The 142,769-nt window shown below is 34.3% G+C and overlaps 13 protein-coding genes, 2 long non-coding RNA genes and 2 pseudogenes across 20 annotated transcripts; 7 read left to right on the top strand and 10 right to left on the bottom strand.

The window, feature by feature from the left end:
• Positions 1-28,219: 28,219 nt before the first annotated feature.
• On the bottom strand, positions 28,220-30,130 carry LOC107617009 (uncharacterized). Its single transcript, XR_002353186.2, has 4 exons — positions 29,735-30,130; positions 29,441-29,499; positions 28,915-28,997; positions 28,220-28,596 (listed from the first exon to the last, which is right to left on the bottom strand). It is a non-coding gene; the product is annotated as an uncharacterized LOC107617009 (long non-coding RNA).
• A 3,480-nt stretch (positions 30,131-33,610) lies between these two features.
• Positions 33,611-35,191, bottom strand: LOC107616718 (uncharacterized). Its single transcript, XM_016318658.3, has one exon. The coding sequence runs from the start codon at positions 35,090-35,092 to the stop codon at positions 33,890-33,892; it is 1,203 nt and encodes a 400-aa protein (XP_016174144.1). The 5' UTR covers positions 35,093-35,191; the 3' UTR covers positions 33,611-33,889.
• A 4,134-nt stretch (positions 35,192-39,325) lies between these two features.
• LOC107619330 (5'-nucleotidase / magnesium ion binding protein) lies at positions 39,326-42,582 on the top strand. The gene is made up of 10 exons (XM_016321584.3): positions 39,326-39,510; positions 39,667-39,799; positions 40,210-40,270; positions 40,397-40,529; positions 40,620-40,743; positions 40,880-40,936; positions 41,030-41,126; positions 41,320-41,527; positions 41,914-41,974; positions 42,097-42,582. Exons 1-10 carry the CDS (start codon positions 39,410-39,412, stop codon positions 42,157-42,159), a joined length of 1,038 nt encoding a protein of 345 aa, XP_016177070.1. The 5' UTR covers positions 39,326-39,409; the 3' UTR covers positions 42,160-42,582.
• Positions 42,583-43,118: 536 nt separating this feature from the next.
• Positions 43,119-46,842, bottom strand: LOC107616045 (uncharacterized). The gene is made up of 4 exons (XM_016318050.3): positions 45,945-46,842; positions 45,447-45,599; positions 44,561-45,217; positions 43,119-44,445 (listed from the first exon to the last, which is right to left on the bottom strand). Exons 1-4 carry the CDS (start codon positions 46,338-46,340, stop codon positions 43,543-43,545), a joined length of 2,109 nt encoding a protein of 702 aa, XP_016173536.1. The 5' UTR covers positions 46,341-46,842; the 3' UTR covers positions 43,119-43,542.
• Positions 46,843-63,447: 16,605 nt separating this feature from the next.
• LOC107617158 (TGACG-sequence-specific DNA-binding protein TGA-1A-like) lies at positions 63,448-64,694 on the bottom strand. The gene is made up of 3 exons (XM_016318938.3): positions 64,540-64,694; positions 64,120-64,326; positions 63,448-63,558 (listed from the first exon to the last, which is right to left on the bottom strand). Exons 1-3 carry the CDS (start codon positions 64,657-64,659, stop codon positions 63,448-63,450), a joined length of 438 nt encoding a protein of 145 aa, XP_016174424.1. The 5' UTR covers positions 64,660-64,694.
• Positions 64,695-66,852: 2,158 nt separating this feature from the next.
• LOC110266937 (E3 ubiquitin-protein ligase NLA-like) lies at positions 66,853-68,481 on the top strand. Its single transcript, XM_088499230.1, has 6 exons — positions 66,853-66,870; positions 67,111-67,325; positions 67,434-67,474; positions 67,617-67,870; positions 67,953-67,966; positions 68,372-68,481. Exons 1-6 carry the CDS (start codon positions 66,853-66,855, stop codon positions 68,475-68,477), a joined length of 648 nt encoding a protein of 215 aa, XP_088355356.1. The 3' UTR covers positions 68,478-68,481.
• Positions 68,482-69,400: 919 nt separating this feature from the next.
• Positions 69,401-69,918, bottom strand: LOC107616695 (uncharacterized). Its single transcript, XM_088499229.1, has 2 exons — positions 69,587-69,918; positions 69,401-69,458 (listed from the first exon to the last, which is right to left on the bottom strand). Exons 1-2 carry the CDS (start codon positions 69,916-69,918, stop codon positions 69,401-69,403), a joined length of 390 nt encoding a protein of 129 aa, XP_088355355.1.
• A 2,393-nt stretch (positions 69,919-72,311) lies between these two features.
• Positions 72,312-73,208, top strand: LOC107616046 (uncharacterized). Its single transcript, XR_015900058.1, has 3 exons — positions 72,312-72,449; positions 72,824-72,895; positions 73,130-73,208. It is a non-coding gene; the product is annotated as an uncharacterized LOC107616046 (long non-coding RNA).
• Positions 73,209-73,476: 268 nt separating this feature from the next.
• Positions 73,477-74,596, top strand: LOC148546505 (uncharacterized). Its single transcript, XM_088500318.1, has 2 exons — positions 73,477-73,867; positions 73,959-74,596. The coding sequence occupies exons 1-2, from the start codon at positions 73,623-73,625 to the stop codon at positions 74,404-74,406; spliced, it is 693 nt and encodes a 230-aa protein (XP_088356444.1). The 5' UTR covers positions 73,477-73,622; the 3' UTR covers positions 74,407-74,596.
• A 91-nt stretch (positions 74,597-74,687) lies between these two features.
• Positions 74,688-79,004, bottom strand: LOC107617480 (uncharacterized; annotated as a pseudogene). Its single transcript, XR_015900057.1, has 10 exons — positions 77,892-79,004; positions 77,619-77,729; positions 77,330-77,517; positions 76,970-77,180; positions 76,570-76,807; positions 76,340-76,490; positions 75,883-76,239; positions 75,589-75,775; positions 75,075-75,147; positions 74,688-74,987 (listed from the first exon to the last, which is right to left on the bottom strand). The product of XR_015900057.1 is annotated as an uncharacterized LOC107617480 (transcript).
• A 2,957-nt stretch (positions 79,005-81,961) lies between these two features.
• Positions 81,962-87,416, top strand: LOC107617481 (uncharacterized). Its single transcript, XM_021112793.2, has 9 exons — positions 81,962-82,279; positions 84,379-85,014; positions 85,146-85,211; positions 85,514-85,556; positions 86,066-86,120; positions 86,302-86,350; positions 86,585-86,652; positions 86,792-86,900; positions 87,091-87,416. The coding sequence occupies exons 2-9, from the start codon at positions 84,808-84,810 to the stop codon at positions 87,202-87,204; spliced, it is 711 nt and encodes a 236-aa protein (XP_020968452.1). The 5' UTR covers positions 81,962-82,279; positions 84,379-84,807; the 3' UTR covers positions 87,205-87,416.
• A 61-nt stretch (positions 87,417-87,477) lies between these two features.
• On the bottom strand, positions 87,478-89,158 carry LOC107616048 (receptor-like serine/threonine-protein kinase SD1-8). The gene is made up of 5 exons (XM_088500190.1): positions 88,929-89,158; positions 88,654-88,841; positions 88,250-88,487; positions 88,000-88,147; positions 87,478-87,892 (listed from the first exon to the last, which is right to left on the bottom strand). Exons 3-5 carry the CDS (start codon positions 88,336-88,338, stop codon positions 87,656-87,658), a joined length of 474 nt encoding a protein of 157 aa, XP_088356316.1. The 5' UTR covers positions 88,339-88,487; positions 88,654-88,841; positions 88,929-89,158; the 3' UTR covers positions 87,478-87,655.
• Positions 89,159-96,531: 7,373 nt separating this feature from the next.
• Positions 96,532-102,934, bottom strand: LOC107617049 (E3 ubiquitin-protein ligase NLA-like; annotated as a pseudogene).
• Positions 102,935-109,456: 6,522 nt separating this feature from the next.
• On the top strand, positions 109,457-111,920 carry LOC107619281 (uncharacterized). Its single transcript, XM_016321535.3, has 4 exons — positions 109,457-109,606; positions 110,168-110,441; positions 110,949-111,196; positions 111,477-111,920. Exons 2-4 carry the CDS (start codon positions 110,297-110,299, stop codon positions 111,831-111,833), a joined length of 750 nt encoding a protein of 249 aa, XP_016177021.1. The 5' UTR covers positions 109,457-109,606; positions 110,168-110,296; the 3' UTR covers positions 111,834-111,920.
• Positions 111,921-112,308: 388 nt separating this feature from the next.
• On the bottom strand, positions 112,309-120,267 carry NUP1 (nuclear pore complex protein). The gene is made up of 9 exons (XM_016319313.3): positions 119,739-120,267; positions 118,552-118,601; positions 117,904-118,028; positions 117,229-117,433; positions 116,807-117,109; positions 116,640-116,726; positions 115,883-116,551; positions 115,234-115,748; positions 112,309-114,590 (listed from the first exon to the last, which is right to left on the bottom strand). Exons 1-9 carry the CDS (start codon positions 120,064-120,066, stop codon positions 112,754-112,756), a joined length of 4,119 nt encoding a protein of 1,372 aa, XP_016174799.1. The 5' UTR covers positions 120,067-120,267; the 3' UTR covers positions 112,309-112,753.
• A 1,098-nt stretch (positions 120,268-121,365) lies between these two features.
• On the top strand, positions 121,366-123,638 carry UCP3 (Mitochondrial substrate carrier family protein). 2 transcript variants are annotated; one of them, XM_016321412.3, is made up of 3 exons: positions 121,366-121,681; positions 122,267-122,751; positions 122,900-123,638. In XM_016321412.3, exons 2-3 carry the CDS (start codon positions 122,377-122,379, stop codon positions 123,437-123,439), a joined length of 915 nt encoding a protein of 304 aa, XP_016176898.1. In that variant the 5' UTR covers positions 121,366-121,681; positions 122,267-122,376; the 3' UTR covers positions 123,440-123,638. The 2 variants fall into 2 exon arrangements, with proteins under 2 accessions (XP_016176898.1, XP_020968449.1); XM_021112790.2 differs by having other exon boundaries at positions 121,366-122,751.
• Positions 123,639-123,981: 343 nt separating this feature from the next.
• Positions 123,982-133,288, bottom strand: LOC107619017 (putative E3 ubiquitin-protein ligase LIN-1). Of its 4 annotated transcripts, none has more exons than XM_088499775.1 (18): positions 132,819-133,288; positions 130,975-131,917; positions 130,794-130,848; positions 130,298-130,684; positions 130,094-130,173; positions 128,689-129,972; positions 128,275-128,419; positions 127,928-128,185; positions 127,529-127,838; positions 127,317-127,441; positions 126,761-126,880; positions 126,533-126,658; positions 125,683-125,805; positions 125,469-125,579; positions 125,152-125,295; positions 124,804-125,052; positions 124,440-124,473; positions 123,982-124,287 (listed from the first exon to the last, which is right to left on the bottom strand). In XM_088499775.1, exons 2-17 carry the CDS (start codon positions 131,913-131,915, stop codon positions 124,456-124,458), a joined length of 4,476 nt encoding a protein of 1,491 aa, XP_088355901.1. In that variant the 5' UTR covers positions 131,916-131,917; positions 132,819-133,288; the 3' UTR covers positions 123,982-124,287; positions 124,440-124,455. The 4 variants fall into 4 exon arrangements, with proteins under 4 accessions (XP_088355901.1, XP_088355900.1, XP_016176706.1 ...); XM_088499774.1 differs by having other exon boundaries at positions 124,107-124,287; positions 124,417-124,473; XM_016321220.3 differs by having other exon boundaries at positions 124,107-124,473.
• Between the last annotated feature and the right edge of the window lie 9,481 nt (positions 133,289-142,769).

Raw genomic sequence — 142,769 nt, 5'->3', positions numbered from 1 at the left:
ACCGTACCTCTTGTAACCAAACCAATTGAGCCTCTTCTTTGGAAGTCTTCACCAACCTTAGCTCCAAGCCTCACCAAAGCTCCTCAAGCAATACCAATCTCCTAATTGTGCACCAACATCACCAAATACACTAACATAACCAATATCACATACATACATCAACCTAGGGCTCATAAAAATGACAAATCACAAAGGTTTAAGCACTTCTTACCTTAGCCCATATGAAGTAGGGATATAACCCGCTTAGAATCCATGTTGGAGTATTCCTAAACACCCAAAATTACAAGATTTCAACACTAACTACCCAAAAAGTGTAACAGTGGGGAATTTCGAAAACTGGGCAGAGATGAATGGAATACTCACCACAAAACTTAGATAGAATTGTAGAGGATGAGAAGAGCAATGCGTGGCCGCAAACGACTCGTCAATCGGAGCTCCGTAGCTTAAATTATGGTGGTTTGAAGATCAAAGAGAGTTAGGTTTTCTCTCTTCTCTTCTCTCTTCCCAATTTCAGCGCCTAACACCCCTTCTTTAGGGAAAAATAAGCTGAAATGCTCATAACTAATGTTTATATATGTTGGGTCTTGGGCCCACTTAGGCCCGGTTCACTTATTTTTGTCCGTTGGCCCAATTTTGGACCAAAACCTTTAAGATTGGCGCTCTAAATCGCACTTTAGATATTTCTACCTTTCTTAATTATAATTCCTCATTTATTAATCTTATTTACTCATAATCAATTTTCTCAGCTGTAGTACCAGACAGATCTCAGCCAGTACTGCCGGTCAAAATTCCGCTGCGCGCTTTTACGCAGAAAACTATGTTTTCCGACTCGGAAAAATTCACTGAATCCAAATATCATATTTAAATTATCAAATTCCAATTGCCAAATCTTCCAACCATATTCGCTCTTATTTAAATTATTATTTAATTAATTTCGATTAGACCGGGTATTACATTCTACCCCCCTAACAGAAATTTTCGCCCTCGAAAATTCCATCCATCACTACGATTACGCACACGTAGTGTGCCTTTATATCCAATGCATAACAGTTCTAAGGTCTTTTTACTCTGCACACTTCCGTTGTCGCGCTCTGATTTCTCTATCCCTGAGGGTCTCGGTCATTCATTCAACGCCGACCAACAGCCTCGTTCCTTACTTTTACCGCCTCATCAACTCACACCTTATTAAATCTCGAATCATGTCATCAATAAGATTGCCATCATTGTTAATCATAGCCATTATCCCACATCACTATAATCAATCAAAGCTTTCTTCGTTTTTAGAATTCAATGAGTTTGGACTAACAAGCTGACAAACCCTTAAGAATCCGCTATCCTTTAATAATCTATAAAAGCTTTCGAGACACATCTCTTTTGTTGAAGTTACTCAGATCAAAAATCATTTTCAAAAATATAACCAACACTCCTTCAAATTCTTGGGAAAATTTTTCAGCAGCACCTCCCTAAAAATTGGAGTTTACCACCCGTCACGGGTTCCCTCAAACCAATCTCATTACTGCATCAACATTTCAATTTAATGGTTTTCACATTCGTCTTTCAAAACCAATCATTATAAATCCCAAACTAAATCCAAGGTCACTATGACCAAACATCATAGTACTCATCTCTCAAATACGACAACTTGCACTCTCTCATCATCTAAATCAGATTACGCATCAATGATAATTTCCTCATCCGTTTCAGAACCATCAAGGCTCACAGTCACAATTAATTCCAATTATCTAGAATCATTATATGCATAAGCTCACTAAACTTTTAAGTACTCAAAGCATAAAGCATTTCTAATCATACCCCACTTTTCCTTATTATTACCATACTATGCTAATGCTTTAGCAAGCTTTCGCTATGCCACTTTGATTTCTCGTCAAGTATTAGTTCCATCACTTATTTCCTCAAGTACTCAACCACAACTTAGCATGACTAGCATTTCAAATCAACGTTTTCAAATCCATCATTTAGGACCATTCCTTATCTATTTAAATCAAAGGAACTAAAAGTCACGGGTTAAATCCGTTTCACCAAAAATCCAGAAATCAACCAACTACATAACAAACACAACACATCATTCTCAACAGAAAATCATTTACATCTCAGGCATTTATCCATTTGTATTAAGGCAAATCCTTACTCGGACCATCCGGTTTGCTTCTCAGTCTAATATTAAGCTTGACATTCCCAATTTTACTGTACAGGCGGTATTATAAAATCACGCACTGTCCTTTAAGCCTGATTATTGCAATTACCTCAATCTTACTGTCGCAATCGGCCCGCATCCTGACTCTCTCCTTGTTGGCAATTTCTTGATACATGCCCTGGTAACCCGCACTTGTAACATACACCTAACCCCAATCGGCACGGCCTATTTGGGTGATGACTTCCACATCTCTGACAGCTTGAAACATCAGAAGCAGCCGCTGCCCGTTTTCCCTTACCGTTCCTTTGGGACTCCTCACTCGTCGCAAAGTTATTCTGTCCTTGGGGAAAATGTTGTACGTATCATCTCTCCTTAAACTCTCGACCCCTTGGTGCGCATCCTTCGTTGTGCTTTCTATGACTTCCTTTCTCTACAACCCTCCTTTTCACACACTCTTCAGTAATTTTGCTCTTATTCACCAACTCTGAAAAAGTTCGGATCTCCATTGGTCCCATCGAACTTAAGATGTCGCTCCAGAGTCCTCCTTCATACTTAATACATTTCCATTCCTCGAAGTCTCCCGGAGCTCCCTGACACATGCGGGAAAACCTGAATAGCTCCTCGAATTTGTCTGTATACTCAGAAACGGACATAGCACCTTGCTTCAGCTGTAGTAACTCCAATTCCTTGGCTATCCTGGCAGAATTCGGAAAGTACTTCTTATAGAATTCCACCTAGAAGGCATCCCAAGTGATAGGATCATTCCCCTGTTTCAGGAGACGTCGAGCCCCTTGCCACCAATGCGATGCTTCCCCCGTAAGCAGATAGGTAGCAAATTCAACACACTGCTCTTCAGGCACCAACTGCACTTACAGTGCTCGCTCCATGGCCTGAAACCAAGTATCAGCTTCAGTCGGATTGGTGGTTCCCTTGAACTTAGGTGGATTAACCTTTAAGAAGATTGCCAGTGTCATCGGGCCCTGAGCTTCCCTTCCGCCATTGCTATTATTGTTTATCTGTTGCCCAAGAGCCTCCGCGGTGGCCTGCATAGCAGCAGCCATATTCTCCAACGTCGCCATAAGGTTTACCGGGTTATTCGGGTTGATTTCCGATTCCTGCGTATTAGTACGATCTCTCTCACGTCCCCGACTGGGTCCACGAGGCACCATCTGGTTCCTATACACACCAAACAATCGATATCAAGTTGATCAGTCTCAATATCAGAAGTATAGTGCTTCAAAGTACCAAAGGTGCACTCATGGACTTCATGCTAGATGTATCGATTAGATACCCTAACTAGCACAGGCACAGACTCAGAGTATGCATTGAAGCATAAGCAGTTCCATCCCTCAGGCTCACGAGGACGAACTGCTCTGATACCATAATGTAACACCCTAATATTCAAATCCTTATGCTCGAGTCATAAGTCAATGATATTACGGTGGTACGACTCTCAGGTGGATTTTTAATATATAAATATAGGTAATTTTCGAAAGGAGTATTAATCGAGAAGCCTGAAAAGAGTAGAAATAAAATCGCGAAGACGTATCACTCACGTTTCGACAACGAAAAGATAAACCGTGAAGCCGAAAACGATATACGGACAAGGCATAAAGGAGATTAAGAGGTAGATAACAGATAGATATATATAACATAAGTAAATAGCCACTAGTCGCGACCCGCGAAGTTTAGGCCGGCTAGGATACAGTATAAAAGTAGTTGACAACAGTATATCCTAATCTCTCCCGAAGGAAACATAAGAGCCTCTATAGGCAAATTCAAAAGAGTTCAATACATAATATAATCTTTTCAAAACAAAGGTGGAGAGATTCTAAGCAAAACACAAAGGAGAGAAAATAAAGATCTTCGCCGTCTCTCAGACGACCCACAACTCACTTCTGAGCACCTGGACCTGTATCTGAAAAACAAGAGATATATACAGAATGAGAACCCCGGGCCCATGGGTTCCCAGTACGGTAAAAGTGCCAAATAAATACAATGCACTGCAGTAAAAACTCACTAAGCATCCTAAACTTCTTCACCAATTATCCATCCTAGGTTCTTGCTAATCCATGAATAGGCAACTGTCATAAGGGAGTGCTAATTCTAATTCATGTTTCACATGTTTCCCAACTCGCTGACTCTTCCACGAATCAGACTCAGAATCATAAGCAAAACTATCACCAGTTGTTCTATCTCAACAATTCTATATTAATACATCATACCTTCACCTGGAGCTAGTGAAACCACATCACTGCGTCTACCCAGGGAGCTCCAATTATCTCATTCAATAATCATCATCATGCAATCGCATCATCAATTTATCTCATCAAGAACATCACTCAAAATCCACCGACACCAGCATGAGGGACCTCTCAGTTGTACAAACACAAGCAATACAGGCAAGTAATGCACAAATATGGTACAGGTAGAACAAGTAGCACATAGACAAGTAACATGGCATATATGATGTAGAAATCCAAAGCAATAGGCAAACCCAAACAATTCAAACATATGCAAATGATGAATGCCTGCCCTATGGCTGATGATATCATCTGTCGGTTATATAGCCAACCCGACATGTCCTGGTAGCTAACCATTGGACAGAAACACCTCTTGCGGAGCAAGTAGGTTTGAGCTACAACCCCCTTGCTACTGCCCGCTCAACCCAGAGCCAGTGAAATAATCACTACTGCGGTTACTACCCAGGCGGGTGTCTAAAAGCTCAACCTAGAGCGAGTGGATTCACCACTACTGCCGCTACTACCCAGGCGTCACAATCTCTGACCTGGAGCAAGTGGGATAAACCACAACCCTTGCTACTGCCCAGGATCTCAAAACATATATTCCTTCAGTTTAAAAGCAATCATCATTGTTATCAAATCTCAAACATTAACCTGGAGCAAGCGTGATGAACCACCACTCTTACTACTACCTAGGTATCACAAATACTCATTTATTCAAAACTCCATAATTTAACTCATTTATCATAAACATCCTTTTCCGTCTCATAATGATTTAATACATAAGGGGTGAGATCGGAGGCTTAGAAGTATGATATTTGGCTTTAAACACTCAAAAATCAACTTTGGCATGAAAATAGGGCCACGCGTACGCGCACTCCACGCGCACGCGTGGATGGCCACAAAACTCATCGACGCGCAAGCGTCATACACGCGGACGCGCGGGTTGAAAAATAGCTAAACGACGCGCACGCGTCAGCCACGCGTACGCGCGGATACATTTGTGCCCTAGGCACAAAACTGGCACAACTCTCGGGAAAATGGCTGGGCATTTGGTGCAGCGCATCGACGCGCCCGCGCACACCACGCGCACGCGTGGATGGTGCTTTCTCAAAGAACGGCGCGTACGCGCCAAGTGCGCCTACGCGCGGAGGGTCGTTCTGCTAAAAATTTTCTAAGTTAAAAGCTACAGAATTTACAAATTCAACCCCCAATCTTCCGACGGACATAACTCTCCCATTTTAAATCGTTTTTCACCCGTTCTTCAAACGGCACGGACATCCCGGATCCAATTTCATTTCTAAACAAATTTGGCACAAAACAGAGATCCGTAGTCCAAGTTATGTCCCATCAAAATATGCCCAAAAACCATATTTTCATACAAAACCACAAGGTGCCATTTTCAAAACAAGTCATTTTCAACTATTTTCCAACTCAACTAAAACATGCCAATTTCAACCCTTTTTGAAATCAATCAAAGTATACCAAAATCAACATCAAGTCATCCTCAACTCACACATTGACACTTTACCAAAATCCCCAAACCACATCCAACCATTTTGACACTTCTTAATCAAATGGCTAAAGGACAAACACAATATCATGTCATACATCCTTCCTCATCCCAATTTCCAATAATACCATTTCCAATCAACCATCATTTTACACAATCAATATCATACTCACTATCACGTGGTTTCACCCACAAATCAACCTTAATCATTCCCCAAGCATATATCACAACATACATATCTCTAATGCATCATCATACCATCAAGGCATCAATAATCATAATCACATATAAGATCACATAATATATCTCAACCGAACCAAACATACCTCATCTACATAATTTCACCCGAAATTACCAAATTCCACACTTCAACTTCTCAAACTTTATTATTCAATAACCAACCTAATCATTCATATATTCATTATCTGAAATTCATCCAATCACTTGTGCCATCATACAATGCACACATCGACTTACCTTTCTTACCTCTTTCCGACCTCCGGCCTAAAATTCACGGCCTCCGGCCCAATTTTCACAATTTAAATGCATATACCACAAATCAATACTCATTACCCAGTACATCAAATTCTCAATACACCAAGCATACAAGACCACACAATTCTCAACCCAATCATTAATTCACATTACATACCAACTATGCATATTAGCACTAACCATTTACACAATCCAAACTTAATCCTAGGGGCATCTAACCTAGAAATTCTCATCACACCATACGGTACTTAAATGAAACTTAAACCGTACCTCTTGTAACCAAACCAATTGAGCCTCTTCTTTGGAAGTCTTCACCAACCTTAGCTCCAAGCCTCACCAAAGCTCCTCAAGCAATACCAATCTCCCAATTGTGCACCAACATCACCAAATACACTAACATAACCAATATCACATACATACATCAACCTAGGGCTCATAAAAATGACAAATCACAAAGGTTTAAGCACTTCTTACCTTAGCCCATATGAAGTAGGGATATAACCCGCTTAGAATCCATGTTGGAGTATCCCTAAACACCCAAAATTACAAGATTTCAACACTAACTACCCAAAAAGTGTAACAGTGGAGAATTTCGAAAACTGGGCAGAGATGAATGGAATACTCACCACAAAACTTAGATAGAATTGTAGAGGATGAGAAGAGCAACGCGTGGCCGCAAACGACTCGTCAATCGGAGCTCCGTAGCTTAAATTATGGTGGTTTGAAGATCAAAGAGAGTTAGGTTTTCTCTCTTCTCTTCTCTCTTCCCAATTTCAGCGCCTAACACCCCTTCTTTAGGGAAAAATGAGCTGAAATGCTCATAACTAATGTTTATATATGTTGGGTCTTGGGCCCACTTAGGCCCGGTTCACTTATTTTTGTCCGTTGGCCCAATTTTGGACCAAAACCTTTAAGATTGGCGCTCTAAATCGCACTTTAGATATTTCTACCTTTCTTAATTATAATTCCTCATTTATTAATCTTATTTACTCATAATCAATTTTCTCAGCTGTAGTACCAGACAGATCTCAGCCAGTACTGCCGGTCAAAATTCCGCTGCGCGCTTTTACGCAGAAAACTATGTTTTCCGACTCGGAAAAATTCACTGAATCCAAATATCATATTTAAATTATCAAATTCCAATTGCCAAATCTTCCAACCATATTCGCTCTTATTTAACTTATTATTTAATTAATTTCGATTAGACCGGGTATTACATCTGGTTCAACCACATCAAACTTTAGGAGAATCCAACCAAAGATGGATTTTCTATGATTTTTCTAAGTTGGTTACTGCTTGTTGTTTTTCTGAAGTGTACTAAATCAGTAGCCGGTTTTTAAAAAATCATATAAAATTAAATTCTTAGAACGCATTTGCAAAACCAAAACCAAAGTACACTTTAGGATTCCTATTTAAAATAAATAATAATATATTAGGATTTCTTTTGTCCCCTTTTTTTATATGTATAATATATTAGGTATATGTATAATATGTTATACCTCTTATATTTGCATATGGTTAAGTTAATTGCTATGGCTGAAAATCATATGTTATTGACTTTATTGACACTTTAACACTTGAAGTTGTATTGTTATGGCTGAAAATTGTTTGTGCAATTCTGGTTGTTGTAATTCTAGTTTTGTGCTAACTGAAGCAGGATCAAGAATTGTGCTAACTTTATTTTTTAAGTTGACATAGTTTTGATAATTTATACAATTATTTTCAGTTTTGTTTCTAATTATTTTTAGTTTAATTTTTTAATTTTTATAATTGCGAATGTCATTATAAATATTTTTTTAATTACTTTTCTATATAATTATGCAGGATAATATTGAGGATGATAATGAAGATTAAGCTGTTTATCATTGTGGTTTATGGGTTAAGATGGAGTAATGTTGAAAATGGATACATGTATGGTAGACTAATTACTTTTATTAGAAGATACTTATATAGAATATAATATTTTAGTTTTCTGTAGAGTATTAGTAGTAAATTCTAAGTAGTCTCATGCCTATTTTGATATGGCTATGTTTAATTTAGTGTGAGATGTATGAATATTAGTACTTTTAGATCATTATAAATATATTTTATTTACAGATAATTTTTATTATTTAAAGAAATTATTTAGTATAATTATGTATTTTTTTATTTTATAATATTTAACTCATTTAATTAAAAATACAAAATTATATATGTAATCATATTACTAAATATTATGTACAAAAAATTATTAGAATATATATATATATATAGAAAATAAAAAAAATAATGAGGAACCTAAGGCTACACTTATATAGAGTAGCTATGGTTATACAGAAAATTAAAAAAAATGAGGGACTTAAGGCTACATTTATATAAAGTAGCTATGGTATACAATGTGGCTATGCTTTACAAGTGATGCAGTAGCACTGAAAAGCGTAGCCTATTCTGGTAAAAATAGAAGCTGAAAAGCGTAGCCTTTGGTCCTGGACAGCATCACTTGAAAAGCGCACCCTATTCCCAAATGCCAAAAGCGTAGCCCTTGGTACAGAAAAGCGTAGCCTTTGAGAATAGGCAACGGCCGAATAGGAATCACTCCAAAAAGTGTAGTCATAGCCCAAAAAGCGTAGCCGTAGCCTAAGGCATCATTTTTTTTCACTTTTGGCTACACTTTTCAAGTGTACCTGAATGGGTGTTTTTCTTGTAGTGGTGATTTAGTTTGTTTCTTTCTGGGCATTCTTGCCCCGCTGTCAATAAAAAGGAAGAGATATAAGAGTCTAGGAGGGATATTTATATAGTTGGAATGATGGCTTAGTGATCACTAACTTCTCCTCCTATTTCTAGTAGGTGGTTATTTCTCCCTTTTATCTAGGAGTTATTAAGATCTCATATATAAATATACAAGCACGTTTGTAGGAATAATTGAGATTCTTTGCAGAGGTCGATCTGAAGAGATCGAGTATACAGATAGAGTGGACTTAGACTTGTTGGCCTTTATAGATTTGGACTCTATTCACTTTGAATTTGACTTGTATTTTTAGACCAGGGTATGAATAATTATCTTATATATAAAAATTTAGCTACTTGTAAATATATATTTTATACAAATAATTGATTTTTGATAATTAATTTTTGTATTCACATAATTTGACTGAATATATACATATATATACTTTGATTTTTTGAAATTAAAAATTAATATTAATATACAAATATAAAATAAACTGTTAGTAAAGTGGTGGATGCGTGATCAAAAGTTCAAAACTTTGATGAAATAATAATACTTAGGTATATATGTACAAATGCTACCTGATTTGATAATAATTAATTCATCAGCAAGTGATACACACGAAATGAGTAGGTTAGTAATGTACAAATTTTATTTTGAATATAAAAATTATATTCTTTTCTATATTAACTTATTGTTTTTTTTAATTTGTAATTTTATATTATTCACATTTTAATTACCCTACATAGTACATACACGTAAAAACTACTAATTAAACCGTCGCTATTTTCTATTTAGCTTCTGCCGAAAATTAACTGCAGCAATCTGCAAACTGTGGTGTAGCTAGTAAGTAAAATATTTTACATAAATAGTTAATAATAATTTACTTAAATTTTAATATTAAATATACATGTTTATATAGGTTGATGTTTCATTTTGCTTTTTTCCGCGGCCCCCTCATATAGAAACACAATTTTTTTAACATAAAATTTTGTTTACTAAAGTGTTTTTTTTTTTTTTTCATTTGCATTTTGGAGTTAGGATCACGTAAATTTTGATTTTCTTTATTTTTTATTTTTTAAATTTTTAGTGTCTTTGACATCAAAATAATGAAATATCATTATTACTATGTAACAAAATAACTTAATTTGCATATATGGCTAGGTATTTTTTTTTCCTTGGATGGGCGTGGCTGTCTGCCATATATATTATATTTGGTATGCTTTATAAAATAATAATCTTTGTAATTTTGTATATTTAATAAACAATTACACTACGTATAAATTAATCATTATTCATATATATAATATATACTAAAATATAAAATATATATAAAAAATAAATTAAAAAAAAAAAAAAATATATATATATATATATATATAATAATTAATTTGTGATATATTTGTAATACTTTTGTTCAACAAATTAAATATGTGTATGTTGGGCAAGTTATGTTTGACTATTCCAATTTGGATGAGTATGATCTAATATTCTGACATTGAAGATGATGATCAATTAATCGGTACGCAACAGCTGCACATACATTAGAAAATAGATCCTCAAAATTTTCTTTTAATAATTGAGGGAGTAAAGCATGATGTCTTACCATTAATTTAATAAGTGAAACAAAAAATAAATATAAAAAAAAATAATAAAAAATTAGAAATCATATTTTATATTCTCAATTTTTTTTTAACAATTAAAAAGATCCATTCCCTATACAATATTATTCTAATTAATTATTGTCACTATACAAAACAAGACATATATATGCACAAAAATACAAAATAAATTTCAACCCTTATATATATTAATACCAAATTAAAGTAGATTTCCCATCACGCTAATTAAACATCAACTAACTAATTCGTTAATTAAATCATATACATAAATACACACATATATATATGCACAATCTCTCTTTGAATCTGAAACAATTTGAATTATTTCTTGATTGTCCATATATTTTCAATTTAATTATTATTAGGTGTGGGCGATATGAAGCATGATGAAGAATCATTAGGAAAAGTAATGTTTTTGTTATTATTCATTTTCTGCCTAATATTCATATCCTTTGTTGTTACATTTGCTTCTTATTTATGCACTATTTGTCCCTTTTGTTCATCTAACAATAACAACAACAATGATCAAGATGGTAATGGCATTCACCATGGCACAGGCTCTAATAATATTAATCACATGGCAATTGCTGTAGAATCTCAACCTCATGAGATAGGATTATTGGATGAGAATAATAACAACAATAACGATAACAATAGTGGTACGTCATGGTACAACAGGTATCCTAGTATTCAATACTCTAATAAGAGCAAAGTGATTATTGGTGGAGCTACTACTTGCAGCATAGGTAGCTCAAGTTCTTGCGCCATATGCTTGGCTGATTATAATGAATCTGATTGGATAAGAGTGTTGCCTGCATGCGATCACTTTTTTCATCTCAAGTGTGTCGATCCTTGGTTGAGAATCAATATGTCGTGTCCCATTTGTAGGAAAAAACTTCTTCAAATTCATTCCACAATACAAGTCTAAATAAAGGTCTTTTTATTTAAAAGAAATTTTGTTTGTTATGCATAATGTTACAATTTTGTTAATAATATGTTAATTGTTGTAAAATAATAAATAGAGAAGTAGATGTAGAGATAAAATAGAGAAAAAAAAATTTGTCAATATTTTCCAATATATGTATGTCTCATTATAATTCAGATTTTATAATATATTCTCAATAATAATATATTCATCATCTAATATTTATAATATCACTCAAAAGTAACATTGATTGATGCTTTCAATAATTGCTTCATGTGTATTGCATTTTATGATGGAGTTTCATAGTCTATATAATTTTTATGGTTGTCTATTATATTTGACAATTTGATCATGGTTTAGTGATGATTTGAACATAATTTTCAATATCTATCTTCAATGGGTTAGTGCACGTATTGTATCAACTTTAAGACATTCATTAATCTATATATTTTATAACAATCAAATGAGTGTGTTTTTTTTACGCTAATATTGTATACGTAGTAATAAAATTCAAATTATATATGTATCCACATCAAGAGTTGTTCATATATAATACACGTATGTCTAGAAAGTTCAAAGTATTAACTATATTAAGAATCTTGATTATCACCTAATTAGAAACCAGGCCACAAAAGTTTTTTTTTTTTTTAGATTTTTGGTAGATTATCACATATATTTATTAGAATAAGTGGTTGATCTAACGTTGTTAATTCTAAAAAAAAAAAGAAATTAAATCATTATAACAAAGCCTAATCAAAGCGTTATTATTTCACTCACTAGTATAAAAACTTCTCAAATAGTATTAACTCACAAGAATAAAGTCTAATAAATCAGTATCTTAACATATACTCGGTGATTACTAAAAAAAATAAGCAACAAGAATAAATAGATCCAAATAATACTTATAAGAAAAGAGATATATATAGATATATATAGCCAAAGAATTTATGACAAAATAAATAAAAAAAAAAAAACAGATAAGAAGCAAAAGCATCATCGACTTTCAAATCACACCTGAAATTGGCAAAGAAATTGGTGTTATTGCTAAAAAGGAGGAAGAAAAAGTATTCTAAAATCTATTTAATATATAAATATTTATGTTGTTCAATCCACGAAGCACATGAATAGTGTTTCCTCCAAAACCTAGCTTTCTCCACAACGATACGTCGCCACAAGGCTACAGTGTTCCCTCCAACGATAGCTAATAAGTAAACCCTTCTCAGTGACGACACGTGAATAGACTTAGGAGAGAACTCGACTGATGAACAATCCCAAAATTCACACGAACAGTGTTCCTTTTAAAAACAACTTAGTAGCCATCATTCTTGGTGACGACAAGTCGTGATTAAACAACAAGTTTTCTCCATGGACATGAAGATGCATGGGAACCGCATAGTCGACACCTGCCCAGACTGATATTAAAACTAATCTCACCAACTCCACATAAGCAGCCTCGTGCAATCCTCTAAGGATAGTGTTCCCATCCAAATAGAAATTGTCGTAAAGTGAGGGGGGTTTCTGGTGGAAATAGCATCCCAATGAAGGAGGTTGCTATAGTATCTCCTGCAAAGAAATTGCTACCTTCACGGCTTCCTTGGGTTGAGATCCTTTCAAATTTTAAATCTATATGCAAGCTAAGCAAAAAACCTTCCTGCGCATGTTGAAGGACATGAGGTTAATCAAGCAGATTTTCCTGCTCATCATTGTGATGGAGAGAGGAAGAAATGTGTATAAATATTAGGACGCTACACCGTATATAAAAAATATAGAAACACATTGTTATTTTTTTCAAATAAACCTTGTGCTTGCAACTATTTTGTGTTTTAAAAAATGGCTGGAAAGACATATTTCATCAGAGATATCAATCCTACCAAGCTCTCTTGGTCTTTGGTTGTGGGGATTATCCGATTGTATGATTTTTCCAGCCATTGAAATGAGAATAAGGTCTTTAGTTTGGAGTTGGTTTTACAAAATGAGAAGGTATTGGATAAGTAATTGTTTTATATTGCATCTTCTTTTAAAGTGGTTGGAAAATAACTTTTGTTCATTGTGTCTAAAAATGTGTTGCAAAGTGATAGAATTCATGTAACCATTTGCAAGCTTGGCTTGGAATTGTTCAAGCACAGGATAAAAGAGAATGTTGTGTATAGTATGCAAAATTTTATTGTTTATTTTTCGAGTTGTTTATTTTCTTGATTTCTATTTCTTACCAACTATTTTAATCATGTAAGATTTAATTCATGACAAACTGTGATTGACTAAACCCTAATTCCTTAGCAATTTAGTCTCCTCTAATCTAATCAACCACCAATTCCTTGGTCACTTAGGGTGTGTTTGGCAAACGCGTTACAAGAGAAGAAGCACGTTTAGCCTTCTTGAAAGCTTCAATTTTTGGTTTGCCAAATTTTTGATTCATGAACGTAGAAGTGATTTTGCTTTCAAAACCACGTTTACAAGAAGTTACAATTTTGAGCTTCCGCGTTTCACCAACGGGCTTTTAGCCATCAATACTCCATCCTTATTTACCTTTTACCAACTTTATCCTATGTGCATGTTATTATATTATTTATGGAATTCTTATTATTTTTTTTTACATGAACTCTCTTTTTTATTATTTATTATTTATATTTTTTATTAATTATTTATTTGATATTATACACTTTTATAATTGTAATTTTTTGTATTATTTTTATTATTTTTTTATAATATAATTTATTGATTTTATTAGGTAAAGTAAATTAAATAAAAAATTAATTGTAAATAATAATAATAATAATAATAATAATAATAATAATAATAATAATAATAATAATAATAATAATAATAATAATAATAAATTATAGCATACTAAAAAAGAGTACTAAGAATACTAAAAATATACTATATAAAAAATATCATAAAAAATTTTTTGATTTATTTCAATTACTACCCAGATAAATATTTAATTTTTTTTATTATTCTTAGTACTCACTAAAATTTATATTTTGTTAGTTTTAATTAAAAATATATTTTTCCAATTTGTATAAATATTAATTTTATTATAGAATTAATTAATAAGATCTATTCAATTATCTAAATTAAAATGATAAGATAATATACAAAAATTATTTAAGTTGGTATCTATTTTAATAATTTTTTATCTAAAAATAATTTTGAGTAGTATAATCCAAACAATATTTATTTTACTATAATTCATTTTGATGCAAAGATTGCCAAACATAAATCACTTTAACACAAACTTACTTTTCATCAAAATCAAGTTTGCAAAATTAATTTTATTCAAACTCCCGTTTGTAAACTGTAATCCAAACACACACTTAATGTAGATTAGAGGGTTAGGTTCAATTCTAGTTTATTAGCCACAAAAATTCTAATTACCTAGTTATAAGAGGATTATATGTCACATACCTCGTTAGGTCCAGACAATTAGTGATTTAAGAGGAATTTACTTTCAAGCTTGTATTCATGTGATTTAACTTTTTCAAGAGTCAACAAGAATTCATGTAGAACAAGAGTTACTTTCCAATACACTCAAATTCATAAGGTGAAGAACGAAAGTAATCCTTGAATTTAAATCAAACCATTAATTAAAACAGAGTGGCAATAGTATTAGTCCATAGAATAAATAGAGCTCCTAACCTTAACCGAGGAGATTTAGTTGCTCATGACTTAGAGAAAAAACTAGGGTTTGAAAAAGTGTAAAGTCTAGAATGAGGTGCATAAGAGAGAAGAGATCCTGAAGGGCTAAATCTTTTCCCTTTTATATCTAACCTAATTTGATTTGAAAAAAAATAAAATAATAAAGTCTAAACATAAAAGATTTTGTTTGTATATAAAAATAGCTAAAACAAAATAAAATACAATAATTAGAAGCCAAATCTAACTAAAGATGCTCATTTGGGTGAGGTTGATCCGCATTACTGGCACTAAACGCCAGATTCAGTGTTTAACGCCCCAGCTGGCAGTGACTCCCATTTCAATTCTGTTCTCTTGGTGCTAAACGCCAGGCTTGGCATTTAGCGCCCCTGGTGGCAATAAGCTCCTCTTCATTTTTGACTTCCTAGCGCTAAATGCCAGGTTTGATGTTTAATGCCCAACGAGGCAGAGGCTTGGCACGAATCACAAGGCTCGTGGCACTAAACACCCAGGTCCACATTTTGTGCCTGCTTGGCAGATTCAAAATTCTTCTCTTTTCTTGCACACAAACTCTGCCAAACCGATCCAAACTTTACTGAAATAAGTAAAACACTAAAGCGACTCAAAGTAGCATCCAAATAGACTTCAAACATTAAAATCTAATTAAAACTCAATGAATTCATATCTGAAATAAATAGAAAATAAAGAAAAAATGTTCATGCATCACCTATATTTTGACAACTCTGATATACTTGGTGACTATTGTTCTGGCTCCATAATGCCTTCTTTGGATATATTTTTTACATTATGAAAATGAATTATGACTTTCTTGAATTGATCTGTGTCAGATTTCTGGTTTTATTTTGTCCTCTGATATGCAATTTATAGTAATTCCAAACACTGTCCATTTTCATTTCATTGTACACCAGAAATTAGGATCCTATAATTATGTAAGGCCTTAATTATGAAAACTTTGATAAGAATTATGTTATGGATGAATAGATTAGTAGTTCATATTGTTTTTTCAATTTCCAAAATATGCAAGCATAATGATGTCAAACACTTTAATTTGCATTTCTTTCAAACAAACACACATGTATAAGTACAGGAACAACATATGCATGTCATTTGTTTTTTTCCAGATACAATTGGCCAAATTGCCTATCCAACTTTAAGAGAAGAATATCTACTATAATCAACTGCATAAATGCAAACACCAAAATTTCACTCATATTTAGAACCCTAACTTCAGACTTTAAGCTTCCAAGTTTCCAAGCAATCTTCATCTTTCATTCTTTATTGTCAATTGAAGGGATTGTTCTACCATTACATGTTATCACATCTTCTTCTAAAATTTTATCTACCCATAGAAACAACCCACACCACCTACTTACCTACAGTCTGCACCCAAGAAAGTGAATCAGCCAAGTTTATATCTAGAAATACAGCAAACAACAATAACCACCACTTACATTGTAGCTTGGGCAACCCATGAACAACCTCCCTGGGCTAGAATTCGTCCCTGACCATCGCAACACTGGTCTCGACCCGCACCCACACTGTAAGACCCAGAAATTTCAGAAAAATCTTATTAAGAGTTAATTTTGATTTATTTATTCATTAAGTACCTTAACCTCAGAAATTATTTTATTAAAGATAAATTAAAGTAAATTTTGATTAATTGAGTTTAAAGTAATTTAAGGCTTTATCTGATTTTATAATTATCGAATTATTTTCTATATTAGAATAATAAAGTTTAGCAAATATAAAATAATAAGAATTTTATATGGATTGGTTGAAGTAATTGAGATTTTGGAATTTAATACTAATATTTTTATAAATAAAGAAAATTAATTATATTACCTTATAATTTTAATTAGAGTATTTGATTTTAAATCAATTAGTATTTTGATACAATAAATATTTTAAAATAATTTTAGAGAATTAATTAAATTTTAGATGAACCAAAAATCCCCAATTTTATCACAAAACCATAAATTCTCAAAACACAACCCTAACCCTAATTTCCCTAACCCTAGCCGCCATACCCCTTTCTCCAAAATAACCTAACTCCCACAGCTTCAGAACCCAATAGCCACAGCTTCAGAAAATCAAAAGAAAGAAGAAAGAAAGAAAGGGAGAAGAGAGAACGGGGAGAGCAGAGGGGAGGAAGGAAGAAGAAGGAGACGGCGCGGTGGGTGTCACTGCCACCGTCGCCGTCATTGTGGGCAGAGGAGAGAGGAGACCCGAGAGAGAAGATCGCGCAGTTGCCGCCGCCATTCAGCTCGCCGCCGTCCCGCGTTGTCATGCCACCGACCGAGGAGGCCGAGGGTCACTGTCTTCGAAGCTTCCGTCGTCACTGTGCAAAGCCACCGCCATCGTCCTTATCGCGGGCTACTACTGCTGCGCGTGACCGCCGCTGCCTCTGGGTCCATCACCGTCGAGCAGAGTCGCCGCCTCTGGGTCCGTCACCGCCGCTGTTTTCTCCGCCATCGCCGTCCGTGGAGCTCGCCGCCGCCGGAGTTACGAGCTGAGGTGGGGGAGGAGGCCATCTTCCCTGTGTTGTTGCAGTCACCGTGCTGCTACTGGTACGCTTCGTTTCCTTGTTTTCCTTAGTTACTATAAGTTATTTTTGTTTCTGAACCTCCACTACTGCTGTCCTGCTATCCGTTGATTGAGAACTTTAAGGCGTTGATGTTTTAGGATTAAGCCGCTGCAGCTGTGGGCTGTGATGGTTGATACTCTTTAAGAATCATTGCTGCTGGGGTGACTGGAATTGCTACTGCCAGTTCTAACATTACTACCGATGTTGTTGATTTGCCCCCAATTCAAGTTCAGTGTCACTGCCCTAGGTCTAGCCTTTCTCCTGACTCTGTTTCACTTTTATACTCTGAACTGCCTTGGTCTCGTTTATCTGTTTGTTATGATTTTAATTCCATTTTTTTTTCGGTGTTGCCTTGAATTTTTAGAGTTGTTTCTGCGTTTGATTCCATCAAATTCGATGTTGTTGCGAGTGTAATCGGAGTTGGTGATGCTGCCATCGTCCCGGTTGTGTTGGAAAATCTATTTTACATTACAGAGTTGTGATAAATGGATATTGATGAAAAAGATATACTTCTATGATTATATTTGTCTTGTGAATGTGATGGTTTGTTGGACTGGATTATTGGGTGCTTGATTCCGTAAGTGGTGTATGGTTGTTGATAAAATCCAGTTTGAAATGTTATTTACATGATTATTATGAAAGGTGGATTTTCTTGGTTTTGAAATTTACTTGGTAATATAAATGAATCGATTTTGGAAATAATTTGAGATATGAAAATAAATTGATTCTGGGAGCGGTTTGATTTTCAGTTGGTCTGATTTTATAAATAATTTAATATTTGAGCTGATTTGATTTTAAAAAGAGTTTTATTGTTGGAATTGGTTTCATTTGAAAATAATTTGATATTGGAATTGGTTCAACTCTGAAAAATGTTTGAGATTTGGAAATGGTTGAGAAAAGGTTTGAGAAATGTTTGGATGAGACCTGAAAAGGGTGGCAGTGTCCGAGTTTTAGAGGAGATGTTGCCGAAATTTTATAGAATTTGGAAATTTTATTTGAAGTAATTAATTAAAAAGATTTGTTTTTAAACATTATATGTTTTAAGATTGATTTATTTATAAAAGAAAGAATTATGTTTTGAATTGGGATTGTTAATGGACGGAATGGAAAGAAAGAAGATGAGAATTTTCTTTGAAATATGGTTTTTGAATGAATTTGGAAATGAGATTTGGATTGATGAATGGTTATGATGTTAGGAATGTTGAGAATGTTGAGATATGATCTTTGAATTATTCATATGGCTTATGAATTTGAATTACCTGATATACGAGGTTCCCTGGATAAAGTACCATGGCTTGCCACCATGTGTACCAGGTTGAAAACTCGATACTCTGTTGACCCTACAATGTAAGTGTGACCGGGCACTATATAAATTCCCGGGAATGTAACCCCCATTGAGCAATATTGATTATTTGAGAAAAAGCTATGCATAGACTCTTGGGGATGCACGTCGGGGGACAGTCTAAGTATTTTCAGACTTGTCGGGTTGGCTGGATAACCGACAAATGAGCCTCATCAGCCATAGGACAGACATGCATCATATGCATTTGTATGATTTGTTTGGGTTTGAACTTGTTTTGGTTTGCCTAATTGCTAAACTGTTCTTAACTGCTACTTGAACTATTTGCTGTAACTGCTACCTAAACCTGTGCTTTCCTTGTTTGTCTTTTTTGTGTTTGTTCTGGTGTGCTACATTTGAGAATGAACTTTGGTGTTGGATTAATGATTGTGTTGTTTGATTGCGTGGTTGGTTTCTGATTGAGATTTCTATAAGAAAGGAAAGATTTCGGATTTCTGAAAGATTAAACATTGTTTCTTTGAAAAGGTTTTGAACAATTACCTATTGGTTTTTAAAAGATTCATAAGGCAATGTTAATCACTGAGCTTGAAAATAGTTTTTGTAACACCCTACCATACAGAGACTTATGCTTAAGTCATAATTCAGAGATGGCAAGGTATTACGACCTCTAAAACAAAAATTTAGTACGTATAGTAGTATGAATGATTGATTATAACTAGGAGCCTTGTAAAAAAAAGGGATAAACAAAAACCGCAACTCGAAAGCGCAACACTCCGATCACTAACACAACGAGCAAAGGATAAGCTAACGCAAGATCATATATATAAAGAGTATCAAAAACAGGAATATCAAGACTCAAAATCCGGCTGCGAAGGTAACCGGTTCGAGCATAGCAATATATACATATAATAAAATAAGGAAAACCCCAAGGAAAACCCAAAGGGACATAAATACATACAACCTATTCTCCAAAATCCCCTCTAGAAGGAGTCATCACAGTTTGTATTATTTAATGGAGATAAAAGTATCTAAACAAGATATATAAATCAAGATAGAGTCCCGAGAACAAGAATCTTCGCTAATCCCGAAGTCCCCAGCATGCCTCAACGAGAAGCCTCGCGTCCTGCATCTGAAAACCACAAAATCCGCATGGGTGAGAACCAGAGGTCCCCAGCACGGTAACAGCTTCCACATATATAATACATAATAATAGAGGAAAGCCAAAGGCAATCCTAGAACTTCCTCCAGGAAATATCAAAGCTTATAAACAAGCTAAACCGTAAGCGGCAACTAACTAAAGATCCTTCAGTCTAACTAATACTTCCCTTTCTACTTCCTTCAGACCTCCCAACAACCAGCAGGAGTATAATATAGCAAACACAGTTATATCAGACAAGAGATTTACAAATAGGAACAAATAAGGCATTTAGGCAATTAGCAAGTAATATGCAGTCAAATAGGCAATCTCAAACAATTCATGTAGTATGCTTATGATGCATGCCTGTCCCTAGTGGCTGATGATATCATCTGTCGGTTATAGAGCCAACCCGACAAGTCCTGGTAGCTAGCCATTGGACTGTCCCTCTGTCGTGCATCCCCAACTCGAGTTATACTCATCATAAACTTGATCATAATCATGATCCATATCCATCACCCTCACTGGTGAATATTTATCCATCACCATCACTGGTGAATATTTATGGGGGCGAGCTCATCCGGGCCTTTCACAGTGCCCGGCCACACTTACGACATAGGGTCAAAAGAGCTTCGAGTCTCAACTTGGAGCACATGGTGGCTAGCCATTGCTACTACCCAGGGAAACCCTCATCTCCAATGGTGGAAGTGCAAACCTTCACAATTCAATCAACATCATATATGCATTTATACTTGGCCATAAACATGGCTCCGCCGTAACACGGCAATAATCTAGCCATCCGGCTCACGGTTAAATCCATAACCAGCCAATTCATTAACAATTACGGCCCTTCGGCCCATGGCACAACAAGCACTTCCACCGCCATTATCCGCATCTCACATAATCATCTTTGATCCTCAATGATCATTCATTTTTCCCTTGCTTCACTCGCAAGTTACCACATTCACTAGCCCTTTTTCTCATGCTAGGCATATCATAATGATTTAAGACATAAGTGGTGAGATCGGAGGCTTAGAAGTATGAAATTTGGCTTTTAAAACTCAAAAATCAACTTTGGGATGAAAACAGGTCCACGCGTACGCGCACTCCACGCGCACGCGTAGATGGCGCTTTCTCGAAGAACGGCGCGTACGCACCAAGTGTGCCTACGCGCGAGGGGTCATTCTGCTAAAAATTTTCTAAGTTAAAAGCTGCAGAATTTACAGATTCAAACCCCAATCTTCCAACGGACATAACTTCCTCATTTTAAATCGTTTTTCACTCGTTCTTCGAACGGCATGGACATCCCAGATCCAATTTCATTTCTAAACAGATTTGGCACAAATCAAAGATCCGTAGTCCAAGTTATGTCCCGTCAAAGTATGCCCAAAAACCATGTTTTTATACAAAACCACAAGGTGCCATTTTCAAAACAAGCCACTTTCAACTCTTTTCAAAATCAATCAAACATGCCAATTTCAATCCTTCTCTTTGAAATCATTCAAAATGTACCAAAATCAACAACAAGCCATCCTCAACTCACACATTGACACTTTACCAAGGTTTCCAAAACCACATCCAACCATTTTAACACTTCTCAATCAAATGGCTAAAGGACAAACACAATATCATGTCATACATCCTTCCTCATCCCAATTTCCAATAATACCATTTCCAATTAACCATCATTATACATAATCAACATCATACTCACCATCAACATGGTACCACCCATCAATTCAACCTCAATCATCCATCAAGCATATATCACAACATGCATTTCTCATATTTCACACAATCAAGGCATCAATATTCATAATCACATATATGAACACATCATATATTTCAACCATTCAACAACACCAACAATTCAATGCCTATCTTAGGGCCTCTAGCCTAAGTATTTCCTACCACATTACATATTAGATACGGGAAACTAAAACCATACCTTAGCCGATTCCCCAAGCTCAACCGGAGCACTTCCAAACCACTTGTCCACAAGCTCTCAAGGTATCAACACCTCCAAGAACAGATTTTATCACACAAAACCCTCTTCCAAGCTTTCCAAAATCACCAATCAAGCTCCAATATTCACATATACACAACCTAAGCCACAATCATCATACCCATACACAACATCTCAAAACCCAAACATCATAGAACAACAAAATCACACTAGGGTTGAGAATCTTACCACACCCAAGGTCCAAGGAGACAACATTAACCTTCTCCTTCAAGAGAGTTGGGTCCTATAACATCAAAGAACCCAAAATCTCAACATTTTACCCATGAAACTCGAAAATAAGGGCTGGAATTTCGAACAGAAACACGTGGCTTACCTCAAGATTAGTTGTATGGGTTTTGTAGAGCTCTCCGCGGTGAACGCGTGGCGGCAATCGGAGCTCTAGATCAAAAGTTATGGTGGTTTGAAGATCAAGTGAGAGAAAGAACTTGAGAGAGTGTTCTTCCTCCCCTCTCTTCAATTTCAGCGTGTTTGAGTGTGTTGTGAGGAGAGAGAGTGCTGAAAACTAGGGTTTTGGTTTAGTTATGTTGGGCCAAGGGCCCACTTTGGGTCCGGTTGGTCCGGTTTGGCCCGTTCGGTCCAATCTTGGTCCGATTTCTATAAAATTGGTACCGAAATTCTCGTCTCAATTTCCTCTATCACATTTAGCCATAAAAATAATATTTTTGGCTTTCTAGAATAAATTCTCATTTATGGGTTAATTAGCCATTAATTAACCGGGTCTTACAGTTTTCTTATTAAATATCTTCTTATGACAACTTTGAAACTCCGTGGTGAGACCATGTGGTTAGGTTTTCACCCCCTACAGTTTTACCTTTTCAGGAACCGGATGAAGCATTATGAAGAGTTATACTGCGTTTGGTTTATATGTTGTTGTATTAATTAGATTATTTTCTTCCCTCATCTTTGTTATTACAAGTTTGTAAGAGGGATAGGAGTTGTATGTTTTATATGTATATTATATTATGAGATATTATGTAAGAAGTATTGCAGATGAATCTATGCCTGCTTGTATTTTTCTTAAGATAAAGTATTTATTTCTGGTTTTCAAAGAAATCAGCGATACGTGTCGAGTCACAGGCTCCTATTTTAATATTTAGTATATAAAGTAATCGTAATACTTCTTGCTATCAGAGTGGCGCAGCCGGAAGCGTGACATTCTGGTAGTGAGAGTGTTACACACACCATTTTGGCAAACGCGAATCTCTATTTCTGGTCATTTTCCTCATAATGCTTCCAAAAAATCGTGGGTTGTTCGAGCTTTCGACTACGTTGCTCGCACTAGCCATTACGATCTAGCTTTGAAGACGGAGAAGCCAACACAAGAGAATACAAGCGAAGAGACGAGAAGAGAAGAGAGTAGGCACTGCAGATAGATCTTCAAATTTGGGTATTAGGGTTTTTAACTTCAATTTTGGACCAAATTGAATCAACAAAGTTTACTCATCCACGTTAGCTAGCCATTTTTTCGCCAGATGGACAGAATGTGCTAAAAGGACGAATCTAAGTCCTGGAGTGAAACTTCAGGGACGAATATGAGTGACTATTAAGTTCAGGACTACTATGAGGCTCGAGTGTAATTTCAGGGACCACTTTAAAACTTAACTCCTCATCAGGGCTTTGCAATGGTACGCGGTTGATAATTACAAGACTTGGAAAAAAAGTCATCGAGGAAAAATTGTTAAATTTTAACTACTGTGTCGATAAGGTCTTCAATGACAATTAACAAAAGTCAAGGATAATCCTTGAACCACGTGGGATTACTACTCGAAAAATATGTTTTTGTACATGGCCAACTTTATGTTGCCATCTCAAGAGTGACAAATAAGAAAGGGTTAAAAATTCTAATTGCTCATGATAAAAATAGAAATAAGACCGAGAATATTTTCTACCCTGAAGTTTTTAAAAATATATGACAATGCGTTCAATATCAGGTATTCGATCTTTAAAGCTTTCATAATTTGTATATACTTCAATTTTCACTCATAAAAAATAATTTATTCCTTAGTTCACATTGTTGTGACTTTATTGCCAATCACAATGCTACATTTCACTAACATTATTTTCTTATTGCAATTTATATCATAATGTATAATTTTCTAATATTTGGCTCAATCTTATCCATCCATCGAGAACATCAAAATTTTCAATTTTAAATACTTGAAATCTTGTCACATGAGATATCAGATACAAGGGATTAAAACTCATATTTTTAGTCATCTTACTCTAACTCTTTATTTGTATTTCTATTACCTCAAACTTAGGTCTTTTTTATATCTTTTGCACTGTCAAAATTTCATTTCAATTGTTACACTACAACAATTTCTTAAGATAGCGACGGTTATTTTGCGGCGGTTGTGTGAAACCGCCGCGAAACGACAATCTGCGGCGCATATAGCAGCAGTTAGGGGTTGGGCTGCAATCAGGCCGACATTTAGCGGCGGTTTTTCTCGAACCGCCGCTATATTTCAATCAGGTTTGCATTTCGCGCGTCTTTTCGAAAACCGCCGCTATATGTACCCCTGGTGAGTTATTGTTTTACATTTTGCGGCGGTTTTGTTTAAACCGCCGCAAAATGCGTATTACCACATATTGTAATGTTTTCTTTAGTAATAACCATCTGGGTATAATCTAGTTAAATAAACACTATTATCTTAAACTGCATATGTTTAAATCATTGTTACATCAATTTATATATGGTCCAAAAGTATATAAAGAGTATAATAAAAGTATATTTAATAATATCCATAATAAATATAATAAATAAAAATAATAATAATTATAAATATTTTTTATAAATTATTAAAAATCAAGCATTTTTTAAAAATAATAATTATAAATATTTTCTATAAATTATTAAAAATAATAATTAAAAATATTTTCTACAAATCATTAAAAATTAAAAATTTTATAATTTTACCAAAATTATCATTTTAAATTTTAATTTTTTTATTTTAATGATTTGTTGAGCATTTATTAAAATAAAAAATTTAAAATTTTTATTAATAACAATCTTAACCTATATTCTTAGATATAAAAATTCATAATAATAAAATTCAAAATTAATTAATATTTTACCAAAATTAAATACTAAATAGAATAAAAATATTTTTATATAAAACCAATTAATGATCTGCATATTATCATGGTTAATAAATTCAATAATGCTAACTGACTAACAAATATAATGTTTTTGGCAAATATTTCACTAATTTTAAATATTAAAGACTAAATTCTAAATCTTAATAAATATTTTTAGAAAATGTTAGATTTTTAATAATTTATAAAAAATATTTATAATTATTATTTTTTTTATTCGTTATTGAAACTCTTTATTGAATTTATTATGGATATAATTAAATGTACTCTTTATATACGCTTGGATCATATATAAATAGATGTAAATTAATTCGATCTACTATGGTCCAAAATTAATTCGAAATAGACTGATTTGAATTACTAGGGACGTCCTAGCATGCATAATTTGAATCACCCTAATTTGAACTCCCCTAAGATTACATGCAAGCATAAGAATTACATAAGAATGGGACTGATTCGAATGGGACTAATTCGAATTACATAAGAATGTGCTTTTGGGATATCCTGGTAATATTTTTTAATTTGGTAGAATTGTGTAATTTGGTCGTCCATTTGGTTTAATTGTGCATTTTGCCCAATATATAAGGTGCCTTTTATAACTATGATCAGGTATAAAGTATACAACAAAAAATTGTGTTGCAATCAAATGTGTTCGTATGATATACATAATTATTACAGCTATATATCGAAGAGTCATTTGGCTTGGTGGCAGCATGACATTGTTAAAGCTTTTCCTTCTTCCAGGTTCAAGGTTCGAGAATGAAAATACTGAAATTTGGCGGCGATTTAGAACCACTGCAAAACAAGTGCTACTTTCGTTTATTTGCTATTTAGCGGCGGTTATTATAACCGCCGCAAAATCCATTCACATTTTGCGGCGGTTATTCCAGCGGTTGACTAAAACCGCCGTTATCCGTTTTGCCGCGCCCTATCTTCCGGCGTTTCATGAAACCGTCGCGAAATATTTTGCGGCTAAATGGCGTTTTTGTTGTAGTGTTAGTACGTACTAATTATTAATTCACAACTATTATTCATTCGCTTAAAACATAAATTCTTTCGTTAAATTCATTTTTCCATATTCATATCTTCTACAAATCAAACCTTACTCAACACAATCATCAAAATATATGCCATATATTTTTTTTCTATTATTCATATCATCAAAACATTACTTAAGGATAACAAAATAATATTAACTTCCTCACCTATCCCCTTTTTTTTATATATAAATCGGTTCTAAGTGTGTTAGAATTTACATATAATTTTTTAAATCATAATGATTCTCTTCGATTTTTAACACCAAATAAAAAACCAAATACGCATTCACTTCATCTCATCATATACTGTATTTGTGTTATCCGCACATAGCGCAGGTGTCTTGCTAGTTAGGAATTAAGAAATATACAAGTCGTAGTATCAATATGAGCCTTCTTTATCTGCTTTCTATCACATAATTCCTCAATTGAAAATTGATCCTCTTTTGTCGATAATTTTTTTCACTTTTTTTTCACGTAATATGAATTTTCAACTCATTTTTTTCACCTATGTTCATGTGCGAAATGACCCCAATAACCTTTGTATCACAACCGTTACCTTTATTAAGCAATAAGCTTTATTCCCGTTGAAAAATGATTGCTGAGTAATTTACACAAAAAAACGTTTTTCTTAAATTTTGTAACATCATACATATTAGTCAAAAGTAGACATGCTATGAAGAAGAAAAGAAAATAAATATATAGAAGGTCTTTAATTGTATACTTGAAAGTGGATAATGTATGCTAGTGTTTATTGACTTTCAACTTAAAAATAAAAAAATATTCTTTTTGTCTAACGAAATTTAATATCAGAGATAATTGTCGCAAAACCATCTTTTCTAAACTCTTAAACTGTTGGATGCATATATGATTATATATAACACCCTTTTATATAAGAAAATGGAAATAACGAGTAAATTGCAAATTTTACTCATAAAAATTTATAATACTAACAAATTTATCTATGAATAAAAACATATTTAAATAATAATTAAAAAATATTTAAAAATTATCAAAATTTATTATTCTTTGTTATTATTTTTGACCGTAAACTTAATTTTTTTAATTAATTTAGTAATTTAACAATATATTTTAATCTATATTTTTAAATATTAATGACGAAAAAATAAATTCTAATGATTTCCTAACATATTCTTCGTATTAATTTTATTTATGGGTAAATATATTAGTAATATTCTAATCTTTCATGAACATAAATGTTAATTTACTTGAAAATAACTATAACAGAATCCTAGATTTTTAATAAAATTCATATGATAAGAATATCTCTCCTAAAAAATTACCGAAAATCACATGAAATATTTTACATACATAATCAAACAGTAAAAAAAAAATAACAAAATATAAAAATAAGGTTTAATTACTCTGTTGGTCCCTATAGTTTCGCGAAATTTTCAATTAGGTCCCTATACTTTTTTTCCTTTTAATCAGGTCCCTATACGTTAATTTTTTTTTCAATTTAGTCCCTATTAACGTTAAACGTCAAAAAAATGTTAGTAAATTGTGAAATTACTTTTATACCCTTAGGGACCTAATTGAAAAGAAAAAAAATATAAGGATTTAATTGAAAATTCGGTGAAACTATAAATATTCAATAAAAAATATTCCTATAATCCCTAATCAATGATTCATTATGTTAAACAAATAATTTTTTTATTAAAATTTCATAATAATAAAAAATTAATATCCATAAATAAAATATTATATAACTCATAAACAAAATCTTAAAAATATACTTTTTATTATGCTTTCGCTCGTTTTCTAACATATAAGGCATACAAAATGTTGCTATTTCTACTCTGAATTAAATAAAACAATGTAAAACAATGAGGCATATAAAGTCCATTTCTTTTTGCCTCAAGCTTCTCACATAATCTTGGATTTAAAAAGTCTCAAATCGTCTGCAGATTTCACATGATTTAGATTGCTCCTTAGAATATTGTAAGGTTGGCAAGCTGAAATCAGAATATTTCTCTGATAACGTTCTTGTCACAGCTACTCTTGATAGTGTCTGTTTAGCTCTTGGCATTGGCTGAGAACCAGCACCATTCCTCCCACTTAAAGCATCCAACTTCAATAAATTCTGTAAATAAGAACTAGTATATATGACTTCCTGTTGTCAATAAGAAGCACAAGATAGCTTGCCTGATATATGGAAGTTGAGAAAGGTAGAAGTATATATGGAAGTTGAGAAAGGCACAATAATAAGATAATGAAAATTATCCATCTATAAATATTCCAGAAACCATTTTTCCTATCTGTGATGAAAAAAAGCTCACCTGCATATTAAAATAACCTAAAGCAATAAGAATCATGCGTCAATGTCTAATGAAATCATAACTTGATGATATTAAGAAAATATCTTCGTTTAGAGATTAAAGAAGATGCCAAATTTATATACCATCAGGGGACCACGTAGGCTCAGTTAGAGATTCCACAAGTGAAGGATCACTCCAAGCAACACAGATGCGCTTGTGGATCTCTCTGTATGGAACATTAAGATAATTAAACTCCAAATTGAAAAATAACATATACAAATATCCCAAATCAGTAACTCTAACTATCATCAGTACTTGAAAGCCAGATCCAATACACAAAATAAGAGCATAAATGGATAGTTAAAAAGAAAAAATCTTTTAGAGGGACTAAAATTTTTTTATAAGCTTGTATCTAAACAATGAATCAACGTAAGGAACAGTATATTAAATAGAAACTATCAACTATTGAGTTTCATTCCACCTCATTCATAATTAATTCCTTTGTGGTACTATATATTAGCAGACAAAAAAATGCTATGACAAATTAATGCAGCAATGCTTGAAAGATTCAATATGGCATGGCATGCAGATGCCACTTTCAAACACCAATTATTATATAGAGAAAATTAGTTAAAAAAATGACAAGAAAAAAGGCTAGAGATTCAAAACCTTGAGAGAATGGTCAAGTCTCCCTGTCAGAGCCAACAATAGTGTTGTTTTGCCACTTCCTGGAGGTGGAGGGCCAAGCAATAAGGTCATCCCGAAAGAGAATCAAGCATTGAAAACAAATCACTAGTACAATCATGTTATGAATTATGTTATTGAATACTGATCATCAAACCCTAAATAGAAACAAACAATAAACAAGTATTCAAGTAATCATGAAGTAAAACATATGCAATTGAAGACAGACTCAAATTTCTTTACAATCATGATGCTGAAAAGTGAAAACTAATATCATACCTGGTCCTGGGCTCTGTCTGAAATGCAATAACCAAGGCCAACCCCCAAGTCCCTGCATCCAACCTAGTCCTAGGCTCTGTCTGAAATGGAAGCCATGGGAGCAGGCGCGAGATAGCGAAACTAGGCGCGAGGGACGGAGCGGCGGTGTGGTGAGGAGGGACGGAGGCACGGCGCGGCGAGGCGAGGGAAGCATGGAAGAACGGAGGCACGGAGGCACGTAGGTGAGACGCGGCGAGGGAGAGAGGGACAGAGGCACGGCGAAATACAAGGGATGAGTAGAATACAAGGGACGATAGGGACGCCGAGAGGAGGAGGCGCGGCGAGAGGGCACCGTGCGGCAGATCCGGAGAGAGCTTGATGAAGAAGTTAGGGCTAAGGATATGTGAGTGTGGAAGTGAGAAGGGTTTTTTTGGAATTTAAAAAATATAAGAGTGTCTTGCTATCCCAAAAAAAGAGAATATTTGTTTTTTTAAAAGAATATTCTGTTATTTTAGACGTTTTTGTCACGTTAGGGATTTAAGTGAAAAAAAATAATAATATATAGGGACCTAATTGAAAAGAAAAAAAGTATAGGGATCTAATTTAAAATTTCATAAAACTATAAGGACCAACAGAGTAATTAAACCTAAAAATAATAAAGTGAGTATACGTATAGCATGATAATTCAAGCACAAATTAAACAATACTAAATATATGCCCTGAAAAACATAACATTATAAAGCAAGCGACAAAATCCAATGCAAACAAACCCCTAATAATAATTAAATCATCAAACTCAATATTAAAAGACTACTAATTAAGAAAACAGAATGAAATATAAAACCCTAAAAATAAATAACCTAGAACATCCAAAACCCTAAGAGCAAGAGTGGAAGCAGATGAACACTGAAACTAGTCCCAAATGCCACTGCATTATTTTTCTTATTTGAAGAAGGAGGAGGATTGCCAGCAGAACCATTAGAATTACTTGCTGACGGTGGCGGTGGCAGTGGCGGCGTGGGAGGTGGTGGTGCATGAGAAGGCAATGGCGATGGCGACGGCGACGGCGATGAAGACGGAGGTTTGTTGTTATGAGTCCTTTGGTGGACGGAAACGGCGAGCTTCTGGCCAAGACAACAGTAGTTGGCGATGGTGCAAACGAAGAAGAAGGAAGCATTCTGGTTGAGTTGGATGATTGCTGGGCTGCTGTTGAACACTTTGAGAGGCTCCATGGATGTGCAGTGCTCGTACTCGTACTCTGATACCTCCATTAAGTTGTAGAATTTTGGGTCGAAGTTGAATACTGCGTACCCAATAAACATTCATAAATCATGAGTTACGATATTTGCACCACCAAAATTTCTCAAATAATCTTTTCATTAAGTTCTATTCGTGTTTCTCTTTCAATTTCCGTCGATATAGCTTTTAATTTTGTAATTAAATCTTTTTTCTATCAAAATATTAAAAATAAAAAAAAATATTTTTTACACAAATAAAATAATAAAAATTTAATTATAAAATTAAAAATAATATATAAATTCAATTGAAAAAAAAATATAAGAACCTAATTACAAATTTGATAAAATTATAAAGACTAATAGAATAATTAAATTTTTAATTAAGTATATTAAATTATCTAATAATTCTTAGCGATTATTTTTATATCAAGTTATATGTGCTACTTTTATGAACATTTCAACCTTTTGTATACAATAAAAATTTATATGCAATTGTCTTTATACAAAGTTAATAGTCGAAAATCGTTAGATGATTTAACAGATTTAACTAAATTATTATTATCTATCAATTATTAATTATCAACTTTATATAAAGACAAATGCATGTGAATTTTTATCCTTTTATAATTGCTACTTTTGATATTAGAAGTAATCAATAAGAAGCGAATGTAAAGCTTTTCTTTTATATCATAAAAAGAAATATATAAAAAAATTAGATAAAAAGTGGTATAAATATTAGGTTTAATTACTCCGTTGGTCCTTATAGTTTTATGAAATTTTCAATTAGGTCTCTATACTTTTTTTTCTTTTTAATTGGGTCCCTGTACTAATTTTTTTTTTAATTAAGTTCCTCTTAGTAGTAATTGGCTTAATTTTATAGGGACTCAACTAAAAAAAAAGAATTGGTACAGGGACCTAAATAAAAGAAAAAAAAATGTAGGGACCCAATTAAAAAAAAAATTAGTGCAAGGACTCAATTAAAAGAAAAAAAAATATAGGGACCTAATTGAAAATTTTGCGAAACTATAGAGACCAGCAGAGTAATTAAACCTAAATATTATTGTTATTTCTAAAAGTATAGTGTACAATAATACCTGTTTTGCTATGTAAATTGATATAGTAATTCAAATATATATGTTATAAAGGGTGACAAAAGTAGTTTACATGTTTTGGTTAATACTATTGGGATAGCCCAAACCTTTGTTCATCATTGGGATGATTCCGGTTTTGGGTTGAAAATGAAATCTGCTCAACAACAATAATCTTTTAACCTATATACTTTTACATCCAAATTTTTTTGTGGTGCTTTAGATATATTTGATTTGATTCTGTATAATCTATTATGGTGTTAGTTTCTTAAGGGGTATAAATCAATTCAACTTGTGTTCAAAAATACCCAAAAATTAACTATTTACGATCAACTAACTTGTAAACTTCTTAATTTGGAAAACAAAAATTGTTTGTCATTTATCAAATATAAAATACAATTATTATTATTATTATTATTATTTTGGGAACCATATGATGTCAAATATATCATATATGCTAAAGAACAAAATATAATAATAAAATCTTGCAGCTTTTAAGCATTCAAATGACACAAATAAACAATAAAAGCATATATATTCAACAATAATAGTTACTTTCTTTCATACCTTGTATTGTCTTCTTGATGAGGCAAAAAAGCAAAAAAAAAAAAAAGATTCAAAGATACAAATAAGAAAAGAATTACTGATATAATAGTGGTCCTGTTAAGATTAGATAGAAATAACATATCAAAGCAAAAAAGAAAGCACTAAATATATATAGTCCTCCAAAATTGAAGAACATCAATTTGACATGGCAATTTAATTTTGTACCTAGAGAATCACCAACTCTAAAGAAATGGTTGTGAGACCAATTGGTGTAGTAGGTTGGATAGGGTGGAATAACCCAACCTGCTGAATCTCCAACTATGAATTGAGTATGAGCAGAAGAACAGTGACAATTCATTGCTAAAAGAAGCAGCAATGCTGAAAATGACAGAACAAAACCTTTTTGGTGCTTCAGCAGCATCATCTTCAACTTCTCAGATCAGAGAATGTGACACAATTTTGAGGAACAAAAGAAAGAGATAGGTAAGTTAGAAAAGTATGCATGCAAATTAAACCATATGGAACTCTAACCGTGTGTATGTTTTAATATTAGAAGGATTTAATTCTTTCATTTAATCTGCAACTGTTACTGCGTTATATGAATTAGTGTCCTTACTAATTTCAACACAATTTGGGAATTCATCTGTGGTAATGCCATGAAACTGAAACTGAAAATTAATTATCAGAACATGCTGAATCAGAGATGCAATGTTGCAAATTTTGGACTAGGTAACAACTTTTAATGTTGGTAACTGATATTCAATGTGTAACTGTTCTGTTTCCTTGACTACTTTAATGTGTAACCTTATTTCACTCTTAATTCCATATTGGTTATTAAGAAAATGTTATATAACAGAAAAGTGAACAAACAAAGTAATTTATACTATCAGATAATCAAATACTTATAAATGCCTGATTTTTGGATAAGTAATATTGAGTCCAACATTTTTAATATGTAAATTCAGTATAGTAAAATTTTGTCTAATAAGGAGTTATTAGTTATTACTCTTAAGAATATGTATACCTTTCAACTTGTAATGTAAAAGCCCTTTTTATTAATGGTATGTAGATATAGATATAGATACATTGTAAAGCACACTGAATCTGAAATTTGAACTATTTCAGATTTGTTCCAAGAACCAGAACAAATAGCCATTAAGGTGCCAAATCACCAGCATTGAAACAAATAATGAAAGAATGATCCCAAAAAAAAAAAAAAACAAACAACTTCCCTCAAATCCAGTTACATACAGAAACTATTACTCAAAGATAGAGTACAAATTGTGAACTGATATTCTTACAAACTAAGAGGAGCAATAGGGGCATGTAATCAAGCCATTCTCATTACACTTAGAGCACTGAATCTTCTCTCCATGTTCTTCAATGATTTTGTGGCTTCCATTGCAAATGAAGCAAAGCACAAACCTTATTCCACTACATCCATCACATGGACCATTGGAACAATCTTTAGGGATTCCTTCAAAGATTTGCTTCAATTTCCCTTGTTCATGCAATGTCACAACTTCTTCTGCTCCACCAATGTGCCTTCCTTTAACAAAGAGCCTTGGTGGCACAATTTTGCCACCCAAAGTTTCCCAAAGCTCTTCTTTGAACTCCTTGTGCATTGATATGTCCCTCTCAAAGTACAGAACCTTGAAGCTCTCGAGAAGGAACCGGATCTTTTCGCAGTCCTCGAATGTCTTCCGGATTCCCCTTAGAGTTGTTGTGTAGAAGATCACACAGCTTTCGCCTCCCGGTGGACACTTCTTTTCAAAGCACAACAAAGGATCATCGCCATCACCATTGCCATCGCTGTCGCAATTGCAATTACTAATTTCTTCCACAATGTTGCATGATTTCTCTAAGAGCTCTGCTTCGGCTCTGGCTCTCCTCTGTTCCTCTGTCATCCTAACATATTCCCTCACGGCCTCCTCAAATGCTGCTAGTAGATTTGGGTCGAACAAGCTGCCAGAATTCAAGTCCGGCCTCCGGAACGACGTGACATCAATCTCAGACAATGGAGTTTGGTTTTTTCCATCAAAATCAGATCTTGGCTCAGGTGATCTTGAATCCACCAAAACCCTACTCTGCTTTTTGCTCTGTTTTCGCTCTGTTTCTTCTCTGAACCCATTCTCAGAAATTCCCTTGTGTCCAAATTGGTGATTTGATTTCAACGAGCATGGTCCAATGTTCTCTTTGTTGTCATTGTAATTATCCAAATCTATTTCTTCATCATCATCATCATCTTTTAGGTCTTTCATGAGCTCTGACACATCAATTACCTCTGGTTGTTCTTCCTGATGCACCTTTTTCTGGACAACCACGACCTTCTTGGGAACATTTTCTCGGGAAAGAAAAGGGGAACTTAGGTTGAAAGTTGGAATCTTTTGGAGAAAATCAACGTACCCATCTGATGCTTTCACCTGAAGAATTCGATCATGCCTCAGAGACTCAATTGGCTTGATTGATTTCAGCTTCTTCAGCAATTTTCCTTTCACCCCCTTCATTCTCTGCCTCAGAATCAAAAAATAATAAAAAAGGAGAAATTGAATTTGATTTTGTTGTCTGAACAAATTAGGGTGAAGATTGTAAAAACAAAGCTTAACACTTTCTTCTTCTTTGGGCGCAGTGATAGAGAATAGTAGGGACTCTCAGAGTCTCAGTTCCAACGGCTAGTTAATTTTCAACTTCGTTTTTTGTTTTTTTTTTTATAACAAATTTAAAGCGTTATTAGTGGGTGATGGGTATGCAAGAGCCACACTAGTCTACAACGAAAAGCATGGTACAAAGTTGTTCTCACCAATTAATGAGTGCCACGTGGTAATCTAATTACCTTGGGGTTTTTTTTTATTGTTATTTGTGGTCCCACAATTTTGGGTTATGACTGATGACTAGTGAGGATTAACGTTCATTAATCATGGCTACGGCCTACGTGGGACAAAAATCCTTTTGCTTTTGTTTTTTTTTTCTTCCACTATCATTTCTATCTTTACGGTGTGAGGTGAATGTTAATTCGCTATATATAAAATAGTGAAAATTGATTTGTAGTTATGTTATGTAAAATTTATAGTTAAAATTTATTAAATAATAATTTAATTAAATATATTAATTTATTAATAATTTTTAATTATAATTTTATATAAAATTGATTATATTTAAATTTTTATTTTTATAAATAATCTATTATTACTTATTAGAAATAATAAATAAATTAATAAATTTTTTTTTTTTTACTAAAGATAAGGAGATTCAAACTTGTGATCTCTTAGATGAGTATACAAAGATTCTGCCACTTGAACTATAATTCGTTGGTAAAAAAAATTTAATTTTTATTTATCATTTTTAAAAAGATCAATCTAATGAATAAATGATTAGTTTAAATCATAAATATTATATATAAAGTATAACAAATAAAAAACCTTTGAAAAGTTTAAATAAAAAATATTATGAATGGTTAATATCAATCATTTTTAATAAATTTTATTATAAGATAATTAAATTATTAAAAAATAGGTTCATTTTGTTCGAAATGCTACTAGTGTGTGAGTTGTGCTTGGTTATCGAGAACACAGATATTAGACATCGGTGTGGGACAGGTTTTTTTGAACAATGGCAAGGAGAAATCGGACCATCCGATTTCTTTGTTCTAAAAATAGTTGACCACCAATCGGACAGTCCGAGTTGGTTGGAGGGAGAATTTGAATTTGGCCGGAGCTAATCGGACCGTTCGAGCTGTATATATTCTTTTTTGTTTTGTGAAATTGAACTCGGATGGTTCGGGTTGTTTGCTTAATATTTTTTTAATTCGGACAATACTAATCGGTAGGTCCGATTTAAACATATATATATGTGGGTGTGTGCGTGTAGAACTCGGATGCAACTTTTCAGATCTCCTTCTTCTTGTTCTGTTTGTTCTTCTTCTTCCCCCAACTCCTGCATCTCTCTTATTTCGTATGAACTTAAAAAATCTGATAGTGAAGTTCATATTTATGAGAGTGTGAGAAATGGATGATAGAATTCCGTTAAAAGTATATTATTTGGGTCATATTTTATTACAAACATCTGAAGGAATGAAATTTAGTTGCAAGAATCCGTTAGATATTATTATTCCATTCACAATCTCATTTGAAGAGCTAAAATGTGTGATTTGTGAGAAAATAAATTCTGAGATGTCAAGAAAAATATCATGTATTTTATATAGATATCCCATACTGGTATTTGGTGGATTCGTTCAATTTCAAACCAAATATGTAATCGACGAAGCAAGTATGCAAGAGATATTTTCAATGTATATTGAAACTCACGCTCAGATATCGGTCATTGAGTTGTACATTGAATTCGAACAATCTGAAGCCGCCCGAAATATTGAACGGGAAGATTACAATAGTGATAGTGAGGAAGAGTTTGAAAGCAATTACGAAGTTGTTGCTCTAGACGGAGATGAAGATGAAGGTGACGGGGCAATGGCTCCGAATGTGGCAGACGTCGCACTTCACGTACCTCTGAACACTGTTTTCGTCAATCAACTGTAAACGTTCTTTTAAATCCCGAAGCCACGTCAATTTTATGCAGCTTCCTCTACAGTCGGACTTTGTCGATGCAAACCCAAACTGGTGAAAACACTCACCCTCTAAGGCTTCAAAACTGCTCAACGTGATTCCTGTCACTGGAAGACCATTCGTCGAGAGACCAAGAATAACAGCTACATCCTCCAGTGTCATTGAACACTCACAATCGGAAGGTAAAAGGTGTGTGTGTCTGGGTGCCACCTTTCGACTAAAGCATTTACCAGTGCTTTCTGGCATTGAATTATTCCAATCTGAAAAGCATGATAAAAACTGATAAACCGTAAATGTTTCTCCACATTAGAATGGTATCGATCCAGAGACAGTGGATGGTCACATGTCAACATCCATAAACTCTACAAAAATATAACAGACTATTAGTCAAATCATTAATAATTACTAATTTACTACTAAAATTTAATAATTTTCAAATTAGAGTAACTAATTATAATGGCATGATGCTAAACTTCCTATTAATTATACAATTTAGTAATTACTATATATGAATAAATACAATTAACACAAATAATCTTACTAAATCCAATTTACTTGATAATTAACTACACAATATATATTAATTAAAATCACACAGCTATCACGAATAAAATCCAGTTAAAATAACTAATTTTACTAAATCTAATTTACTAAACTCTCGAATAATAATAATTTAACTTACAAATTTAATCAATACTCCTACAAATTATTTCGAATGCTTCATAATTTTTAAAAATTACGATATTATTATACATATTAATTATTTTAGCCATACTTCTTCCTAAGGTAAGCATTGAATTGTTTCTTACATAATTATTTATTTATTTAGTCATAAATAATTTGTCGGTCAGTAATAATAATTCTTATATCACTAACTACATATTCTAACTTACTATTAATAATAATAACTAATAGATAAATCCACTTCTTATTTAACTAATGTTAAATTTTATTATTAAAATCTCAACTACAATAACATATATATTTATGTCAATTAAAAAGCTAACAACAAACATATATTTAATACTGAAAAATAAATATATTATATTTTACAAAATTTAATTATTAATCAAAATTTTCAATATTATTACAAAAAATTATACACCAATTTAGTTTATTTATTGTTACAAAAAATTATCATAATTCCTAAAATTATAATTTCTAAAATTAATCATAAAAATTAATTAATTAATTATAATTTCTAAAATTATTACAAAAATTTTTTAAAATATTCTCTAGCTAACAATATCTAAACATATATCTCTAACTATTATTTAAACATATATTCCTAAATTTCTAATAATAATGTCATATATATACCTAACTTCAATTTCTAACAACAATACTAAAAAATAAATTTTTAACAAAAATAATTATAATTATAAAATTTGAAAATGTTTAAAAAAATAAACTTACATAATTAAGATGACAGAAATATTTTACAATATAAAGTTTAAGACGATCAATAACTTTAGCTTTGTGTTTTTTTGGCATTGTTTAATTTTTTTCATGCACTTTGAAGAATAAGCTTAAGGAAGAAGAAGAGAGAATAGAAGGGCTATGAGAGTTCAGGGGCACTTTGAAAGTGATCTCGAACTGAGGGAGTGGGAGCAACAAAAGGGTATGTTGAGTTCAGAGGCACCATTCTAGGGAGCTTGGCCTGCGCGACAATGAAGACACAACTTGAACCGTCCGTGTTGTCCCAGCAAATCGAACTGTCTGATCGAGCTTCTCCCTATCGCACCATCCGAGTTCTTCACGCCTGACACCACATCCTGGTAAATCGTACATGCACCTCATATTTGTGGCCTACTCCATTAACGACTCTATATGAAAATTAAAAAGCGTAAAAAATACCGGTATAAGATAAACTTATCTTTATTTAAAATAATTAAAAAATTAATATATCATAATAATATTCGAACATTTTTGAAGCAATAAAAATTTGTTAAAAATTAAACTATTCGATTTAAATTTTTTGGAGTACCAATTTAAGTATTACTAAAAGAAATAAAATTTAAATTTTAATGTGTTTACAATATAAATAATTATATACAATTAAATTCACGTATTTAAATAACATTTTAAATAAAAATTAATTATTTTTATTATATGACAATATATGGTTGATTATTCTAAAAAAAAATTAAAAAAATAATACATGTGATGTGAAATTTGATACCCAAGGGAGTGAAGAATCTGAATTTAAAGAAGCAAAAAAGATGAGTGTGGAGTGAAGAGTGACGAGGAGTGTGTAGCCTTCAAATGAGTTATCGCTTCCAACCGCAACTCCAATCGATTCTTCTCACCACCTTTCGCTCACCTCACTTTCCCTTCTCTTCTTTTTCCCTTCTCAACTCCACAAGGTTCTTTTTTTTTTTCTTCTCTTTCAACAATTTTTCTAATTTCATGTGCAATTCAATTCAATACGAATCAAATTAGTCAAATTCTTATTAATTGGCAAATATATTAGTTATTTTTCTGCTTATTTATTATCTTTGTTGTCGTGTTTTTGCTTAAAGGGAATCATTCTGTTGTGGTAAAGATTTGGAAATGGAGGATGTGAAGTTAGCTTCAGAATTGTTGGTGAGGGATCCTCTTTTGCTGGACAACAAGATTGCTGCAATTCGTTCTGCTGGTCCCCACAAGCTTCAGGTGAAACTGAAACATTCATGTTCTTCTTTTTATTTATTTATTTATTTTTTAATGTTTTTTACTTGGTTGAACTTGAACCAAAGACTTGCATGTTGTATTGTATATTCCATAGGTACTCAGTGTTTTACAAAATTGGCACCTGTGAAAAAATGGGTAAATTACATTAATCCCACGTGAGATTTGGTTATTAGGGTTTGATTCATAGGAATTCAGTAATGTTATACTTTACAAAGTACAAGGGTACTTAAGTGTAGTGTTACCTAAATCTCAGAATGTATGCTTTTAGAAATAGAGGGAGTCTAGTTGAATTTCATCGAATCGTATCTCGGGAGAATGTAAGTTATTTATTTTTTATAGTTTTCTTGCACATGTTTCTGTTTTTATGATTGTATTCAGATTGTTGATATCAGGTGATTGCTGATTTTGATGCCACATTAACAAAGTTTTGGATTAATGGAACTCGTGGGCAAAGTATGTTCCCTGAACAATTTATTTATTTATACTTTTTTATGTTAATTATGATGGAAAAAACTCAAAAAGAAAAATATATTTTTTTAGTAGGATTTTCCGGTTTATATCTAATAGAATCACTTTTAGGCAGTCATGGCCTTTTGAAGCAAGGTAATCCGGAATACGATGAGAAAAGGCAGCGGTTATATGAACATTATCATCCATTAGAATTTTCGCCAACTATTGGACTTGAAGAGAAAACGAAGCTCATGGAAGAGTGGTATGTCACTGTTTCTGAATGGTGGAGATATAAGCTCTAACCTGAAGAACATTAATGCCAGCTGCTGAAACTCTTATTCTGGTGCACCAGGTGGGGAAAAACACATGGTCTTCTCGTTGAGGGAGGACTTACATTCGAATCGATAAGACAATCGGTTGCTGATGCCAACATTGCTTTTAGGGAAGGTGTTGGTGAACTCTTTGAATATTTGGAGGTATATTTCTCATCCTTTTTCCAAAAGCATCTAGTGTGAAGTGCTGAAGTTCTGAGTTTTTCAATATGTTGACGGAATAAGGCATGTGAAATAATTTCTGATACCGGTTCCTGTTTTCGGTTATTATAAATTTCAGGAAAGAGACATTCCTGTGTTGATATTCTCCGCAGGACTTGCTGATATCATTGAAGAGGTCTTAAGCTTGTGTTCTGGACTATCTGTGTCTGTTATTGTTTGTGTTTCTGAATTGCAATGTGTTGCTATTTTTTTCTTCCTGATATAACAGGTTTTAAGGCAGAAACTTCATAGATCCTTCAAAAATGTGAAGATAGTATCCAATAGGATGGTATTTGATAATGATGGTCACCTTGTATCTTTTAAAGGTGATTGGTTATACGTACTTGAAATTAATATGTTGGGTTCTTTCTTTATACAAATTGATATCACATTAAACCAATTTATTATCTTATATAATGAAAATATGAAATGCGTACGAAGCTTCTAAGGGATGATTTGGATGAGCGTATTTGCTTCATAGAATCATTTCTTACTTTTTGTTGCAAATTCCAAATTCAGGGAAAGTGATTCACAGCTTAAATAAAAATGAGCATGCTCTTGACATGGCTGCGCCTCTCCACGAGCAATTGGGCGATACAGATGATCAAACTGCTGACAATGCTTCGGTCAAGAAGAGAACCAATGTTCTCCTTCTTGGTGATCACCTTGGAGACCTGGGAATGTCTGATGGCTTGAATTATGAGACACGGATATCCGTGGGATTCTTGTAAGTTAAAACTTTACTTTGCCGCAATTGATATATTCTGACTGCCAGGTTATGAATGATGCTTGAGCTCTCTATATTTAGTTATTGAGTAGTTGGTGACAATTTGTAAAACCATATGAATAAGTATATCAAAGTTTTTTAGGGATACAATGAAATCGTTTACTTCATAGGCGATGCCGTCTAGTGCGAAAGGAGTTTGTTCTTGTTGATGCTGTTTGTGTTTCTTTGCGCGCTGTTTGAAGAGAATGATTATTCCTCTTTTCTCTTTTCTAATCCATCTTCGGAAAACTTCCGTTTTAGTCTAGTCAATAGGTATGCATAGATTGAAAGGAAACTGGATATTACTGATATACGAGATAAGTAATGATATGAAATTACTGTTGCAGGAACCACAACATTGAGAACTCACTTAGCATCTATCAAGAAGCTTTTGATGTTGTTCTTGTGGTAAGTAAACTCTCTTTACATTCTTGGTTCCTTCCAATTTGTATGAGAGCAATCAATGCCTATTATTTATTGTTGACTTCTACAAATTATAATAATTGTAACTTGAAAATTATTTGCTGCAGAATGATGCACCTATGTGGGGAGTAATCAAGCTGGTTTCTCAGATGTGTTCAACTGAGAGCTGATTATTAATTTTTCAAGTAACTGTAAGCTTCCTTATAAATTATGAAATTAAGGCAATTCTTTTGGTGTCTAAAAAATAATTGCCTTAATTTCATAATTTATAAAGAGGCTGCTAAAAGATTAAGGCAATGCTTTTGCAATCATGGGAGATGAAGTATTTATTTTGGTTACTTCTCCTCCTAATAAATTAAATGAGCTTTTCTAGAAATTAAATTGATTACCATTCATCTAACAACATGTATTGATCTCAAAGTTTCCAGTTATATACTTCACTTAATGATAAATACATTAAACAATGAAATATAGACAATCTGATGCAAAGCATCTCACATTATGTAATATGTAGAGTCTTTGAAAGGATTACATCCAAAGAGTGTAGAGCATAATGTATGCAGTCTAACTTAATGCAAGTTTCTGATTCACTATTTATAATTTTAAGGTCACATAAAGACAACTTAATTGTTGTTTCAACGCACTCTTTAAATGAAATATAATTACACTAAAATAAAGTGTGAGTAAAATTTCTCCCATTTTTACTCCAATAAAACATACCCTTATTGGCTTTGTTTATTTATGCATGAGCTAGCAGCATATACTAGAGAATACTATGTTAAGGTCAAGTTATATGTTACAACCTATGTTTTTAACAAGGTGAAGCACATTTTTAAGAGTCAAATATTATACATGTCTTGTATCAAATTGATTCTTAAGGTATTTAAAAGGGAAATGTATGACGAAAGTTGTTATCGCCATCGGAAACACCTTCCAAGCTTTTTAAAATTACTTTTCAATTTTTTTTCTTAAATATGAGAGTATTTATCATTTCATTTTCAAATAATTATTTCCTCAAATTAAATATTATGTTTTATTATAAAAAGATATAAATAAGACTTAAATAGCTGGACCCGAATTGCAAATGGAGGGAAATGTGATATCTCAGTAACTGTTGAGACAAAGAGTGTTGAATTCCAAATTGAAAATCTTAGATTAACATATATATAATAATCAACATTATTGATCAGAAGGCCCAGCCATGAAAATTCAAGAAAAATACCAAATCTTCAGCTCAGCTTAAATAACTCAAGTGTATTTTAGTAAGTTGTGTAAAACAATCTCATGGAAAAAACAATATTAGTAACTAACTATGAAATATCTCTAGAATTGCACCAAGCAATTGTTGATGCACCATCTTTTTTTTTCTCTGCACTTGAATCAAGACCCTATTACTTCAAATCCAGTTAATCTAGTTCGAAAAACTATAACTGTCTCTCTGAGTATAACTGTTTTTTCCTTCTCCAAGACTCGAAGTCTCTTGGTGGAAAAATGACAAACTTGCCTACTATTCAACTAAGCCAGTGTTGGTTTGTTGATGCATGATCTGCATTTTACTGTTGCTTCAATTGAGTATAATAGAATTCAATCTGTAACCTATGGTGAAGAGGCTTTGAAGGTTTCAAGCCTTTCTTGACCTCAAGCTGCACTCCCCTTACAGTTATGGCAGCCAAAAATCTTTTGATATATTCTTTGCATGATTCTTTGCCTCTACATATAATCTCATTCAACTCTTGATTTTCTTTGGCCATTAATTTCTCAATTGTTGAGGAAGCATCAAATTTCAATATGTATGCTTGTTTGCATCCCTCATATAATCTCTCCCCTAAAGTATCAATGATGTAATAAGCATCTTGCTCAACCTTTAGTACAAAGAAATGATCATTCCAACCTACAATGTAGACCAAAGGATCATCATTTATGTTCAATTTTGATGCAGAAAATTTTATTTCTTCCCATATTCTATCGAAGGACATAGCACCTTGAAGGAATTCAAAGCCTCCACTCTTAGTTGTTCCCTCTTCTGGAATGAAGAATCCAACAAAGGATTTTTCTGGCAGCACGAAAATTGAACTGATTTTGGCCTGAAGAACAGTGTCAAGGTCCAAGTGTTTGTCAGGAAATTTTTTCATGTGTTCCTTTTTCTCACAGAGAATTCTCCATTCTAATGATCCATCTTTAATAAGGCTATCAAATTGACACTTAATGGGGATTTCGACTCGGTTTGCTTTTAGCCAATCAGCAATCACAGCAACCAGGACCGCGCATGCGCCTTCCCCACCAGACTGTTTGCTCCTTTGATCAAATGAAGCAAAGAAGACTTGTGTATGGAGCTTTGTTCGTTTGTCTCGGCTGATGAACTCCTTGCACTCCCAACCTCCAACCATAAAATTGTTACCCTCGAATTCAGGAACAAACGATTGCCTTGTGGCGATAGTTTCTTCTATTTTATGCCACTACAGGAAACATACACACTAAAAGTTGATTTTCAAAGGTTGCTTGAAACACAAGTAACCATGTAATAAATGGTTTTTGAAACAGAATTTGTAAAACTATGCACATGACACATACCTTGACAGTATACCCATCAGAAAAGCTAAGTTGGCGGCGATCATAATCAATATCATCTCCGCCCACTTCTCCATTATCCCTTTTCAGAAGTAGCTCCCCTTTTTTCACCTTCAAATATTTAAATTTCAGTTTCTTTTTCCTCCAAGAAATGATTCTATTCCTCGAACCATGACACTCTATCTGATCAAGTGTATTGTAATTCTCAACATGTGCTACTCCAAAATCATCTTCACCATTGAAAAATGAACTTAGACAAGGTGATCCTCCTACAAAATTTACGGAGTCTAATGTCCCATAACCCAATGAAGAACATCTAACATATGAACCTTCTTTGTTCTTATCATGCAAATCAATGGCAGAATCATTATCTAATGAATCTGTGTCGGATCTATATCTATGTTCGGAATCTTCGCTTCTGTTGGAACTCGTAACATCATTTCCTTCATCTTTTGAGTTTCCCTTCTTAGCTTTCACAGTAGATACATACTCAGCAAAGATTTTTACTCTTCTTAGACCTACTTTAAGTGTAGAAGGTTCGTTTCTACTCGTTGAGGGAGATTCTGGAGAAGATGGCAAAGAAGGAACATGCTCCATCGATCGATGCTCCGCATCCAAATACTCTTTAAGTGTCTCCAATTTCAGTAATCTGAGGGATACCTGTTAAACAGAAATCAAGTTTGATGCAATGAGAAACACGAAACTAGTCAGACGACAGATTATGAGTTTATGACCTAAACCTTTAAAGTAATAGGCCAATAAGGTTATATATCTATGAATTTAATTTTTATGCATTATCAGTATAAAAGATATATGAGATAGTTTACTTGAAATTTCAACAATTAAAGGGCATCACAAGGAGAAAAAGAAGGAACAAAAAGAAACTTACACAAAGTGAGAGACTAGTACTAGTGGTGCCAGGAACATTCAAAGGAATTAGAATTTCAGTCTTTTTATCCACAGCTGCAGGCATGTGTTTGGCTAAGTCTACTGATGCAACTCCAATTACAGAGGCCATTGTTTTGGGCCCTTTGTTATAAACCTAATTCAGTACAAAAAGAAAGAATCCATAAGAACAAGGAAATAACATTGAATCTAAAAGGATCCATAAGAACAAGGAAATAAAATTGAACCTAAGTTATTCATTCTCAAAATATAGTTCTTTCTGGCCACAAATAAGAAACATGGCTTATTGCAAATAATATTGATGTTTGGTAAAAAGAAAAAAAGAAATTCATTTGTATCAAATAAATGTGAATGCATGACTATAAATGTCTTTAAAACAAGTATTAAATATATACTGCAGAAACATGCAAATATTTCCCACACCCAAAAATCAAATAGAAGAAAGAATGGATATTATCATGGATTTGTTATAGAGACTCACATTGGAGACAGTGAACATAACTTCCCATGGATGAAACATGTCATGGTCCTTGTAACCATTAAAGGTGCAAACATTTCTAAACTCCTGGTTCCATTGAACCACTCCTTCACCTTCACCTTCACCTTCACCTTCACCACCAATTAGAGCAACAACACTGGTGAAGCTTCTCTTCATGGAGGCCCCAAGGGACCTCAAGGATACACTACCCTTCTTCTGGCCCTTCCATTTGATCTCAACCACCAATGATCCCAACTCCTCATGAGCCTTCTTCTTCAACTTCTTCACCAAGCTTGATGTTCCTTCAAGCCTTTGTACAATCACAATTGCCTCAAACTTCTTGGGCCATAGATGTTGTGGCCATGGAGGCCATCTCATATTCATCTTCATCACCCCCATTATCAATTAGCCTTTCAAGAAATGACTATTGAAAAGTGAAAACCAATGGCAAGTAAGTATAGTAGTTGAGTAAAGTTGACACAGGACTATTGTCAAACAGTTAATGGGAGTGATAACTTGCATTGTTTTTGAAAGTCAGTTGAAAACTTTATAAAGGAGTGAAAGTTTTTTTGAGGGTACAAACAATGATGGGGCTTTGGAATTTGGAATATGATATGAAATATTTTGTTTTTTTTTTCTTTTTTTTTTTTTACTAATTCAAATTTTGGGTGGAAAAAGGAGAGCCACAGTGACAAGTACAAGATTCTGAAAATCCAAGGTGGAGGGTGGACTTTGTTGTTCATGTTACAGTTGGAAAATTGAAATGTGGTGTGCCGGCCAGGCCTCAAACAATGTAAATGTACACTTAATTCCAATGTTGTACTACTTTAACTTCTACTACTCTTTCAGGTTTTTTACATATCTTGGCTCTTGCTGTGTAAGACCCCAAAAGCAAAAAGACAGCACCCTTTGCTGTTCCTTGCCAGTTATATAATACCAGTCTTAGACCATCTCCAGTAGGAACTCATCACAATTTCTGTTTATGGCCCACCTGTCATAAAAAGTAACTCCACATCAGCTTTTGCGTCATAAACAATAAATAGGAACTCAAAGCATCTCTCTCTTCTCCATTAGGAGGAACTAACTTTAGTCCCTATTGTGGTCCCAGTTAATTAATTAATTAAAATACTTAAAATTAATATAATTAATTTTTTTCAATAATATTATTTAAATTTATAAATTTAAAAATAATTCATTATTAAAAGATATTAATATTAAATAAATTCATATATAATAATAATACACAATATATAATTCGAGATTATACTAATTTATAATTTTGTGTTTATAACTGCTAATTTTAATAATATCATTAGCATTTTAAATTTTAAAAATAAAAATAACCAACTCAACTAAAAATTATTTTATAAGGTATAAAAATTAAATTTATTTTTTAATGTAAGTAAATTTAATTAATTATAATTTAATATAATAATATAAATAATATTCAATATTAATTATAATATAAATAATTAATATAAATTATTAATTAAATAAAAATATAATTATTTAATATAATTTTTATTATAATTATTACTAATTTAATTATTATTTAATTATTTAATTATTTCAGATTTTATATTATTATTTTTTTATAATAACTTGCCAAATGGTAAGTTGTTATTGGTTAATTTGAGTCCCTGTTTAGAGGGACTCTCTTACCTTGATCCTTGTGCGGGAACTCACTCCTTCTCTCCTCCAATGGTTAGAGTTCCTATATGTCAGAAAAAAGTCAAAGAGGAACTCACCATTGGAGATGCTCTTACAACTCGTCATTTTTAGTATTCCAAATAGATCTGATAATAATACTACCCTTATCTGCGGTATGCAATTCAATCTAATTTGTCCGGATAGGGTTGACAATTCGACCAGACAGCGAATTAGATTTAGACTTTTCTATTTGATTTCTATTTGATCTATTTAGATTTTTCTATTTGATCTATTTATATTTTTGATATATTATAATCGATAGTTAAAAATTATTAACATACATGATGAAGTTAATAGAGATTGAATTCACATATTTTTTTTTTTATAATTTTAACATAAATTTTATTATTTTTTGTTATTTTAAATTTTAATATAGACTTAATTTTATCTTTTTTATTTTATTAGTATGTTTGTGAAACATGAAACAATTAAATATTGTTTTTATTAGAAAAAAATTTGATTTATTGTTGATAGGATTGGATTTGAAACTTTAAGGTGTGAGTAGAGTTAGGATAAAAAAATTTCTCAATCTGTGAGTAGAATAAAGTTAAATTGTTAAGAAAACTTAAATTCATTGTATTAGGATGGAGTCTAAACCATTTTCTATCCTACCCATTGTCAATTTTCTGCAAATAGTTTAACATGTTTACCTAAACAAATCAACTTGAATTCAAATCTTGCTTTACGCATGCAATAATCTATTGACCAGCGATAGAGCCTCAAATAAAGCTTAGATCCGCAATGGATTAGTCTTTGATCTGTCGAATTAAAAAATATCGTAAACAATACAAAAAAAAACATAAAATTAAACATATTTAACTAAACTATCTAATAATTTACAATATAATCTTTACATAAAAATATCTACACTAAAATAGTAACCATGAAAATTATGTATTGCACATTCACTAAGTTTTTATTTTTAAAGTAAAATGACAATTAGGTTTTTAGAAATTTTGATTTTGTATTAATTAGTCTATGAAAAAAAGTATTAATTTGGTCCTTCTCCAATATAGTAAAAGTGGACACATGATGTTTTTCTATCAATTTATTAACTAAAATTTAATAGTGATGCTTATATGTAACATTAGCTACTCTGATATGTCTATTTATGAAAGATAATAATGTAGATAATAATTTTTTAAGCAAAACTTCACTTGTTTTGATTTGTGCTAAATAGAGAGCAATTAATAAAGGACATATAAAAACTCAAAAAATAATAAATATTTTACTGTCCAAAATTATATCGTTTTTATGTTTATGTGACAGTAACGAAACATGCACCACTATAAATAACGAAATATATGAACAATTTCATTTTATTTCGTACTATTCATTGACATATTTATTGACAGAAAAACATACGTGTCCACTATTTACTATCATAAAAAATTAAATTAATATATTTTTTAAAAAATTAATTAGTCCAAAATCAAAATTTTTAAAAATTTAATTATTTTTTATTTTTATTTTTATTTTTATTTTTTTATAAGTATCGAGCCGAACGACATGCACTCACTACATTTGTTTCTTATTTATAGTGTATTTATCTTTTGATGAAAATATTTAATTTAGGAGTACATATCCAATTCAATTTCTTACTAATTTTACGAAAGTCCACATGATCTTTAAGACTTTAACAAATATAAATAACAAAATGATATTTAACTATTCAATTTTTGAGACATATAGTTTTTTTTTTTTTAAATTAGCATTTTTAGTGAACAACAAGAACCCTTTGATCGCTAAAAAAAATAGAAACAACGCAATTACTTTTATATTTATTTGACCTATTTTATACATATCTTTTAAGTTATATTTTTTGTAAAAGCAAATGGTTGTAAATATATCTTTACTATTTTAAGGCGTATTTTTCAGAAGTCAAAATTAAAATATAGAACCAATATATGATATATTCGATATAACTGAACTCAGATCATAACAGAACAAAAAATTTGAGCAACTGAAACAAAGAAAGAAGGCAGGTCAAATTGGTGTTGCTTTAATTTGGACATGTACAGCGAGGCAATTTCTGTGCTTTGCTTTTCTAAAAGAAAAAATCAATAAGAACTTATATAATTATAAGTTACCATGACCCGGGGAAGACTGAAGCGGGTTGAGAGTGGGAGGGTTGCGAAGACGCCTGCTGCTGTGCCTAGATGCGACGTGAGGCTCGAGGAGACCAACCTCCCCGTGAGTGTGGAGGGGGACGCCGGACGAGACAGGATGATGGCGCTGAGACGGGCGCCGGCGGCAGATGAGGAAGACGCGGCTGATTGGCGGAGGAGTGAGGGCATGGAGGAACCTCTTGCAGCGCCTGGGTGCGACGGGTGTAACGCCGAGACGGCCCTTGTGAGCGATGAGGGGGACGCTGGACGGGCTAGGCTGACTGAGCAGGGACGGTTGTCGGCGATCTCTCAGGGAGGCGCGACTGGTTGCCAGGGGTTTGAACAGGCGCAGATCGTGGGTGTGGATATTGGAGGTGAGACGTCCGAATCTCACGAGGGCAGGGAGCGGATTGTGGAAGGGAGGCTTCACGAGGGAGGGCTGGTGGTACCACTGGGGGCTGACCGAGGAGAAGAGGCGGACGAACAAGGATTGGTTCAGCTTGATGAAGTCAGTGGGGAGGGGCTGGATCTGGAACAGGCAGAGGACGAACCACTGAGGGGGAGGAAAATCGCATAAACATGGAAGCACAGGCCAAGGAAAATGAGGCTGCCTGGGCACTGGCAGTGGAATCTGGTGCGGTGCTGTATGATGAGGAGGTGGATATCATAAGCATACTGCAAGCTCAGAATGAAGAAATAGAGAAGAAGCGAAAGTTGGCAAAACAAAAAGAAAAGGCGAGAAGGAGTTGTCCGAAGAACAAACATAAGGTGAGCAAGACGTTGATTAAATGATTGTGAGCTGTTGGAATATTAGGGGTTTGAGGGGGGGACGGTAAGTTAAGTATGATTAAAATGTTGACGAAAAAGTATAATCTAAACATGTTGGGTTTGCTTGAAACAAAAAGGGAGGATATCTCAAAATATGATGTTGGCAGGATTTGGGGAAATAGTACTGTAGATTGGGAGTTTGTGGAATCTATTGGGACAGCAGGGGGGCTTCTGTTGCTGTGGGATGATAATATGTTTCAGAAAAGGAATTGCTATAAAGGAGAGAGGTGGTTGTGCATTGAGGGAGTCATAACTAAGAATAACTTTCAGTGTGCTTGCTGTTTGGTATACGGGGCGCATAGGAGGGAGGCAAAGCGGGTGGTGTGGGAGGAGTTGAGCTACATAGCAGGCTTGTGTCAGGTTCCTTTCTGTTTGTTGGGGGACTTCAATGAGATTTTACATGTAGAAGATCGCAAAGGTTTGCAGAGTTTGCCGGGTTCAGCGGAAGAGTTTAAGGGTTGGGTGCATGACATGCAGTTGGTGGATCTTCCCCTTACTTATAGGAAGTTCACTTGGTTCAGGGGTCAATCTTGTAGCAGAATTGACAAGGTGCTGGTTAATATTGAATGGGTGGAGAAGTTTCCTTATTTAAGGCTGAAAAGTGGTCCAAGGGGGTTGTCAGATCACTGCCCGTTGATTGTGGAGGATAGAAGAGGAAGATGGGGGCCTAGACCTTTCAGGAGTCTGGATTCCTGGTTTACCCATGAAGGTTTTATAAGGACGGTAAAAAATGAATGGCGGACCTTGGGCGAAGGTCTGTTCCTTGGTAAATTGAAGGCATTGACGTTACCGTTGAGGCAATGGCACAAGGATAACTTTAGTGATATGAAAAATAGACTGACAAAGTTTGAAGACGAGATAAGGAAGCTGGATGAGCAGGTTAGTAAAAGGATATATGATGGTACAACAGAAGCTAGAAGGAAGGCGCTTGTGAGATTTTGTGAAAAATGGTACATTAGGAAGGAAATCCACTGGAAGCAGATGTCTCGGTCTAAACATGCGAAGGACATGGACAGAAATACTCGATACTTTCATACTATTGCATCAGCTAGAAGGCGAAATAACAGAATTGATGCTCTGATGATTCATGGACGGCTTGTGAGGAATCAGGCAAAAATAAAGCATGCAATAAGGGGATTCTACAAGGAGTTGTACCGCCAGGAGTATGCACCAAGGATTGGTATCCGGGAGGGGTTATTGAAACAAATTAATAGAGATGAGGCAGAAGCCTTGGAGATTTTACCATCTACAGAGGAAATCAGGGAGGCAGTTTGGGACTGTGAATCGTCTAAGGCCCCAGGTAGTGATGGATACAATATGAACTTCATCAAGAAATGCTGGGAAGACATTGGTCAGGAGTTCACGGCGGCGGTGATGGATTTCTTTCAAAGGGCAACGTTACCATCAGATGTGAATATAACATGGGTGACGCTGGCCCCAAAATTCTTGGGTGCTAAAGAGATTAAGGATTTTTGGCCGATTAGTTTGGTGGGATGTGTGTATAAGGTGATCTCAAAGGTGCTGGTGAGAAGAATGAGGTCAGTTATGCCGGGCTTGGTGGGTGAGACTCAAACTGCATTTGTGAAAGGTAGAAAAATTCATGATGGTGCTCTCATAGCCTGTGAGACAGTCCATTGGCTCAAGGAAAGAAAAGGAAAGCGGCGATCATTAAGCTGGATTTTCATAAAGCATATGATAGAGTCAGATGGGATTTCGTGGATATAGTGCTCCAGAAAATGGGATTTGGACAGCGTTGGAGGAATTGGGTAAAGGAGTGTGTCAGTACAGCCACAATGTCTGTTCTGGTGAATGGGTCACCATCCAAGCCGTTCAACATGGAAAGAGGACTCAGACAAGGGGATCCCCTCTCTCCATTTCTGTTTGTGTTGGTGGTCAATGTGTTGAATCGGATGGTGGGGGAAGCTGTCAGGAACGGGCGCATTGAATCACTTCTGATAGGAGGTGAGCATATACAATTGTCGCACTTACAATTTGCAGATGATACGATATTATTTTGCCCCCCGGTGACAGATACAATAGTCAATTATAGGAGCTATTGAGATGCTTTGAGTTGATGTCGGGGCTGAGCATTAATTTTGAGAAGTCAAGTTTGACATCGGTGAATTGTGAGCAGGATTGGGTAGACAATGCCTGTAGTTTGCTAGGGTGCAAGCAAGCGGTTTTACCTACTAGGTACCTCGGGATTTCTTTGGGTGCGAATCCACGTATGGTAAAGACTTGGAAACCGATAATTGATAAGGTGGAAGAGAAACTTAGCCTCTGGAAAGCTAAGGTTCTAACCAAAGCGAGCAAGCTTGTTCTGATAAGATCAGTTCTAAATAGCCTACCTATCTACTACCTCAGTCTATACAAGATGCCAAAGGCGGTTGCGGATAAGCTGATTGCTTTGCAAAGGCGATTTATGTGGTGTAAGGGGGATGATACTGATGGTATTCCCTTAGTTAAGTGGGAGTTGGTTCAGGCACCAAAAAAGGCTGGGGGTTTGGGGGTTGGGGATGCGGTACTTCGGAATACAGCGCTATTATTTAAGTGGTGGTGGCGGTTTTCTAAAGAGGAGTGCCCCTTATGGAAGAAGATTGTATGCTCGTGCAACAACCTGAATCCTGATGTAATGCTAGTAAATCAGCAGCTACCGGTCAAAGGAGGGCCCTGGAAAGACATATGTCATTTGAATATAAAAGAGCAGAGAATAAAAGACAAAATGCTTACTGGCCTGGCGATGGAGGTAGGGGATGGGAGGAGTACCCTGTTTTGGGAAGATAACTGGTTACAAGGGGGCCCCTTGAAGGTGGCGTTTCCAAGACTATTCTCTATTTCGAATCAGCAGGGATCGATGATAGGGGATTGTGGATTTTGGGATGGACTTGAGTGGATATGGAATTTCCAGTGGCGGCGAGAGTTATTCCAATGGGAGCTGGAACTTGTCCATCAACTTCATGAGCGGCTAAGGCTGACGAAGCTGTCAGATGGTAAAGAGGATATTATGGTTTGGAATTTTGATAGCAAAGGGGTATTTTCGACCAAGTCTGTTGTGCAGGTCCTATCGGAGACTCTGTCGGATGAGATAACGAGCTACAGTTTCACAAGTTCGGTTTGGAGAGGAGTGGTACCGCCGAGAATTGAGCTTTTTGGGTGGTTTGTGCTTATTGGTAGAGTGAATACTAAGGAGAGATTGAGTAGACTAGGTGTTATTAGACTCAATGATAATCTATGTGTCCTATGTTAGAAGGAGATAGAGTCGGTGGAACATTTATTCCTACACTGTGAGCTAACATGGCAGGTGTGGTGCAGTTGGTTGAGGTCTCTTGGGGAGGTGTGGCCTATTCCTGGAGCCATTAGGGAACTATTTGAGCGGTGGACCGGTATGCATAAGTGGAAACAAGATCAGAAGAAATGGCTGCCAGGCTTTTTGCAGTTATTTGGAACATTTGGGTGGAACGCAATGCTAGGATTTTTCATAATCAGGAAACAGGTGTGGAGTTCGTAACAAGGAAGACGATGCTGAGTTACAATGAATGGACCGCGAGTGATCCGTTTGGTGGTTGATGGCATTGTCGGAAGATAAATGTTTTTATGTTTTATGAATACTTGTAGTTTCTTTTGTTGCTCCACATTAGCGTGTTGAGCTTATTTTGATTCAAAAAAAATAAGTTACATCCGAAGACAGTGTGATAATGAATATCACAAATCAGACGAATATATTAAGAACAAATGAATTAGACAATAGCAACGGATAATCTGTAACCATGGTTGACATCATTTCCGCTTGTTTTAGCCATTTATGTAAGGTTAATAACATTGGGAAGAGTGAAGATTTTTTTTATATAAATAAAAATAAAGATATTATGTAAAATACATATTTTTTTAAAAAAATTAATTATTGAAAAAGTCCAAAAAATAATTATGCATTAAGCCAATTTGATCAACTTTTTAAAGTCATCTTGTTTTTTAAATTTTAAAAGTTAGGATTATATGCGCCACTAAAAAAATCAACTCGTAGGGCAACTTTTTTTATCGGTGATGCCACATCATCCTTTTGATATTTATTTCGAGCGCCCTCAACATGAATTAACCATCACCCCACCAACGCGTCCTCCCCCAACTGCTATCTGCGCCGCGCAATTCCCTCCGCATCCAAACGTTTTTGCCCCGATGCAGGCAGCTCTTTGTGCAACACCTCTCCCTGCGCCGCCGTTTCCCTCCACATCCAATCCTGATCACTGTTCCCCTCTCCATGTTGTACCTCTTGTTGTGCTGTCGAACGCTCGACGTCGATTGCAGCTAACTGCCAGATTTGCAAATTAATCTATTTACAAGGTCCTAGAAAAGAAACATCCCTCAATGCAAAAAAGAAAAAACCATCTGAATGAGCTGAAAAGAAACATTCACTAAAGCACAAAAGAAATATCTAAATGAGGCACAAAGAAACATCCGATTCCATCTCAACCCAAAAACATCCAAAAAGCTTAAAAAAATCCAATAACAGGAAAAATATACCCGAAATGGACACAAGTGGTGTTACTTTGTCGTTGCAATCAGCGGCGAGGGGTTTTTTTATGTACTTTTCACAGCAAACGAATCGCGTGGGCAGGGATCGACCGAGGGTGGATCGAGCTAAACCTAAAGACTCTAGACTATATATTATTTATATTAATATGAGCCTATAGCTTAAGTTCTAAGCGTGAGTTATATTGTTATTATCTATGATAGTTAAGCACATAACACATTCATAACAAAAGCGAAAAGTACAAATAGATATATTCACATAGATATCCCCGAAGGCTGAGTTTCATACATAAGGTTATCATAAACTACATAAGATATGAATAGTAGATAACTATATATACAGACTCTTATACTAGGTACCGAGCTTCGGCTTCATAAAAACCACTCTAGACTAGAGTCGGCCCAATATACAAAAGATCCTAACCCTTATAAAATATACTAAATGTGAGAGAAAATAAGCTATACTACTATCCAGCTACGCTCCTTCTGATGCAGAATACTCCTGTAGACTAGATGTCAAGTCGATAATCATCGCATCCTCCCAAGGTGGAATGACATCAGGTGGTATCTCGTCGGAAGGAGTTGACAAGAAGCCATTAGGCATGGCTAGCATGAAGACATCTCCTAGAGGACCGAACTGATCCTCCATCGGCTCCAGAGGCTAATAACCTGGCACAGGCTCCACCGGTGTCAATGACTCAGGTACAGGGTCAAACCACTCTGGGTATATGGGCTGGATGTCAAAAAATGACTCTGACTCAGGCTCCATCGTGTACAGCAGTTGAGGAGGAAAAGAAGAGTTAGGGCCTCCAAGGTGTAGCTCAGATAGTAAAAAATTATACAGTGAATCATGATCGAACTCCTGATTAAGAAAGGAATAAGAGAAAGATCACTCAGAAAGGACATACGTGCGGGATCTGGATGTCACCACATATGACTATCCTGCCCCATATGGGATCCCAGTAGTAGCTCGAAGCAGAAATCTCAAAGAATATGACTCCTGATCCCATCTGCAAAGTAGAGAAAGAAGAGGGGGTGAGAACCAATGGTTCCCAACAAGGCGATAACGAAAAATAGAGAAGATTTGCGTGCTAAGCCTAAGTTTCAGGGGATTTGAGTCTGAAGTCTACGTTTCAGGGCATTTACACATATACAAGCAGTAATTTAAATAACATAATACAAGCATTTACAAACATACAATGTAACTACAAGAAAATGCACTATAAGTATGATGCATGCCTCACCTTATTCACTCCCGACATTAACCGGACACAAGTCCTGGATATGGTTTTCCAGCCGGTGTGCGGTCTCACACAGAAGTTGCGTCTTATCACATAGATATATAAAGATATTTGATCATCATGTCAAATACAAGTACAAACATCTGATTGCCATGTCAAATGTTTCTTCGACTAAAAAATAGCTCGACATCTGTACACGTCTCCACATTCACTAGCTAGGTGGTCTAGAATTCCGCTCTACCAGGTGGTCATCTCGCATCTTGGATCTTTTGCTTCTTTTTGGGGTACAGTATAGTAACTTACCGAAGGGGATACTCTTGTTCAGCCAGTACACTACCATGGTATCATTTCATAGCTCAAGAAATTCTCTTACTCTTAACCTTTCAACCATCGATACAACGTTACTCGACTTTCCTTAAGTTTTATGTATCTTTCATACTTTTAATTTTTCTAGAAGTGACATATTACTAACTTTTCATCATATTTTTTTAAAAGACTATTTTACCCTTGACACTTACTAATTAACTATTTTAAATTTTACTTTTCTCAAATTGACCATATTAATCCTATATGTAATAATTAATTATCCTAGTGTTAATTATTACCCAATCCAAAGAAGCTTCAGATCTTGATGACATTCTTGGATTGTTCTCATTCTAACACAGCTTCTATCTTTGCAGGATCTACTCTTATACCTCTTTAGGACACTATATGTCCAAGAAATTTCACCTCATTTTTCCAAAACTCACGCTTGGAGAGTTTGGCATATAGCTTCTTTCTTTCAGAACTTTTAAAATCATCCTCAGGTGTTCCGCATGTTTCTCTTCTGTCCTTGAGTAGATGAGAATGTCGTCAATAAATACTACTACAAATTTGTCCAAATTAGGGTGAAAGATTCGTTTCACGTAGTCCAGGAATATAGCAGGAGCATTCGTGAGTCCAAAGTACATCACCATATACTCGTACACTATGTTTGGATATAGGAAAGAAAATGGAAGGAAAGAAAAGGGTAAAGTACTAAATTGATCCCCTACATTTGGGCGTAATCCTGTTTTGGTCCTTAAAATTTAAAGTGTCTTATTTGAATCCAAAAAAGTTTCATTAGTTTTAACGTAGTCCTACTTTAAGGTCAAAGTTAAATTATTAACGGAATGTCCTACATGACAATTTTTATTTAGCAGTACAAAAACAAGGTCAATAATCTAGAGAACAAGTACAAGCTCCAGAGGCACAAAATCAAATGTGGATGCATCAATACATTTATTTATTATTTTTCTTACAATTTAAATGAAATTTTTTCTATAGAACTAAAGAGAATGATAAATAAATGCATTGAAGTATCCACGGTTGATTTTGTCCCTTTGGAGCTTGTATTTGTTCTCCAGATTATCGATCTTGTTCTTGTACTGTTGTTATGTAAGACATTCTGTTAATTATTTAACTTTGACCTCATAGTGGGACTACATTAAAGCTAAATAAAAAAAATTTTTATTCAAATAGTACACTTTAAACCTTAAGGACTAAAATAGGATTACGCCCAAACATAGGAGACCAATTTAGTACTTTACCTGAAAGAAAATAAGAGGAAAGAAAATGAAATGAGAGAAAATAGAAAAAAAAAGTGAAGTTATTTGTGTGTTGTTTGGATGAAGAGAAAATGAATGGAAAAAAAAGTGAGAAAAAAGAAAATCATAATAATATAAAATTATATTAATACCCTTATCTATATTATATGTAAATTATAATTTATTAATGATAAGGGGTAAATATATAATTTTATTAAAATTTGTCACATTTCTCTCCATTAAAATATTATAGTGGATCCCACACTATTTATTTTCTTTTCACTCTATTTTCTCTTCCCATCCAAATAACAACAAATTCACTTTTTCATCCATTTCTTCTCCCCCGATTTTCTTTCCCTTCAAATTCTCTCAATCCAAACAATACCGTAATAGCTGTATCAGGTCCTAAAAGAAGTCTATCTGATATCAAAGCTCACTAAGTTTGCTTAGTGTGGTATGAAGTGAATTCAATGAAGCTAAGTGATGGAAAAAAAGTGTTCTTCATTAATAAGAACAAGAATAGATAAGAACGTACTAATGAACTTAGTCAATTCTTAATCATATTCTAATAATTGATCTTATCCTAATGATTATGCATAATTACCTAAAGTAAAATGGATAAGGTTGTAATTAATAAGCTTAGTCATATCCTAATCATAGCTTAGTAGGAAATCTTATCTCTAATGACTATAGATCTAAAGTAAAATTAATTATTAGAGATGTTAGAAAGAGAGAAAGATTAGGCCGAGAGAGAGAAAAAGGATAAAATGTAGTGTTTAGGTGTATCCTACTAGACTTAGGTAATATTTTTACCTCATGATAAAAATATGAGTGATCAAGAATCATTTTTGAAGATAGTGCATAAAACATGAGGCTGAAATTCTTTCTTCAAAAGCAAAAAAAAAGGTAGTTAAAATCCACTAACTACTCTCTTACGATTTTTCGTAAAAATCATAATTAACTCAGTTTGACTTTGACTTTGACTAGCATTAATTATATTCCTGCTTCTAGAATATCTTTAGGATATCATAGAACCATAATTAACTTAGTTTGACTTTGACTTTGACTAGCATTAATTATATTCCTGCTTCTAGAATATCTTTAAGATATCATAGAGGGGATAACAGATAAAATTATGACACTAAAATCACTTAATTAAAAATTATTTTTAAATTTTTTTGAAAAGGTGGATTCTTACACGGTTCAATGACGGCGCTCCGGAAACCCCTTCGTGGGGGTTGTGGACGTCGTCTTTGGCGCGGGGGGGGGGGGGGGACGCGGCTCCTTGCGACAGCGGGAGAATGATCGGCGCCAGTTTGAGGAGGGGCGTCAAGCTGCGCGGCACAATGACTGTGCTCCGGGGTTCCCATCGTCAGGTTTGGGGTCGTCGTCTTCGGCGGGAGGAGACGCGGCTCCTTGCTACGACAAAGAGTGATCGACACCGGTTGGGGATATAGTGCAACGGTGTTACTGGAGCGGGAGAGGAAAGAAAGGGTGAACATCGTGAAGGAGAGTGGGAGAGGAAGGGTGATTGACGTGAAAATAAGATTAGGTTTGGGTAAAGTCATGTAATGTTTTTTGTGGACTTTTGTTGCGACCCACATTGTAGTTGGCTGGACTTAGTTAGTACCCTAATTGATTACCTAACAAAGTTATTAGTTATGATATTCACACTTCCATTAATTTTTTTTATTAAAAAATTTCTTTTATATAAAACTACGAAAAGATACAAAATATGATTTACGTGTGTATATTCTCTATGAATGTGAGTATACTCGCTTTTAGAGAGTGTTTGGTTAGTATTTTTTAGATACAAAGACATAGACACAAATGCAAATAGATTAAGATATATAAACAAATACAATTTTCAATGTATTTAATCATATTGTATAAGAGATATTCAATTCAAATGTGTGAGAGTTGAGGTGATAGAGGTGACGAAGATGGAAGTAATGTAAATCTGCAAATTTGAACAAAAACGATGATAGGTAGTAACAGCAACATTAAAAAAAGAAAGCGAAAAACAAAGATAATGGAAGACATAAATAAAGAAGGAGATACGGGGAAAAAGAGAAAGAGATGTAGACAAAAGATAATGCAATATTTGATTTTGGATAATACAACTAATGGTACTACAAAGAGATCAAGCTACTCAATTAGCTTTGGCTTTAGTAACATTATTTATGACTAGTTTAGATAGGTTTATAAGTAATTTTTTTAACCTTTAATTTTAAAAAATTATCTCATTAATATTTAGAATTTTTAAAATTAATTTGTGATTTTTTAAAAAGTTATTTAGAATAGTTATAGAAAAGTAATTAAAAAAATGACTTTATAATAATTTTTTTATTATTTTTTTAAAATAAATATTTTTATAATTAAAAATTTAAATATAAAATAATTTATTTATAAATCTTTATCTTACTTTCTTTTCAGAAGAATTTAATCAAATTATTTATCTAAACTGTCTTTACTCTTTTGATAGTGAACAAAATTAAGTTGTGCTTGGTTGTTGACAAAAAAAAAAACGTGAGAGAAAGAAGCACAAATAAAATAAAAGGAAAATACAAATTTTTCATCATGAATCTTGACAATTGATTTTGTTACTATGCATGTAAATGATGAATCTATATTCATCAATGCAAAAAGTGAGATAGATTATTATCTTAGAAAAAAATAAATGCCACAATCTCAAGATGAATTTGATATCCTAAATTCATGAATATCAAATGAAGTTAAATTCCCTCACACATTTGGAAGCAATTGCAAGGGATATTTTGTCTATCGCTACATTTAGCATCTGGGTCTTCTTTTAGTATAGGTGGTAGTTTTGTTATAATTAAATTATTCTGTTAATTTTTTTAGTTTTTTTAAATTTGTAAGAATTTAATTTTGATAAATTATTAATAAAAAAATTTATACATACATCCAATTACATAATAATACATTAATAAAAATAACTATCTTATATAATTGAAGCGTGAATGGTCATCTAAACGAATGAATGTAATTTGACGATTATATAAAATATTTTACATCATTAATATATTAAGATTAAATTTTTTTAATTGAATCCATACATTTAAAAAATTTTCAATTGAATTTCTATATTGGTTTTAAATTTGTATATAGATTCTTTTTAACTGTAAACGTTACAAAAATATTATTATTTATCTCACACTATTAACGAATATGTCTCAGCATATCCCATTAAATGAAAGGATGTGATTATAAATTTAAAATTAATATAGAGACCTGATTAAATTTTTTTTACTACAGTGACTTAATTACAAATTTTATAAAATTATAGACACCAACACTGTAATTTAACTTTGTTACTATACACTGTGGCAAGTTGCATCTTGATACATTTGAGACTTCGATGTGTAACTAAGATTGACTTTAGAAATGAATTTAGACAGATTTAAATACTACTAATGCGTCCAACTTTATTATTTACCTAGTTGCACTAATTTTTAAAATGAGTTTGAAAATATTATATGTTATTATTTATTAAGATAAAAATTATTTTAAATATTTTAGATATTTAAAATATCAATTTGTGTTTTAATATCAATAAAATATTAAGATATTATTATACTTTATCTAAAAAAACTTTTATATTTTATTTATATGTCGTAACTCATGTCTTATAAAAAATTAGATCGACATATCCAATCTCATGTCATATCTCATGCCTTTATTAGGTAGCATATGGAAAACAGAAATTGAGAGATAGATACTCTAAAGTATACAAGATTGAGTTATGTCTCAATACCTTATATTTGATTTAAAATAAAAATCGACACTTAAATAAGTGAAATTACTAAAATACTATTTCTAATAAAACCCTACTCCTTCCCCCTTACTCTTCTCTCTCTCTTTCTCTCTAGTGTGCGCTCTCTCAAGTTACAGTTCCGCATCGTACCGTGCCATATCACCTTGCTTGAGTGTCGCCGTATCGTGCTCGTGTTTAGGTCTGTCATGCTGCTTTCTGTTTCTTGATGTGCTCGCCGTGTCGCCTCAGTTTCAATTTCGCACCGTCTCAATCTTTCCAACTATTTTTTTTCATTCTGATTTTGAAATCCTCTTGTTATGAGTTGATGAATCTGATTTTGATATATGTTGATGAATCTGATTTTAATATATGTCAATGAGATTGTTGTTAATTTTGGTATTATTATTATTATTATTATTAGTGGTGAAATTTGGTGATAGCAGAAGTGTGGTAGTGGGGTGAGAGATGGGGGTGGAATTGGGGAATAAAGGATCAGGATATTTTAAGAATAAAATATTATTAAAATTTTAATTAGTATCTCCAAAAATTTTAGTCTCTTATATTCTTATTTTTTAGAGGTACTAAAAAGATTAAAATTTTTTAAATGAAAACTAAAATTTTACTTTTAATCTCTAACTACCAAATATAATATTAAATATCAATCCTCTAATCTCAGTTTTAGTATCTCTTACCAAACGCTATCTTAGTGTTTAATTTGTGCTTCGTAGCACATGGCCAAATTTTCAATCTTAGTCAAAAACTATATCAGGAATATATATATTGTCAATGAGTTATAGTTCAAATGCCATAATTTTTTCATATTCATTTAAGAGGTTGTGGGTTCGAGTCTCTTATTTTTGGTAAAAAAAAAAACATACTTTTATTATTATTTTATATTTTAACATATATTTTATAAAAATACTAATTTAATAATTATTTATTTTTGTGCATAACATAGTTGTATCCTGTTAAACTAGAAAGTTTTTAGGGTGGTAAAATTATTTTTAGGATACATTATAAAATTGTGAAAAACTTGAGAATTGTTTATAAATATGATAATTTAGCATTAGCCTCTATTTATTACTGATGTGGACTGAAAATTATAACCTTTAAATCCAATTAAAGTTAACGTGAGAAGGAACAGTAAAATCAATGAAAGCAATATACAGAATTCTTTCATTCCTTGGTTTCCATTGCAATCTCTATTAGCCAAGTTCACTTTTGGGAGAGGGAGGTTGGGGAGGCTCGTTTGCTTACCTTTTTTATTGGGCTTTCAAACAGTCACGTGCTTCAAACGTGACCACTTTCAACTCTTTAATCCAAGTAAATATTAATAGCAACTACAAATTCTTCCTAATCATGGCCACTTAGAAATTCTTAATAATTGTTGGGAAACTTTTCTAAAACAATTTTATACACATACGATTTGTTTCTCATTCACTCATATAACATCTTTTACTTTAGACCTTAAAGATCTAACTTTTACTTTCCCCAAAATCTCAATTTAACTTAAAATTCTCTAATATTATAACCTTAATATTTTGTTTTGCATTACAAACAAGATACATTAATTTTTATTTGGATTCAATATTTATTGGTTGATATTACACTGCTCTTTCCATTTTTCTTTTTTTATCTTTCACTATAAAAATTTGGTGCATTTTTAGAATAGTAGTGCATCTGAATATTCGGCAATGATGCACCAAATTTTCATAGTGACAATTAAAAGGAAAACAAAGAAAGTATTGTTCAGATATCTTGGGAAAGCTTAATCCCCAAGGCAAGTAAAATTTGAGCTTGTTGGGAAACTGTAACGAAACGAGAGAATTGATGCAAGAATTCTTGACGAACATAATTAGCCTGTTGTAACAAAAAAAAGCTTCATTTGTTAGTATCCATTAGCTGCTAAATCTGAAATAAATAATTTTATAAGTTAGATTAACTAGGACACAAGCTTTATGGTTAAAACTCTGTTTAATGACTAACTTTATTTTCACATCATAAAATACAAAGACACCAATAGAAGAGATAAAGAAATTTTTTTTTTTTAAATAACACTCAAATCGGTTTCAACGAAATTTTTCGACACTTTAGTTCTCAACAAATTTTTAACTTTTAGAATTCTTTAAAAATTACTTTCGTCAAAAAGATTAGTCTTTCGTCACTTCAATTAAATGTGTAACATACATGTTGAACAAATAAGTTCCTAACAAATTTTATTACAAGTCAATTAGGTCTAAAAATTATTATGAGATTTATTAATTCACTTTTATAACAACAAAGAGACCAAATGAGAATAATTCTCAAAGACTTGCAGAGAATCAACAAAATATCTGTTCTGAAATACAATTTATGTGTTTACTTTCTTTTATTATCACTTTATTTTAGATGGACAGAAAATATGGAAGTGTTGTTACTTACCTGCTTTAGAAAGCTAACCATTTGAGAGACAAAAATCAGTTGAGATCCCTTGTCACCTGCTGCTGTTGCTTTGGCATGCAGTTGATGCAGTTTTTCCATGCCTTGTGAAAGAGCATATTCTGCTTCCTCACATGATTTTCCAAACTTTATAATATCACACACTTGTTCCTGGGAATTACATGAATCTTCAAGTTGTGGCAACATAACCTGTATCCAAAGTAAATAATATATATTATAGGGTGCTTAATTTTAGTATTTATTTGATAAAATTTTAATGATTTCCCTTAGTAAAATGATCTTGTCCAATATTTTCTTTACAAAATATAAATACAACCATATGCATGAGAATGAAAAATATATTTGGACACAGCATGAATCTATAAATATCTCATTTCATTTCTAGCAAACAAGCATCACTACCTGCAAAATTTTAGAAGGGCGAAAGCCTCCGATCCATCGAAAATCGCATTCGTCCGTTCCACAACAGAAAGAAGCAGAACTAAAATTCAAGACATTTACATTTGGAGCACTTGTTTCCATCTGAAAGAGTTAAAATTTCTCTTGAAATTGATGACAAAAACTCCAAGGCACTAGAACACTAATGGTGATATTTAGAAGAAGATTGAAAGCTATATATATAAATTAAAGCACTTTGGCAAACATATTTGAAAGCAATAATAGTTGAGGAAGCTTTATTTATTGTGTTTGGATCTACCTAACAAAAATTAAAGATAGAAAAAGTGACACTACTAAATGTATTATTAATTATAAAGTTGTTTAATCTGGTTTCTTGAATATTTAGGGAATATCCGAACCAAGGTGAGTTAATATACTCTTGGTGTTGGCCCTTCAAAACATCCTAGGACAAGAGTAATGATGTGTAAAACTTGTCTTTAATCTCAACCATGAACTTTAACCCATTCTTGTTCCAAGGAGGCAGATTCTTAGTGCTACCTCAATCTCTCTTTGACTCCCCTTTATGTATCTTTTGAGGGATATACACTTAAAAGAACAAAATAAGTATAGGGACATATTTTATTAATTTCTACTTTAATGGCTGCATTTTGTTTGAGAGATAGGATACAATACAAAGATAGAGAAAGAGAAAAGAATTTGGTGTTTTTTTATCTTATATTTTTTAAAATATAGAAAATATATTACATTTATATCTTGAGATATATTATTTTATTTTTAATTTCAGATTTCACCATCAACTCCTAATGCCATTTATGTGTACATTGGTAAATTTTTTCTAGTTCGATATATATTCGTAAGTTTTAGAGTATTTTTTAACTCAATTCGATACGTTAAAATCTAATTCGGTTAGTGTTAGCAATGAATTGGCATAACTTGTTTAATTTTTGTTATGTATTTTCATTTGTGACATAAAATATTTTATTTTTTTATGGTATAGTTTTTAAAATAACTCAATGTTATTACGAATTAGTATTTATAAAGGTAGTTGTGCAAATTAGTCATTGCAAAACTTCTTATAAACTCGTTACAAATTTGTCATTATAAACTAGTTGTTGAGAAGAGTAAACATTACTAACTAGTTGTTGCGGAAGAATCTATAAATGACTAAACTGTAGTGTTAGGGGAAGTATATTTTATGATTTGTAGTAATTAATTAGTTATTATTAGTATTTTCAATGGTGTTAGATTATATCTAATAATATAAAATGGTGTTTGCTACGGTACGATGATAAATTAATAACTGATACGTTTAAAATATGGATAAATAACAATATGACATGTGGAATTTATTTTCCACATCAGCATTTAATTTTTTCTTTTTTAAATATATAGTATATCACTACTTTTACTAAAACACCATTTTAATTAAATAAAAATAAAAAATATTTATTTATTTAATTTTATAAAAAGACTTAAACATTCTTCCTTTATTTGATTAGATAAAAATACCCTTTTAAATTAATTAAATTTTAGAATTCAATTAATTCTAATTTTATAGTTTCAAATAATTGAAACAACAAAATAAAAACATATTAAAAAAATAAAAAATCAAAATTGTTCTTTATCTGTGTTAAACATATTAAAAAAACAAAAAACCAAAATTGTTCTTCATCTCGGTTCAGAAACCTTCTCGTTCACGCTTCTGAAGGATTCAGTCTTCTTCATCTTCTTCTTTCCTCTTCCTATCCTCTTTGCTCCTCGATCTCTCTCATCTGTCTCACTGTGCGTGTGCTGGGATGCCCTAGCCAATTACCCAACCCAGCAACCTTAGCTCCACACAACGGCTAAACGTGAACCCATCCCTCCCATCACCCTCGAGCTCCTCCTTCCTCTCTCCGTCATCGATCTCACTCCCTCACCTCCGTCCATATCCCGCCGCCGTCGCCGAAACGAGTTTCGAAGCCACCGTTGTTATCGTGCAGCTCTGTTCCACCATCGTGCAGCTACTGTTTCAGCTTTGAAAGCACCGTCGCGCAGCTCGGTTCCATCGTCGCCGGGCTTGCCTCCTTTTTTCGTCGCACAGCTCTGTTCCATCGTCACCGGCGTTATCTCTGTTCCACCTGCCATCCCTTCGGTCGTGCCCTTGTCTCCCCCTTGCTCAGGATCTGCTCTGCTCTGTTCTAGAGCTTCTAGCTTCTAGGTATTTTTTTTAGGTGGCTACTCCAATGAAGATTTTATGATTGTCATCATGTGAAGATATTTCATTTTTACTATTGGATGATAGATTGTAAGGCTTGATTTTTATTTGAAGTAAAAATGTTACCTTTATTCAAAGTGTTGCTAAACAAATAAGTTACACTTTTTAAACAAAGATCATCATGAGAAGATATTTTTGGCATCTTCATGAGAGCAGTTGGCTTTTTTTTTATAACAATTATTGAATAATTGTTGTTAGTTAATTTGTGAACTTGTTATGGGTTGAATAATTGTTGAATAAGTGTTAATTAATCTGTAAATCTTACTGTTTTTACTGTGAATTACTCCATTGTTAATGATTCTGATAATTCATCGAAGAAGGCTGTGTTTGATGAGGATGAGGAAGATAAATACAAAGAAAGAAATTCGGGAAATAGTTTGAAGAGAGAAGAGAGTGGCGGTGGAGGAAAGTCAACCTTGGAAGAATTGATAAGGGAAGAGGAGAAGAAAAAGGAGAAAATCAACAGGAAGGACTATTGGTTGCGTGAGGGAATCATTGTTAAGGTTATGAGCAAGGCCTTGGCAGAGAAGGGGTACTACAAGCAAAAGGGTGTGGTGGAATGATACCTTGGAAACTTCATATCACCGGAAAACTCTTTCATAGTTGGTTAGCTCATAAAGTATGCTCTTCATTCATATAGTACTACCTTCAACAGAAAAATACTGAAGAAATATGATAAGATATTGCATTATTTGTGTCCCTTTTTGCTTGTTATGTTTGGACAATTCAGGTAAAAAATTATTATGAGGCGTGTTAATTAATTCTTTAATCTGTATATGATTAGTACTTAATTAATTCAATTGTATTTGTCACTGCATGCAGGTTCATTATTCCAGGCAAGGACAAATGTTCAAGTCACAGGTCCAGAGTATGCACAAGGAAATTCTGCAAAGTCCTTGGCTTTGTGAGCTTATGGCCCTCCACATCAATCTAAGGGAAACTAAGGTCCAGTCTAGGAAGGCACATGCTTTCTTTGATGGATGTTCTCTAACGTTTAAGGATGGAAAACCAGCACTCACTTGTGAGCTACTTGATTCCATCAAAATTGATATCGACTTGACTTGTTCTATATGCCTGGTAAGTTAACTCATTATTAGTTGTTGGGTGTATTGGAACTAAATTTTTGTGCTTTATTCACATACCGAGCATCTTCATTCAGATTGCAGTCCCACTGTAGTTATTTATTTGTAGATTACTGTTGCTTGGATGCAGCCATGCAAATAGATCTAATTAAGTTAGAGATTGTGTCAGAATTTTAAACCCAAGGAAAAACTTTAGCTTTCACCAAAATGTAGAAGATACTACCTTAGAATTCATAAACTATTTTCTGTATGATTGCATACTGTTTTCTGTTTTTAGAACTTTGTGAAGAAAACTAAAAAAGAATGAAAATAATAAAACTTTTTAGCCTGGAAACAAAAAGTACTATCATTGAAAAGAAGTAAACAGACCCTTAATAGTATCTAATAATTTTTGAATCTATAGCTCTAAAGAATTTAACTTTCAATTTTGGAGTAGCGCTTACAGTGTATCCTTTGTAACTCTATTAATAAGCTAATGTTTGAAATACTTGTACAGCTGCCAGAAATACTGGGAGAAAAGGGCTCAATCAGAAAGGGTAGAGAGGCTTAAACAGATAAAGGAACACTGGGAATCGCAATGCAGGTTATTCGTAGGTGTCTAAGCAAAACGAGTCAAGAAGTCATCTCAGATTCTGCAGTCAAAGATTAAATGTGAATACACATTTGTTGATATATGGTTTGTATATAACATTCTGAATCGTGTTTGTTAAAACCGCATGTAAGCTGGTGTTATTTCTCAAGAAGGGGTTATTTTTCAGTATCACTAATAAGAAAGGTGTTTCCTTGTGACATAAATTTTCAAGCAAAAAAACGGGGATCCAGCGATGAGATGGAAGCCAATTCCCTTTTTTTCTTTCTTTCTTTTCAACTAAATCCTCATTTTGGTCTTGAAAGGTTGATCTATTTTTCTATAATGCAAGAAATATAGTGGATACTAAATCTTCCTTAAACATATGATCCTGATGTTTAACTTTTTACTTTTGAGCATATGGGTGGAGGGCAGGAGATCTTTTATGATATATAATGAAAACTTAAAGCATCTAACTCGCTCTTTCTTTCTAGAAGAAGCTTCCTTCAAGATATACGTCCTTCAAATGCAATAGAGAGGTTGAACCAGCAGAGTTAGGGCATGGTGAATTCATTAAAGATAAATCTGCTTCAAAGAAAATTGTTTGAAGTGGTAATAAACGTGGACGGGGGTCTAATGATCAAGGACGGGGTAAAAAGATATCTAAAAGAATGTACAGTTCCAAACGAGATACTGGCTGCCGAAATGTAAAGGTCAATGAGAATCTAAGTAGGAGGAAAAAGATTCTCTAATATAAGAAAAAATTTTAAAATAATAAAATAAAAATTAATTATCATTTTCATTCAAGAATAATTAGATTTTTTATTTATTTTACCAACTTTTTATTTTAGGAGATGAATGCAGAATAAAATGAAATTTACAGCGAAGTCTAATAAGATATTCATAAAACAGTGGTTATATGGTTATAGGTACTATATACATAAATATATGTAATTATCAGCTATTTCTTATGGAGAAATAATCCAATGCCAACATTGAGTTATGAATTGTATATCTATCATTAACAGAAAATTTGTGTCTTTAACTGATAGCAAATGCATTCATATCTGCATATAAAATATACAAATGTACAACTATGGTCATTATTAACAACAATTTTCTAAGATTCTAAAAGCTTCTTGCCGTTGTTCATCACTCAATTCTTTGGGGAAGTCAACTAGAAACTTGACATGGAGGTCACCTCTTTTCCCATCGTTTTTAAGGGTTGGCATGCCTTGACCTTCAATAACCTTAACATATCCAGGGTATACAACAGTATTCTCAAATGACAAAGTCAGCTTCTCCCCTCCTAATATAGAAATTGGTAAAGAGCACCCTGTGAGTGCATCTACTAGAGGAATCTCAGCAGGAAGGTATCCAGGTTTTTCATCACCCTTGCCCTCAAATTTGATCTTTGTTCCTTTTCTCCATCCTGGCATCACTTCAATCTTTAAAATCTCAATCTCTTGGACCATTACCCTGTTGCAAAATTAATTAATAGTTTAAATTTTAGAGACTAATAGTTTAAATATTTACTCCTGATTCCAGATGCAAAATCAAAACAGACAAGGGGATCAAAATCAATAAACTGGGAAGAAAACTAATCAAAATACATTATTTATATATAAATAAAGCAAGGAGATCAACAATCTTCAAGTAGGCAAAGAGCAATAATGCTGAAACAAAGCAGAAATCTTCAAATCAAAGCATCAATATTGAAAGCATTTGCACTTATGTAGTTATGTTAGCAAATGATAGATATCAAATACTGTAGTTTTTCGTATTTGTATCATGCCTAATTGCCTATAAAGCATACTATTTTAGATCTCAGATTGTGCTATTTTCTAAGTTTGATTTTATTTTTTCCTGTTTAAATTCCTAGTGCTTTCAAGCTAAATTGTGTTTGCATCTTTTTACCCTACATGTTGTCCATATTTCAGATGGGAATTCTTCCAAATTAGCAATGGCTACAAACTTATCTGGGAAGGAACGAAGTAAGAAAATCAAAGGGATAGTTGGGCCAAGCCAGGAAGCTTCTTGGCTGAAATCTACTTATTCGGAGAAGAAACCTGTGTTAGAAATGCCAGCAAACATCCTTACCAGCTTTGATCAAGATGATAAAAGGACTCTGGCGCCTGAGCTGCAAATGAGTATTGTTCCAAAAGACTTATGTTTTCATGAATTGGAGAGTGTAGTTAAAATCAAACAAGTAGAGGCTAAAATGTTTCAGTCACATGCTGATGATGCAAGAAGAGAAGCTGAAGGGTTGAATATCTGGAAGATATGCTCAAGTATGACTCGTTCTATAAATACAACACTCCGTTCAGGCCAAGGATACTTGATTTTGCATTTGTGGATATGCTAGAAACACGAGAACAAGCTCCTGGCTCGTAAGGAATATCTATATTTGTGTTTTCCTCTTTCAAATTTTTATCTGCATAAGCTAACCGCGTCTTATTTAACACAGTAATGATTGTGGGGTATGGGTGGCAACCTGGATGACAAACTACAGGAAGACGTATAGTTATACAATAAATATAATTTTCTTTTGCTAAAAAAAATAGTACTTCAATTGCTAATGTGTATGATTTTGTTGGTAACCTAAAATATTTATATTTTGCAGGTTAATGATGATACAAGGATGCGACATGTGTTGGATTTGATTCTAAGGCCCCACAACTTGATGCTGCATAATGTCATTGAATCTGCTCCCAGGAATTACAATAAGTATAAACAAAAGGAGTCAAACAAAAATTAAATAATCGTAATTGTCATGTAGTCATGTTTAGTTTATATTAACTACTAAGACTTGTTAGTTTCATCTCTTTTACTTAAAAAATTATTATGCACTATATTTTTTATGGACTATTGTTGAAAATTAATGTTTCTGTCTTTCGTTCGATTATAGTTGAATTTAGGTGAAGCTTAATTTTCACTCTAGCATTTTGATTCCTTGAACCACTTCTGTGTTGTAAGCTTAATTGAAAATTTGATACTAAAATATATTAAACATTTTAAAATAAAAACAACATGAGAGAATGGTTATAATCTATCTTCTGAAAATCGGTTCGGACCGGCCGGTTGAACCATGAACCACTACAAAAAACAACTCGGACAAATGTTAAAATTCCCAATTTCAAAAACCGCAATTGAACCGACAAACCGGCCAAGAACTGGTCGATCAAACCAAACCGTCTCCTGGCCGGATTTTTGGAATAAGAGAAAAATGCAAAATTCTAAAAACGATTCGAACCGGTCAAATCGTGAACCGAGAAAAAAAACGGTTCGAACCAAAATTCTGAAAACCCGTTCGAACCGGTCGGTCGAACCGTAAACCGGTATATACGAATCAATCGTATATCAAAATCAAAAGATTCAAAAACCGTCATTAGACCGTTGAACCGGTTGAGAACCGGTCGATCGAACCGAACCGGGGCCCGACCGGTTTTCTAAAATTTGCTCAAAACGGTGCCGTTGGTTAGAGGAACCCTAACCAGTAACCAAAACGCGCAGCACCTCCTTGGCCTCTCCTCTCTCACAGTCTCACTCAGCCACTCTCCTCCTTCCTCTCATCGAGCTCCTCCTCACTCCCTCACTTCCCTCTCTCTTGCCTCTGAACGAACACACTGAAGAACGCAGAGAAGACAGAAGAGAACTCGGACGCAGCTTGGAGGAAGCACCGAAGCAGCCATCTCTCGTCGCCGTTCCTCAACGTCCAGCCACCGCCGCTGCTACAGCTTCGGCGCAACGTCGCCCTTGTTCGCCGCGCATCCGCCTCCTTTTTGGCCAAGCTTCTGCGTCTGTTTTTTGGCCAACCCTTGTTCGAACTGCTTAGCCCTCTGTTCAGTCCTCTACGCCGCGTGTTCGAGCCTCTGTTCAGCCTCTGTTCCGCGGCCTTTCAGCCACCGTTCCGCCATTGTCTGCCTCCATTCAGCCATCTCCGTCGCGATTTAAAGCTCCTCCCTTTCCCTGTACTGTTTGAATTTCAGAACTGGTCCATCCTAGGGTGATTTTTTTTCCTTCTTCTTGTTCTTGTATTAATTATTCAGTTATTGTTTTTTTTTTCTTTATTGTTGTTTTCATGGTTAGTATGTTTTCTTGTTCTTATTTTGTTGTTAGTTTGCTGTAGTTTAAAATGTTAATTGTTCTTGTTACTTTGATTTTCAGTTTTAATTGATCTTATTAACTTGTTAATTTGCTAAATTATTGTTTTGGTATTGTTCTCTACCCTTTGATTGTTATATTGTGTTTTACTGTGGTTGATTTAATAAATTGTTCATTGAGTGGAAGATGAAAACTTGCCATGGTAAAATTGTTGTCTTAGTCAACACATGGTTCAATGATTAACAGAACAATGTATTTTATTCAATTTGCTTCCAGAGTTGGCGTGTTTGGAGAGTCTTGACATTTCTTGCAGTAAAGTCGCTAATTTTGGCATCAGCTTTCTAAAAGGTACTTTCCGTTTCCTTGTATTATTGTGGTGTTTCAGAACAATCAGGATTTTTTATTTTATAGGTTCAACCTAGCATTTTTATCTTCTTCCATGGATTTTTCTTTGTTTTCTGTTTTTATGTGAATATATGGTTATAATTCTGAATGCAGCTATCAACCAATCAGTTTGTCTTTTCCGGGGAAAAATTTCAGTTATATATCTAATCTTCCTTGTGCTTCATTTCTTTGATGTAGACTTCAGTTGTATAAATCATTCTTGGAAAAGTCTCTTTGTTTTTCCTTGCAATTGGCTTGGTAAGCTTTTTGCAGCCAACTCAATTAATTTGAAGCTAAAGTTGGTTGTGTCGGACGGACAAAAAAAGAAGTTTGTAGATTCTTTGTTAACTGATAACCTGTTTCTAAGTATATGTGGATTGGTTTGTATAGTTTTGATCCTCTTTGTTTTTATGTATATCCATACAATGAGAAGAACATTGAGACATCTAAATGGCATGTTGAATAGTTGAGCTATGCGAGTTGCCCAAAGTTTCTTGAGTTTTGTTTTGGAGTTGAATTGTTCACTTTGTATTCTATTTTGTACATTGAAGAAAAAAAAGACTTGGCAGTTACTCTTTCATGCACTATTATTTATTTCTACTTTTAAGCATCAATCTAGGAGTGGAAAATGGTTATCTTGGCTTTCTACTAGTTTTCTCTTCCAACTTGTTTATTTTCTGTCACCATATCAATGGTGAAGATGCTAATATTTGTAATCTGGGGGCAGGGTACATCATCAACTGTTAACTATGACAAAATCTTGGCTAATGCGGTTACCAAGACCAACATACTTGTTGTTGAAGGGTATCTATTTGAACTACCCGATACTATTAGAGCAATAACAGAAGTATGTCAGAAAGCTCGCAGTAACGGTGCCTTAGTTGCAGTAACAGCCTCAGATGTCTCCTGCATTGAGAGACACTATGATGATTTCTGGTAAGATTATTATTACTTGACATTATTCTCCATAGATTTATGCAGACCCAGAGTTCATTCCTTTCCATGCTGCAATTTCTTCTTTCATCAGGGAAATTATTGGGAATCATGCAGATTTAATCTTCGCAAACAGTGATGAGGCCAGAGCGCTCTGCAATTTCGACGCAAAGGAAAGCTCTCCTTCGGTTACAAGGTATCTGAGCCACTTTGTTCCGCTAGTATCAGTAACTGACGGTCATAGAGGCTCCTACATCGGTCTAAAGGGTGAAGCCGTATACATTCCCCCGTTTCCATGTGTTCCGGTAGATACTTGTGGTGCCGGAGATGCATATGCATGCGGCATACTTTATGGTGTTCTAAGAGGCATATCTGATTTGAAAAGCATAGGTTCAATAGCAGCTAAGGTTGCAGCCACTGTTGTAGGTCAACAAGGAACAAGGCTTAGAGTCTCAGATGCAGTGAAATTGGCTGAATCTTTCACATTTCATAGATCTACTATTGGATCAGATATTGGCACTGATCACATTTCTAGTGTCTAATCAGATTGCACTTTGCATTTGATTATGAAGAAGAAGAAGAAGAAGAAGAAGAAGAAAAAATATTCTTTGATTTAGATATATGTAATTTCCTTTTGTTTAGCATATTTCAAAGTTATGTACATACTCTAGTTGTAAAAATAGGCATGCTTTCAATGGAATTACTTAGGCTTCAATTAAGTCTTCCATTCTCAGCATAGTCATTTCTGGTTCATGTACATATGTTTTTCTTTACTCTCGTAATATGAAATTTGGAAAATTACAAAAAGAAGATTCAATCTATATGGCATCCAATGTAAGAACTATATATTTTATGATTCTGGCTCAAAATGAGATCAGAATATTTTAACAGTTATGAATTACATTAAAGGCCTTTGAATATTCACTCGGCTCTTTGCAAAATCAATTGATATAAATCAACTATCCTAAAGCCAGAGCAATTTTTGATATGCTCTTGATCTGACATAATCAAACATAATAAAAATACAACTAACATCACTGTTGAATCTTGTTAACATAGTACAGAGCGCTGTGTTTGTGAATTTCTACCGAACAACTGAATCTGGAGGAGCTTCTTTGGGAATCTGAGATTTGAATAAAAATAAATTAAAATAGAAGACCATTTTTTTACCAACATTAACAGCTAGAACACAGTGTAAGATGATGATTACCTCTCCAGGATTCCATTTCTCTTTTAACCAAATACTGAGATCTGTGGAAACATTCTCTCCTTGGGACATGCTTCTGCAGAAATAGAAAACAAGAATACATGCCATGTAATTTGTAACTTACATATGAAGCCATTTACATTTTGAAATTCCACGAAGATAACCTCAAAAAGCTTCTGCATTAAGCAAAATTTGACGTTTCCACAGTTTCAATACTGATGTAAATTGGAGGCTTTCTACTTTATAAACTATAACTAGATGGCTAAACAAAATACATTTGATCCATGAGATAATAAGTTCTGTAACTTCCAACACAAATTTTAAAGCTGTGCCTCTTTTCATCAAAAGGTCCATAATAGAACAGTTAAAAGGGGATTATCTATGCACTATTGTATATGGCCAGGCAATAATACACGGAAAAAGTTGAGCTAATTTTGGGTGAACAGTGAAAATAAAAATTAGTTAAATTGTCGTAACTAGTTCTGAATTAATTAACATAATGCAACCAAGGACTTACGGAGATTGAACATCTGGTGTAGTCTGAAACATTGGAGTGGAGCTCAAGTCATTGAAGCCAAAGGATGGCTGCTTAGAACTTGAATTCAGGAACATTGTTGACTCCGCTGGGGTAGAGAAGGGGCTGCTTGGAGCACCTGGGAAGCCTCTGCCACTTATGTTTGCAGTGTTGGGTGTAAAAGTGTTTCCTAGTAGTTATTATAACATTTCATAATTAAACATACATAAATGGGGAAGATATGCACCTGAAAAGTGAAAACTGTAGTTGTGATACACTAGTTAAGTAAATATATACCTCCACTACTAAACTGTGAATCACAAGTTCCTCCTCCTCCTCCTCCTCCTTCTCCTCGCGTGCTGCTGGCTTGAAGAAGCGCATTTATAGCGAAATTGTTGGAGAATATGGATCTTCTGAGTTCAGTGAACTCTTGAAGAACTTGGATATCCTCGGGTGAAATGAGACCCGACGAGTTTGGAGGCACATTGAGTAGCAAGTGACAATTTCGACCAACCGACTTAATAGTATATTTCAAGTAGATTGATTGCAGACTTTGGAAGTTCTAAAGGATGCCAAAACCAACCAGGTCTGATTGAGACATCAGAGAGGGCAGGTACCCACTCATGACCAGCCGGATCTCCCTCGGCCGCATATCTGTTAGAAACAAAGAAAACATTGAACAATCTGAGACAAGGCATAACACAAGAAACATATATTAGTCACAGAAAATAAAATATATAATCTAATAACTTACATATTCCAACAGGTTCATATTTTCATGTGGTCCATAGTAACATGAAGTCCTCTTCCCACTTATGATTTGCAACAGAAGAACTCCAAAGCTATAAACATCGTACTTCGTTGAGTATATGCCTTTTCTCACATACTCAGGAGGTACATAACCGCTGCAAAAACAAGTATGAACTCATTAGAGACATGAAGGATTAAGCATGATAAGTCATCATCAGTTCTAATTTTACATACTATGTCCCAACAATCCTGCTTGTGTTTGCTTCAAGGTCATATTTCCTGAAAATTCTTGCCATCCCAAAATCTGATATCTTGGGATTCATATTATGGTCTAATAAAATATTACTGGCTTTGAGATCTCGGTGGATTATGGTGAAATTTGAGTACTCTTGGAGATAAAGAAGGCCTTGAGTAACCCCTTCAATGATGTTGGCGCGCTTGCTCCAGTCTAAAAGAATTGATTTCCTTGGATCTGCATTGAGTTTAATTCTGAATTATTACTCTACAGAATATAGATGCAAAAACACAGTCTAGAATAAACTCTGATTTCAACTCTGATCGAGTTTTCCAGCAAGACTAAAAGAATAAGGTATACATGTAATAACTTAATAGGGGGGCAAGTAATGTAACAGACCAAAGAGAAAATGATCTAAGCTTTTGTTTGGTAGGTATTCATAGATCAAAATCTTCTCATCCCTTTTTGTGCAGTAACCCAGAAGTCTAACCGAATTCACATGTTGTAATCTTGCCGTAAGCGCGATTTCATTTTTTAACTCTTCTAGGCCTTGATTCGAGCTTTCTGAGAGCCTTTTCACAGCTATCTCCTCCCCCTTTCGTAATTTTCCCTAAAAATATTAGCATATAAGTATATGAATAGCTAGTTATCCAAGAGCAGAAGAAATGGGGGTAAAAAAGACAGTTTATTTTCCAGGAAACAGAAGCAGAACTGCATTATTTGAAGCGAAATGAAAAACCTGAAGTATTCAAATTTTACCTTATAAACCGTGCCAAATCCACCCTCTCCAAGTTTATTATCTCTTGAGAAGTTATTTGTTGCCATTTTGATTGTGAGATAACTGAATGCAGTCAAGTCAGAACCATTCCCTTCTACATGATCTTGTTCAGCTCCTGATAAACATTTCCTTATTTTGTATAATGCTTTTGTAATGGTGGCTGCGGTTCCTGCAAAATACAAAAGAATGAGAAATAAATCTTATGGGAAATTGCAAAATATGTCAATCTTGTGATATGATTAATAGGGTGTTACTTTGCTTCATCCTTACCTCTGTGGCAGTAGCAAAACACTATTCCCAACAGAATTATGACAGTTACTGTTGATAGCAGAACAATTATCAACAACCTCCTCTTATGATGATCTTCATCTACTTCTTGAGCTGCAGGATATTGTTGCAAAATGAAGGGATGAAAATGTTATTGTAGAAACTAGGAAGAACATTGTACACACAGCACCACAAATATACAACCAATTATTTGCTATGCTGAAAAACATGATCATCATCCAATTTTGAGCAATGTTTTTTGGTAATTAAACTCACCTGCCTTTGAAAGGATCCAATTGTCATCGTTGGCAAGTTGGAACACACTGTAGCCAAGAAGTCCCTTTTCCTTGGCATAAGAAACTTTGGCTCTGATTGAATCCACATCATCAAAATCAACCCAAATGGTGGCTGCAACTGTGAACTCATCCACCACAAAAGTGTTATTAAATCTTGAAACAACACCATTATTCCCGAAGCTTCTAAGAAAACTCTTTATCAACTTGTAATGGCAGGTCCTGATGCTGGTGCCGCGATGCAATTCTCCCCTTGATTCACAAGTGTCCATGCATATCCATGATAAGGCAACCCAATTACAAGCTTGTTAGATGAGAATCCCCTTCTTCTCCATTCTTTGATACCAGAATCAGTGTTGTCCCAATTAGTTGGACCATACAAAGCTGCATGAAAACCCGTGATATTGTTCTTTGTAGGAACATAGTAATCATATGCCAGAAAATGCACCCAATCCAAGTTCCTCTGCATTGAATCAAAAGGGTAACTCGTTGAATCTGAAGGTCTAAGGTAGTAACCCGCCATCACTAACAATAAATCTGGTTTACTGGAGTTTCTTGCCTCAGAAGTTATGGCAGCTCGCCACTCCTCCAGAAGTTTCCCGAAATCGGCAAGCTCCGAAGCCGGTACTGGGGATGCTCCATTAAGTTCTATGCCTTGAAAACCATGTGACCTTGCTGTTGTAATAGAAGAATGAATGAAGGATTTTCTATGAGAAGATTGGTTTAGCATTGAGAAAAGGAAAGTGTTGAAACGGTTGGGTTTTGGAACTTAACTGTTTGGGTGAAGGCTGAGAACTTGTGAAGTTCAGAAGCGTTGATGAAGATGTTATAAGAGGTGAGTGAAGAGTGTGGATTTGATGTCTGAAGCAGAGATTTCACTGGCAGAATAGTAATAACCAGCTTTGACCCATGTCCATGATGATGCAGAGAGAGTGAGAGGAAGGAAGAAGAGTAAGAAGAAGCAAGTAAGCATTGATGTTGAAGCCTATGTGAAAAGTTATGATTCAAGTCCACATCAAGTATTTCTAGATTCCAGAAGGAAGCAGGTTCCACGTTGAGGAAAATTTGCATCCGCCCAAGTCTTCATTTGATAGGTTTGAAGGGACCGCTTTGAGTCTTTCTAAGAGGCTGCCAATAAAAATATCAAGCATGCTGGTACAGTGTATACACACCAAAAACTAATTATTACGTATTTATATATAAATATAAATATATTATTTACATGATTTTAATATATATTAATATTTTAATAATATTTTTAATTTTTAATGTATAAATATTATGATTGTAAGTTAATAAATTATAATTTAAATAACATAATCTTTCTATATTCAATTATTTATTTAGAGGTCTCAAATTTAAATTTGTCTATTTTTTAAAAAAAAATATCATGGTTATGAAGTCAATTTAAGAGTGTAATTTGCTGTTCACAGTCTTGGTTACATTTGACCTTTAACGTATCATAGGGTTTTTTGGTCAACATATTTTTAATCAATATTCAATACTAAGCAAGCTATTCTCCATTCCAGTTGTGTTGGGTTTAAGCGCTCTCTCTCGTTTTTTTTAGTTAGTGTTTTTTTAATACAGTCCCTACACATTTAAAGATTTTTATCACATAAGTTCGATGAAGTTGATTTGACCTCAATAAAAATTTTTCACGCAACATACGCGTGAATTATAATTTTTTTTTAAAAAGGATAAATCGATTTCTAATTTTTTGGTTTGTAGTATTTAAATCTTTAAGAATTTAAAAATATATTTAAGTAAATTTTTAAAATTTAGATATATCGATTTTTGAGTCTAATTTATTCAATTTTAAAAATTTTTTTATCTATCCGTATCAACCAGATTAGTATAATAGGAATTACGTTTGATTTTTTCGTTGAGTCTGACTGACTCAAGTAAATATGAGTCACGTCCATAAAAAAAATAATACTTAGCTTAAACTGTCTGCAAATATTCTGCACCTCGTCCACTGTCGCAGGCACCGCTAACCCGCAACAGTTCCAACCTATGCAACTCATGGTTGCAATTTGCAAGTGGAACATGCTAAGGCCTGCCTCCTAACCTATGTTTTGTATTTTCAAGTACCTTTTCTTCCTAGCAGCTTCTACTGACTCATATTCTTCATTTTGCATGTTCTCTGCTATTGTCTTTGGTTTTGTGATTTTCCTCTTTCTCTTCAAACTCAGTTACATTCTCATAATTTATGCTAATTCTACCTCCTAATTCCCTATTGTTCCCATTAAATCAGTTCTCACATCAAGCTTAATTTTCTCCTTTTTCATCTTTACTTGGTAATTCAACATAATAAAAATTTCAGTTGCCACTACAATGCATTATTTTTTACATCATTTTCCTGTCCTTCCATTATGCATTCATCTTATCTCTGAATTTCCATATTTGCTTTCCTTTTCTTACCCTTTCGATCCTCAAATTGTTTTCTGTTTTTCCGTGCTTTCTGCTAATTCATTATCTTTAATTGTAGCCCCCTCTTTCTCATTTCTCCTTCAATATCTGCATTATAGTATGGCCTGTTTTTGCTGTCCCTATATACTTTGGACTTTGTCTTTCCTTTAATTGTCCTTCACCATGTGTAATCTATTATTGTTATCTTTTGGTGGATTTGGCTCAGTTTCCATGTAGATTGTATTTTTTGGTTTAATGGGCCTATTGGCTCATTTATTCCCAACCTTTCTATTTAACTTTTTTCCTTTTACCTCTTGAAATTTTGTTTATAACTCACCTAACTTTAGAAAATATCTTCCCAATTCTCCTAACTGCTCCAAAATTTCATTCTTTGACACAAATCCTTTCAGCTACTGATTTTCCGAACCTTCTCCTACTTGCTCCTCTGCACTATGACTTTGCGCTACTCCATCTCCTTGATTTTCGCTTGCAACCTCCTTCCCTCTTTGTTTTTCAATGCTGCCCATTCCACCAGCTACACTATCAGCTGAGAACTGTAGATCCTCACCTTTCTTTTCAATCAGGTTGAGTGCACGCGCCTCTTCTTCTTCCACTTTGTTGTCTGAAGTTTTTTCCCCAGGTCTCTATGCCTCCTTGTACATGAGCGGTTTCGCCTTGTTAACTCCAAGGTCAGTTGAATATTTGGGTTTACTTGGATCCCAACTTGCCATAACTTGAGGCCTCTTGTAGTCCTTCCTCCCATGTCCCAATAAGCTACACTTTAAACAGTAGCTTTCCTAAATTCTTTTATACTTAAATTCAATTCAGGTATTTGGTAAGCTCTCTTTGGCCATCCATAACCCAGTTGGTAGTGGCTAGGGGTTAGGGGTGAAAAAAGGTCAGGCGGCCTGTCAGGGGCCTGCAGCCTAGCCTGTGTTTAGCCTGGCCTAACCTGACCTGTTATAAAATAGGCACAGGCTCAACCTCTTATAAAAGCCTTATTATGTTAATAGGCCAGACTCAGGCTCACTAATTAGCTTTATTGGCCAGTCAGGCCAGCCTGAGCCTGTTAATACATAATTACATATATAAATAATTTTTTTATTATTAACAAAATTATAAGATATTTTAAATTTATTATATTTAATTATAAATAGTTTTGTATATTTTAAACACTTTAAAGTTTAAAATTTTTTATAAATATTAAATATGATATTTTATATATAAATATGTCTATTAAAAAATATTGTTTTTAAATAATATTTTTTTTGTAAAAAAAAAATTAGCAGGCCTTTTAACAGGTTTCAGGCAAGGCCAGGCTGAGTAACAGGCCAGACTTAATACTTTGAAAAAAGTCTATAGCAGGCTGCAGGCCAGGCTCAGGCCAATCAATTATATGACAGGCCAGGCCTGTTAAGAGTAAAGCCTGGCCTGGCCTGGCCTGTGGCCTTATTATATCCATGGTTTTGAAAATCAGATTAGATCGGTCAGTCAAACCGATTTGACCGTGAACCAAACATCTTTACGGTTCAGTTCTCCATCTAAAACCGTAAAAAAAAAAACGCTTATAAATTGTTGAACCGGCCAGGCAAACCGAACCGGACCAGGCCGGTTTTAAAAAAAAAAAAAAAAGAAACGCAGCTCACTCCTCAAGTCTTCAATTCAATCTATTTCCCCGAAAATCCAAAACAAAAAAGAAACCTTAGCAGTAGCCTCCCCCACCGCCGCTCTTCTGCCGGCATCTGTCGCGCTCAACACCACCGTCTTCGTCTGGGCGTCTAGCCCGAGTCTCCAACCCCTCTCTTCATTCACCAAGCGCAACTTCCATTCTCGAATTCGCCGTCCGCCGTCTTCTCTTCGTTTGCTCAGCCACGCTTTTGCCGCCGTTCGTCGTCGTGCTCGTCGCGTGGTCTCCGACTCGGTCGCGCTTCTGCCCTTCTGCTCAGACTGCTTAGAACGAAGGCAATGACTTCATTTTTTTTCATTCTTTGTTCTTCGTTCTTTGCTTAAAAATCATCGAATGATTATTGAAAATTTGAATGTTTTGTGGTTTTAGTTTTGTATTGAGTGATTATTTGATTATTGATTAGCTCTGGTTCTGTTGTTTTTCTGTTCTGCTATTCTCCGTCAGTAGGTGGATTACTTTGTTTTTCTATTTTTCTGTTTTTGTCTGGTAAATTAGAGAAGGATAGTGCATGTTGGGTTTCTTTTTGTTCACTGCTTGGAATTTTGTTGCTGAGAATTGTTCATGTCTAATGATGTGTCTTCTGATAATATGTAAGTCTGTTTCAGGTGGTTAATTATTATATGTTTTCTTTCTGTTAATTTTTAGTCCCTTCCTCCTCAACCCTCCCGACCAGAAACCCCTTCACCTTTCAAATTTGTTATTTTTGTCCCTGCCTGTAGAAAGCTATTGTAGAAGAGATTCAGCTTGATTCCTTTGTAGGATTTGATGGGTTCCTTTACCAAAAAGTTTTAACAGATTGTATTAGTAACTAATACCATTATTTAATGAAGTGATATATACTTGATCACTACTAAACTGGTCCAGCAAGGGGGATTATTCTCATATCTTGAAGGTGATTTTTCCATTATCATTATGGGGGATTTTTGTGGCATGTATGATTCCCTTACTTGCAAGAAACTGTTACTGTCATATTCCCTTTCAATGCTGTTGCCAGTCCTGAATGCTCAACATTAGTGGTTGCTGGGAGGAATGGGAATAAGAGTACCTATTCAGAAGACTGGCTTGCAATAATGATTTGCTAAACTGTGTGACTTTTCTGTATTAGTCTAGCTACATTGAGAAGCATTATGTTGTACTATAAATTTTTGGATTGGTTTCAACTTTCAAGTTTTCTCCAATAGGATTTATTTGAGTGAATTACATGATGCTACACATCCTGATGTCAATTTTAGCAGTATTTGATGGCTGTAAGTAGTCTAGGGTTGTAAAGCACCACTTTGATATTAACTTTTATCTTAATCACTCCTGTTCAGGCTTCTCTGTGTAGCAGAATATGATTATCTTATTTATTTATTTATCTTTTGAATACATGGTGTGATTTTGGACTTTTCAAGTTTAATTTGGAATTAAGAGAGCATTGTGTATTCCAGGATTTATGTTAAGGCAATGTAGTGGGGAACAGTGGAGCTTTTTCTTAAATTTCGATTAGTAACAAACTGAATGACAAATTGATAATCATAAGGGTAAATACCTTTTCAGGTATCAATAGGCCTTGTGGAATAATAGAAAATCATTTTTGTCCTATTTTTGTTTTTAGTGTTTATTTATAATTTATTTATTATTTTATTATAAAACGGTTTTTCTTATTGAACCATGGTTAAACCAGTTAGACCAATAAACTAGTGAACCAATAACAAGCGGTTCGATGATCGGTCCGGTTTTCAGAACCTTGGTTATATCCAAAGCTACTTTCACCCAGAGAAATGATTTCTCCAACATATTGCTGCTTCTTGGATCCTCTGTTTCCATTGTTATTCCCATCTTGGCTCCAATGATTTTTGCAGTGTTATTGTTGAGATATGCCTGTGGAAACCCATGCATATGCACCCATAACTCTATTCTATCATGGTTTACTTCATGTATGGACTCCCTCTGGTTACACATCTGCAAGTTAACTAGCTGCCCTCTTATACTCCATGGTCCTCCCTTCAATATTTGAAGCCCTTTCCTCTGATCTTTGAAGCTGATAAGGACCTTGTTCCTTCCTACCTCCGAAATAACAACTCCTTATGGATTTCCCCATAACCCCATAATAGCATTCCTTATCACCTTGAAACTTAGTTCCTTATCCGATATCATCTTGCCCACCAAGTTGAAGCAGTCAGATTTGTGTTCCTCTTCTATTCTCTGGTTGATTGCAATCACTTTTCCTTTTATTGGTTCCAAACCAAAGGTTGCCATACTTTTGTGCTGTGTATTTTATGTGTGGTGTGTAGATATGCTAGTTGTGTGAGTGTTGGTGTGTAATACTTGATGATTCAGTGTTATATGTGGGTAAAATCTATAGCTAACCTAAAATATTTTCTTGTTGTAGGTTGGTTTTGCTGAAAGAGATGATATCAGAGTACGGGATCCACTAGAACCTTACGTTCTAAGAAGCTCTCCTAATGAGAGAACTCGCTCTCCTGCTGAGTGAGGGTCATGCGTTAGGACTTAGGACCTTCTTGTTTATTTGAATGTGGTCAAATGAATGTAATAAGATGATTTGGATCTTGGAATAAGGTGAGCGAGTGAGTGGAATTTTGTTTGGTGTAGTAAACGGGGCCTAGGCCCAAGAAAAGGATTAGACAGTAATATTTGAGTGAGTGAGTGAGTGAGTGGAATAATATGGTTTGCGAGAGTAAAGTGAACATTAAAAGCCCAACTTAATTGTATGGGCCAAGCCCAAGAAAAGTAAACATTCCTTAACACTACAGCTTCGAATTTCGATCCATTGGATCCCGGAGTGGCAGTGTTCTCCTCCATGGATCGCCGGAAAAAGAGAGAGAAAACGACGGTAACTAAACCCTCAACGGTAGATGCCCCCTTGCCACCGAAAATCTCACCTTCAGAGGCATTCATCGTCACACTTTCTTCCGTTTTGGGGTTAGGTTTAGCGTTCTATGTAGCTAATAGTGGCTTCTCTATAGACCTCGTCACTGATCCTTCTCGCACCATCTTCTTCATCTGGGTACCTTCTATTCCTCCTTAGTTATTCTCTTTTCAATGTTTTTGTAATGCTCCGTTGATTCCTATTTTTGGAAGAAAAAAAAAACTTTCTTATTGCCTTATTCTGCATCGTTTTTCTTTTTTAAATCCCAGCTTGTGGAGCTTCCAATTGTGATCCTTCTCTACAGTCGCTATCGACAGAATCCCCGGCAGTGCATGGTAGCTTACATTTTCTTCAAAAATTTTCCCCTTATATGATTGTCTGAACTTAGTCGGAAGCACATGAGAAAAAAAGAAAAAGAAAAAAAAATTGGAAAAGGCCTTTATCTTCATTTGATAGTGATAACAATGTAGTTGGGAATTCATGTTCATTGGACTTCAAAATTAAAATATTTTTTTCTATATTTTTTATATATGTTTGTTGTTTAATTTACCAATAATACAGCAATTTCGAGCACATGCGGTTTCCTCGTCTGGAGGATCTAATTTCTTAGTGTTTGGTTTTCGTGTGTCATGTGCAGTACCTGCGAGCCGTTGGACGTGGCTTGCTAGCAGTTCCAATAGGTTAGTTGAAACTTATGCTTCCTCTTTTGTCTTTGTTCTTGATCAATTTGGATGTCATTGCTTTTTGTGTTTGTACCATCCTTTTTGAGTTTTTCTTCACAGCCACTGCACTGCTGGCCTGTTATTTCCTTCAATAACCTGAAATAGTTTTCTTTTGGGAAGTCAATGTATTATAGATTGAGCCATAAAAGTGTTTTCTGGCATTAGAGTAGTTAAATCAAGGTCATAGGTTCAAGCCGTGTAAAGGCCACTGATGTGATTATCAGGTTAGGCTGCATATATTACAATCTTTGGATGCAGCCATTCTCCGGATTCTGCATTAATGTGGGGTACTTGTATACCAGACTGCTTTTTTTTAGAGTAGTTAAAATTAAACAAAGTTATTAAGAATCCTTTCCTCATTTTTATATTACCTGTGTATTTTCCTCATCCCTATTTGTGTTGTGCTCTTTCTTGGCTGACTCATTTTAATTTTTTTTAAGCTAACTGATTCACTGTTTTTATTACAGGGGCGCTACTAAATTGTTTAGGAGCTATTGCTTTGGGGGCACCTGTCACATTTCAGTATGTGAAATAAGTGGTATATACAGTTTTTTGTTTTATGTTATTTCAATCTGCATAAGACTGCAACGCTATTGCTGTTGAGGAGGAAATAAGGGGTTAAAAGTATGTTTGTATATTCTAATTGAAGCAAAATGTGTGGTATTTTATATAATTCTAACTTCCGCAAGTCTCTGTAACTCAGGTTTCTCCCAAAGACTGTAAATTGGTCTCTTATGATGTCATTGTTCACAGTGAGTGTCTATTTTACTACCATTTTCTTATTTTACATCTTCTTGAAGACTACTCAATTGTTGTTTTATATTTGACTTGTGTGGTGTAATGTATTTTTGTCCATTGATTTTGTGGGGATACTTTGCATTCTTGAAAACAGTTTTCAGATGTATGATTACCAGATTTCTTTTAGGCCTGTGGCTCGTGATTGTGTATAAATTAAGTGTATAAACTCACATTTTGTACTATAACAGACAGTTCCAGCATCATGTGTTCTTGGTTCATCATGGGCTCATTGGAAGCGGATCTTTGCACAAACACAGTATGATTCTTGTATTTTTTGTTTCCTTACCATGTTTCTTCATTAAAAACAAAAGAGAAAAAACATTCTTACCATGCTGCACACAGACATTCTTGTATTTTCCTTACATTTTCCCCCCTCTCCTTGTATTCACATTTAGGCCAAATGGATCTGTAGAGTATTTGATTTGTTTGCCAGCTCATGGAGCAGTTATTGGGGGCTGGTTTGGGGCTTGGCCAATGCCACTTGACTGGGAGAGGCCATGGCAGGTAATCTCCTTTTTATAAACTCTTCTCCCATCTCAACTCACAAGTTACTTACCACTGGTCATGTGTCTATAATTTCTTCTATTCCTATGAAGAGAGTTCACTTTAGATGTAACACTACTCTTATACTTACTAAAACTATTTTTAATCTGTTTGGCCATCATGATCTTAATAACGTTCCATTATTTGTTAGGAATGGCCTATTTGTGTGAGCTATGGAGCAATAGGTGGGTACATGGTGGGATTGGTAGCATCATGTGTCTTTGTTCTTGCTCGTGCTAGATCGCAGCATGTCAAACAAACGTGAAGTCCCGATTGGCCACAGGAAATTTTGATTCATCTTCTGATTTTTCCTTGTGAATGAAAAATGGAAAAATTAACTAGTATTGGTTCAAATGCAAGTTAAGCGCAAGGAAAAAATGTTTGTCCCCTGACATTTCTAGTTTTTTTTTTTTTGGTTGAATTTAATGTATTTTTCTAATTGAAATCATGTACACATGTGGACAATTTCTTGTGCAAGTTTGTTCTTGGATATTTGATTAAGTCTTAATTCAGAATTTTTGTGAAAGTTCTAATATTAGTCCAATCAATCAACAAACTGAGAATTGTAAGCAAATCTTTGCATGAACATTACTGACCATTGTACAAGAATGAAAATAAAAAACTACACGTCCAAAAGTTTTTTCCAGCACTATCTTGCTACAATCTGAGACAGTGTTGCTTCGTTAACCGAATAATGTTCTTGCTTCATAACAAATTCACCTTGCTCCTGGATATCTTTCTGTTGAAAACGCTGGCTTCTTTATTGTAGCAAGAATAGTTTCACTTCTTAACATAGAAGAAATTTCCAACGCAGAAGGCCTGTCATTGGCATCTTCTTGCACACATAATAGACCTATTTGTATGCACCTCAATATTTTGCAGCCTGAAGCTGTGTCATCAAGAAAAGGATCCGCAAACTCCGTGCCTCTTCCTTCTTTCCACAATTCATAAGCCTGAAGAAACCAATTCCTCATTAGTCACAACCATGGACTTCTTCATTAAAATCAAACGAAACTATATAAAACATTAATCACATGCTATAGATAGTATCTTTACTTACATATTCCATCAAGGTTAAGTTTTCGTGCTCGCCATAATATCTTGTTACTTTGCCACCTATTATCTGCAGAAGTAGAACTCCAAAGCTATACATATCGGATTTTACTGAATACAAGCCTTTTTTAAGGTATTCAGGAGAGACATAACCACTGCATTAGAGAAAGAAAAGCAATATGATGCATTAGAAAGCTAGATGAAAAGAAAAAATCTTCTAGAAGAAATGTTTTAATTAGGTCCAATAAAAAGCTTACTATGTTCCAACAATCTTGGCCGTGTTTGCTTCTTGCTCATCTTTTGAGAATATTCTTGCCATACCAAAATCTGAAATCTTTGGTTTCATCTCACCATCTAACAGAATGTTGCTAGCTTTTATATCTCTATGAGTTATTGTTAATCTAGAATATTCTTGTAGCTAAAGTAGTCCCTGAGTAACACCCTCAATAATAGCTACACGCTTGCTCCAATCCAGAAGAAGCCGCCTGATAGGGTCTGATACAGAAGCAATTCATGGATCAAAATGCTGGTTAATTGTCTTGTCCATAATTTATCCTTTGATCGTATATCATTTATATGAGCAGCTACTAAAACATCAAAACTTGAAACAATATGTTACATATTCACTCATTTAGTGTTTAGACAAGTGAAGATTACTGACCAAATAGATAGTAGTCAAGGCTTTTGTTTGGCATGTACTCATACACCAGCATCTGTTCTTCTCTATCAATGTAGAAACCCAACAACCGAACAAGATTCACGTGCTGTAGCCTTGAATTCTTCAAACCCTTGTGTTGAAGTCTTCGATAACTTCTTCACTGCTATTTCCCTGCCATCTGGTAATATTCCCTGTAGAAATCAAATAGGCACTGTACTTAATATCAGTAATTAGATATCATGATCTTAGGATTAATGTGCTGTAGTTAGATTCTGTACCTTGTAAACAGGACCATAGCCACCCTGACCAAGCTTGTTTTCAATCGAAAATACTCAATATCATATAAGCTAAAGACTTGCACATCAGGAACACAATCAGGAAAATATCCTGCATCTCTAGCCGCAATTATGTTTCCTAAGTAACAAATGAATAAACAAAATTCAGTGTCTTAGTTTCAACCAAGAGCACCACCAATGTTGAGTAATCTCAGGTCAACAAGAACATACCCTTTGGTTTTACTAGTCTCCTTCTTATGTAGTAAATTATGAAACCCAACAGAATAATACATACAGCACTTGTCAAATACTAATGTAACATTAAATAACCATTATTTTGTTAAATACTAATGTAACATTAAATATTATTGTGATTTATTTCGTTCTAAATTTTTTTATTATATTAAGATCTTTAAACTTTATAAAAATAAGATATATAAGTCTCTATTTTAATTTTTACCTTTAAAAATTTTAAAGACTTTAACATAATATTTTTTTTAAAGACAAAAAAGTTTGACATAAAATTTTTTAAAGATTTATTTAGGTAAATACTTAAATTAAAAAGATACTATTTATACACTAAAATCAATTATCATATATATATATATATATATATAGTTTAATTTATTTTAATAATTAATTTTTGATAGATAATTTTAATATATACTTAATATGATAAATTAAATTATTAATTATTTGGAACTTCACAAAGCTGAGGCTGCTACAGGCAGATTAAGGCCGCCATTATTTGTGGATATGCTAGAAACACGAGAACAAGTTCCTGACTTGTAAGGAATATCTGTATTTGTGTTTTTCTCTTTCAAATTTTTATCTGCATAAGTTAACCGCGTCTTATTTAACACAGTAATGATTGTGGGGTATAGGTGGTAACCTGGATGACAAACTACAAGAAGACGTATAGTTATACAATAAATGTAATTTTCTTTTGCTAAAAAAAATAGTACTTCAATTGCTAATGTGTATGGTTTTGTTGGTAACCTAAAATATTTATATTTTTCAGGTTAATGATGGTACAAGGATGCGACTTGCGTTGGATTTGATTTTCTATGGCCCCACAACTTGATGATGTGTAATATCATTGAATCTGCTACCAGGAATTACAATAAGTATAAACAAAAGGAGTCAAACAAAAATTAAATAATCGTAATTGTCATGTAATCATGTTTAGATTATATTAACTACTAAGACTTGGTAGTTTCATCTCTTTTACTTAAAAAATTATTATGCACTATATCTTTTATGGACTCTTGTTGAAAATTAATGTTTCTGTCTTTCGTTCGATTATAGTTGAATTTAGGTGAAGCTTAATTTTCACTCTAGTATTTTGATTCCTTGAACCACTTCTGTGTTGTAAGCTTAATTGAAAATTTGATACTAAAATATATTAAGCATTTTAAAATAAAAAAACATGAGAGAATGGTTATAATCTATCTTCTTAAAATCGGTTCGGACCGGCCGGTTGAACCGGTTGAACTATGAACCGCTACAAAAAACAACTCGGACAAATGTTAAAACCCCCAATTTCAAAAACTGCAATTGAACCGGCAAACCGGCCAAGAACTGGTTGGTCAAACCGAACCGTCTCCTGGCCGAATTTTTGGAATAAGGGAAAAACGCAAAATTCTAAAAACGCTTCGAACCGACTGGTTGAACCGGTCAAATTGTGAACCGAGGGGAAAAGCGGTTCGAACCAAGATTCTAAAAACCCGTTCGAACCGGTCGGTCGAACCGTGAACCGGTATAAAAAACGAATCAGTCATATATCAAAACCGAAAGATTCAGAAACCGTCGTTGGACTGTTGAACTGGTTGAGAACCGGTCGGTCGAACCGAACCGGGACCCGACCGATTTTCTAAAAATTTGCTCAAAACGGTGCCATTGGTTAGAGGAACCCTAACCAGTAACCAAAACGCGCAGCACCTCCTTGGCCTCTCCTCTCTCACAGTCTCACTCAGCCACTCTCCTCCTTCCTCTCATCGAGCTCCTCCTCACTCCCTCACTTCCCTCTCTCTGGCCTCTGAACGAACACACTGAAGAACGCAGAGAAGACAGAAGAGAACTCGGACGCAGCTTGGAGGAAGCACCGAAGCAGCCATCTCTCGTCGCCGTTCCTCAACGTCCAGCCTCCGCCACTGCTACAGCTTCGGCGCAACGTCGCCCTTGTTCGCCGCGCATCCGCCTCCTTTTTGGCCAAGCTTCTGCGTCTGTTTTTTGGCCAACCCTTGTTCTGCCCTTTTTGGCCAACCGTTGTTTGAGCTGCTTAGCCCTCTGTTCAGTCCTCTACGCCGCGTGTTCGAGCCTCTGTTCCGCGGCCTTTCAGCCACCGTTCTGCCATTGTCTGCCTCCATTCAGCCATCTCCGTCGCGTTTTAGAGCTCCTCCCTTTCTATTTCTTGTATTTGTAATTTTCTTGTTCTGCTACTAACTGAAAACTATTTAACTGGGTTGATGGATTCTCACGCTCATACATAGCTGCTGCCTCTCCAGAAGTTGTTAATACAAAATACTGACTTCATGTGTTGTTGGGCTTATTGAATGCCTGAAATAATGATTGCTTAACTTAAACTTAGAAGTTCACATTTTGCTTGGGTTGGGAATGGTTCTTATATGTGGTATACCTCACATAAGTAGAAGTTGTTTAGGCTTGAAGGATGGATGAAACATTGGCCCCTTAACCTTGTATTGAAACATAATATGTCTAGAATCAAAGTGGCATTTCATGCATTTTCTTAGAGTATAGTCTTGATCTAAAAGTAATATTAGAGTGCCCACAAGAATCCGAGGAGGGTATTAGTCTGCTCATCAGCAGAAAGTTGCTGAAGCTGATGTAATTAGGGTAATTTAGTTTGATGTATGTGATTTGATATTAGTTGTTAATTTGACGAATTGTTTAATTCTTAATGGATGCAGTGCTTTGAGATAGTTAATGGTGTCATTGAAGTTGAAGGAATAGCAGAGGAGAAAACTGCAGGTGCTGAAGAGGATGAAGGTACTAATTACAAGATCATACATTTTCTTTAAATAGCATTTCAATTCATTCACTGATAACATTTTGATTTGGTTTTGTAGAAAAAGGAGTACCTGCTTTTTGGCTCAATGCAATGAAAAATAATGAAGTGTTAGCTGATGAGGTTAGTTGGTTCTATCAATAGTAACTCCCCCCTTTTTTAAATGTGTATTTTATGTCTTGCAAGTTAGTTACATGTGCAATTTTCTGCTGTTCTCCTATTCTTATGTTTAACAAAATGAAAAATTTGCAAACTGGATTCTTTTACCTCGACTGAACAAGTAGAAAAATTCTGCTTAGCAAATACAGCCAAATAGTGGGAATTCTTGCAAGGGTGTTTTAATAGTAATCTAGTTTAAATAGCTTTTGTAATTCCAATTGTTTAATAAGAGTAATTAACTGTTGGAATTTCTGTACAAGATCTTGGTTAGCAGCTTGAATCCCAAATAAACTACAACAGCAGATAGATACATCAATCTATGGATCAGAAACTACAGTAACTCATAACATTAAGATGGAATTGAAACCTACAAATTATAAGATGGAAGATTACATTTACCTGAAAGAACTATTCTAGAGTGTTGTCAGCTTCACAGGGCAAGACTCCTTTTAGTAGCTTCCATATTAGATAAAAGATCTTTAATGTCTGCCTCCATTCTCCTTTTCATGTTGAAATACTCCAGATGTGCTCGTTCTAATGCTTGAATTTCTTCGAGTTTCTGCCTATGCATTTCCTCTGTCTCACCCAGTCTCAGCTTCGCAATTCGCTGAGTATACTTGGTGCACGAAATCGTGATCGTTCATTCCTTGGTAATGGCGCTAAAAAATTAATACGCACGTTCATAATCTTAATTCTTTGTCACAACTTCGCACAACTAACCAGCAAGTGCACTGGGTCGTCCAAGTAATAAACCTTACGTGAGTAAGGGTCGATCCCACGGAGATTGTCGGCTTGAAGCAAGCTATGGTCACCTTGTAAATCTCAGTCAGGAAGATTCAATTGGTTATGGAGATTTGATAATTAAAACACAAATAAAACATAAAATAAGATAGAGATACTTATGTAATTCATTGGTGAGAATTTCAGATAAGCTTATGGAGATGCTTTGTTCCTTCTGAATCTCTGCTTTCCTATTGCCTTCATTCAATCCTTCATACTCCTTTCCATGGCAAGCTGTATGTTGGGCATCACCATTGTCAATGGCTACATCCCGTCCTCTCAGTGAAAATGGTCCAAAATGCGCTGTCACCGCACGGCTAATCATCTGTCGGTTCTCGATCCTGCTGGAATAGGATTCAGTAATCCTTTTGCATCTGTCACTACGCCCAGTACTCGCGAGTTTGAAGCTCGTCACAGCCATCCCTTCCCAGATCCTACTCGGAATACCACAGACAAGGTTTAGACTTTCCGGATCTCAAGAATGGCCGCCAATAATTCTAGCCTATACCACGAAGACTCTGATCGTAAACCAGGAGGCTAAGAGATATGCCTTCAAGCTTGTTTTCATGTAGAACGGAAGTGTTTGTCAGGCACGCGTTCATAAGTGAGAATGGTGATGAGCGTCACATAATCATCACATTCATCATGTTCTTGTGTGCGAATGAATATCTTAGAGAAGAAATAGGCTTGAGTTGAATAGAAAAACAATAGTACTTTGCATTAATTCATGAGGAACAGCAGAGCTCCACACCTTAATCTATGGTGTGTAGAAACTCTACCGTTGAAAATACATAAGTGATGAAGGTCTAGGCATGGCCGAATGGCCAGCCTCCATGATCTAAGATCTAAACGTCTAGAGATGATGTAAATACAATAGTAAAAATTCCTATTTATACTAAACTAGTTAAAGGGGTTTACAGAGATAAGTAAATGATGCAGAAATCCACTTTCGGACCCACTTAGTGTGTTCTTGGGCTGAGCATTGAAGCTTTCACATGTAAAGGTCTTCCTTGGAGTTGAACGCCAGTTTGTAACTTGTTTCTGGTATTTAACTCTGCTTTGCAACTTGTTTCTGGCGTTTAACGCTAGAATAGGGTAGAAAGCTGGTGTTGAACGCCAGTTTGAATCATCTAAACTCGGGCAAAATATGAACTATTATATATTTCTGGAAAGCCCTGGATGTCTACTTTCTAACGCAATTGAGAGCGCGCCATTTGGATTTCTGTAGCTCCAGAAAAACCACTTTGAGTGCAGGGAGGTCAGAATCCAACAGCATTTGCAGTCCTTCTTCAACCTCTGAATCACATTTTTGCTCAAGTCCCTCAATTTCAGCCAGAAAACACCTGAAATCACAGAAAAATACACAAACTCATAGTAAAGTCCAGAAATGTGATTTTTTATTTAAAAACTAATAAAAATATACTAAAAACTAACTAAATCATACTAAAAACTATGTAAAAACAATGCCAAAAAGCGTATAAATTATCCGCTCATCAATACTCTTCATCAATTTTCCCACTCTTTGCAAGGGCAATACGTTTCAACCCTTCAGCTTCTCTTCTTGCATCATCAGCACGTGACTGAAACATTTTAGCCTCTGCTTGTTTGATTTTAACTACACTCTCCAATTCATGAAAACAGAAGTCTTTTGGGATAATACTCATTTGCAGCTCAGGCGCCAGAGTCCTTTTATCATCTTGATCAAAGCTGGTAAGGATGTTTGCTGGCCTTTCTAACACAGGTTTCTTCTCTGAATAAGTAGATTTCAGCCAAGAAGCTTCCTGGCTTGGCCCAACTATCCCTTTGATTTCCTTACTTCGTTTCTTCCCAGATAAGTTTGTAGCCATTGCTAATTTGGAAGAATTCCCATCTGAAATATGGACAACATGTAGGGTAAAAAGATGCAAACACAATTTAGCTTGAAAGCACTAGGAATTTAAACAGGAAAAAATAAAATCAAACTTAGGAAATAGCACAATCTGAGATCTGAAATAGTATGCTTTATAGGCAATTAGGCATGATACAAATATGAAAAACTGTAGTATTTGATATCTATCATTTGCTAACATAACTACATAAGTGCAAATGCGTTCAATATTGATGTTTTGATTTGAAGATTTCTGCTTTGCTTCAGCATTATTGCTCTTTGCCTACTTGAATATTGTTGATCTCCTTGATTTATTTATATATAAATAATGTATTTTGATTAGTTTTCTCCCCAGTTTATTGATTTTGATCCCCTTGTTAGTTTTGATTTTGCATCTGGAATCAGGAGTAAATATTTAAACTATTAGTCTCTAAAATTTGAACTATTAACTAATTTTGCAACAGGTAATGGTCCAAGAGATTGAGATTTTAAAGATTGAAGTGATGCCAGGATGGAGAAAAGGAACAAAGATAAAATTTGAGGGCAAGGGTGATGAGAAACCTGGATACCTTCTTGTTGAGATTCCTCTAGTAGATGCACTCACAGGGTGATCTTTACCAATTCCTATATTAGGAGGGGAGAAGTTGACTTTGTCATTTGAGAATACTGTTGTATACCCTGGATATGTTAAGGTTATTGAAGGTCAAGGCATGCCAACCCTTAAAAACGATGGGAAAAAAGGTGACCTCCATGTCAAGTTTCTAGTTGACTTCCCCAAAGAATTGAGTGATGAACAACGGCAAAAAGCTTTTAGAATCTTAGAAAATTGTTGTTAATGATGACCATAGTTGTACATTTGTATATTTTATATGCAGATATAAATGCATTTGCTATCAGTTAAAGACACAAATTTTCTGTTAATGATAGATATACAATTCATAACTCAATGTTGACATTGGATTATTTCTCCATAAGAAATAGCTGATAATTACATATATTTGTGTATATAGTACCTATAACCACTTAACCACTGTTTTATGAATATCTTACTAGACTTCGCTGTAAATTTCATTTTATTCTACATTCAGCTCCTAAAATAAAAAGTTGGTAAAATAAATAAAAATTCTAATTATTCTTGAATGAAAATGATAATTAATTTTTATTTTATTATTTTAAAATTTTTCCTTATATTAGAGAATCTTTTTTCTCCTACTTAGATTCTCATTGACCTTTACATTTCGGCTGCCAGTATCTCGTTTGGAACTGTACATTCTTTTCGACATCTTTTTACCCCGTCCTTGATCATTAGACCCTCGTCCATGTTTATTACCACTTCGAACAATTTTCTTTGAAGCAGATTTATCTTTAATGAATTCACCATGTCCTAACTCTGATGGTTCAACCTCTCTATTGCATTTGAAGGACGTATATCTTGAAGGAAGCTTCTGCTAGAAAGAAAGAGTGAGTTAGATGCTTTGAGTTTCCATTATATATCATAAAAGATCTCCTACCCTCCACCCATATGCTCAAAAGTAAAAAGTTAAACATCAGAATCATATGTTTAAGGAAGATTTAGTATCCACTATATTTCTTGCATTATAGAAAAATAGATCAACCTTTCAAGACCAAAATGAGGATTTAGTCGAAAAGAAAGAAAGAGAAAAAGGGAATCGGCTTCCATCTCATCGCTGGATCCCCGTTTTTTTGCTTGAAAATTTATGTCACAAGGAAACACCTTTCTTATTAGTGATACTGAAAAATAATCCCTTCTTGAGAAATAACACCAGCTTACATGCGGTTTTACCAAACACGATTCAGAATGTTATACACAAACCATATATCAACAAATGTGTATTCACATTTAAGCTTTGACCGCAGAATCTGAGATGGCTTCTTGACTCGTTTTGCTTAGACACCTACGAATAACCTGCATTGCGATTCCCAGTGTTCCTTTATCTGTTTAAGCCTCTCTACCCTTTCTGATTGAGCCCTTTCCTCCCAGTATTTTTGGTAGCTGTACAAGTATTTCAAACATTAGCTTATTAATAGAGTTACAAAGGATACACTGTAAGCACTACTCCAAAATTGAAAGTTAAATTCTTTAGAGCTATAGATTCAAAAATTATTAGATACTATTAAGGGTCTGTTTACTTCTTTTCAATGATAGTACTTTTTGTTTCCAGTCTAAAAAGTTTTATTATTTTCATTCTTTTCTAGTTTTCTTCACAAAGTTCTAAAAACAGAAAACAGTATGCAATCATACAGAAAACAGTTTATGAATTCTGAGGTAGTATCTTCTACATTTTGGTGAAAGCTAAAGTTTTTCCTTGGGTTTAAAATTCTGACATAATCCCTAACTTGATTAGATCTATTTGCATGGCTGCATCCAAGCAACAGTAATCTACAAATAAATAACTACAGTGGGACTGCAATCTGAATGAAGATGCTTAGTATGTGAATAAAGCACAAAAATTTAGTTCCAATACACCCAACAACTAATAATGAGTTAACTTACCAGGCATATAGAACAAGTCAAGTCGATATCAATTTTGATGGAATCAAGTAGCTCACAAGTGAGTGCTGGTTTTTCATCCTTAAACGTTAGAAAACATCCATCAAAGAAAGCATGTGCCTTCCTAAACTGGACCTTAGTTTCCCTCAGATTGATGTGGAAGGCCATAAGCTCACAAAGCCAAGGACTTTGTAGAATTTCCTTGTGCATACTCTGGACCTATGACTTGAACATTTGTCCTTGCCTGGAATAATGAACCTGCATGCAGTGACAAATACAATTGAATTAATTAAGTACTAATCATATACAGATTAAAGAATTAATTAACACGCCTCATAATAATTTTTCACCCGAATTGTCCAAACATAACAAGCAAAAAGGGACACAAATAATGCAATACCTTATCATATTTCTTCAGTATTTTTCTGTTGAAGGTAGTACTATATGAATGAAGAGCATACTTTATGAGCTAACCAACTGTGAAAGAGTTTTTCGGTGACATGAAGTTTCCAAGGTATCATTCCACCACACCCTTTTGCTTGTAGTACCCCTTCTCTGCCAAGGCCTTGCTCATAACCTTAACAATGATTCCCTCACGCAACCAATAGTCCTTCCTGTTGATTTTCTCCTTTTTCTTCTCCTCTTCCCTTATCAATTCTTCCAAGGTTGACTTTCCTCCACCGCCACTCTCTTCTCTCTTCAAACTATTTCCCGAATTCCTTTCCTTGTATTTATCTTCCTCATCCTCATCAAACACAGCCTTCTTCGATAAATTATCAGAATCATTAACAATGGAGTAATTCACAGTAAAAACAGTAAGATTTACAGATTAATTAACACTTATTCAACAATTATTCAACCCATAACAAGTTTACAAATTAACTAACAACAATTATTCAATAATTGTTATAAAAAAAAATACCTAGAAGCTAGAAGCCCTAGAACAGAGCAGAGCAGATCCTAAGCAAGAGGGAGACAAGGGCACGACCGAAGGGATGGCAGGTAGAACAGAGATAGCACCGGTGACGATGGAACAGAGCTGCGCAACGGAAAAAGGAGGCAAGCCCGGCGACGATGGAACCGAGCTGCGCGACAGTGCTTTCAAAGCTGAAAGAGTAGCTGCACGATGGTGGAACAGAGCTGCACGATAACGACGGTGGCTTCGAAGCTCGTTTCGGCGACGGCAGCGGGAGATGGACGGAGGTGAGGGAGTGAGATCGATGACGGAGAGAGGAAGGAGGAGCTCGAGGGTGATGGGAGGGATGGGTTCGCGTTTAGCCGTTGTGTGGAGCTAAGGTTGCTGGGTTGGGTAATTGGCCAGGGCATCCCAGCAAAACAATGGCGTCTTGCACACACAGTGAGACAGATGAGAGAGATCGAGGAGCAAAGAGGATAGGAAGAGGAGAGAAGAAGATGAAGAAGACTGAAACCTTCAGAGGCGTGAACGAGAAGATTTCTGAACGAGATGAAGAACAATTTTGGTTTTTTTTTAATATGTTTAACACAGATAAAGAACAATTTTGATTTTTTATTTTTTTAATATGTTTTTATTTTGTTGTTTCAATTATTTGAAACTATAAAATTAGGACTAATTGAATTCTAAAATTTAATTAATTTAAAAGGGTATTTTTGTCTAATCAAATAAAGAAAGAATGTTTAAGTCTTTTTATAAAATTAAATAAATAAATATTTTTTATTTTTATTTAATTAAAAGGTGTTTTAGTAAAAGTAGTGATATACTATATATTTAAAAAAGAAAAAATAAAATGCTGACGTGAAAATTTTTCAGATGTCTTATTGTTATTTATCCATATTTTAAACGTATCGGTACGTATAAATTTATCATCGTAATTACATACTCTTTTTTTATAGTTAAATAATGACTAGATTTTAATGAAAGTGCTGACTTTCGAAACTTTCTCTTGTCATTCATTTACATTCATAGAACCTACTTCAAAATTAGTTTCCTAACCAATAAGACTACTAAAACATTCATTTTAACAAAGGGTTAGAAACTCCGATAAATACAGTAAGGTTTTTATGACTTGTTTAATGAATCTTTGTGTGGTAGAAAAATTCGTTGATAAAACACAATCACAGATAATTAAATTGAGAAATTTTGTTTATTGAATCAATATGCTCAAAAGCAGCTATTCCTCCACTCTTCATAGGTGGATCAATAGAGATCAAGAAGAAATGCTTAATCGCTTTTTCAAATATTACTTTACAAAGAGTCGTGTATCCTTCTAAAATTTTTTGCCAGGTGTTTTGAATGAGAAGAAATATAATTCTTTGCATAATTGACTTCTCTCAAATAAAAATGTGAAGTCTCTCTTTTTTAAAGAGGAACTTAAAATAAATTTTCAACTAAATTTTACCAATGCTAACTGTTAAACAATAACAAATAAAAAAAAATATTGTTTTAGTGATTATATATGTATTTTTTATGTTTTATTTTTTAATTGTTAATTATGATGTTACTAAATTTGATAATTAAATTTTTAATTTTAATTTTTTTCCTGTATACTATTAATTTTTAGTTGTGCATTATCTTTTAATTTATAAGTTTTAATAATATTATTGTAAAGATAAATCTAATGTTTTTGTTTAAACCAAATTTTAAATAAAATATATAACACTTATAAAATAAAAAATTTTAAAATTAAATTATTTTATCTTTATCTTAATTAATTAAATATGGAATCACAATGAAAACTGAGATTGCCATTTTTTTTACCGAAGAAGAGACGGACACATTTAGTCTTTGATGGATATCATAGGTTAAGAGAAGGGGAATTAAATTTTGGCCTTTTTTTACTTTACTTGATTAATCTTGGAATTGGATGAAACTTCTGGATTTTGTACTGCTACCTCAGGTAAAAAATAGGAGATTATTTTATTTTGTCTCTTATCGAAGGAAGAGATTTTATTTTATCTCTTGTAGAAGGAAGAGCCAAAACAAAGTTACGTGCAAGGTGTATTTTTGTAAAGTATAGCTGGATAAAATAATCAGGAGATAATTTTGTTTTGTCTTCTAAAGTGCAGAACCAGATACAGAGAAGAGAAAGAGAAGTAACACAGTGATATATCCTAATTCAGCTGTTTAGTACAATATAACCTACATACAATCTCCATCACAATAATGACGGAATTTCACTATCTTTGAATAAGATTACATTCACCAATTTTTCCTAAGATTTTACTCAATTCTATTTGGGACAAATTCGGTTTCTAACCCAAACCAGATTTGACTAGGAACTTCACCCTATCTTTCAACAGCAAAATGCTCACCCAACTTGTAAAGGAATCCCTTCACGATCATGACAACAAAACAGAAATATATACAAAAAATTTTTAAGATAAACATAGGCTTTTCTCCAAGTCTAACTCTCTTGTCTTTTTTCACTCAATGACTTTTTCTTACATACCTATTAAACCACTTTTCCACTTTAGTCCATGACAACAATAAAGAAGTCTCACGACCCACAAATTCAGCCCAACAAAATACACAAATTCAGTTATAATTTTAGTATTTATTATTATCTTATCTTTATTTGCTTTTATCTTTCATAGGCCAGTGCTCTATATATATTTAGTTTTACCTTCATAGTTTATAATTTCAATCAATCAACAATCAATAAAATTTCTATATATTTTCTTTTCTTTCCTTATTCTTTCACAATTTTATTATCTTTGCATACTTTTTATGTACTCTTTCTGTTTTATTATGGTATCAGAGCTCCTTTTGAGCTCTGCTGACATCTATGTATAAACCAACCAATTCAGATCCTAAAACCCCTTTAACCTCCGCTCCCACTATGAATAATCAACCTCCATACTCTGTCCTAGGTCAAGGAGAAGGGCACACGAGCAATTTCATTAGGGGCTTCTTTTGGACCTTTTGTCAGCCCAGCACTTTTCTTTCATGGCACTTCCTTCCAATAAAGAAACTCGTCCTTCAAACCAACTTGAGCTTTTGTCAAGTCCAATTACTCATTATCTTTGTTCTTTCAATACTTTTTTTATTGTTAACAATTTTTCAAATCGAGATTCATTCTTGAACACTTGGATTATTGATTCTGGTGCCACAGATCACATTGCATCAAATTTGTCTTGGTTTATTTCTTACACACAAATTTCTTCTATTATTGTTCATTTACCAAATGGTTCTCAAATTACTGTTTCTTATAAAGGCATTGTTCAATTTTCACCATCCTTGGTTTTTCATGATGTTCTTTATTTACCTCATTTCAACTTTAATATTATGTCTGTCTCAAAAATTACTTCAGCACTCATATGTGAACTCACTTTTTCATCTTCTTCTTGCACTCTACAGAGCAACAATTTGGGGACGATTGATTTGGGAAGAATGAGAGAGGGATTATATGTCTCTGAACCCGATTTCGGTAAAAATCCATCCACTACACATTTCATAAGTTCTATCCAATCTCCACCCATTATACCTTCAAATATATGGCATTTTCGTTTAAGACACCTTTCTGGAGAAAGACTTAATCATTTACATAAACATTTTTTTTATCTCTATGCATCATGACGAGGCTTGTGACATTTGTCATCTTTCTAAACAAAAGAAACTTTCATTTTCTCAAAGTTTTAACAAAGCCAATGCAAGTTTTTGATTTATTACATTTTGATATTTGAGGTCCGTTTCGACAAAATTCTATTCATAATCATAAATATTTTTTTACTATTGTTGATGATTTTAGCCGCTTTACATGGGTTATTCTATTAAAATCAAAAGGAGAAGTGCAAAATCATGTAAAAATTTTATTACTGTAGTTGAAACACAATTCAACTCTAAAGTCAAAACTATTCGCTCCGATAATGGACCAGAATTTATTTTACATGATTTTTATGCTTCAAAGGGCATTATTCATCAACATAGTTGTGTTGAAACTCCTCAACAAAATGAAAGGGTAGAATACAAGCATCAACATATTTTGAATATAGCTCGTGCTCTTATGTTTCAATCTAATTTACTATCATCTTTTTGGTCTTATGCTGTTAAACATGCTGTTTATTTATTTAACAGAGTTTCATCATCCGCAATTAATTTTAAAACACCATTTGAGATTTTATTCAATCATCCACCAAATTATCATGACCTTAAAGTTTTTGGATGCTTATGTTTTGTTTCTATCCTAATGGCAAACTGATCAAAATTTGATCCAAGAGCCAAAAAAGTTGTGTTTATTGGCTTTCAACATGGTTTTAAAGGATATATTGTTTATGTTTTAGAAGATAAAAGAATTGAAATTTCTAGAAATGTGATCTTTAATTTTATGAAATGATCTTGCCCTTAGTCACAAAAAATGTCCAATTTCATACACTCAACCCAACATTGCCAAACACGCCTTCTCAAAAACAAGATTCAGTTAGTCTTCCAGTTGAACCCTCACCTATACCCATTGACCCAACTCCATCTAATTCTTTATTTTCTCCAACAATCTCTCCTTCTTTCTCACTAACGTTTCCTAACAAAGTTGAACCCATAACCACCGAATCTCTTTCAACACACACACCCTTCTCTCCTTCCGCACTAGACACCAGTCCACCATCACCTCCTCATCCCCCGTCACCTTCTTCACCACCTGAGCAACCCCATCCTTGTCATTCTGATCGGCCTCACCGACCTCCAGCATATCTCTCTGATTACTTGTGCAATTTCTCTCTCACCTCTACAAATCAATCTCCCTCAAAGTGCAAGTATCCTTTATCTTCAGTCATGTCTTTTTCTTCTCTTTCATCTTCACATAAAAGTTTCTTTTATCTCTACATTCTGACGTTGAGGCAAAGTCTTGTAAGGATGCCAATCAACACTCTAATTGGCGTAGTTCTATGAAAGATGAGCTGGATGCTCTTGAGCTGAACAAAACTTGGCATCTTGTTGATTGCCCTGCAGGCGTTAAGCCGATTGGCTGTAAATGGGTCTATCGCATCAAACGCAAGCTTTATGGTTCAGTTGATCGATATAAAGTACGCCTTGTGGCTAAAGGATTCATTCAAACTGAAGGTGTTGATTTCTTGGAAACTTTCTCCCCTGTTGTCAAGCCTGCCACCATCAGATTAGTTTTGGCATTGGCATCTATGAAGCATTGGCCCATACATCAGTTGGATGCATGTCAATAATGCTTTCTTACATGGGGATCTTTCTAAGGAAGTTTATATGACTCTGCCACCCAGATTTATATCTCCTCGACCGAATCAATGCTGCAAGCTACTAAAGTCACTGTATGGTTTACAACAATCTAGTCGCATGTGGTATGACAAAATTTCTTATCTTTTGCTATCTCATGGATATCAGCAGACCTTATCTGATTATAGTTTATTTGTTAAATTCACTGGTGCTCAAATTTCTATCCTTCTATTCTATGTTGACGACATTGTTCTCACTGGTAATTCCATTTCTGAACTTGCTTCCATTAAGTCTATTTTGCACCAACACTTCCGAATTAAAGACTTGGGCTCATTAAAACATTTTTTGGGTATTGAGGTTGCTCAATCACCGAAGGAAATTTGCTTATCTCAGAGAAAATATTGTATTGATCTTTTGGAGGATTTTGGTTTATTAAGTGCTAAACCTGCCTCTGTTCTAATGGATAGTACCACAAGATTATATCAAGACAAAAGTCTCCTGCTATCTGACCCTTTTGTATATCGCCGTTTGGTTGGGCGTCTTATCTATCTCATCACTACTTGACCGGACATCATGTATGCCACTCAACAATTAAGTCAATTTATGGCATCTCCTACTAAATCTCATCTTCAAGCTGCCAAGCATATGTTACGATATCTGAAAACTAGCCAGCCCCGGCAAAGGACTTTTTTTCCAAGAGAATCAGAAATTCAACTTCTCGGCTTTAGTGACTCTGATTGGGTCGGATGTCTTGACACTCGGCAATCTTTAACATGTTATTGTTTCTTCTTAGGCAGTTCTTTAATCTCTTGGAAGACCAAGAAACAAACCACCATTGCCCGCTCGTCCACTGAAGCAGAATATCGTGCACTTGCTAACACAACTTGTGAACTTCAATGGATACTAAATGTGCTACAATTTTTACGCATCTCTCCTATCCGCCCACCAGTTTTATATTGTGATAATCAGAGTACTCTTCATATTACTGCTAACCCGATTTTTCATGAACAGACCAAACATTTAGAGGTTGATTGTCACTTGGTTCGACAAAAAGCTTAAACTGGAGCGCTGAAACTTCTCCCTATTTTCTCTTCTGGGCAGCTAGTTGACATCTTCACCAAGCCTTTGTCTTCTCAACCTTTCCATCTTAATCTGAATAAGCTTGGTGTTCTTGACATCTTTCATCTTCAAGCTTGCGGGGGCATATTAAACCACTCTTGCACCTTAGCCCATGACAACAATAAAGAAGTCTCACGGTCCACAAATTCAGCCCAACAGAATACACAAATTCAGTTATAATTTTACTCTTTATTATTATCCTATCTTTATTTATCCTTATCTTATCTTTATTTGCTTTTATCTTTCATAGGCCAACACTCTATATATATTTAGTTTTACCTTCATAGTTTATAACAATAAATCAACAATCAATAAAATTTCTTCATCTTTTCTTTTCTTTCTTTATTCTTTCACAATTTTATTATCTTTACGTACTCTTTTTGTACTCTTTTCATTTTATTAATACCTCACTATTATACTTTTTATCATTGAAAACAAAGAAAGACTAGACAAAAAAAATAAGATATTGAATGAGAACCATGAAAGAGAAGAATGGTAATAGTTTTGTAAGCTATATCAACCAAACTTAGTGCTCTCACTCCTTGCCTCAATCCTTGACCGTTTACCTATTTAATAGAGGAGTGAAGCTTCCAAAACTGAAATTTTGCTTCAGCACATGTTTGACTTCTGCTCCCACAAAAATCAGAAGCAGTAGCGGCATCATAGAGGAGAGATAGAGTAGAGGCAGTGACTGAATCATACATGCATCCTTACCTTCTATCTTCTCTTTCATTCTTGTTTTGCCTCCAAGTTTGATTTTTGAACGTTGATTCATAGCAGAGTTTCATCATCTTTAATGTTTTCAACTTTCCACTTCTGTGTATGCAAGGAGAAGATTTCTTCGCCGAACTTCAATAAAGCACAAATGTAAAAATACTTTTTGTGATTTGTCCTTCGGATATGATTTTTGCCTTTAGTCCTAGCCTTCATGATTTCCTCTTCTTGCTTAGATTTGGTAACTCCCTTTTGTTCTTTAATTTTACCAAGAGCTTCTTTTTTTTTTATTTTCTTCGGAGCTTTCACGTGGGTGTTGGAAGAGAGGGATGAGAGAGAATAGAGAGTTTGGTTTCAATGATGAGGTGATATGGTTCAGAAACAAAAGAAACTCATTCTCTTTAGTTAGCAATCAAGTGAATGGGCTTGACCACTAATTTAGATTTGTAATTGTTCTTGGGCCATACTCTTTCTTCCCTTCTTTCCTATAGTTCAGCCACTCATTCTTTGGATTGAGAGTTGGACAGGTGTCAGTAGCAGGAAGGACGAGTGCAACAAGTGGCACATAGGATTTTTTGTAATTATATGGAATGTATGGATTGAGAGGAACGGACGGATATTTAATAACAAGAAAGCCAATGTACAACAGTTGTTTCACAAATCTTTGACCAATTATAGAGAGTGGAGTAGTGTGGATCCCTTTTGTTGTTGATGGTAATGCCAAAGGTAACAATAGGGATTGTATTCAGGTTACTTTATTACTTTGTAGTTTGAGTCTTTTGTTTCTGTGTTCCACTTTACCGTGTTGAGCTCGTTTGTTCAAAAAAAAAAAAAAAGAGTGATAGTATGAATACTTGTTTAAGTTGAATCAATGTTGGGCTTAATTAGTTTGTTGGGCCTATTTTATCAATTTAATTTCTAACACACTTAACAAACTAATCACAAATATAATTGATTTTTTAACCCAATAATAATATTTAGTCATTATCTATAATATATTGTTAGTTCTTCAAACTCAATAATCTCTCCCTTAATGACAAACATTATGAAATGAATTAAAAAAGAATTAAAAAGAGTTTTTGAAACTTCTCTTTGACATTTTCTTTGATTTGAAATTCTCCCTTTCTTTCAATCACTAGGCTCTCTTTAAATGTTTGTATTTTTTAACCTGATATCAACAAAGTTCACATAAAAACCATGTCAAACATCCAAAAATTACAAACAATTTTATATATAAGAGAACCTGTTTGATCATTAGTTAAAATTTACAAGGCTATTTATTTGTTAAAAACAATCATCATCTTAATTAAATAAAACATTTTAAAACTAAATTATTTTATCTTTATCTTAATTAATTAAAGAGTTATTCTTCACATACAAGTATTTTTCCATACAAGTCATACAAGTAATTTATATTCACGCGTTTTTACATTTTTCTCTGTGCCTTTTCTCTCATTATCGTTGTCATCAACACCACCTCTTTCTCCTGCTCCTATTCCTCCTTTTTTCATTGGAATTTCTTCTCCTCTTTTCTTTTTTTCTTTCTCATCCATCATTAGTTATCTCATTGTTAAAGATAATAAATAATTCAGGTTCAAATTGTCAATTGAACCAGAACGAAATTAATTATTGTTTTGAATCCAATCAAGTGGCTAATGTGTGGTTCAATTCAGAAGAAAAAATATAACATTAGAGGAAACATTTTTCTGCAGCAAATTTGGGTATAATACGAAGATATTTAGGTGTAACAAGAAGATATTTGGGTGTCTTTTAAGAATTTTTGGGTGTATTTTTATTCTGATAATTTCTGCATAATTCAAAACTCTTCCTTTTCTTCCTCCTCATCTTCTATTGCTTCTTCTTTTTTTTATTTATCATCATCACCGTCTTCTTCTTCTTTTTTTTATTCATCTTTTTCTTTTTATTTTATCTTCTCAAGTTTCTTTTTATTTTACTCTCTTAACAAGAATAAAAACAAAAAATCAAACAAAGAAGAAGAAGAAACACATAATGCTGCAAAATTATTTGGAAGATGATGAACTTACATTCATTTAACTAAAAGAAAGAAAGAAATAAAGAAAAAAAGAAGAAAAAAATGCAGCATTAGAGAAAATATTTTCTGTATTTGTAGCAAATTTGGATGTCACACGAAAATATTTGGGTGTAACACGAAAATATTTGGGAGTATTTTAGAAATTTTTAGGTGTAATTTTATTCTGATAAATTCTGCATAATTTAAAATTCTTCCTCTTCCTCCTCCTCATCTTCTACTGATTCTTCTTCCTCATCTCCTTATTTCTTTTCTTATAATTTTTCTTGAGAGAAAAAATCAAACAAAGAAGAAAAAAAATACATAATATTACAAAATTAATAGAAAGAGGAGAAAAAATGCAGCAACAACAACCGTAATAAAAAAAACAACAATGAAAATGAAACACGCCAAGAAAAAGGAGGAGAAACGCAAAGAAGAAGAAGAAGAAGGAAGAGGAGGAGGAGAAGAAGGAACGTGAAGAAGAAGTGTGTTCCATAATGGTGAGTGAGAGAAACGGTTGAGTGATGCGCGTGTTATCACGGTGAATGTAGTTTTTGTTAGACTTGACTCAACTTGTAAGTGTGCGTGTTTGGATTTCATTTTGTAAATGGGACTTTGTATAACATTGATTTTACAAACTTGATTTTGATGAAAAGTAAGTTTGTGTTAAAATGATTTATGTTTGGTAATCTTTATATCAAAATGGATTATAGTAAAGTAAATATTGTTTAGATTACACTACTTAAAATTATTTTTAGATAAAAAATTACTAAAATAGATATCAACTTAAATAAATTTTTTATATTATTTTATTATTTTAATTTAGATATTTAAATAGATATTATTAATTAATTTTGTAATAAAATTAATATTTACTTACTAAAATAAAAATAATATATAAAAATTGGCAAAATATATTTTTATATCAAAAGCAAAAATAATATATAAAAAATATATCAAAATATACTTTATTATATTATATTACTTATAATTTTTTAATATTCTCGGTATTCTTTTATTTAATATTATTTTAAACTATAAATTTTAATTATTTATGACTTTATTCTTAGTTATAATTAATTTTTTATTTACTTTGTTCTTTTTAATGAGATTAATAATTTATATTATAACAAAATTATAATAATAAATTAATATACAAGAATTACACTTACAAATTTTAATAGAGTCAAACAAAAAATAATTTTTTATACAAAATTAAAAGTAAAAATTTAATAAAAAAATATAATTATATATTTAAAATATTTGAATACTAAAGAGACTATAAAAAAATAAAGGGTAGAATTGATAAAAAAAAATTCAATCCTAACGTGATTTTTTAAATGTAGAAGCTACAATTCTACGTTGGCGTTTTAGAGAAAAAAAAATATCCAAACATAAAGAGAAAGCGTTCAATGCACTCAAACGTATTTCTCTTCTTTCTAACACTAAATTAAACACAGTCTAAGACTTATAAGCAAAAAAAACTTGTATGTATAGCATAATTCTTAATTAAATATAGAATCACAATAAAAATTGAAATTGTCTTTTTTTTTTATTGAAGAAGAGACTCGCACATTTAGTCTTTATTTATTTTTTATAAAGCAGATAATTATATAAATTATTTTTTTATGACAAATAGGCTTTAAATGAGAATCAGAAAGAATTTCCCATTGAAGTTGCTCATTCCTATAGTTTGGTTCAGATAATGGTCTATTACCATTCACATATTTTTATACAGCCATAGTGAATAATAAATTTATGAAGTTGAAATGTAAAATGTGTAATCTTAGTTCATATTACTGTAAAACTGTAATATTTGCCAATATATATATATATATATATATATATATATATATATATATATATATATATATATATCATAAAAAATTGGAATTTCTAATTCTTAATCCAATATTATTTATTCTTAATAAAATATCTTTTGACTAATTTTGTATTTATTATTATTTATTAATATATATTTAATAAATAAAAGTGAACTAATCCGCTAATACAACTATTATTTATTTATTTTATTCTATGGGATTAATTTTAATATAGTATTAATAACATAAATTGGATATTTTTAATGAGGTTTTTTCTTTTTTTTTTTTTTTTTGAAAACACACTGCACAAGAATATTCAAACCAATAATATTCATACAATATAAACCAGCGATAAATGATAAAACCCTGGTCCTTGTAGCTCTATATTTTTCTGTGTCTAGTTTCGTTTCATAATTCACACTCCTCACGTTTTTTCTTCGCACAAACATTGAAAATTCGAAGATTAAGAGAAACGCTACGACCCACTCAGGCATGCTTTTCTCATTTTATTTTTTTAATTTTTTTTTCTTTCCTTATTTTAATTGGTTTAATTTGTGTGATCAAAAACTGTTTTTGGGACTCTGCTATTTGAATTTGATCCATGTTAATTGAGCAATTATTTCTTAAGCTTAATTTGGTTAGTTAAATACTTGAAGATGAGAAAGAAAAACAAGAAACATTTTAGCCTCGTGTTAATTTTTTAGGGCACCCACATTTTATGATAAAAGTTCAATTTTTTACTGTGATAGGGAAATTGTATTTCCTAGTTTGAGAATTAGGAAATGAAACCTGAAACTGTGATAGGATAAAGTTCATTTTTTTATTGAGATAATATGTTGCATTAAATGAGTAGATAATGTTAGGATAAGGATGTATGCATCAAAGAGAATTATTCTAATTCAGAACTGTTCTGGTGAATGTAAATCTTGTGGATCATAGGGATTTGTAGAGAGATTCCGGAACAATTCATTCCTGGGGCCATCTCTCATTGATGGCTTTGAAACTTCATTCTTGTTTTGATATTTCTCACATTTGATTGCTGTTATTTCAGATTTAGGTTTCTGGATTCAAGCAATCAAGCTTAGTGGCGAAGAAGGAATAAAACTAGGAATAAAACTACAAGCACGTTCTGTTGATTCTCAATCCATTCTGTAAACTTCCTTCGAATTCAAAACTCGGAATGCAGAACTCTGTAAGAAACTATCTTACAGGACAGCCAAAGTTGTTTTCTACTGAGAATAAAACTTCAAGTGTAGAGGTTTATTTGCCGAGCAATAAATATAGATCAAGCGTATATGGCTTGCCAGTTCCTCCATATGGCGAAGGTAAGTATGGTATCTGAATGATTGAGAGCATGTATTATCAACTAATGCTGTTTAAGTACATCCTTGTGAGCTATGTAATTTTTATCTGTACCTTTATGTATTTAACTGAACTAGTTGAATCTTAAAATATCTGCTAAGGGGTAGCTGATGTAGGATCGATTTTGGATGTAAAAAATTTGAAGGAATGCACTGTGTGCAGCAAAATAGGAAGTTTCTTTGGATAGTAACACCTTACTCTATGATGTCATGAGCTGTGTGCAGATTCATTGGTCTAACCTACTAGGTTTGGGTATGGAGATGGCTGTGTTACTGTGTACTTGCAATCGAGTGTACTCGAGATTCAAAAAATAAAAATCAGTAGTTATTTATAGGACTGTTTAACTTTTCTATTGGATTGAAAGAATTTGCTTACAAATATTGCACTAGAATTGATCTAACTTAGCTACTATTTATGTTTTAATGTATAGTAGCAGAATTGTGTTATACATTGCAAATTATATGATGCAGTTCAAGGGGACATTGAGGTAAGGTCCTACATACAGGATGAGACAGTTGATGCCAAGTTTAGCCAACTGAATCAAGCCGCACAACAAATCGACCAAAGTCATGAACAAGACATGGAAATTGGATACGAAGAGGGCACCCCTCCACCACCAACTTATGAGGGCCTTGAACAAAGATTTATAGATGAAATCACAAAACTAGCCAGAGAACGGAGTGATGCAGAGGACGCAGAATTTGCGAGGCATACCGAGGTTGGTATTTAATAGATAGTGTTATATTAGAGAAAACAAAGAAAGGAAGAGTCTTTATTAGAGTAGTCCATAATATTAATCTTTCTTTGGGGTTAGAGTATTAACTTTGATCATTTTCTATTTTAAAACAATCTCCCCAGTAAAAACAAAGATATCATGAAAACAAATTGTCATGTCAATTCAGTCAGTTGATGAAATGAATTTGGTTTAAACAAGTTATATGCTTATGCTTGTTGATAAGATTCTTTGCCTATCTTAAATTTGATGCATGTTGTGGCAGAGAATACTTGAGATAAACAAAGAGTACCATGAGAAGTTGTCTACACTAAGAAATCTACAAGCAACTCGACGAGAAGAGTTTCTTCGTAAGGAACTTCAGGCGCGATTAAATCAGTATCAAGAAAGTAAAAGAAACTACTCACCCCATATGAAGGTGCCGGTGCCAGATGCCCATGGCTTTACAAGTCCTTCAACATTCACTGCGGAAGCAAATAGTATGTTCCATGGTGCTATCAAGTATAATAAACACGATAGAGAAGGAACCATGTCATTATCAGGTGGGAGAAGTCAAGGAAGCGAGGCAAGGGTTCCCTTACCCCCGGGTCGTGTTTACAATAACAGCACACCATATCACTAGGAAGGAAAAACAAATTGTGTTGGCTACAAGAAAATTTTCATTTGGTAGTAATCAAAATAATAAATCATGTCCAGAATAGTTCACAAATGTGCTTCTCAAATCATAATTTACTATATATTACGTTGTCATTAAGTAAAAAATCGGAACAACCCTACAAAGAATATATAATCAATGATAGAAACTAATTCATGACCTACATATAACAAAGTTAAATATATTCACAAAATCGGAACAACCCTACAAAGAATATATAATCAATGATAGAAACTAATTCATGACCTACATATAACAAAGTTAAATATATTCACACTAGTTCGAAGACATTTAAACGAATTTAGCATTCAAATATTTGCTAAATCCCTTTTTCATGAGGATTTAATTTAGCTTAATAGGAAAAAATGATAACGAAACTCAATTGTGGACTCAAAATCAAGAAGAGAACCGTGCATTCTCGCAAAATAAATGGCAAAACAAAGACCAGAACGCCTAGCGGTTATAATCATTTCACAGGTTGCTCACTTGGAACTGCAAAGTTACAACCAGCAAAGACATAAATCCATACCTAACTCTGATTATGTTACAAATAAGGACAATACAGGGATCTTTGTGAACATGATAACTGACCAAGACATCAACTCTGACCTAAAACCATTACAGTTCAGCACATTGTTTCACCATATTACTGTTACAAAATTGGGAAAACTTAGCCTTTCATTCTATAAGAATAAGGAAGTAAGGAAGGGAGAAAGAAGACTCTGAAAAGCCTGCAAATCTTGATTAGCTTTCAATAGCACTTTCATATTGCAAAGCCAACAGCAATATCCCGCAATCACTCTTTGGAGCATGTTTATTTGTTGTATGGTGCAGGTCTGCAGCACCACAGCAGTGCAGAAGTTACCATCTTCATAAACAAAGTAGTCTTACTTCTTCCGCATCTTGTTCTTAACTCTCACCATCCGTCGACCAGCCTTGTCACCGCCACCCGTGCCCAATGAGAAACTCCCACCTGCGTTGAACTCTTGACTGCCAGAGGCCTGAAATGGAGAAGGGCTCTGTGGAGCAGTATTCTGACCAAACTGGAAAGGACTGGCTCCTGATGGAGTTGATGCTCCAAATACAAAATTTGACTGAGCTGGTGGAGGTTGCTGACCGAATATAGGAGCTGCCGGCCCTGGTGGAGTAGCTTGAACTGTGTCCTCAGCCATACTGTCCTCCATACTCATCTGATCATTATTATTAACAGGAGTGGAACCAAATGAGAAGACAGGGTTAGGAGTTCCAAAGGCATTCTGACTGGAGGTAGAGGCTGCAGCTGAAGTGAATGAGAATTGAGGAGTTGATGCATTGTTGGTTGATAAAAACATCGAAGGTGAACTGGTAGACATAACAGAACCAGTGGATGCTCCAAAGGGTGAACTGCTAGAAGCAGCAGAAATGGCAGATGCTCCAAAGGAGAAGCCGGTCGAAGATGATGAACTAAATGTGGAACCAAATGGCGAGTTGTTGGGCTGCCATGTAGAAGAACCAAACAAACCAGTGCTTGTACCACCATTGGAGCTATTAGAGTTGGCTGCTGAGGATGAAGCCGAGGCACCAAGTCCAAAAGTCGAACCAGAATTGAAAATATTTGTGGCAGGACTTGAGGAAGAAAACAATGAACCCCCGGAAGAAAAGGATGAATTTGTGGCTGCACTGGAGGAAGTAAAAAAAGAACTTCCCGAGGAGGCTGTACTCTCAGTCAACCCAAAGGATGGGATTGCTGCAGATGAACCAAATGAACCCACAGAAGGAAAAGCTGTACCTGTGGCAGTAGCGGATGAGGTGAACAAAGAACTACCTGAAGAGCCTGCACTCCCAGTTAACCCAAAGGATGGAGACGATCCAGATGAACCAAACAAACTCCCAGAAGTAAAACCAGTACTTGTGGTGCCAGCACTCGATGAAGTAAACAAAGAACTCCCTGAAGAGGTTGTACTCCCAGCCAACCCAAAGGATGGAGTTGATGCAGATGAACCAAATGAAAGAGGTTGGCTCTGTGTAGAAGCCGCAAACTGACTATTATCAGGAGACACCTGAGCACCAAGAATCGAACCACTGCTAACAGTAGCACCTAGAACAGAACCCTGAGACTGACTATTTGACGAAGAGCTGACCCCAAAAATGCCACTACCAGTGCTTCCAACAGCAGCAGATGAGCTAGAAAAGGCAGAACTGCTAAGATTACCAACTCCTCCATCCTTAATACTCTTAGTTTCCAGAGGTTCTGTGCCAGAAGACGATACAGGAAAACCTGTTGAAAGGGAAGGAGTGGATCCAAATTTGAAAATGGAAGCAGTTGAACTTGAAGTCGAAGATGACACCAACGGGGTGGAAGAACTGCAATTGTTTGATGCAGTCATGGCAGCAGCACTGGTTGTCATTATGGAGCCAGCAGATGCAACAGCATTGCTAGTGCTGGTGCTGCTTGCTGCAAGGGATGAGCTACTGAATATATTTTGACTGGCAAAATTATTTGATCCAAGAGAAGAAAAGGGTGAAGACATTGGTGGGCTTAAAGCAATAGACCCATTATTTTGACTTGATGTTGAACTCTGGCCAAAAGTAAATATACTTGTGGGTGATGTTGATGTGACAGGAGAAACAGCAGGTCCAGATGACCTTACAGAAAATCCCATATCCTTGTTGGTCTCAGTACCACCTTTTTCAGACTCACGAACTTTGGGCCTAGAATCAGTTGTACCAGCAACTGTCGTTGAACTGCAATCAAGAGGAAGATTACACGAGTCATTTTAACACATTCAAAATACAAGATGTGATACCAAAGAACAGTTCAATCTACATTCGCTATGACATATTACAGAAATCAGACAGTACCATAGACCAAAATTTAAAAAAGGACAATAAAATGAAGGAAAGATATACTCCCAAGACCCAATGCGATCACTCATTCAGAGGCTGGGTTTTTTCTCCCCCAACAAAATGTAACAGAAACATATTAAGTGCCTAAGACATATTACCTCACCAAATCATAGCCGTAAATTTGCTATGATAGTTTTTATCTAATTCATCCAACAGAAACAATATAGTAAAACCTAGAAATGGAGTACAGTCAGACATACAGCATCTAGTAGGATGTGTTGGATGCATAAAACACTAGTTTTCTATATTCTTTTAAGAGTGAAAATTATGATTAACTAATAATTCTATTAGCAGGGGGTTCTCCAACCTACTAAGGATGAAATGACATTCAGTGAATAAGATGTGCAGCATTCAACATGTTCCCTAAAAACATCCTATAATTTCTCACAAACCCCCACACAAAATGACATAGACATATAAACAAATTGAAGAATTGCAGTAGAGGCTCTCTAAAAGGGTGTAACCAATTACATATACTAACCTGACAAAGTTTCCTGCCATTGAGTCAGATGCACCAAACTTCACAGGACTGAATCCTTCGCCAGGCGATGATGAACTAAATGGCACTTGCGGAACCTTTTCCAAACCAAATATGGGAGCTGATTTGGTTAGATTGTCTGCTGGAGCACCAGTAGCAGTGGACGAAACCACATTACTAGCAAAATTAAACATGGCAGGATTAGCAACAGACCCATTTGGGGAAGCAGGTTTCTCAGAACCAAAACTTATTTTTGTAGCTTCTGTAATTCCAACTGTAACTGGATTATTTGCCCCAGGGATAGATGGTGTTATAGATGTTGATATATCAACCTTCTCACCAACCCTAGTCGCAGCAGCCCCAACATAACCTTCACCATCAACTGCCAAATTTTTAGATCCTGTCAGAGAGGTAGTTTTCTCTGCCATAGCGATTGAGCCACTTGTTTCTTTCTCAGCAGCAGGAAAAGATGAGACAGCCCCATTAGGATATGCATCATCATCCAGGTCCAAGAAATCCTGAGTGAAGAATGACAAGAATATTGAATAATCAATGATCCAAGTTCAACCTATACCTCTAAATAATAAAAACACTTCATATCATAGTCTGTACTATAAAACAGTCAAATAGGAAGTAATACTGGTTCTCTTACCTCTTGCGCACTCATATGGAATGCACTCTTCTTCTGTGGATGGAAAGAAACGGAATTTATCATGCTAGAATCAACAGACTTTGCACTAGACATGAATTGGTTCTTTGGGTTTGTGGCATCTACATCAGAAGGAGCATTAAGCTTCAACGGACGATTTTCAACTGTGTCTTTCTGCAAGGTTAACTTCTGGGCACCAGGAAACAGATTTCCAACTTTTCCATCTAATTTATTATCTTGCATATTTTCCAGCAATTTTGATGAATCTACAGTTTCCATGCTACGAAGCGCCTGTCCTCTTAACATAGAAGGGGACAATTTCATTGGTGATATGTCATTCACCGTTGATAGCCTTGATTCAGATGATTTTTCTTTAGGGGAGACCAACTTATCAAGCTGCTGGAGTATTTTTGACGCCATCTCACTTGATTTTGTGGGTAAAGCGGGGAAGCTCGTACCAGGCTTACTGTCATTCACGTTCTCATCCATCAGAGTAGGATTCTGACTTGAGGATGATGGTTGCTGAGAATAATCACCGCCAGCTCCACTCCTAGCAATAGATAGAGAGCTGCTACCTTTAGAATATAGAAGATTAGACTTTTGACGGACTCTGCGTATAGGACCAACAGATCCTATATCATTATCCAATGTTAAACTGCTACGCTTTAATGCCTGCAGAAGTCGGGAAATAAAAACAAAATGAATTCTAGTAACATGCATAACACAAGAGAAAAGGGCATAAAACCAATAGTGCTTTTACCCCGGGTATGGATCCAGAAAGCATGCCTCGATCCAATGCAGACTGAGTAGATGATGACGGCTCACCATCAACAGCAAGCCGACCACCCTGAAAACACAAATATAGCAGATATAACAATTTCTCCAAGTGATATTATAATCTTAAGTGTCATTGAGAAAAAGGTAAACCTTGAGGGTTGACGTTACATAAGGTCGGGAATAAGGTGTCCGAGCCATACTATATATTGCAGACCGGCCACGAGATCTTGGGGTCACAAAACCATTTTCATGAACCGCAGCATGTCTAGTATTCCTCGGCACAATTGATGTAACAGATGAACTAAGAGAGAAATTTTCACTTTTCGGGAAGGTCAAATCATCCCTCCGAGCAGTACTTCGGACACCTAACATAGCTGCAGAAACCTTGGAAGGCCTACTCCCCATGTATGCCTTTGCAAGCTCTGCAGGTGAAGCAACATCCTCAATAGGAACCTAGTGACATTACATAGCAATCTATGTGAGAGGGAGCACAATTGATAAGCCTGTAGTTTATCAACAAAATCACAATTAGATGGCATCAAAGGAAAGAGTATGAGGACAAGTAATCATACACTTGAAGTGGCATATGGGGTTACAGCAAGATGCTTATCAACATTATCTAGAGGAAGTGTTTTGGGATACTCTTCCTTTGGTTCGCAAGGCAACCTTGGCTCCATGGCAATGTCCTTTTTCCTCTCCTCACCCTCTTGGGTAGGTGCATCAGGTGCATCCTCAGTTCTTGACCGCATAAGTGCTGTCAACCGGTCAACCTCAGATCTGTGGAACAGTAAAATTTTATCAAACAAAAAACCAAATAAAGAAAATACACCGTACAGGCGTACATAGGCAACAGGAAGAATGAAATTAGACCGATTGAAATGTTAACTTCAATTTACACAGGACATACAAAAATATATAGAGAAACAATAAATGTAAGATAAAATCAAAATCAGCCAATAAATGTAAGGTAGAATCAGATGTATCTTATGAACGGAAAAAAAAAAACTGTAAAAGAAAACCATTATACGAAAAGCGCAAATCAACAGAATGCAAAAGTGCACGAAGAATTCAAAAGAAGTTAATTAAATTGATTTTCAAAACTAAAAGTTATGTATAAAGCTTTTTATAAAATAAGATCACTGATTATACAAACACATAAACCATGAGGTAAATACGAATCAAGCTAGCTAACTGGTAGTTACTAAGAAAACAATAATTCCTCATTCACATGCTAATAATAAACTTACCTGGTGAAAGTCTTCTGCCTTAATAGTTTCTCAAGTTCAGATAAACTCTCTCCATCAGAACAAATAATCTGAACATCACTTTCATGATGTGCTACATATTGCTTGCCAGATGAATTGTTTCCAACCTGTTTCCACACAATATATAGGAAAACTAAATTCAATATGATAATTAAAATGATGTACAGGGCGAAATAAACAGTTCACCTCCAAGAACAATAACCAATGTAAATTTAAAATGATTATGCAACAAGCTACCCCTCGAGCTACCAATGAACATTTCATGGAACCCCTTACATCCAGATTGAAATTTAGCTATTGAAATAAAGAAATACCAAATGAGTACATAGTAATACTATTCTTAAAATTATTTTTATATTACAGAGAGAGGATTTAAAAAATGGTGCCAACTACAAAATTAACCATACACCAGGCATAACTTACCTGATACAAATTTATTATTCATTTATTATCATTTGGTACAAAATATCAACTTCAGATGCCACTAAAATACAGTATATAGTTAGAAAGAAAAGCATGTTCTAATACATGTTAGTTCAAAATCATTGCAAACCCGGGGGGAAAAAACAACCACACAAATTATGTTATATCATATTATAAAATTAACATATAAGAAGCATGCATACTTACAAATGGAGCTTCTTGATGATTATCCCGCAATACCTGTTCTGTTTCTGTGTCTAAAAAGAAAATGAAAAAAAAAGTCCGTAAATTGTAAGTTAGTGATTTACTTTATTAATTTATTTCACTTCAGACGATAGCAACCCAACAAAATATTTGGTAAATTCACAGAAAACTCGCAATAAATAAAGCAACTGTTCTGCCAGGGGCATAAAAGAGCAATATTGGATGGGAAATTTGAAACAAGTTAACAGATTTAGATCCATATTGAGCTATATTCCTAGCTTCCAGAGCAAAAAAATAGTTCAAGTGCAATGCAGCTCAAACAGTCATCAGAATCCCCCAGCTTCCACCAATGAAATGTTAAAAACTTGAGGTCAAAACACTTGTTTGGGGAAAACTTGTTGCAGAAAAAACACTTCAGGACAAAGACTCGAACGGAATACTAATTTTCTGTAATATTACCCATATCACGGTTTCGCAACAATTTATCACTATTTTTAGAAGAAAATGACAAACACTAAGAAATAGTCTTTGACTGGAGATCTTATGGACAAGGGTTTGAGATCTTATGATCAGCAATACAGACAGCAGAGTCATGATTGGAGACTGCAAGCACAAACTTTCTCTCACATTTAAGTAGAACAAGATAGCAAGGGGAAACTCATCGCAGTAAACGGGATATTCTATTGTCTGCCATTTCTCTTTCACTTTCAACGAACTATGTTTAATATTTCCATAAACGATGAAGACTAAAGCTCTATCCTTCTAGGCAAATCAACAAACCAAGCTCAAACCAACAATGAATAACTCGGTTACTTCAAAAGAGCATGATGAAAACAATCAGTAACCTACCCTCCGCCTTTAAGCGCTTTAAGGAACTGAAGACACCACCACGAAAACGACAACAATCAATTATTAATTTAAAACATTCAATGCCAGCAACCAAAGCTCGCATAAAAAGTTCCCCTCGTGAAATAACAAAACCCCAAAAAGCATAGCAAAAAGAAAAAACACCCAAAAACGAATAACCACTCAAATTTACAAAATTTAGGCAAGGAATTAAAAAATTACAAAACAGAGCAACCAATTCACAAACAAGCAATGAAACGAATGAATTGAGAAACCCTTCAATTAAAAGTAATAAACAAAATATTAGTTATTTAGATAAGGAGGAAAAAGAATAAAAAACAAACCTTTAGAGGAGGAAGGGTGAGAAGGAGGATTGGTAGGGGGAGGAGGAGGAGGAGGAGGTGGGGGAAGGCGTTTGCGGAAGATAGAGGAGAAGAAAGAGTTGGCGCTTTCAAAGATGAAGCGTTGTGCGGGATCGCGGATAAGCTTGTAGAACCATCCTTCATTATTTCTTTGAGCGGCGGCTGTAGGGTTTCTGAGGGAGTTGGGAGGACGATCATACGGCGTCGTTTGGGTCCTTCGGAAGGGGCGTTTTCGGAACTTCCCTCCTGTTCCCAACCCTTCTCCGTAAGGGTTCTTCTTGTTGTTCTCCTTCTCTTCTTCTGTCGCCATCAGAGAGAGAGAGAGTAGAAGAGGGAGAGTCTGTTGTTCGTTCGAAGCTCCAAGGACGCAAAGAAAGAGAGAAGGGAGAAGGGAGAGAGAAAGGGGAATTAGGGTTTTAAGCGAAGAGAGAGAGAGAGAGAGAGAATAATAGAGAGAGAATAAAATAAGAAAAAGTAGTAATAATTGTGAAAAATGAAAATGAAATCTTGGGAAAATGTTCAAACGAGAATGACACTTCCCTTTTGTAGGAGAAAAAAAAATTTAAAGAATTGAAAATTTTAATTAAAAAATTGTACTACTATCCCGTCTTATATATTTAGAAAATTGTTCTATTCTCTTCTCTCTTTTTTTCTCAATTTCCTGGAATTTTCTCCATGAGAGTGGTCCAGATCCAAAATCTAAAGAGCACAGTACGATATTTATTTCCTCAATTAATTTGGATTTTTTACATGGATGCCAAAATCTTTTGCATTACATTTATAGCAGTTTGATTATTCATAGTTGAATTTAATTTTAATATAATATTTTTTTTGTGACTTAATTTTTTTTTTAATATAATATGAGTATAAATAGTTTTACACTTTTTTTATTAATATGAGATGAGATTCGAATACGAAATCTTAAGTAAAAAAAGAAAATTATTATATTTGAATTATAGTTTTTTAGTATTAACCTGAATAATTATTTAAAAAATTAAAAAATAAATATGATTATATAACCGTATAAAATATTTTATATTATTAATACATTAAAATTAAATTTTTAATAGTTTGTTTTGTTATTCATATTTCATATTCATAGATAATACAATTTGATTTTATGAACTATTATACGTGTATATTAAAAAATTATCAAAAATTAGTTATCAATATAAATATATATTAAAAATAAATTAAATTATATATATTTAATAATTAATTTTAATATATAAATAATATTTTTGTTAATTTTATCAAATTAAAATAATATAAAAATTAAGTTATTTTTTTAAATAAGTATTAAAGATTTGTAATTTTAAATATTTAAAAATTAATTAATTGACTAAGATACAATTTTAAATAGGGATCAATTCTGCGACCTCCTTATCTTATCAAGTCAGAAATACCGTGAAAAGCAAGAACAAACAATACCATTTGGGATGAAATTTACAAACAATATATATATATATATATATATATATATATATATATATATATATATATATATATATATATATATATATATATATATATATATTATTTTTAAATAATTTATTTATAATTCTAAATTAGGAAATAGGAAAGATAATTTTTATTTAAATAAAAAAACCAAGAAGATAGTGAGCGCTTTTTTTTTCCTTTTCCGGCAAAAACAGATCTAAGAAACATGTCAGGGAAAAGTTTATTTGGGAAAGGAAATTAGGGTTTCGGAAAGCTGCCTTTTCGATTATTATTTTTCTCAATTGCTCCTTGTTCACAATTTTAACATGAAAATTTGAACCATTTATTACAATATACTGTATTATAATACATCTCTTTAACTCTCTATGATTGTTCTCGGTTCTCACTGTTCCTACGGTAGGAAAAAGGAACACGCTTGAGTTTAACGATTGTGTCATCATGAGCAGCCCCAAATGCTTTTTAAGGTGATTTTGAATACAATTGTCGAACCCTGTTTATGCCTGGATCCAATTGTCCTCTGTTTTTTGGTGATTGAAGATTGTGACTGTGTTGTTCTTGTTGATGATTAGTTTATACTACTAAATTAGATGGAAGAGCCTCACATTGATGTTTATGTTTATATGATAATTTTAGTTGGATTTCCCAGTTAATTATGAGTTTATCAAAGCATTGAATTTGATATTTGAGTTAAATGATCCTACTCCAATAACCCACTTTTTGGTTCTGTTTTGGAGCAAAATTTGGTATTACTCTCAATTTCTTGCAAATAAATGTGGCAACTGGAAAACAATGAATAGTTGCTCAATCCATATTTCTCAACTGATATAATATTTTTTGTTTCACCCTTCAAGTACCAGAGCAACACTGCATTTTATAAGAACAATGCAAAATCTTTGGCATGGTTTCTATATTCATTATCGTATATCAATCATTGCGTATGAGTTTCTGATCGCCCGGAAGGGTTCAAAACAAATCGTTTGGGTGCTGTAAATCGGTAACATGAATTTTGCTAGATGACTTTGTTTCTGATGAGTATCTCCCAAGTGCAGGTATCATTAGAGCCAAAAGATATCATTTAACTCATAACTGTCATGAGTTCGTGGGTTCCTCAATTGCCTCAAAACAGACTTGTAGGTATTTTTTCGTGAATCCTATAGCCATGAAATCAGGCCATCAACATGGTGGAGGTGATAATGCTCACACAAAGATCTTACTTACTTCACTGTCAGCCATGGTGGCTGAGACTACAACTTTCCCAATTGACCTGATCAAGACCAGGCTTCAACTCCATGGTGAGTCGCTTTCCTCAAGCCGACCCACTGGTGCAGTTCGAATAGCAGCAGAAATTATCCGTGAACAAGGTCCTCTTGGCCTTTACAAAGGCTGGTCTCCAGCAATCATAAGACACCTATTCTACACACCTATTCGAATTGTCGGGTATGAACATATGAGGAGTGTGGTTTCAGCTGATAATGCTTCACTCTCTATCTTTAGCAAGGCTCTTGTTGGTGGAATCAGTGGTTGCATGGCTCAGGTGAGAGCTACATGGTATGGATATGGCGCGCATTGTGATAAAATGCTATCTTACAGTGATGAATTTCCTGGTTCCAACAAACAGTAGATACAATTTTTTGGGAATATTCCTTGTTTTACCCATAAGGTTTTTACTCTTAGTTATACAGGTTGTAGCAAGTCCAGCCGATCTTGTCAAGGTGCGGATGCAAGCTGATGGCCGTATGGCAAGGCACGGTATTCAACCTCGATATTCGGGACCATTCGATGCTTTTGGGAAGATTGTTCAAGCCGAAGGATTGAAAGGGCTGTGGAAGGGTGTTTTGCCTAATGTCCAAAGAGCGTTCTTGGTGAACATGGGAGAATTAGCATGCTATGATCATGCCAAACAATTGGTTATCAGAAGCAGGATAGCTGATGATAATGTTTATGCCCACACATTAGCTTCCATCATGTCAGGTCTTGCGGCAACTTCTTTAAGTTGTCCAGCTGATGTCGTGAAGACTAGGATGATGAATCAAGCGGCCAAGGAAGGGAAAGTCTTGTATGTTAGCTCTCTTGATTGCTTGGTAAAGACAGTTAAAGTTGAAGGAATTCAAGCACTGTGGAAAGGATTCTTCCCGACATGGGCTCGGCTAGGTCCATGGCAATTTGTATTCTGGGTATCCTACGAGAAGTTCAGAAAAATTGCAGGGCTCTCTTCTTTCTGATGTAATGTTCTTACTCATAAAAATAGTCTTGTATTCATAAAAAACTCACAATTCAATGCACACACACCTAGATTCATTCCTTATATTTAAACTATTATAAGCCTTTCTATGTAGTTGCCTTGTATGGCTAATTTTCAAACTTTTAGTAATGGAAGAGTTACAATTTGTTATGAAGGTGATATATATTTTTCTTGTTCTACTGAATGATCATTGATCACTTATGTTTTGTATTATAGTACATCTTGTTAACCTACCTGAAAAATGGTAAAAGAGAGGAAAAATAAAATAAATCATCAGGGAGTGAACTTGCATTTAACATTAGTTAACTTGTGAGAAGCTATGCATGGTACTAACACTTCAAAATATATTAGACATTTATTCCTTGACCCTTGGATTCAAAGTTAACACTATGTTTATTTGAGAGGTAAAATAGCGAGAAAAATTTCATGGATGAGTTTCATCATTGATGTGTAAATTTAGACATGGTGCTTATTCACAAGTGTCCCTTTTTTTTAAATTTATTTAAGTGCATAGCTGAGTAATGGGGCGAAAATTCAGTGTTAAATTATTAATTATCATACTTTCAAGGTTCAAAATGCAATAATAATGATGTTAACTTTTATGGGATAGGAATATGCTCTATTTGGCCCCCAATATAGTATTGTGGTTGATTAAGGAATTTTCATTATAAGAATTGCTCATTTGTGAATCAAACACAGTTGTGGTGGACCAAACATAGATCTTGTATCAAAGTTTCACTTCAAAATTGTCTTGGTCTCACTTCATAGTTGGAATTTGATGTTTTTTCCCACATACTATATAGCTCAATCTGCACATGCTCCATTAACCTTCAACAAAGAATATCTTATTTAGATAGTATAATCAAATGAACAATACTCTTAACTATTGAATTCCTATGAAACGTGCAAGTAGAGTAAATGACCATCATATGAGATGCTCATAAACAATTCATTTACATGTGGCAAAAGGATTATTATACTTTTTGTTTCATGTGCTTAATCCAAGGCCCAAACCTGCAAACCATGGAGAAAATGGGATTACTTGGAATGAATAGCTAAATTCTCTGCCAAAAAACAAACAAAGAAAGAAGGATGCGTTTGGTTTGTATTTTTATTTTCTGTTTTCATTCTTAGTGTTTTCTGTTTTTAGGATTTTGTGAAGGAAAAGGAGAAAATGGGTAGTGAAAACAAAAAAAAGGATTATATCATTTTCATTGTTTTCTCTTTTTTCTTCACAAAATTCTGGAAATAGAAAATACTGAAAATGAAAACAGAAAATAAAAATGCAAATCAAATGCATCCTAAGTTCTAGTATCATGATTACTGTAATGATCAAGAACTAACCTGGATCTTTCCATCAGAGGAACCAACAAAAAGCATCATACCATCCGCATCTGATACTAATGATGTGATTTTTGTGTTACCACCAGCCATTTTGATGGAAGCAACCCGGGTGAACTTATCTTTCAGCCAAACCTCAATGGTGCCGAACTTCGTACCTGCAAATATGAAGTCATTGTTGATGGCTACACGATGGATGTCGAGTCCAGTCGATAGTGATCCTACTACCATTTTGGTGGAGAGTGAAAATATCTGACATCAAAAAGTTATTCAAGCTTAGCAAGAAATTTTTTTATTTGTAATGATGAGAATAACATGATTGGTATAGGATTAGAAATGGCATGTATGCACCTTTCCTGCAGTTGCATCAACAGAAGATCCACAGGCATAGAGGAAACCATCATGAATTTGAAGGGCGTGTATGGTTTGTTTTCCCAATAATTTTCTTGTACCAGAGAAGAATGAATATGATGTATGTTTGGACAAGTCAACCTCCTGAACATGTTCACTAAATTTTGTGATGGAAATTTTCCAACAGAAGCCTTGCATGTTTTTATAGAATTAAATTATTTGGATCTCAACTCCATATAATCTATATTGGTTGGTACTTGTTACATTTTATCTTAAGGAACTGCAAGAATATGAAGCTACTGAAGAATGATGCATACCTGAATGCTGTAACCGGAGCAGCCGCAATACAATTTGTTGCCGGCAACAGCAAGGCATTTCACATACTTGCTGAAATTGATATGCTTTGGAGCCTCTGACCAATTATAAACCTGTAATTAACATCTGAAGTTCTTATTAATCATACCCTTTTTACGATGAAACTGATTTTCTATTTGATTTGATTTGTTCAAGCAACATATATAGTTGGCTTGCCTTGGCTCCAGTTCCTTGAGACACATAGCATGCCAATCTAGCATTTGCTGTTAACTCATACACTGCCTCCTTCACATCATGAACATCTATACATATAATCTCATTGGCTTTGATAGTCCAAACCTTCACATAAAAGTCTTATTGATTAGTTCATACTGAATAATATGATTGAAGTAGTTCCCTGAGATGCAAGAAGTAATTTGGAAGTTATCAAGATGGCAAATATTGCTAAGATATTGGTCTTCAATCATTGCAGTTTCCACAAGAAAATGCCCTGCTATTTTCTATGTGAAGTAAACTCATTTTGGTCTTGCTTATTTCAGTGAACTTTATCAATATAATTAGTATTTACTCTTAGACCTAAGTTTAGTTGTTTATAAAATAGATCTCAACCAGAAGAAAGATGAAAATAAAAAAAAATCTCATTTTACATTCATAAAAATAAATATTAATAATACATGAATAAGATAAAATATATAATAAATTAAACATATTCTAAGTAGTCATAAAGTTTGATAATGATATTATACGGTTTGAATTGGATTAGATCAGTTGTAAAAAGTCGATCTGAAATCTGATCCAATTTGAGTGGTTTGTGAAAGATGGAATTCAGTTCAATCTAAATTATTATAATTTGATTGGTTTTCTGTTTGAATTGGATGAGCGGTTTGGTTTGGATTGGATTTCAACATCTCTAAGTTACAGGGACTTAAAATACAAAATTTTAAACTACAAGGAGCTTGAAAATTAAGTACTTCTAGAGCTATTTAACTTTTTTTTAAAAATAAAAATTGATTAGTCAAACATAAGACTAGTTTTCATGATAACAATTAACAAGAAGGTAGTTTACCCGGATGGTTTTGTCTAAGGAACCACTGTAGAGTCTATCACCTGAAGAGCACAGAGAAGTTACAGCTTTTGTGTGCTCGCGAGTTTCTTGAATGATTCTTGGTATTCTCTTCCTTGCATCCCATACCTGTTATTCAACATATTAAGTGATAGTTTTTCAAGAAAGAATGGCAGCCAAACATGGAATTCAGTCACACTTTTCTATTGGTTAGGACACCCTACACCCTACCTTGATAGTTCCATCAGAGTGTCCACTCAAGACCTGACCATTCAGATAAAGCAAAGAAAGAACTTCTCCGTTTGAGCTCAAATCTAACTCAACAACCTCTTTACAACTCCACAACTCAGTCTGCGAAATAGAGATTTCTGTTAGTTACTTTTTCCAAATGTGTAGCTTGACCACTATGGTAATTTCTATGGTCAAAGAAGGTCCCCGTGTAAATAGTTTTACTATATACATGATAGATGATAGGACTCAATGACATTATCTTATCTATGTAGCCGACTCAAACTAGTGAAATAAGGGTTTGTTGTTGTTGTTAACAAAAATAACATACATTTATCAAAGTTTATGTATCAAATTTGCATATTTAACAAAGTTTTAGGGGGAGGGCGAATGATTTGCACATAACCCAAAGTTTAGGAAAGTTTAATCAAGTTGATTTGCACATTTTTAAGGTTTAAAGGCTAAAGTGCACATGATGTAAGATTCAGGGTATAAAGTCCAATTAACCCTTAATATATTGCACGTAATGAATAATATCATGAATCACCATTTGACTCACCACATCAACAGATTTTAAGTTTAGTAAGATTCTCATAATATCAACTGCTGCAGCTGAATGTTTCTTTAGCTTCCTCAGTGTTCTATAAATGCTTTTAGCATAGCCTCCAAGTGCTTCATGAGCAACTGAAACATCATAAGTTTTCAGTTGAGAATTCCTTTGTTTGATAAAATGACACAGATAATGTCCATAATTATTATAAAAATACCTACTTGGATCACTAATGAAAGTATTCAAAGCTAGGTTAGCAAGAATCTTTTCCTCCATGTTCTTTGATGACAGTAGAACATTTATGAATTCGTCAAGCAATGACTCACGAGCAACGTCCCTTATACCGGTGTCAGGAAGCGTAGAGAGCATGTGTGTAATCCATGTGGCCAGAACAAGGCAAGATTTTGCCATCTCTAGGGAAGTACTCCTTAAGCATTCTTCCAATGCTTTAAATATTGAACCATTTTCATGGTTGCAAAGTACAAATGCAACCCTTTTCTGCCAAGAATTCAATGCATTTTTCTCATCCTCCTATGCAAGAAACATTTGTGTCAGTTGGAGAAAAACAAATCAACAATTTTTCAAACAAAAGAAAATCTAAATGCCTCATAGCTCCTAACCATTGTTTCCACCAAATCATTGTCACGTTGTCCCAATTGTTCGGCCTTCATTAAAGCGTTGTAAGGCTGATCGAATCCTGCGATCTTGAGCAACCAGGCTTCAGTATATGACTTTCCTGAGGAAGTGACATGTCCAATAAGATATAGTAAAGCATCTAAAGCCTTAATTTGAGTATTTGAGAAGTCTTTTTGCCAAAGTGCTTCAATTAGTGTCTCTACAGCTTCTTCCCTATAAATGCTCATCTTTCGTGGCTCCACCTAAAGATTTGACAAGATAAAAAATGCTGAGATGACAAGAGAGCATAAACTACATTTATGTAACAAGAAATTGGTTTCCAAAGACTGACCAGAAGATCAAGCTGGAGAAGAAGACTGGCAACAGCAAGCTGATGCTCCATTGGAGCCATCTGAAGATATACAAGAAACGTATGCATTGTACTAAATGCTCCTTCATCCTTGATTATCTGTAAGATTTGGTTGCAGAAAGTTCTCCTAATGATAACAATATGAAAATGAAAACATAAATAAATGGATTGAAGAAGGAATTGGAATAGACGTACATCTTCTTGCAAACAACACCTTCCCATGTCAACATAATAAAGTACTCAAATAAATAAGGTTTCTCTCATGTTCTAGCAGAAAACATTGACACACTAGATTCTGCTTGTAAAGGAACAACTGTATTTCACTTGAAAAGTAATTAGAAAGGAAGGAAGATTTTATTTGCTTGCGATACAAGTAAGCTGCAAGCTTTTAGTTACCTATTCAATTGAACCAGCTCGGAGAGAAATTCTGCGCAGACGCCTTTCACACTATCATTTCCACCATGAAATAATTCAAGAACAGGAGACAATTCGACTCGACTTGCTATCAAGTTCTTGCAACTTCTTTCAGCTTGCATACAACACAAAAGTATGGAAACAACAGACGTCCTTACCTCCATCCTCTCTAAATATTTTACCAATGCCGGAATTCCATTTGCTGAAATAACACTCAAAGCATTAAGGGACCTGCTGTATTCATCCCCTCCGGCTAATATTTGTTCAAGAATTGCTATGGCGGCATCTTTCGGGTCCATAACTAATTGAAAATCATCCAACTCCTCATTTTTGTTCTGAATCACTTGGACTAGAGACGGTATAAGCTCATGGGCTGATAGCTGAGCAAAAACTGGTCTTAGCTGATAAATCAGAAGTGCTGCCTCAGCCAAACCATTCTTGAGCAGAGCAGCCAAACAATCAAAATCAGAATCTACACTGTTAAGTATCTCTCCGACACTTTCGTCTAGAAAAATTAGCTCTGTAAGGATGTAAATTGTTGTCCTCAGAACTTCTCCATTCAGAGAAGCTGAAAGTATTTCCATTAAACCGTTTATGACAGTTGGTTTTGATAAATAAGAATGAATCTGAGGATCACTCTTTGCATCCTTCCATGATCTAGCAATTTCCAATACAGCTTCTTCACATTCTTGTAAGTTTTCTGATGTGCAGAGACTTGAAATGTATGGTTTCATGGAATTCATGATTGTTTCAACTGCAGCTTGAGATAGCACACTAGTTGGAGATGTTGCAGCAACCTGTATAAATCTCTTGCTCCTTTGTATGATATAATCCTCTTTGTTCTTATGAGTCATTGAGTCGGGTGTTCTTTGTAAAATGGACAGCATTGAGTTGTCTTTCAGCAATGGAGAACAAGAAGAACCCCTTGGTGTGTTAGTGTTAGAATTTGAGAACTCCTGAGCTAGTTCAGGATGTTGTTCCTTCCAGGATGTTATCAATCTCTTCAAAACATAGTTTGTTTTGGGTAACATGCTTGCGGATAGAGGCTGTCGCGTGATGGGGCATGTTGTGTTTCCTGTTTTAAGCCATTCTTGAATAGCTTTTCTTTCATAGGTCTGGCCTGTTTCAAGGGTAACAGGATCACAAAATATCTGACCTGTGATTGGACATACAAAATCTTTTGGCGGCTTTGATCCGGTAGTCTGCTTCTCTAATTTGGGCAATGAAATGCAGCCATGATATCCCTCATCACTTTCACAAAAAGAACTGCATCCAAAGATATTGAAGCACTAAGAAACCTATAATGATTATTACTTATCAAATGCTCTATGCTATGCATAAGAACTATATAATTAAGAGCATCATAGAACATATTAATATAGTTTACCTGTCATTTAGCACCAGGCTATCCTCATTTTCATAACTCATACATGGAATTCGATTATAGTCTTTCTTCTTAATGTTCACCTATATTCCAAAGAAAAATTACAGTCTTCAACATAAAAATTGATAATCACATTCACACTTAGCAATAATAGAAAGTTAATAGTATTATTAACATATGGGGTCATAGATATCATAAGAGGCACACCATCATTTCATGATCAGAGTTCATAATGTGATCAGTGCTCAGGTCTGGTGATGATGTTAAAGAGTCAGAAATGATCGAATCCCTTAAACGACTAGACAATAAGCGCAAGTACTTCGGCTCTCTTTTGCTGCGCATATGAGGATTTAATGACGAATTGTCTTGAGGAGTTCTTGGAGAGTCCAAGGGAGAGGAGATACTAGGAGAGTATATTTTACTCCTTTGGTTTGATAGATGCACTTTTGGCTCAATATTGTCGTCCTTGATCGCCTTCCTTTCAGGCGAGAAAACATTATTTTTGTTAGGAGAACCCACAGATGCATCATCAAGATCAGAATCTGAATCTTCTTCATTTTCATTTTCATTTTCATTCTCTTCAATGATGCTCTCCTACATATCATAAATTATCATAAGGGCTATACACTTATGCTACTTGAGAACCATGAATCTAAAGCTATAGATATTATTTGCAATAAAAATATAATTAACTCTCTTTCACCTTAGTACCCCATATAGATGAGTTTTCCACCTTGGAATGGCTCGATGGTTTATCTCTGTTGAAAATTTGAAATTCAGCATCCAAAAAGGTACATGCATAGTAGGCTCAAATGAAGTAAAAATTTTCACTGAAAATGGAACACATGCACACAGAATTTACATTTTGGTGCATGAAATACTACCTGGTTTTTTCATTTACACCATCTTTTGGCATTGACATCAAAGAAAAGCCAGCACTCTTAGGCAAAATCGGACCGAATTTCACATAATCTGGAACCGACCTGCTCAACTCATGCAAAGGAGTCATTGGCGGCTCAGCAATTGGCAACATGGGAACAACCTTCTTGCCTGAGGTAGTGGAATCAGAGTTCATGCAGTCCTTATAGTACTTTGCATATAGCCGCGTGTTCTCGTCCAAAGACTCTCCATAAAGCTGCTCCAGTTTTTGCAACTTATCTAACTGATTTGGCCTCAGAGAGAATACCAAGGATTCATTGAAAAGTTGATCAAAATCAGCTGTGACTGAAAAATCAGAAGTTTCAGGTATTACTTCCATCATAAGTTTGTGCCTCTCCTCTGAATACCACCCTACAATAGAGCTCATGTGTGGAAGGAACAGAGTTTTCCAGAGTTCTGGAGCAAAGTCAATCCGAGTGAAAAAAGGATCAACGATGAACATGTCAATGGCATGAAGAACACAATTCTGAATGTTGTTCCTCAACTTCCATAGGTATGATAGGTTCAAATGTGCCCAAGCTGAAAGGTAGAAGTTTGGCACTCCAGCAGTCTTTTGCTTAGGATTCAGCATTGCACAAACTTGCAGCATCTTCTCAGCATAATCGAGTCTCGCAAGCTTAGTTTCCGTGTTATAGGTATTGATAGCTTCTTCAAGCGCCTCGATACCCCAATCAAGATTTGCTAACACTGCTTGATCAGAGTACTCTACCTCAGTGTCTTTTTCAGAACTTCCATCTTCAGCTGCTAACCTCTCTGCACACTGTTCTTTGTGCTGAGCTCTTAGTTCTTTGTCGATTAATCGATCCTGAATGAAACTATCGATGGTTGTTGTCAAGATTCTAACAATATCCTTTTGGTCCATTGTGAATCTGAAGTTCCCTGCCATATCTAAAATGACATCACAACAAAGAAAGCCTCATGGAACATTCTTCAAACAGTTGGAGATCAACATGTAAAGAACCAAATTCATTATCTGTAAAGACACTTGAGTGTACAAGAATACTCCAACTATTTCATAAATCTATATAGCAATCCAAAAATATAAATGGAATCTAATGCAAACAACAAAGTTCACATCAGAACTCAGAAAGGTTTAGAATATTCAAGATTAATGAGTATACATGAATTCGAGCAACACACAACGTGATCCTCCACAATTCGAAAAGGAAAAATATAGGTAACCAATAACATTTTTGAACAATGTGTGAACAATGTGAATTAATAGAGTTAAAAGAATAAATTAATCTTAAATTTAATTAGTAGCATTAAATTAGGATGTAGTGTATTTTTATTTAATTGGTGGTTGTTAACGTTGTTAAAAATGGTCATTGTTTACCTAGCACTTCCCATTCGAAAATTCCTAATCACTTGGATGGTTGGAGACCGACTAGAGATTTTTGAATTGTAGAGAGGCGCTTTGTCTTTTGGACAAATGATAAGGATCCAAAAGGGCATTTACTATATGAATTCACCAATTGCTAATATTTGAAAAACAAAGGTAACATTCATCTACTACCCAAAAAAAAAGAAATTAAAATTAGAAATTCATATTGGCATGCACGTTGACAAACTAAGAGACTTAAAACAATGAACTTATCTTTTGGACCTAATAAAATTAAGCTACCACTTCAAAAACCACTCAATAACTCATAATTATATATGATCGTCATACATAAAACTCAGAATCTAAAAAGATACTATAGAATCAAAGCATTCAACCATTCATCCCCCTGACTCTAATGAAAATTTTTCAAACTTGGCCAAGTCTTTGACCTTATCTCTTCCTAACCTTTTTGTTATACTCTGATCCTTCACAAGATTTCCACTCACACCCCACCTCCGGCGAGGGTGTCGTAGCGCACGTGCTGGCAAATAAACAGTTGAATGATGAAGGTGAAGCACTGTATATGAAGATGCTATATATATTGAAGTTGCACTGTTGAACAATTCAAATTACTTGACAAGAAGCTTTTGACTTTTGCTTTGATTTTGATCAATGAAAACAGGACTAATAATAAGACATCATGTTAATTCAAAGCCAGGTTCTTGGAGGAAACTAGACAATAATTTCTAAAGAGAAGAAGAAGAAGAAGAAGAAGAAGAAGAAGAAGAAATCAGTGGAAGCCAGGAACATAGAAGACTTATGTGCTTTCTAAATTGTATAAAAATTGTGCAGAGTTGGAAGTAGCCATTGCCGGCATTGGATATGTGTGTGTGATGACAGAAGCAAAGCGCGGACCAAGGAATATGTCTTATTATAATATCATGCAAAGGTTAAGATACTTAATATTGCTATTATTTTTATGGGATGATTATGATTATTAATTAAATATTATATGGTTTTTTATTTATTTATTGGTATGTTAGGAAAAAACAAGTCAAAAATTAATTTGTCGCGCATTTAAATTCTATTTAAAAGTCTATTATTAGCTAATAATTTACTATATGCACAAAGTTAAATTCGAATTCTGATACTTGTTTAAGCAGATGAGTGAGTTGACCACTTGATCAACCCAAGTTCGTTAGAAAGAGAAACTAACTAGCAACCATTGTTGGCCACTTGGCCTTTTGGTTTGAAGGTATGGAAAGTTGAAAAGTGAAAACACTTAACAGTGCTGCTTTCATTGGTGTTTATTGTTTGCTTGAAAGTGTGTACGTAAACCGCAGAGCAAAACATAGTTTTTCAGCTATTTCCAATTAGGGCGATACATGGTGGTTTCTATAAGTTTAAAAAAAATAAAAACACATAAAAAATATTTTTTTATATTTTATTTAATTATAAATTAAATATAAAATAGAATAAATTAAAAAAATATATTTTACTTTTTTCCTCACATAAATTTATAAAAAAATATAATGATAAAATATTTAATTCAAAAAATTAATAAAGATAATAAATAAAAAATAAATAATAAGTTGTATCATTCAATAATATTTTTTTTGTCAAAAAAAATACAAAAATATACTAATTTAATATTTTAAGACATAATATTTGTATCCATGGTTTTGTATCTCTATAACTTTGTCTTTGTATCTCATGCTTATAGATAGGCACATTTTTAGATATTTCTAATATTTAGTTTTGGTTACATTTTATTTTAGGTCTCACAAGATGCCACATAAATAAATATAAGATCTTATATCAGAAATATTAATTTGATACTTAATGTGAGATTTGTCACTTCAATATTTGGTCTCAACTCAATTTAAATTTTATATTATTTTTATTGTAAAAAATAACCAAAATATAAAAATTATAAAACTACACAATTAATAATTATATACCATATTTAAAAGATATTATACACTAATAAAAATATACTTTAAAATATTATTTAAATAACCATAACAACATTATAAAACACATTATATGTTTGAGACATTACATATTTTGACTCATTGAATTTGAAAAAAAAATTACAATAAAAAAATAAAAATTTTGGAGATGTGAAAATTAAGAACTTTGTGCATTTAGATTGGAAGAGAAATTAAAATTTTGTAAATAATTAAAAAAATATTAAGTTGAATTGGGTTGGATCTATTTTTTATTAAATTGATAAAAAGATAACAAAAAATAAAATAATGAAATGCAGAAATACAACTGAGTATATTCTATATATCTTATTTAGTTTGATTGAACTTTTGTCATTGTACGTTACAATAACAATATTCAAATGTTTATTTAATGGGTTATATAAGTGATAGTATTCAATTGGTCTTTTTTTTAAATAATATAGTTTTTTTTACTAATATTAAATATTATTTTAAATAACATATCTAATACAAATTTTAATTTTAAATTAATTTAATTATTGTATATATCAAAAATAATATCCAAAAAATATCATATTAGAGTTGCTCTTAAAAATATAGACACTATAATACATATTCGTTATTTGTTTAGTAAAACACATATTTTAGATGGATAAACTAACACACAACCACACATAACATAATACATGTATTTACTGTTTTGGCAAAAAGTTGGGACATAAATATTATTAGATATGAAAATGAAACACATTTTCCAGGCGAAAAAATTGTTACTAATAATAAATGTGTTTATGTTTACTTATAAGTATCTTAACAACCAAACAAATTATATATATGTGTGTGTGTGTTTTTTTTTTTTTTTGTTATACATACTTATTCACTCACACATGCTAAAAGTTTTTTATACTACAATCAAACTATATTATTGCTAGGAATAAAATTTGTTATCATATATGAGACTGTTTTGCTTCATTTTTGTCAATTTTAATAGAATGTTGAATCAAACTTATATCTAACATTTTAATTTAGGGAGCAAATATAACTCTTTTTATAAGAGAAAACTCGACCTAAAATTTATTAAACGTGTGTGTCAAACAATGAGTTAATACTCATTTTGGCCCCTGAAATTGTCGAGCGGACTCAATTTGGACCCCGAAATTTATAGTTACCCAATTAAAACCCTGAAATATTGAATCGTGACCCACGTTTGCCCTCGTAGCTATCTCCGTTAACGGAACGCTGATGTGGCACGTTAAATTGACACGTAGGAAAGTATAAAACGACGCCGTTTTATGTTCCCTCCCAGTTTTAACTCAATGTGACGTCGTTTAAGGGCTTTATTGGGTTAAAAAAATTGGGCCAACGTGTAGATGAAGACACAGACGTAGATTGACCCTTCTTCTTCCTTCTCTTTGTCTTCTATTCTTCTTCTCCACTTTGTTGTTCTTCTCCATTGCTTGACTGTGAAGAAGGAGAATCAGAGTAACATTGTTGGTGTATTGGACTGCTGGGTGAGGTTGCTGACGAACTAACATAGGCGCAGAAAGAAACGAAGAAGATCAGGTTAGGAAGTGAAGTTTTATTTTTTTTTTCACAAATTTCTTAATACTCTGTTTTTGGTTTTTGTTTGGGTTTTTGTATTGCATTGTTATTATCGAAGCAAGGTGCTGGTTATATTTAGGGCATTGAAAATTGTTGCATGTGAATGATGCTAGGGTTTTTTTTTCCTTGATGAAGAAGAGAATGTCGATTTTATCTTTTGCTATCTGTGAAAAAATGTTATCATGTGTGTGTTATTGCTTGTGTTTAAAAAATTTGTTGTTTTAAAATGAATGATGACCTATTGTCCTGTTTGAAGTTTGAAGTCAGTTAAGTCAGTATGCTTTGTTTTTTAAAATTATTGTTGAGATTTTTGTTATTTTGCAATGTAGATGGATGATGATATAACAATTGTCATCCACTATGGAGGAAGTTTTGAGACAAAAGAAGATGGAGAAGTTGTGTATGTTGGAGACCAAATTGAACAGTTATTTGGACTAGAGGCAGATACATTGGACGTGTTCTCAATAAGAAATTATTACAAGGTTCTAGGATATGACAACTTGAAGGAGTGCTGGTGGCTAGTTCCTGGAAGGCCCTTGAAGACTGGATTGAGAGCACTATCACATGACAAGGAGCTCTTAGAGATGTGCTTTCACGCAAAGAATAATGAAGGTGTAGTGCATGTATATCTTGAGCATGGAAATTCTGAACATGAAGGTGATGAGGTTCCACAACTGGTCCCTATGACCGCTAATCCAAAAATCATGGTATCTGGCACCACCTCAAATCCATCCTCATGTATTCCAAATACAGCCCTTGAACAAAATACGATCACATTCCCTGAAGCAAACTCTGTACCCCCAGGCCAACTGAACTCTGCTCCTCCAAGTCAGCCCCATTCAAAACCTCAAACCAAACCCACCTCAAATTATCCAGCTCAACCCACCTTTGAACCTGTAGCCCAGCCCACAACCACACCTCCAGCCCAGCCCACATCCACACCTCCAGCCCAGCCTAAACCAATGCCTATTTCCAATCCATGTTCTTCTAAACCAAAAAATAATAAATCTGAGAAGTCTATTCCACCTACCACTACAAAAAAGTCTGAAACAAGTGTAAAAAAGAATTCAAAGTCTACCCCAAAGAAAGGTGCTGTGAAGAAGGTACCGATACCACTACCAAAACGAGTGACACGATCAGCTTCAAGATTTGCACCCAAAGAGAAGAAGGTTGTTGGTGAGGTCCCATCCGTGACATTAAGCAGTGACAGTAGTGACTCGTATGAGAGTGCGAAAGATGAACTTTATAGGCCTGGATCCGAGGCTTTTGAGAGTTCAAGTGATGATGAATCTGATTCTGAAGTTGCTACAGCAAGACCCAGGGAGTTGAAAATGAAAAAAAATAAGGCAAAAGGTAAGATATGTCTCGAAGACTTGTGTGAAGAAGATGAGCTGATAGTTCAGAATTCTGATGAGGAAGTTGATCTGGACCAAGTGATTGGAAAAGCCCCTGAGCTCCAGCCACCATATGACGCCTTTGATGCATACCACGATGATTCTGATGGAAATGACTTGTGAAAATCTGAGGAAATAAAGACCCCACCTAATTCAGACGAAGAATCTGATGCAGATGAGGACGATGCTTTTCCAATGTTCATGGAGGGAGCAAAATTTGGTGAGCTAAAGTTGGAGGTCGGGATGAAGTTCAATAGCAAACATGATTTTATTGAGGCCGTGAGAGAGTTCACCATACAAGAGGGGAGGCAAATCAATTTCAAAAGAAATGAGAGTTATAGGGTGAGAGCTGTTTGCAAGTACAAGAAGGAGGGTTGTAAGTGGGTTGCATATGCCTCTATGGATCATGAAGGGACTTGCTGGCAGATGAAAACATTCAACAACAACCACATATGTGCAAGGAGAACTAAAAATAGGGCAGCAAATAGGAAGTGGTTAGCCTCAAAGCTGGTAAAGAAAATAAGAAAATATCCTAACCCGAAACATGGAGAAGCGTCTGATTACTTCAAGAGGAAGTGTGATCTTGACCTCAATAAGTCCTCTCTGACTAGAGCCTTAAGTGATGCAAGGAACATTGTATATGGAGATGCGGCAGCACAATACACACTTCTCAGAGACTATGCAGAGACACTATTGAAAAGTAACCTTGGATCAACTATTAAAATAGGAGTGAAGCCGCAGCCTGAAGGAGAACCAACTTTCGAAAAAATGTACGTATATATGCCTCGATGGATGCAAGAAAGGATTCAAGGCTGGGTGTCGGCCTCTAATTGGGCTAGATGGAGCCTTTTTGAAGACACACTTTGGAGGACAAATACTAGCCGCAGTTGGACAAGACGCCAACAACCATATATATGTCATCGCTTGGGCCATTGTAGAGGTTGAGAACAAGAAAAACTGGCGATGGTTTCTGGAGCTTCTGTTAGATGATCTGGGTGATGTAGCCTCTAACAAATGGTGCTTCATGTCTAACATGCAAAAGGTAATATTTAAGCTTTAAAAAAATTTGACTGCAACTATCGAGAACTCTGTTGGGACATAATTTAAATTTAAGGGTTTAGATAGAGTCATAACTGTTTATTTGGGGGGCTTAATTGGGGCTCGATAACAGTAATTGCTAACAGATATAGTCATATGATGGCAGGGGTTAATTCCAGCAGTCCGTGAATTGATGCCTGGAGTGCACCATAGGTTTTGTATGTGGCACCTATGGAAGAACTTTAACAAGCAGTGGAACACGCAAGAGTTAAGAACCATGTTATGAGAATGTGCAAGAGAGACAACTAGGCATAGATTTGAACAGAAAATGGAGAAAGTAAAGAGAAAGAATGAGGAAGCCTGGGCCTACTTGAACAAATGGCCAAAGGAAAGTTGGACGAAGGCATACTTTAGTCATGATCCGAAGCTGGATAATATTTGTAATAACGCGTGCGAGGTCTTCAATGCAAGGATAAAGGAGTATAGGAAAAAGCCTATACTCACTCTACTAGAGGAAGTACGCATGTTCGTGATGAGAACAATTGCAAAAAACAAAGTGAAGCTGCAACACCACATTGGCAGGTTACCTCCTATTCAGAGGAGCAGACTAGAGAAGATAAGGAAGGAGTCACAAAAATGGCGTCCGGTGTGGTGTGGTGATGATGGCTATCATAGATTTGAGATTCATGGATTTCCAACAAACATGGTTGTTGACTTGGAAAAGCATATATGCACATGCAGATTCTGGCAGATCACAGGTATAAGATTCTTTTTTTTTTCTTACTTGGTAGTAGTTATAAAATGTCTTAGAAGTACATATGAGGTCTCATTGGCAACTTTTGTAGGAATTGTAACATTGATTGAAATATAAACTGTTTGTGACGTGAATGAATATAAACTGTTTGTGACTGAACCTCCTCTTTGATTGAATATAATCTAGATTTCAGGCATGCCATGTGTCCACGCATGTGCTGCAATAGCTAGAATCAATGGGAATCCTGAAGACTATTATCACAAGTGGTTGACAATGGACTCATATAAAGAAACATATAAGCATTCCTTGAATCCCATCCCTGGACAAGCAATGTGGGAGAAGTCTCAGTATAGTAGGCCCAAGGCTCCCAAGATTCGGAGGAAGCCAGGTCCTTTGAAGCAGAAACGACGAAAGGATGCAGATGAAGAGCCTTCAGGAAGTAAGAAGAGTAAGACAGATGCAACAAAGCTACATAGAAAGTACAAGGAGTTTTCTTGTGCTTACTGTGGGACAAAAGGTCACACAAAGAGAAGCTACTCCCACAGAAAAGCTGATGACATTGCAGCTGCCCTTGCTACTACTGCAGCACCTGTAATAGCTAAGGAGAAACAAAAGGGTGCTAATGCAGCAACTAATGTTGCTACTTCTGCAGCAGCTAGTGTTGCCACTTCTTCAACAACTGGTGTTGCCACTTCTGCAGCAACTAATGTTGCTACTTCTGCAGCCCCAACAAATGCTCCTTCGGAGATTGTGCTTTCACAGACCCCTTTTTCACAACCAGATAATGGAGATCAGGAACAAGTAGGATTCCAATATGTCCTATTATTTGTGTTTTTAATGGTTATTTAAAAAATATCTGTTTAATTTAATTTTTACTTTGACTGACGGGGACTTGTATTATACTCATGCAATCATAGGTGACTCCTGCAATGAGGCCCGACAAATTACAGCCTAAGAGGAAAGCATCTCCAGCCCCAAGATCATCAAGTGTTGACCCATTGTAAGGAGCAAGTGCTGGAACATCTTCAAGGATGGCTGAATTCATGAAATATGTCCCAACACCAGGAGTGAAGCCAGCATTCAAACCTCCTAGGAAGAAATGAATGATGTTTAGTTGTGATAGACCATTATAGTTGGGGTAGTTGTTTTCTTAATTATGTTTATCTTGTGTCACTGGAACATGGTTATGTGTGTGTGTCCAAATACTTGGCTATTTTGTTAAAGAATTTCTGGATGTATTTTGTTAATGACTTTCTGGATATTTGTTCAGTTGTTGGCAAGCAATGCTTTTGGATATTCACTAAATATAGACCTTTATTTCAGGTTTATAAATGGTACCAATATGTTTAATATTTAGTTTTCCTTTCTTACTATTGCAATATGACATATGTACCAGAGGAGCTAAAACCATGCTTCTTTTTCATAAAATTCTGAATACAATACTTTCATTCACCCTCAGAGTACACACCTTCAGGTCCACACTTTTAATCAAAATTTAATCATACTTACACCATACATAACAATCAGAAACACAACTAAACAAATAACCAAACTTAAAATACTAATCCATATTTTCAAACACCTAATTTCAACTTCCATTGAAGTAATTCTCCATGCTAAATTCATCTTCCAACTATCATCACTGCTTGTAGGTTGTGTTTTGCCCACTAAACTCTGTTCTTCTTCACCGTCTGCCCACATAAAGAAACCACACCACATTCTCCCAGAACTCTGGCAATTTTGCAACAACCAGCAAAAAGAAAAAATCTTAAGATTACTCATCAACCACAAATACCAGTAGCAACACATTGAGGAAGAAGAAGACGACGTTGAGAACTTACATTATAATTTGGACACCCATAAAAGGGTCTATCAGGATTAGCATTTGTTCCAGACCAGCGAAGCAATGGACGCATTCCACAACCACACCAGTCAGGAATCTTCCCCAACCTCCCAACATTAAGGTTCCTCAGGGAAGCCCCATGAGAACGTGATCGTGCAGAACTCACTGCAGGTTGGCTTTCTGAACTCATCATTTCTCTAGCACAGTCTTCACCGTATTCGAAAAGGAGGGTTGCAAATTAGGGTTTTATCATCTATGGAGGGGTTAAATTGAGTTGATTCAAATTTGGCCACATCATTCACTCATCAAGAATCCACCCTGGCAAGCTACATGACACTTGGATACACACGCTGGCGACTTAACGTGCCACGTCAGCGTTCCGTTAACGGAACTATCGACAAGGGCAAACGTGGGGCACGATTCAATATTTGAGGGTTTTAATTGGGTAACTATAAATTTTGGGGTCCAAATTGAGGCACCTCGAAAATTTCAAGGGCCAAAATGGGATTCAACTCGTCAAACAATTATTTGTATATAAAATGTATGGAATATTTGATGAAAATTATATCAAAGAATGTAAATAATGATAACAAATGGAAATACAAAAAATAAATGAAATCTTAAATAAATAAGAAAGTAAAATTGAAACTGAGAGAAAATAAAATACTTAAAAAAAAGAAAACAATAAAATAAATTGAAAATTTGACTCCAGACACTCACATGAGTTCTCCTTGACGTTAGTATGAGTTGGAAATTATAGAGTTTTAGTGTAGTTTTTGTATTCAGATTGAATTCTCCCCATTCTTCTAAACTTCTCCTATTTATAGACAACAATGAAGGATTGCAGAATATTTCTCTCTTTCCATGATCTAGCTTTCCTTTTTTTTTCAGGTTCCCACAATCCATGGTCTTGCCTTGACTATGAAGAATCTTGTTCTCCAAACTGGATATCCCACGTCTTTTCTTTTATCTTGGTCGCCAAGCATTCATTCCCCACGTCCTTTATTTAGATTTTTTTTATAATTAAAATAATTTTTTTATTTATCAAAATATGTAATTTCTAACATTTTTATGAAAATACACCTTATCTCTTATTTCGTTTACAGTGTAAATGAAATAAGAGTACACGTATCTCGTTTACACTATAAACGAGATAAGGTACGGAATGGGATACATGTATATTTTGTTTACACTATAAACAAGATACATGAATATTTATGACGTTTATAGTATAAACGAGATACGTTACGACAAATTTTTAGCAGCTATAAAAGAATGTGCAACCCTTTGTATTCTCCACAAATATTTCACTTCTTCTTCTCTACCTTTTTTCTTCTGAAAAATAAGCCAAAATGTCTAGTAGTAGTGGTTATCTTATTGTAAGTATGTATTCCAATTGCCATATGAGAAATAGTAATACTAGAGTGATATTTGAGTGTTAGAATCTCATTCTATTGCATATCCGGCGAGTAAGTTCTTTGTCAGAGCTAAAGAGTTTGATATTGAGTAGCGTCCGTGGTAGCGGTAGAAAAGAGATCGGAAGGGTGGGGTATAGGTTGCTAACACCGATGAAAAATGGAGTTTTTTTTCGTCTGTTTTGCCTCCATGGCGATGAGCATGTGTGTCTGATGTTTGACATCCATAGGAGAATCATAGCGAAACAAGTGATAGAGATTTCTGCGAAGGTTAGTGATGTCGGTGGCGATGGATCTGGCCAGTCAAACTTTGTGCAGGATGACCCACCTCTCGCACCGAAACCGCTACACGTTGCTAGTCCAGTAGAAGACATGGACGTTGACGGTGGGGACTCCGACGAGGAGTATGTTGCGGATGGCA

The sequence above is a fragment of the Arachis ipaensis genome, chromosome B9 (assembly GCF_059453495.1).
Source record: "Arachis ipaensis isolate K30076 ecotype BB chromosome B9, ASM5945349v1, whole genome shotgun sequence".
In the NCBI taxonomy this organism is placed as follows: Eukaryota; Viridiplantae; Streptophyta; class Magnoliopsida; order Fabales; family Fabaceae; genus Arachis; species Arachis ipaensis.
The sequence above is the reverse complement of the archived record's forward strand: the minus strand, read 5'-3'. Positions and strand labels throughout refer to the sequence as shown.

Bases quoted from the DNA above. Each gene is read 5' to 3' on its own strand.
- LOC107616718 (XM_016318658.3), bottom strand. From the start codon at position 35,092: ATGAAGGGGGTGAAAGGAAAATTGCTGAAGAAGCTGAAATCAATCAAG.
- LOC107619330 (XM_016321584.3), top strand. From the start codon at position 39,410: ATGAGTTATCGCTTCCAACCGCAACTCCAATCGATTCTTCTCACCACC. The intron at 39,800-40,209 runs GTGAAACTGAAA...TGTTGATATCAG, and splicing joins CTGGTCCCCACAAGCTTCAG to GTGATTGCTGATTTTGATGC. The intron at 40,530-40,619 runs GTATGTCACTGT...CTGGTGCACCAG, and splicing joins ACGAAGCTCATGGAAGAGTG to GTGGGGAAAAACACATGGTC.
- LOC107616045 (XM_016318050.3), bottom strand. From the start codon at position 46,340: ATGGGGGTGATGAAGATGAATATGAGATGGCCTCCATGGCCACAACAT. The intron at 45,600-45,944 runs GTGAGTCTCTAT...GTACTGAATTAG, and splicing joins TTATGTTCACTGTCTCCAAT to GTTTATAACAAAGGGCCCAA. The intron at 45,218-45,446 runs GTAAGTTTCTTT...TCTGTTTAACAG, and splicing joins GTACTAGTCTCTCACTTTGT to GTATCCCTCAGATTACTGAA.
- LOC107617158 (XM_016318938.3), bottom strand. From the start codon at position 64,659: ATGGAAACAAGTGCTCCAAATGTAAATGTCTTGAATTTTAGTTCTGCT. The intron at 64,327-64,539 runs GTAGTGATGCTT...CTTTGGATACAG, and splicing joins GCCCTTCTAAAATTTTGCAG to GTTATGTTGCCACAACTTGA. The intron at 63,559-64,119 runs GTAAGTAACAAC...TTGTTACAACAG, and splicing joins TGGTTAGCTTTCTAAAGCAG to GCTAATTATGTTCGTCAAGA.
- LOC110266937 (XM_088499230.1), top strand. The intron at 67,326-67,433 runs GTACTACAAGCA...TCATTCATATAG, and splicing joins AAGGCCTTGGCAGAGAAGGG to TACTACCTTCAACAGAAAAA. The intron at 67,475-67,616 runs TATTGCATTATT...ACTGCATGCAGG, and splicing joins ACTGAAGAAATATGATAAGA to TTCATTATTCCAGGCAAGGA.
- LOC107616695 (XM_088499229.1), bottom strand. From the start codon at position 69,918: ATGGTCCAAGAGATTGAGATTTTAAAGATTGAAGTGATGCCAGGATGG. The intron at 69,459-69,586 runs GCAAGAAGCTTT...TGTTAATGATAG, and splicing joins GAATTGAGTGATGAACAACG to ATATACAATTCATAACTCAA.
- LOC148546505 (XM_088500318.1), top strand. From the start codon at position 73,623: ATGGTGAAGATGCTAATATTTGTAATCTGGGGGCAGGGTACATCATCA. The intron at 73,868-73,958 runs GTAAGATTATTA...TTCTTTCATCAG, and splicing joins AGACACTATGATGATTTCTG to GGAAATTATTGGGAATCATG.
- LOC107617481 (XM_021112793.2), top strand. From the start codon at position 84,808: ATGGATCGCCGGAAAAAGAGAGAGAAAACGACGGTAACTAAACCCTCA. The intron at 85,557-86,065 runs GTTAGTTGAAAC...TTTTTATTACAG, and splicing joins CTTGCTAGCAGTTCCAATAG to GGGCGCTACTAAATTGTTTA. The intron at 86,351-86,584 runs GTGAGTGTCTAT...GTACTATAACAG, and splicing joins TTATGATGTCATTGTTCACA to ACAGTTCCAGCATCATGTGT.
- LOC107616048 (XM_088500190.1), bottom strand. From the start codon at position 88,338: ATGAAACCAAAGATTTCAGATTTTGGTATGGCAAGAATATTCTCAAAA. The intron at 88,148-88,249 runs GTAAGCTTTTTA...TCTCTAATGCAG, and splicing joins GCCAAGATTGTTGGAACATA to TGGTTATGTCTCTCCTGAAT. The intron at 87,893-87,999 runs GTAAGTAAAGAT...TGGTTTCTTCAG, and splicing joins ACTTAACCTTGATGGAATAT to GCTTATGAATTGTGGAAAGA.
- LOC107619281 (XM_016321535.3), top strand. From the start codon at position 110,297: ATGCAGAACTCTGTAAGAAACTATCTTACAGGACAGCCAAAGTTGTTT. The intron at 110,442-110,948 runs GTAAGTATGGTA...TATATGATGCAG, and splicing joins AGTTCCTCCATATGGCGAAG to TTCAAGGGGACATTGAGGTA. The intron at 111,197-111,476 runs GTTGGTATTTAA...ATGTTGTGGCAG, and splicing joins AATTTGCGAGGCATACCGAG to AGAATACTTGAGATAAACAA.
- NUP1 (XM_016319313.3), bottom strand. From the start codon at position 120,066: ATGGCGACAGAAGAAGAGAAGGAGAACAACAAGAAGAACCCTTACGGA. The intron at 117,110-117,228 runs GTATGATTACTT...TAATGTCACTAG, and splicing joins CCCCATATGCCACTTCAAGT to GTTCCTATTGAGGATGTTGC. The intron at 115,749-115,882 runs GTAAGAGAACCA...TTCTTCACTCAG, and splicing joins TCCATATGAGTGCGCAAGAG to GATTTCTTGGACCTGGATGA.
- UCP3 (XM_016321412.3), top strand. From the start codon at position 122,377: ATGAAATCAGGCCATCAACATGGTGGAGGTGATAATGCTCACACAAAG. The intron at 122,752-122,899 runs GTGAGAGCTACA...TTAGTTATACAG, and splicing joins TCAGTGGTTGCATGGCTCAG to GTTGTAGCAAGTCCAGCCGA.
- LOC107619017 (XM_088499775.1), bottom strand. From the start codon at position 131,915: ATGGCAGGGAACTTCAGATTCACAATGGACCAAAAGGATATTGTTAGA. The intron at 128,186-128,274 runs GTCAGTCTTTGG...TCAAATCTTTAG, and splicing joins TTCTCCAGCTTGATCTTCTG to GTGGAGCCACGAAAGATGAG. The intron at 126,659-126,760 runs GTAGGGTGTAGG...GTTGAATAACAG, and splicing joins ACTCTGATGGAACTATCAAG to GTATGGGATGCAAGGAAGAG.